This window comes from Pituophis catenifer, unplaced genomic scaffold, assembly GCF_029215685.1.
Source record: "Pituophis catenifer annectens isolate HBS135680 unplaced genomic scaffold, rPitCat1.0.hap2 SCAF_2, whole genome shotgun sequence".
NCBI classification, from domain to species: Eukaryota; Metazoa; Chordata; class Lepidosauria; order Squamata; family Colubridae; genus Pituophis; species Pituophis catenifer.
The window spans coordinates 166,096,842-166,215,822 of record NW_027256882.1 but is presented as its reverse complement, the minus strand read 5'-3'; the positions used below and the strand labels follow the sequence as shown (position 1 = coordinate 166,215,822).

At 42.0% G+C, this 118,981-nt stretch overlaps 4 protein-coding genes across 8 annotated transcripts; 2 read left to right on the top strand and 2 right to left on the bottom strand.

Annotated features, from left to right (window-relative positions):
• Window positions 1–2,523: 2,523 nt before the first annotated feature.
• On the bottom strand, window positions 2,524–36,098 carry ARHGAP9 (Rho GTPase activating protein 9). Its single transcript, XM_070934983.1, has 17 exons — window positions 35,756–36,098; window positions 33,673–33,905; window positions 23,709–23,936; window positions 20,306–20,479; window positions 18,694–18,804; window positions 17,310–17,371; window positions 15,915–15,996; window positions 14,318–14,413; window positions 13,812–13,910; window positions 11,993–12,119; window positions 11,737–11,847; window positions 10,373–10,471; window positions 10,179–10,256; window positions 8,888–8,941; window positions 7,511–7,645; window positions 5,345–5,450; window positions 2,524–2,985 (listed from the first exon to the last, which is right to left on the bottom strand). The coding sequence occupies exons 1-17, from the start codon at window positions 36,096–36,098 to the stop codon at window positions 2,802–2,804; spliced, it is 2,322 nt and encodes a 773-aa protein (XP_070791084.1). The 3' UTR covers window positions 2,524–2,801.
• A 12,074-nt stretch (window positions 36,099–48,172) lies between these two features.
• MARS1 (methionyl-tRNA synthetase 1) lies at window positions 48,173–76,606 on the top strand. Of its 3 annotated transcripts, none has more exons than XM_070937986.1 (22): window positions 48,173–48,301; window positions 49,674–49,764; window positions 51,792–51,891; window positions 54,284–54,418; window positions 56,349–56,424; window positions 57,026–57,198; window positions 57,737–57,849; window positions 58,656–58,772; window positions 59,268–59,471; window positions 61,083–61,284; window positions 62,902–62,976; window positions 64,833–65,003; window positions 66,802–66,897; window positions 67,647–67,764; window positions 67,929–68,142; window positions 69,446–69,577; window positions 70,153–70,257; window positions 70,705–70,888; window positions 71,997–72,068; window positions 74,471–74,497; window positions 75,400–75,465; window positions 76,410–76,606. In XM_070937986.1, exons 1-22 carry the CDS (start codon window positions 48,199–48,201, stop codon window positions 76,536–76,538), a joined length of 2,703 nt encoding a protein of 900 aa, XP_070794087.1. In that variant the 5' UTR covers window positions 48,173–48,198; the 3' UTR covers window positions 76,539–76,606. The 3 variants fall into 3 exon arrangements, with proteins under 3 accessions (XP_070794087.1, XP_070794088.1, XP_070794089.1); XM_070937988.1 differs by lacking the exon at window positions 76,410–76,606 and adding an exon at window positions 75,759–75,926 and having other exon boundaries at window positions 48,192–48,301; XM_070937987.1 differs by lacking the exon at window positions 74,471–74,497.
• Window positions 76,607–76,677: 71 nt separating this feature from the next.
• Window positions 76,678–87,491, bottom strand: DDIT3 (DNA damage inducible transcript 3). Of its 3 annotated transcripts, none has more exons than XM_070937989.1 (4): window positions 87,378–87,491; window positions 85,067–85,121; window positions 80,626–80,790; window positions 76,678–77,554 (listed from the first exon to the last, which is right to left on the bottom strand). In XM_070937989.1, the coding sequence occupies exons 3-4, from the start codon at window positions 80,764–80,766 to the stop codon at window positions 77,126–77,128; spliced, it is 570 nt and encodes a 189-aa protein (XP_070794090.1). In that variant the 5' UTR covers window positions 80,767–80,790; window positions 85,067–85,121; window positions 87,378–87,491; the 3' UTR covers window positions 76,678–77,125. The 3 variants fall into 3 exon arrangements, with proteins under 3 accessions (XP_070794090.1, XP_070794092.1, XP_070794091.1); XM_070937991.1 differs by having other exon boundaries at window positions 76,678–77,551; XM_070937990.1 differs by having other exon boundaries at window positions 80,626–80,792; window positions 85,071–85,121.
• Window positions 87,492–92,418: 4,927 nt separating this feature from the next.
• Window positions 92,419–117,423, top strand: MBD6 (methyl-CpG binding domain protein 6). Its single transcript, XM_070937985.1, has 13 exons — window positions 92,419–92,554; window positions 97,932–98,085; window positions 99,063–99,199; window positions 99,294–99,396; window positions 101,038–101,203; window positions 102,212–103,465; window positions 106,585–107,132; window positions 107,686–107,827; window positions 109,480–109,661; window positions 112,999–113,487; window positions 115,702–115,751; window positions 116,129–116,204; window positions 117,061–117,423. The coding sequence occupies exons 3-13, from the start codon at window positions 99,087–99,089 to the stop codon at window positions 117,133–117,135; spliced, it is 3,198 nt and encodes a 1,065-aa protein (XP_070794086.1). The 5' UTR covers window positions 92,419–92,554; window positions 97,932–98,085; window positions 99,063–99,086; the 3' UTR covers window positions 117,136–117,423.
• Window positions 117,424–118,981: the final 1,558 nt, after the last annotated feature.

The window sequence follows — 118,981 nt, the reverse complement described above, 5'->3', positions numbered from 1 at the left end:
TCATGTCCCTCACTCCAGCATTTTCCTCATAGCAAAAATATAAACTCAGCCTAAGAAACCAAAGATTATTCCTTGCCTCTGTTTTAGCTTTCCTTTTGTATCTTTCTGTTATACTTTAGCCTAGAAGCCAAACCAGTGTCTGTCTCTCCCTGGAGATTATCTTCTATGGGAAGGGATAAAGGGAAGTATTAAAGCAGGGGAACAAATTCTAGGCATATCACGATGACATGTATTTTGATAGTTTGTACATAGTATATATGTGTGCGAATATTTTTTACCTATGTCTTTTTCTCTGTCTCTCTCACTCTCTTTTTTAGAGGAGAAAAAAAGCACCAATAAAAGGTTAATAAAACATTTCCTCAGGAAAAAAATGAAAGCAAAGCTAAATTGTTCATTTATTTAAATATAGCAAGCCATTCAAGACACTGAGTGTCATCAGCTAAGCCTTCATTTTTGTAAATGGCTTTTTTGGTCCCCAAACTTTTCATTTTTTTCTAAGGCCATGGAAGAGAAGTACCAATCCACAGGCAATTTTCATCATAATTTCAATGGAAGGAAACAAGCCAAAAATACAATGGGAAGAAAAGGGATAACCTAATGCTAGCACTTGTCAGACAAATCATTGCAGTCTTTTCTGGGGAAAGGTATAGAAGTGTTTTGTTTGTCATTGCTTTCTTCCAGAATGGTCTTTTGATTTTCCAATCTAGCTTTCAGCGGTAGTACTTTCTCATGAGTTTCCATCCAAATAGTAACCTGATCTACACCTGCTTAGCACAATGCCCAAGAACAGCTTAAGGAAGCTGCTGATGAGAGACATCTTTAAAACTTCTGAGAAAAATGTGAAAAAAACCTGCCCAATTTCCCCCTTGCCCAAATGGTGTATTTATTAAGATGTAGGCAGTTGGTCATGCTTCCTAATGAGCTTGTACAACTGAATTATGATAAAGAAGATTTACATGTAAATCTGAAAACATCTAAGAGGTCAAATCAGCCTTTTCAGAGCCATATGTGAAATCGTCAGATAAAAAAAGAAAGAAACCTTTCCCCTTAAGACCAACAATTTCTCATTTCATTAATTTAGATCAATCTTTCCCAACCTTCGCTGGCTGGGGAATTCAGAGATTTGAACTCCCCATATCTTAAAATTGCCAAGGCTAAAAAACACTGGTGTAAATCATGGAACTCCTGTGATGATTTTTTTTTGAGCTTGGTTCTAACACAAGCCAGATTTTTCAAGATTCATTGTCTGAGATGGAGAGATACAATGATTTGAGAAAACTAAAGAAGGTTATGCATGAGATTCAGGTTGACAAGGAATGGGAATATGCTTGTTTTATTATTTTTCCCCCTTTTTTCCGCTCAATTGTGTTCGATTCTTGAGGATAAATTGATGGTAAGTAAAGGTAAAGGTTCCCCTCACACATATGTGCTAGTCGTTCCCAACTCTAGGGGGCGGTGCTCATCTCCATTACAAAGCCGAAGAGCCAACGCTGTCCGAAGACGTCTCAGTGGTCATGTGGCTGGCATGACTAAATGCCAAAGGCGCACGGAACACTGTTACCTCCCCACTAAAGGTGGTCCCTATTTTTCTACTTGCATTTTTTATGTGCTTTTGAACTGCTAGGTTGGCAGAAGCTGGGACAAGTAACGGGAGCTCACCTCGTTACGCGTCTTAGCCACTGAGCCACCGCACCCCCTCAATTAACAACTAAATGGCTGGCAAGAATTAAACCATTTTTTATGAAGAGATGGAGAAAGGCTTCTTCTTGTTTGTACATTCATAAAATTGTTAAGAGCATGAAAAAATAACAGCGAATTTTTCCTAATTCATCCCAATATACATCTAAAAAATAAATGAGATCCCTAAAAGGCCAAGTTCAGGCAAAAGCAATACAGAAGAAATGGAACATCTGGCAATATTTTTATTACTGAACACTTTCCTTGGTCAATCACAAATCTGAGAAATAGGTCACATGTGGGGTGAGCCAGAGAATTCAGTCATATTTATTTCTTTTCAAACCATCATTTTGTAAAAGAACTGGGGTTTTCTTAATAGTCAAACATTACCTTTGATGATTCCTAGGTTATTTGATAAGAAACAATAGCAATTTGAATGGAAGTTTCAATTTTATTTTGGTGGAAACTCGTGTGCTCTAATAATGATTTAGAAGGCATCTCCTTAGAAAGATTTTGACTGTGGTAGCAGACGTTCATGGGATTTGTAGTCCAATACATCTGATGGGCAGTTGGGGAAAGTAATCCTGAAGAATTAGGGTTTCAAGAGTACAGAGGCTATTTGGCACCGTGACATCAGACAGGAGACTAAACCTAGGGGATTCGGCTGGCTGGCAGTTCATCTAATGAAAGTCTGTCTCCTCCAGCACAGAATGCCAATAATTAATGGAATAAAGGTTCTATTTTATAGATTTGTTTGGATTGAAATCTGCATCTAAACAGGTCTTGTTCACTGTTTAAAGCCAAAGTGCTTTCAGTCATATAATTTCTCTTTTAGGTTCTCACCAGGTGTTTACTGGGTATGAATATGACATGTTTTTGCTAAGGTATACCAGCTATAAGATTTGATCAACAACAACAACAAAAAAAATCTTGAAGAAGTAGGATGAAGAGATCCATCTTTCCTAATAAAATACCTTTTCCGAAGATGATGGTAACCTACGCTGCTGTGATTGGTGCAGAGAGTTTCACAGCATCCATGCTTGCTTCAGAAACAGATTGTGATCCCCTATGTCTTGAGAATAAAGCAATCCATATTCCAAAAAAAAAAAAAAGTATCAACAAAGTCATTCGGCACCTGTCCCAAAGATGCTAGCAAATTCAGTAAGAAGCAACTCGACCACCTGATTCTGGTACACCATGTCCTCTATCAGGCTGGCTACATCTCGCTCATGTCGCAACAGCGTTGGCCCAAAAACAATTCCAATGTTCTGAGTGGTCATCCGGTTGATACCTGAGTGATCCATCACCCTGAATGTGGTGGGAAAAAAATCCGGAAATGAGAACATCATATACTATTTTGGTCCCGTTTGATGCATCCATTGCTAAAGCAGACGGGCAGATTTAATTGAGATTTCATTACTAAAACAAAACATGCTGAAAATCACATTCATTGACCTGTAATCCATTTGTCTAAATAACCAATCAAAGACACAATCCGTCAGGGCAGCAAATCATAAGAGAAAGAGAAGACAAAGTGTATGGAATTGCTTCTTCCACAAAGCAACTTTTGGATATCCTGTAATTTCCATTTCCATATTCCCAAAGTTAGCTCCAGGATCAAATTTACAGCCAGTTGCTCAATCATCCATGTAAGGAAATGGGTTTCCATTTAAGTTCCCTTTCAGAAGGCAAAATATGAGGGTCTAGACCTCACCTGATGCACCACTTCATTTTTAGGAGATGTTAACCCAAATATTCAACTCAGCTTTCCTACCAGATTCTCAGATTCTCATGATTCTGTATGAAGTTGGGGAATCCATTGCAACTGAGGTTAGGAGGAGATGGGACTGTCTGGAACAATATCTGTAAATGGGGCCCAAGATAAGTGGTACTATGTAAAGCCTACAGGTCTTTCAAGAACAATGGGATGGGATGGGATGGGATGGGATGGGATGGGATGGGATGGGATAGGATAGAATAGAATAGAATAGAATAGAATAGAATAGAATAGAATAGAATAGAATAGAATAGAATAGAATAGAATAGAATAGGAGTTGGAAGGGACCTTGCAGGCCCCTGTTTAGGCAGGAAACCCTACACTACTTCAGACAAATGGTTATCCAATCTCTTCTTTAAAACTTCCAGTGTTGGAGCATATACAACTTCTGGAGGCAAGTTGTTCCACTGATTAATCCTTCTAACTGTCAGGGAAATTTCTCCTTAGTTCTAGGTTGCTTCTCTCCTTGATTAGTTTCCACCCATTGCTTCTTGTTCTACCCCCAGGTGCTTTGGAGAATAGTTTGACTCCCTCTTCTTTGTGGCAACCCCTGAGATATTGGAACACTGCTATCATGTCTTTTCATCAAACTAGACATACCTAATTCCAGCAACCGTTCTTTATATGTTTTCAGCTGCCAATGAGGTACACATTGCAACAGCAAAACCACTGATATTGATAGTGCTCAGCCATAGAATATCGCTATTGAACTGAGAGTGTGCTCAGCTATAGAATAGTCCAATAGTGCTGTACAGGTGGTCCTTGACTTACGACCACAACTGAGCCCAAATTTTATGTAGTTAAGCAAGAAAGATGTTAAGTAAGCTTTGCCTCATTTAACAACTGTTCTTGCCACTGCAGTTGTTAAATCAGTAAGTGAATTGTTAAGTGACTCAGGCTTTCCCATTGACTTTGCTTGTCAAAAAGTCACAAAAGGCGATCATATGATCCCAGGACACTGCAATTATGAGCCAGTTGCCAAACAGCTGAATTTTGATCACCTGACCATGGTGATGCTACAATAGTTGTAAGTGTGAAAATCAGTCGTAACTCACTTTTTCAGTGTCATTGTAACTTTGAACAGTCACTAAATGAATGGTCAAGGACTATCTGTACCCAGATGCAGGAAAGTTCATAAGTGTGAATAAACAAATTTTCTTTTAAAATGCTGATCCCAGGCTGAATTTTCAATTTTAGCTTCCAGTGGTAAAATATGCATAATAAAATGTAATTGCAAGGGTAGTCTACTTTTAATTAATATATTCTTTTTATTGCTTCTTGTTCAAGGATACAAGTGATTAATTGCTCTTCAATTCATCGGCTTTGCTTCCTACCTTTGAAAGAGAAGTTAAAATATTAGTTTCCTTTTGCTACCTTTTTTCTTACTAGTGATTTTGTTTGCTTTGCTATATAAAAAAAAAAGGCCTTAATTCAGTTAGTCCTTGACTTACAACAGTTCATTTAGTGACTTTGAATTTACAACAGCACTGAAAAAAGTGATTTAGGACCATTTTCACACTTATGATCGTTGCAACATTCCCATGGTCATGTGATCAAAATTCAGATGCTTGGCAACTAACTCATATTTATGACAGTTGTAGTGTGCTGGGGTCATGTGATCACCTTTTGTGACCTTCTGACAAGCAAAGTCAAGGCGGAAACCAGATTCACTTAACAACCATGTTACTAATTTAACAACTGCAGTGATTCCCTTAAACAACTGTGTCACAAAAGGTCGTAAAATGGGGCTAGATTCACTTAACAAATGTTTCACTTAGCAACTGAAATTTTGGGCTCAGTTGTGGTCGTAAGTCGAGGACTACCTGTAACAAAAGCCTGATTCTGCCAGGAAGAAAGTATTAATGGACAAATTCGAGGTGACTAATTTACTTGCGGAGGTGCTGAAGTAAGTAATGCAGTGTGTCCCGGTTTGGTTGAGGGAGAGTCTGGATCAGCCCAGCAATCTTTGACACTTTTTCCTTGTGATCAGACAACTCTGTGCAGAGAAAAGCAAAAAGATTTTTTTTTTCAGCTGAGAAGGCAACATTTAGAATGAAAGACATTGTAGCTTCCAAAGGGCAGGTCGGAAATCTTCAGTGTTGCTATCAGAGTTACAACCAAAGCACATTTTGGAGAAGAAAATAAATTGTAATTGGGATGATAGGTGTCAAGGCTCCAACTAATGAACCCAAGCAAATCCTCCTAAAATCCTCCTCAAAGAACTTCTTTATTGAATACATCATAGCGGCACAGCTCTAAAGGAAAACCAACTCTAAATCTTCCCCATGGTTTCAGTATAATTAAAATAGGAGATAACCCCATCCCCAAATGTCACAGGTCACGTTGGCCAATTGGGTTAATTGGCGGGCTCCCCAGGCACTCCTTCCCCGACCTTAGCAGTTGCCAGTAGAGAGGACCTTAGTTCTCACAAGAAACTCTCTGTTGTGTCTAGTAAAGCATTCCAACCTCCTTCCCTGCTTCCCCCCTCTGTGTGGCAACTGAGGAACAGAACGTGGCAGCAGCCAGAAAAATGGCTGCTGCCAGGTTCGGTTTGAAGTTGACAATAGGATTGTTGATTTACAATAGTCTTACCACACCACTTTAACCATAAAAAAGATGGGCTTGAGGTCAATGGCTCAAACAAATAAAGAATTCTTATGAGTGATAAGGAATAAGTAGAGAAAACTCTTTCACGCCCTATCGTGACAGGATGCATGACTACAGAAGCTAAGGGAACACAATGATATCAACTCATTCTTTTTCAACTATCCGAAACACAGCAAGATGGATGCCTGTTCAGTCATACCCTTATCACTCCTCCTCTCCTTTATATTTATGAAAAAAAACAACTTCAAATGTTTCACATGTCTGTGCCTGTGTACAAGCACTGACACTCATTAATTCATTCATATTTAGAAACCACCCATCCCCCTCCCTCTGGCAGTGTACAAATAATGTATACATATATAACATGTGTACCTATGTATGCAAATAATATATGCAATGTAACGACTACGTGTCAATGTAGGGACCAAAACACACAGAACGCAATATAACTTTCAAAAGCCAAAACCGTCTTCAGACCCACTACTGTAGAAAACCAGTTTCAGAGCTGGCATGTGTGTACCTGCATCGATGATGTCTCAAATGGTAACCAATGAGAGCTTTAATTGAATTCGACTAAAAGTTACAAGAATAGAATTTGAAAAAATGATGCAGATCACGAAAAAAGGGTATTTTTCATATTGATCATTAGGATTTTAAGATTCTCCAGCTCCTCTAGCAACCTGATATTTGGGCGCAACTTAAAATAAGGCAGTAATTTTAGATCCTCTGCATTCAATGATCTATTACTGTGATGGTGAACCTATGGCACGCATGCCACAGGTGGCACCAATATGGCACGTGGCCATATCGGTGGGCATGCAAGCTCAGCTCCAGTGGGCATGCGTGCGCTGGCCAGCTGAGTTTTGGGCCTTCTGGGCCCACCAGAAGTAGGGAAACAGACTGTTTCCTGCCTCCGGAGGGCCTGGGGGGCTGAGGAAGGTCCGTTTTTTGCTCTCCCCAGGCTCCAGAGCCTTTCTAGAAGCTTGGGGGGTGAAAACGGTCTCCCCCCCCCCCGGAGGCCCTCTGGAGGCTGGAAACGGCCCATTTGCCAACTTCTGGTGGGACGCATAGAATTATGGATGTGGGCATGCATGCGCGACACCCCCCCTCCCCGCTCTCCCCATTTTTGACACGCGATGGCAAAAAGGCTAGCTATCACTGATCTATTATGTTCCTGAAGCAAAAAATTTAAGATACCTGTAGATAATCCAAAGTACATCTCAGATTGGAGAATTGGTATTAGGAAAGGCTGAGATGTCTCCCCCCACCCCCCTTCCCGATGGGAAAACCAAGATAGACAATTTCATTTTATATAGCACTTTTTCTAAAAATGAGTTGCAATATTACAGAAAAGTCCCTGGTTTTTAATCCAGGCTCAGAATTAACCTCTGCTGGTTTACTGATAAATTTGCATTTATCAATAGGGCAAGGAATAGGAAGCAGACTTACTGACAGAAGCTATGCATTCACCAACGTGACTGTAGGGCACTAGGGATTCAGGTAACTCTCGGAAGAAAAGCTTCAGGGCCCCTGTTATCACATGCACATCATCCCACTGTGGACTGGCCAGGTTCAACTTCTCCTCTAGGGAACAAGGAAGAAAAAGACAAAAAGGGCATATCAATGGGACCTTTTTCAATGTTACATCTTTCTGCTTTGTTGGTAGAGAGAGTCACCAAATATATTAAGGGGCTGAGATATAAACCCTCATCAATCAGAATGGGACAACTTGCCGCAGCCAATTCATCACAGGACAAGTTACCATGGCCAATTTGCCATGAGATAATTTGCCATGGGGCAATTTAACAATTCAATTTAATTATTTAAAATAACTAAAATTTTATTTTAATTTTTGTCCTTCACATTTCATTTTGTCCCCGTCTTTGCATTCCTTCTTTAATAATTCTATTCCACCATTTCTTTGATATTAGTGTAATTCTTGTCCCGCAGCCAGTTGGCTGATGTCAAGTTGTTTCGTGGCAAGTTGGCAGGAGTGAGCTGATCCTGGCAAGTTGGCTGCGGTGAATTATCATACCTTGGCAACTTTAAGACTTGTGGACTTCAACTCCCAGCTTTGCTGGCTGAGGAACTCTAGGAGTTGAAGTCCACAAGTCTTAAAGTTGCCAAGGTTGGAGACCCCTGCTCTAGCTGATACAGCTCATGTCCCTTTTCCTGGGGCAGCTGAAAGAAACTGCAGAGACTGGGGAAAAGGGGAAAAGGCATTTGGTAAACCCAGATTTGACTCTCTCTCTCTCTGGAACGCTTATTAAAAATAGTATGCTTGTCTCAGTGGCGCAGTGGATTCTGAAACTTTCAGACCAAACATAAGACTGCCTGACACAAACATCTCTCTCTCTCCCCCTTCCTCCCTCTCTCTCTCTTTCTCCCTCCCTCCCTCCCCCCTCTCTTTCCCTCCCTCTCTCTCTCTCTCCCTCCTTCCCTCTCTCTCCCTCTCTCTCTCTCTCCCTCCCTCCCTCCCCTCTCCCTCCATCCCTCTCTCTCTCTCCTTCCCTCTCTCTCTCTCCCTTCCTCCCTCCCTCCCTCTCTCTCTCTCTCTTTCTCTCTCTCTCTCTCTCTCTCTCTCTCTCTCCATCCCTCCCTCCCTCCCCCTCATTTGTTTGGGTCTTTATCCTTAAAAGGAACAGAAACTCCATTGGGAATTGTAGCAATTTTTTAAATTATTCCCGTTGAAGGAGACTTGTAAGAATTCAGAATTTGCACCCTACATTCAAAACCTAATCTGGTTTCATTAAAATCTCCTGCCTCTTCCATGACTTCTGGGTAACCAGGGTTGCTATTTCAATGATTGAGGGACACAAACATTACCTTGGCAACGTTGCTCCGGGAAGACATAGCGCCCATCGGATGTCACTGCCCGTTCTGCAAAGCAGCACAATGGTTACTGAGGATGCCACAGGAAAAACAATATCTTGTAGCAAAGGGTGAAGACAGGTTTGGAGGTAGCCAGAATGTGTCAAAAATACATTCTGGATGAGTTTATGGGATGCTGAGACATAAGATGGCTTCTCTATTGTTTTTTTCCCCTGCAGTGTAAGAACCCAACCATTGTCACCTTGTCATTTGTTTTCTATCCTGCTTTCAGCTCTGGTAAACAGAAATTTCATCCATTTTTTTTTAAGAGAGGTTTAAGATCTTCTGCGTTGTCTAGCAAACTTTATGCAGCTGTAGCAACTGGAATAGTTCTGAATACCTGCTCTCACTCAAGCAGAACTGGGATAAGTGGAGAATGCTGTAAATCAGGACCTCTCTGACACGGAAAATAATTACTTCCACGTTGGATCATAAAACCCAAAATTAGCTGACCTCATCAAAGGGCTAGGGATGAGAAGAAGACTATGCACGTGGTTATGTCCTTGAAGAATGGTTAGCAAGGCATCTTTGAGGTAAAATGGGGAAATCTTATTCCTCTAGTCAGCCTTGCCTTCATCTATAATTTTCATCATACATATATATGTATATCCAGTTGCAACCTCGGCATGCACAGCTGGAAAATAGCAGTCTCTGCTAAACCCTGCAAAAATCCAGCTGGTAACCGCTGCCAGGAGACCCTTCGAGGTCATAGCCGTCTTGTACGGATGGTGAAGGAAGGAGAGGGGCTTCGCTGACCACGAGGAATCCGCAAATTCCTCGTTAGGTCCGAAGCAAGCTCTCCCTGAACGGCAGCAGGCACGGCCGTCATTGCTGGCAGCCCCGAAGCCGGGACAATCGGGAACCAAGATTGTGCAGGAGCTGTGCATGGACAGAACATTGAAATTGGGTGAGATATTTACCAACTTTTATTTTAAGGACTTGCAATAACAAAAAGATTATGAAAAGAAAACTCCTAAGCTTAAAATAGCAGCAAATTGACACACACACAGAGAGAGAAAGCCGGAAATGAAAAGGTGGGGGGGAAAAAAAGCCAAAGAGAAGCTGTAAACCTCTAGCTACAGTCCAAGAGAAGCTATAAAACACAGACAGCGTGGAAAAAGCCCAAATAATCTGAAAGCGACTTTAGGGAGAAATTATTTGTTTATTTGAATTTCTAAACCCCTTGGATTTAGATATGCCTCCTATAACTCCATGTTCACCATTTATCATTCTATGCTATACTCACCACGGTCAACTATGAATCTCAGCTTCTGAATAGTGGCCAAGTTCCCATTGACCCTATAGATTCCATCTGCATCCAGCCCTGAAAGAGAAGGACAGAACTGCTGTGAATCCCCCACATAAATCTATGGAGTGCCAGAACTAGGAGAAAGATCCTAGCTGAGACAGAGATGGAGTGGTGACCCAGGGATACCCTACCTCTCTGTTCCACAGCTTCCACACATTGTTGAACAAACCGGGGTACTGTGCCCCCTTCTCGCTGGCACAGGGCTTCTAGCCGACAGCCAAAGACTTGATCTAGGAATAGAAATGGAAACGGTGAAGCAATTGAAAATACTTTGTTCTAAGTGGGCTACAATTATCTCTCTGCCAGGGAATAAATATAAAGGAGCAATTTGTACAATCCTAGCCCTATTTTTATAGAGCCTAAAGCATCACAAGATCATGGTGCTGAAGTTCAACAGTAAACCTGATTCCTGACTGTATCGATACACACATACCCATGGACTAAAATCAACTTCTTAAACCTTTCCTTGCTAGACCTATTTATTTTGTTTTAAACCCCATGGACAAATAAAAATTGTAAAAATATATATATATATATCTATGCCACTTGTTTCCCTCAGCCACAAAAAAATTCATAGCCCCACAGAATTTTTAAACTCAGATTTGTGACTTTTAGCAATAGTGATTTGATCCAGGAACACTAGAAACAAGAAAAAACTTAAATTTGTCTTGAGATCTGGATGAACCTGACTCTGCTGATGTTTCAAAGGATTTTGAAGATCTGGGTCTTCACTAGGCCTTTGGTAAGGGTAAATTAACTCCTCTTGAATAGCTTGAGATTATTTTTCTTTCATTCCTGACCGGTTTTTATCATCTTTGTCCTTTTTATTCTTTTATTTTAACTCTTATTATATTCTAGTTCTTGTTTTTACTTGAAACAAATACCCAGAGCCATTGAGAGTTGGGCAGCATGCAAATTAAATGAATAAATAAATATCTAAGGATAAGGCCAATGTTTCCCCACATCAAGCTGTGAGGAAGGCCAGTCTAGCGGGGTGGGGGGACTTCTGTGGCTCAGGATGGGTAACAGGCAGGTTTTCCTCATTTTTGGTGCAACACTTTCAGCCTTCTATCCTTCTGAGGTCGGTAAAATGAAGACCCAGATTGTTGGGGGCTGGGGGCAATATGCTGACGCTGTAAACCTCTTGGAGAGGGCTGTAAAACAGTGTGAAGCAGTATATAAGCCTAAGTGCTATTGGTATTAAACCACACTAACTTTAAAAATAAATTAAGATTTTTGTTGTGCTGCTAGATATATAGGGAGGTAAAAAGAGTCTGGTGATAATTTTTCATTAAAGGTGGCAAATGTATTTAGTTGTCATAGTGCTCATTCCTGTGTGTTCAGAAAAATCTCTCACATACTCATTCATTCATTCATTCATTCATTCATTCATTCATTCATGGGTCATAGCAATGCTGAATTTCTGTACATTTGAAAATCCATCATCTCTACCCAGCCTCCATTGCAATGAAACTATAGGAATCTGCATCATTACCTCGGATCAGTCCTTTCTCCTGTAAACTTCGCAGGGGTGGCCTCTTGGCAATGAAGCGTCTCAGCTTGCTTTTGACTCTTTTCTTGTAGACTCTGCCAGGACTCCCAGGGGCTAGAGGAGGAAGGAACAGAAGCCAAGAGAAGAAGTTAAGGCAGCCGCCATGCCCTCATCCGCACATAGGACACAATAGCCCTACTTTCGACAGCTTTTAGCACTCTCCCCACCCCACCCCATCCCAGATCTGCTGGTCTCAAACCTGCTTGCACTTCACCCTTGGAGACCCCAAGTTCCTCTTCATCATCCCAGCTCAAATCCACAAGCTCAGCACTGTTTGACCGATAGAGTGGGTACAGAAGCGGCTCATCCAGAGGGTTCTCTTGATCCTGCAGTGGAGCAAGGAAGGAGCTTAATCCAGAGAAATGAGCAGCCAGATAGGATGGGGCAAAGTGGGCAAATGCGCTGCCATCAACTACAAAAGGGTTCTGTTTCAAAGATCTACAAACTTGGATTGATACACTTAGGATTTCATATTGACGTGCCACTGTGATAAACCCATGGTAGGAGAGTGTCAACTTCGAAACAACTACGGCCAATGCCATATTTACTTTGCTTTGTTTCTTAGTTGCCACTCTCTGGGGGAAGGGGGGGGAGTTAGAAAGGACTGGAATGCGGTGCCTGAATCCACTAGACAAAACATCCACCAGACGCAGCTTGTGACCCAAGGCCATGGCAACAGACATCATCTGAGACCGAGGGAGAAGGATCCCGCTGAACTGATTGGTTAACGTGACCTAGGACACCTGAGGGAGTGGGAAGTTTCTAGAATTACCCAGAGCCACCTTCAACTTTCTAAGTGCCGATACAATGTACTCAATAAAAGGAGTTTCTGAGTCCCGATTCAATTGGGTTCATTGCTCGGAACCATGAAAGACAGAGGGGGGGGAAGCGAGAGAGTAAGAGAGAAAGAGTATGAGAGATAAAATGAGAGAGAGAACTAGAGAGAAAAGAGAGAATGAGAGAAAATGAAAGAGAGAGAGAACGAGAGAGAGAGAGAGAGAGAGATAAGTCCATTGGGGTCATTGGGTGGTACACATGAAGAAGTACAAGCTCAGTAAAGGGCAAACCATGCACAGAGTCCTTTTTGTGGTCTGTCCTTCATTGATTTTGTAGTTCTTCATGTGTACCACCGAAGAACCCCAAAGGATTTCTCTCCCTCTTCTACCATGGCTCTATCACAGTGACACATCAGTACAAAATCCTAAATGTATCAGTCCAATTATGTGTGATAGGATGGAAGCCTTAAGGAAGAATGAATGCTTCATCTTCAACATTAGCCCCACTTTTTCCAGGAGAGTCCCACACCCAAGTCAATGAGAGTCCACCCCTGATCAACAGCTCCAGATAAATATGGAAATAGGGGGGAGAGAAAGGACTGTGCTCAGCATTGAGCACCATTCCACTCATTTTGAGCCCTCATCAAAATCAGTTCAATACTTTAACAAGATCAGAAAGAAGGAGGAAGATAGTGAGTGACTGACTGACAAAGAATGATTGTTGCACATATACCTTAATGTGCATGAGGGAGAAATGGAGAGTGGAATGCCTTTGGCTCCACTTACATTAGAATTTATTTATTTATTGTGCCCACTCACACCCCAACAGATTTTGCTTTCTGGAGCAGTAGGCCTGGCCTAAATCTTTCCCCTTTAAAATGTAAAATTTAATTTGTTTTTTAAATTATTGGGTATTTTAAATTTGTCTCGGCCAAATTGTTTAATTCGGTTTTATTCTGTTTTTAAATTTTGTATTTATGTGTTTTATTCTGTGGCTGTTCACCGCCCTGAGTCCTTCGGGAGTAGGGCGGTATATACTGTAAATCCAATAAATGAAATGAAATGAAAGGTTCTCACTGCAGACATAATGAGTTCAATCATATTCTAAACCTGAAACAAAGACCTTCTGTCTTCCTTGAGGGTAGTCCTAAACTTTGTAGAGGAAGGGTTGGCAGTCCTTATGTTTCAAAGAAGAAAGGAAAAGACTGAGATAACTTGAAGTTCTTGGTATCGTTCACTCACTAGTCTCTGGATGACCCCTTTGATTGCCTGGTACCAGTCCTGGCTGACAGCTTCATTATCTGATTGCAAGAGATACTCGTTGCCAGTCACAGTGCGAAACTAAGAAGTGAAAAGAACAAATTGGATTATGCAACAATTCCACTTAACATAATCTCACGCTCTTCTAATAGATCCTCACCACTTAAGACATAGCAGGAATCCTAATTTAATTTTAAACGGTAACGACAACAGATTCATGTAATCCCTTGTTCCTGCTATGTTCCTCTACTTGTGGGGAGATGAACAAACTAGGAAAGCATAGCTTACAAGTGAACCTGGAATTATAGTGAAGTACAGCCAGAGAAACCAGAGTATATTAACTAACTATCTTGATTTAAAACAGGACCACTGTGAATCAATTCTGAAGAATTGACAAGTTTACAGTAGGACAAACAAGATTAGTCCCCGTTGTGTAAAATCTTGTTACAAATATCTCAGATCAAGATGGGCTGCATTCCCACACTTACATGGAAGACATTCCGCTTGCTGGACAAATCCCGAGCCCACTCAATACGAGCCCCACGCAAATCCACACTGCTTTCAGGCCGGCTACCAGATGGAGTCTGAAGGGGGGAAAGGACAAGGGTTAGGCGGTTCTCTATACCCAAGTGCCAAACGATCTGTGCCTGAAGTCACTGGGAAGGGATGAGGAAAATAGGTACTAATTCATGTTTACTTCCTTATTGATTTATCACAGCAACAGAGACTTTTGTGTTGGTGGATGGATGGATGGATGGATGGATGGATGAATGGATGCAGAGGTGGGCTGCTGCTGGTTCTGACAGGTTTGGGCGAACTGGTAGTTCCGACCAATGGCTGGGCCCACTCGCCCACCTTGGCGCTATCCCGTCCTATATAATCGCCATGTGTTTAATGCCGCATGCATGTGCGGAAGTTCCACGTGTGAGTGAAGCAAGTGTGCACACGCGCACACTCACATTTTTGGTTCTGGGCGAACCAGTTGTTACATTATGTGAGGCCCACCTATGGATGGATGGATGGATGGGTGGGTGGGTGGGTGGATGATAGATAGATAGATGATAGAGATAGATAGATAGATAGATAGATAGATAGATAGATAGATAGATAGATAGATGGATGGATGGATGGATGGATGGATGGATGGATGGATGGATGGATGGATGGGTGGGTGGGTGGGTGGATGGATGTGTCACTGCATTTTTGTATTTACCAGATGAGCTCATATTTTTGGACTTTAAGACTTTCCGTAGCTTGCTTATCTCTGATCCACTACGCATGTCCACATTCCTTTTCTTTCTTTGTTCTCCTGCCAAGAGGTCCGGCCGCAAGAGAGGTGGCCGGCAGGAACGTTGCCAAAATGTAATTATTTAGATAGTGAGATGTTTTATTTTCTTTATAACAAATAAATGAGTTTTTCTTAGAAAAAAATATCTTCGGGGTTTATTTTCTTGCAAAAGTATGCTTCAAGGGAAAGGTCATGATCCACGTCTCTAAATCAAGGTCCGATTACCCAAAAGCAGAATGGGATTAATTAGCACCCTGACAGGATGGATGGATGGATGGATGGATGGATGGATGGATAGATAGATAGATAGATAGATAGATAGATAGATAGATAGATAGATAGATAGGAAATGGAGGGGGAAGGGGAGAGAATAGAGAAAGAGAAACATACAGTACATGGACACTGTATACATACATACATGGACACACATCATCCCTGAAAAATACTGAGTGGGCATGTCTAAAGACTATACCAGATGTTACTATATGCCATGAAATTTCAATTTAACGTATGCCAATTAGTGTACATTTGAAGTGACAATAAAGTTATTCTAAGTTCTACCAGATCCCTAAATGGGCAAAATAGCCCCTTTTATTCAAAAGTCTCTCCCTCTTCCTCCCAGCCAACAATTTCTCATAGGGGGCACGTATGACTTTTCCAAGAGATTGAACTGACTTCTTCCAGAAAACTTTTAAAATTAGTGCGAGGGTTGTACAAAGTCAGACTGCCAACCATACAAGACCTTAGGCTGCCTTTCCTGATTTGCCATTTAAGCATCTGTCTCCTGCTGTACTCACCCATGCAGCGGTCACTTTGGGGTCCTTGTAGAACATGAGACTGTTCCCAGCTAATACCAGCCACGATGATGCCCAGCATTTTCTGGAGGTAGGGGAAAAGAAGAAAAACTGGAGCCCAGCCCACCAAAGCCATAAACAAAACATACAACCTCTCCTGGGGCTTCCAAGATTAAAAGCGTCAAAAGGTGAACAGTCAAGATCAACGCTCCCACATACAGGCATGTGGCACTGCATGGATCTGTTTGTGCTTGGAATAACCTCTGCGGTTTCATAAATGGCAGTGCTCTCAACTTACCAGTGACCAAGTATTGGAGGAGACATCAAGGACGAGCAATTTTGCTGATAGTTTCTGGCCTCAAAAACAATAACATTTTCTGAATGTTCATATCGTAAATGAGAAATGCCACGCTGCCCCTTTCTTGCTGAACAATTGCTAATGAAATAATAGACTGGTGGAGACAAGAGACTATGAACTGGGGTTAAAACAGGAGTCCGTAGTATTGTCAGAGGGACGCTACCCATCCTCTCCATGACCTGTTTTCCTTGTTCTCAGCTGGGAGAAGTCTTCGTGGTATCAGAAACAGAACATCTAGATTCAGTCATAGTTTTGTTCCAAATAGTATCAACCTTGTGAACTCTCAAGTTTCCTCTTTTCTGCTACATATTCAAAATGACAAATGATACACGAAAGAGAAAGAGATGGCCTCCCTTATATAGACAGCTTCTTAAAGTGGCAATAACCCTGCTGACTCATCTTCAGTCTTAAAGGGGCAATAGCCCTGCTGATTCAACCTGGTCCACATCCTTACAATGGCTAGTCAGCTTTAAATCTGCATTACACTGACATAAAGGTTGTCTTATCTTGTCTTAGGAGACATCCTGTTGACTATCTTCCTTCAAGGTCTTCTTTTGAGAGGAGAATACCCTGAGCTCAGACTTATTCTGAACTTGTTTTCATTAGCACAGAGCTGAGTGTTGGACCTGGGTCCAAGTTTGGTTCACGTCTGTACATACAGCCATCATTTGACAAGTCTAAGCGGTCATGTATCTTCTTTGACGTACTCCCATTTCCCTGGATTTGCTTCCCCTCCTCTCCCTTAGAAAAAGTTTCAGCTCTGCCTTATTTTGCCCTGCCCCACCCTTCAGATTTATGTCAATGACTGAGAAGGTCCATTATTCACTAAGGCCCCTTTCCAGCTTCTTTGTCTATTCAGGCCAGGACATTGCTTGTCAAAATCCCTTCAGCTGTGAAATGCTCCTCACAGCTCCTCAGAGCTGGAGAAGTAGCGAAATGAGGACTGAGAAGCACAAATGCCCCAGATTCTTCCTATATGGACAATGAGGAAGGTATCCCTCCTCAATCCCCCTCCTGCCGGGGAGACTTTAACTGGGTACCTGAGTTTCCGACCTCCTTCAGCAATCTTGGTTTTGTTCAGCTGTCCACATTTCTCCACCATCTGCCAAAAGAAACAATGTCAACACACTTGCAGTCCTAGCTGTGTCCTGCAGGTCCTTCCTGAAATCCATACCACTCCCCATTCTCCCACTTCTCTGCAGATCTTTATTTCCTATAAACTCTGCCTCCGGGTAAGGCTCCACTGCTAGCTTTCCTACTGGGTCAGTTGAGGGAGGAACTTCCCAATGTGGCTGAGCTGCAACCTGTAGCAGCCCCAAGCCACGCAGTCAATAATGAGGATGTGTAGTTTGATGACATCTGGAGGACCGTAAGGTTCCCAATGTGCAAGAAGCAAAACAATTTGGGGCAGTGAGATACAATCATTTTTCAAAGAAGATAGAGAAGAAACACACAGGTGCACACATGCTAAAAAGGACAGGTGGGAGATGGTAAAACCAAGAATAAAACAGATGTATCCTCTGAATGCACAAATCCTAGTCCCAGTTAGAGATTTCCTCCCCAGCAATTCCATTTTCCATGCTAGCTTCTCTAGCTTGATTTTCTTTTACTTATTTCACTTTCCAGATCCTGCTACGTTCTCTTCACCATCTCTTTTGCCCCTTTGGTCTCCAAATCACATTTTTCTCCCTGGGCAACATTCCCAACCTCAGCTGAACCAGATGAAGAAAAAAGGCAGCAGGACAGACCCACTTCAAAACTCAGAGGGTGGCCTTCTCCGGCATGGCACAGCTGGCCTCTGGGACTAAGCAAGAGAGAATATCCTTTCAGATAATGGTGACTGAGGGTGCTGCCATGGGATGGAAAGGGGGATATTTATATACCATTCATCCCAGGAACGTGAGATGATAGTGCAAATATCTTCACATCTATAGGTAGTCCTCAACGTACGACCACATTTGAGCCCAAAATTTTGGTTGCTAAGAGAAACATTTGTTAAATGAATTGGCCTCGTTTTACGACCTTTCTTGCCACAGTTGTTATTTGAATCACTGCAGATGTTAAGTTAGTAACACGGTTGTTAAGTGAATCTGACTTCCACATTGACTTTGCTTGTCGGAAGGCAGCAAAAAGTAAATATGTGACCCCAGCATACTGCAACCTTCATAAATAGGAATCAGTTGCCAAGCGCCTGAATTTTGATCATGTGGCCATGGAGATGCTGCAGTGGTCTTAAGTGTGAAAAACAGTGATAAGTCGCTTTTTTCAGTGCCATTGTAACTTTGAGCGGTCACTAAATGAATTGAGGACTACCTGTATTCCATAAGGCAGACTAAGCTGATGAGATGCAACTATAACCCGGGATGTCTCTGCCCCTAGTCAGATTGAGCCTAACCATTATACTCCTGTATAGTTGTAACATACATGCAGTAATTCAGCATTGTCTGTGATGGAGCCATTGGTAGGTGATGGCACAGAATATTCTCCTAACCAAGCATCGAAGCTATATTGGGAATGGTTCCGCCGATGGTTCCCCTGTACAGAGAAAAAGCAAGATTATTTATCAACCATTTTGGATATCCATTCCCTTCCTGCTGTCAGCAGGCATTGCCAAGGCTGAACCTTAGGCCCAAATCCAGGACTTAAATGGTTGACCAAACTCAGTAGCAGATAGTGAGATAGCTAATATACAGCACCTCAATGTATTTTCTTTCTTCTTTTTAAAAAAACTTTATTTATTTATTTGTTTGTTTGTTTGTTTATTTCTTCAAGGTTTATTGGGTTTTTATTTTTAAACATATATCAACATCAATACATGAACAGTGTGGCCTCTGGATGTGGTTCATATTAATACAAATAACAACAGTCAATTATTGCATTGATCAAACACATATAATCCTAATATTAATATACTTGGTTATTTTAAAGTAGTTATTCAATATTTCAGTCTTCCATTCTAAAAACACTTTATAAAGGGGGAAGTGGCCAAGTGGTGCATGCGTGATTACCAAACTGAGTTTGCTAATGTAATGGGTAGAAGGAATAACCTTGAGGAACAAGAGGAAGAGCCATAAACCCCCCCCCAAAAAAAACGTAAGTGGAGGGTAGAAATGTAATGTGAGTATTACAGACAGGACCTTTCCCAGGTCTCACAAAAGTAAAAGTGGGAGGGAGAGAAAATATTCAGACTTGCAAGATTCTATTACTTTATATAAAACATTATAATAAAAGCAGTAGTGAGTTTCAAATCCCAGCGCTACCAGTTTGTTATTGGGAGCGCGCGAGGCGCTTCTGCGCATGCACAGAGCATTTTTGATGACATCTGGATGGGTGGGCAGAGCCTCCCATCGCTACCAGTTCGCCCGAATCAGGGCCAACCGGTTGCAACCCACCACTGAATAAAAGTAGTATTACATTCATAACTTTGGTTTTCTAATCTGGTCTATCTGAAAGGACTGATAGACAATCAGTCAGTCAGTCCGTCCCTCCCTCTCTCCCTACTTTATTTTATTTATTTATTTTTTTATTAGTCATATTTCTATGCCGCCCACTCTCTGAGGACTCTGGGCGGCTTACACCAAAGATAGTATACTAAATAGCATATTGCCCCCAACAATCTGGGTTTTATTTTATCCACCTTGGAAGGTTTAATTTTATCCACCTCGGAAGGATGGAACGCTGAATCAACCTTGAGCTGGTGAGATTTGATCCGCTGATCTGCTGAACTAGCAGTCAGCTGAAGTAGCTGCAGTACTGCACTCTAACCACTGCGCCACCTTGGCTCTTTCTCTCCATCCCACTCTTCTGCAGTACGCTAAGCTATTTAAAGTATAGGACTATTAACTCCAGTATTTAAAATTACACACCTACATGCACTAGTGACTGCTGTCCTGCCCTCTCCTTCACGCGCACCTCTGCTTTCAACCCAGTTGGATGTACATTAACACTTCCATTCTGCACACCTTTTGAGCAAAGGCATCTGTTTTGTCCTCCAAAACCTGCCATCCCAGTAGATCCCCTCATGGCCGTGCCTTACCTTGTGAGGCCATGTCTCTGGCAACATCAAGGATCTGGTATATCCCAGCTTTTTGTGGAGACTTTGAGCCCCAGGCTGCTCCCCGCTCACTCTATCTTCTGTTTGGTCCAGGTTGGCTCCTGGAGTAGGATCTGCTGGAGCTGAGAGATCATTTCCTTCTATTTGCACCAAGCTCTGGCAAAACAAAAACACAGAAAAGGGAAGAGGGAGAGGAGAGAGAGAGAGAGGACTTTCTATTACAAGAGCAGACATGAGCCCAACTATGGCTACCCTTCCTTATTCTGGCTCTCACCAATTTGATCCACAGCCACCTATTTCTTTCAAATCTGAAATTTCTTTCAAATTCTTCAATCCCATTGGTGCTGACCCACAGCTGATGATATGGACAGAGCCTTCAGGTGCATGGGGACGTGACAAGAGGATGTTGGGAAGGGGTATTGGAAGGGGTTTACTGTACAGACTAGCTGGCAACCACATGCCCTCTGTTCTGATGTAGCACACAATGATTTCTCATTATAGAAATTCCTCAGGCATCAGGCTGGTGGCCCAAAATGCAATTCTGGCTTAAACTACCAGAGAGCAATCAAACTCCATAGAAAGCCTCCAGAAGAGATGTATTAGTGGCAGGTGTCTGTCAATAGCTGAGCCATCTCAGGGCTTGATTTACAGACTGGGAATATCCCCCACCCACCCCAGCAATAATCCTGTCAAGTCCACTCCAGAACATTCCCCCAAAGGTAGCAATGTTGAATCATTTCAAAACACAATACGCGAAGCAAGATATGTGCCTATCATTCTTTCAAGAGTCTCATGCTACGTAGTTGGATTTCTGAATCACAGAACTGAACTGCAACTTCCATACCTGTGTAAACTGCTGACCTATTTTGGCATGCAACCCAAAAATGAGTTGAGCCCATTCTTCAGAGCGACAGCCACACACATCCCTCACTTTGATAACACTTCCATTTTACAACATAAAGATTTCTTTCTTTCTTTCCACTATCCCAACTGCATCAAGAACTACATTAGCCTGAGAAAATGGTTACAACTGGCTCAAGTTCACTTAATACCTGAATGAAGATCTGTTGAATAAAGTTCTCACTGAAATACTTTTAACACACCAGATTCTAGGCCATTTTTATCACTCTTATACCAGTAGTCTGAGTTCACACATTGATTGGATTTAGACAAGGTTGAATCGTAAGCCATCTTTTACAAACCTTCATGACTAAATCAAAAAATGTTAAACCATCGCCAAATAAGTGTCTATTGAGATTCTCAGTCATCATGGTTATCCCAAAAATGCTTTTTCAAGAGGCAACTGGACTTTCTGGTTTTTCTTTGAAGACAGAGCTGAAGAAGCTTCTTGGATGAGAAGCGAAATGTCTTCAAAGAAAAACCAGAAAGCCCAGTTTCCTCTTGAAAAAGCACTTTTGGGATAGCCAGATAAGCCACACTATTAGCACAATGTATGAACTCTGCCTTAGGAATGCCAATACACCTGAATTAGATTTTTGAAACATAAATCTCTGCTATTAAAACTATTTAGAATTCTTTATTAGCCAAGTGTGATTGGACACACAAGGAATTTTTCTTTGGTGCATACGCTCTCAGTGTACATAAAAAGACAAGATACATTCATGAAGAATCATAAGGTACAACACTTAATGATAGTCATAGGGTACAAATAAGCAATCAAATCATACTAGGAAACAATCAATATAAATCGTAAGGATACAAGCAACAAAGTTACAGTCATGCAGTCATAAGTGGGAGGAGATGGGTGATAGAAATGATGAGAAGATTAATAGTAATAGTAATGCAAACTTAGTGAATAGTTTCCATCCTATCAAGTTACAGAGATCTATTAGATGGAGAAAATACCATTAGTATTGGCTCCAGGTATCTCTTAGTACATGCTACTCTTAATAATTAGTACAAATATTAGGTGTTACTAGCAAATTAATAATGTGAGCATGAATTCTTATATAGCTAAACCACATTGCCCATACAAAAGAAGGAAGTAACAGTAGGCAAGAGAGTTTGCAGAAACAGAAAAATAAGGGGCGAAAGGCTAAACGATTTCCACTAAAAGTCAGTGTGATTCAGTGGCTATTGGATTAAGATGGATACATCCAGGTTTACATCCACTCTTCGGTACAGAAAAGTCCCTGGGCCATTGAATGCTACACTCCTCACAGAGTTGCTGCTGTGAGGAGAAAATGAAAGGAAATCACCCCGGAAGCTGCTTTACTGAGCTCTCTCAATTAGAGCAAGATATAAACAAACAAAAAAAAAATCAAATAAGCTAGATGAATCCAACTGAAATTATCGTGTTCCACAGCCACACAACATCAACTGCTTCATGGGGATGGAAGGAAATCAAGGAGAAAGCAGAAAGAATAGGAAGGTGTACTGGAGAGAGGGAAATTGTTGCCTGGGTTACTCTACGTGCAAGAGTTTGTCCCTTCTATAACTTTTTAAATATTTTTTTTTAGGTCTTCAAGCATTTGGATCAAATCACATCACTAAAACAGACATTAGCAAGTGAAAAATCATTTGACTGAAAGCATAGAGTACAGGAAATCGTTGATTTACAACTGCAATTGAGCCCACAATTTTGGTTGTTAAGAGATGACCATTGTAAAGCAGGTCACCATGGGACTGCATCTGATTTTACAACCCTTCTTGTGGTGATTGTTAACTGAACACAGCAGTTGCTAAGTGGACCCTTTGTTTGATATGGGGCCTTTTTTTGGTGGAAATAAACACCAGTTTCTGGAAAAATATTGAAACTCACAGTCACATTTCCACGGGATGCTGAAAATGGCTATAAGTGTGTGAGCCTTGGTAGTACAGTGGTTTAATGCACCCTGTTATTAACACAGCTGCCTGCAATTTCTGCAGGTTCGAATCTTACCAAGCTCAAGGTTGACTCAGCCTTCCATCCTTTCTAAGGTAGGTTAAATGAGGACCCAGTTTGTGGGGGCAATAAGCTGACTTTGTATAAATATACAAAAATATGAAGGCTATTGCTGAGCACATTGTAAGCCGCCCTGAGTCTCCGGAGAAGGGCGGCATATAAATAAAATTTAAAAAAAAAATTAAAATAAAAAAAAAAATAAAATAAACTGGTTGCCAAGCAACCATAATGCAATCATGAGACCACAGGGGATCCTAACATTGTAATTCTGAATCTAGGCCATAGTAGCTTTTTTAGAGTCTGACAGAACTTTGAACGGTCACTAAGTGACCAATTGCAAGTCAAGGATTACCTCTAAATCCATTCAATATTTGCCAACTAAAACACTTGCTGGGTAAAGGCACAAATCGATTAAAAGTAAAGATTGGATTGCTGAGGCTAAATAGCATGGATGTCCCCCTAATAATTCTAGCTTCTCACCATCTCTTGGCTCCTCCTGGGTGGCTTCCATGACTTTTCACCTGTTGCAGGCTTATAGTAGTAACTACGCAGGGAGCTGGAGTCTACGTGACGTTCCCAGGCTTCTAGCATCTGTACTGGTGGGCTGCGTGGGGTAGGAGGTGTTGTTGGCAACTGCTTCATCTCCTCCAGATTGTAATAAATTGGAGGCTTCTCCCCAAGGAGAGGTGGAGGAGTATCATCCAACATCTGCTAGAAAGAAGCAGAAAATAAATGAGAATTGGACTTACCGTAACATACTGTTCTCATCACTGGAAGGTGGACCTAGTAGGAAAGGATTAACTGTACCACTTTTACTCAGAATGTGAGGTTTAGAATCTCTTTCTCTCCTGTGGAAGAAACTTCATTCACTGAGTAACTATCTCTCAGGCCAATCTACTTCACAAGATTGTTGTGAGGAAGGAGCATGACGTCTGCTGCCTTAAGTGCCTGAACAAATGGTGGGATTTAAAAGAAAAACCTCTAACAAATACAGTAAATCAATAAATTCCACTGTGACGACAAGAACTTGCAATTAGTAGGGTATATGGAATGAGAAAAATAATGTGTAATGATCAGTACAAGGCAGTAAAGTAATTATCTTCTTGATCCTTGGACCGCTTAGGTACTCTTAATCTCTCTTTTCCTAAACAAGTAGAGACTGTAGCCTTCTCCTTCCTTTCTCTCTTGTTTGCAAATAGATGTGGATGAATAGGAGCTAATAGATGGACTTCTCTGCGTGCCAGCAACTGGCTCCCTCTCCTCCCCATAGGTGGAACCATGTATAATTCTGCTATGCGAAGGAAGGACTCACTGGAGAAGAACCTAATGCTGGGAAAGATTGAGGGCAAAAGATGAACGGGATGACAGAGAATGAGGTGGCTGGATGGAGTCACTGAAGCAGTAGGCGTGAGCTTAAATGGACTCCAGAGGATGGTAGAGGACAAGAAGGCCTGGAGGAACGTTGTCCATGGGGTCGCGACGGGTCAGACACAACTTCGCAACTAACAACAACAACAATAATTCTGCTTTGGAAAGAGCTTCATTTTAGGAATGGGGAAATACTTTTCTTGAGTAGCTTTTCTCTAGTGTCTGAGTTGCATAATGGATACACTAGGCCACGGGTGTCAAACTCGTGGCCCATGGACCGGATGCATCATGTGCTGGCCACACCTACCCTCGTTTTGGTGAAGGGGAAAAGTTGTGCTACGTCACGTGACAATAATGTGTCGTTGCGAGTTTGATACCCCTGCACTAGGCAATTCATGTGTCCCTTATCCTTTTCTAGGGGTGTCACCCAGTTCAAAACTATTTACTATGTTTGCAAATTCAAAGGTAGACTGTTTACTGCATATAGTCAATACATGATGGAGTTGCATATTGAAAATCTCTGGGATTTCCCTGATATGAGAGCTGTGGTGGTGCAGTGGTTAGAATGCCATATTGCAGGCTAATTCTGCTGACTGCCAGCAGTTCGATCCTGACCGGTTCAAGGTTGACTCAGCCTTCCATCCTTTCGAGGTTGGTAAAACGAGGCCCCGGATTGTTGGGGGCATTAGGTTGACTTTGTAAACTGCTTAGAAAGTTCTGTAAAGCACTATGAAGCAGTATATAAGTCTAAGTGCTATTGTTATTGCTATATGCACTCAAGGAAGAAACCTCCCTGAAGAGTATAGGAATCCTAAACTTGGGCGTCTCCTTGGCGATGACACACAAAGTCAGACTCAGCTAATTCTTCCACAAAATGCTTAACCTGACATGCTGGCTAGGGAATTCTGTGAGTTGGAGCCCATACATCTTAAAGCTGCCAAGGTTGAAACACTGGCCTAAACCTTTATATGTTAAATCCTTCTATATGCTAAATCCTATGAGGTCTTTTCATAGTGATGTGTTTTAAGCCAGGAGATTGTCTGTCTGCCTTATAGCACTTTCTAAGCAGTTTACAAAGTCAACCTAATGCCCCCAACAATCCGGGGCCTCGTTTTACCAATCTCGAAAGGATGGAAGGCATTTTCTGAATTTTTGACCTGCCAAGCCTAAAATTTTCACCATCCTAGTTTGACCATGTCGTACTTTCAGGGATGGCTTCATGTCAGCATGAGAGAGTTTTGTGAGAGTTGAATTTCTATGGACTTTTAGGACTGTTAATTCCTCTTGCCATTTCGATTGCCTGTTCTGGCAGTTTCCGGCTGGCCAATCAGATTTTGCTCTTCCAATGCTCCTCATGAAGAGGAAGAAGAATGCTTTTTTCAATACATCAAGAGTCAGCACCAATAGAGGATAAGGATTTTCTCAGTGACCTTCACCCCTGAAGCACTGCAGGCAAAATTACAGTCAATCCTACCACTTTCCTCCTCCATACTCTGCAATCTCTGGAGACCTAATCAAGCTCTTCCTGCACTTCCTAGGCTATTTTCCTGGCCCGGCATCATAGCACTTTCAGGTGTGGCCTCCTGCCAGCATGCCAAACAAATAGCATATGTTTACCACAAAACACTTCATGCAGGATGGGGAAGAGCCCTGGTTTCGGTCTTCATCATTATTTTCTTTTTATCTCCCAAGATAGAGCCACTAGTTCCTCTCTAGAAAGCAGACAGAAGGCTAAAGTAAGAGGCATTTCCTCTAGTGGAAAAGAAGATGTTCTAAGATCTTTTCTATCAAAACCAGCCCCAGCTATCTAAAAGTGACTTTTATATAATAAAGAGCCAGACTTCCCCTCTCTGCAGGTTACAAGGAAGGATTAATGATATTTCAGGAATTTATGAAATTTTATGCTGGGTCTCATAAAGACAGTGAGCCATCTGAGCTTCAGAATAAACTGAGTAGATTACCTTGGTCATCAAAACATTTGATTATTCAATTGGGAGGTGGGAGAGTCAAAACCATTAAGAGAATCAGGTTATAATTCTATAATCCTGCTGATCAATTTATCCAAGTTCTATCCTATCCTATTTAGCACTGGCTTTGGTTTTTTAAAGTTGCCATGGTCCCTAATCATTTCAATTGTTCTGTGATTTAGTTGAGAACAGAGCAGAATGTTTAAATAAACAAACAAATAAATATGCAGTCCTATATCACAGGTTGGGAATAAAAATTGATGCCAACAGATTAGAAAAGATTAGGATTACTGATTTAGAGATCACAGTTACTTTCCAAGTTTGTTCCCATGGCCATATGTAAGGTATGTACGTATGTCTGTCAACAACATTTATGAAATATGTGTATCTCACTGCATTTGCACTGTCACAGCACAATGTGACAAAAGAGTTAAAGTTTTACCTTCTACCAGGAGCAATTGCAGACTAGAATCAAACTGATATTTGGCACCTATTGCTTTTAGTTGCATTTTAGAATCAGTACACGCAGTGAAATCACATCAGTCGATTCAGCATTTTAGATAGTTCTAATTTCGACAACTTGAAACATGTAATAAAAGAACTAAGAGCTAGCTCAAGAATAGAATATTTACTCCAATTCCCACAAAATATCAATTTCCCCTAACTTAATTTGTGCCTTAAAAAATTAAGCCAGATACTGGGTTTTACAAAGTTTTAGTGTTTGTAAATTGCTGTAAAGCCGTTGGAATCAGGAGTCTATAAATTCAGGAAACAAATGCTAAGTAAAAATGCCTAGAATTCAAGGAAATTCTAATGCTCATTGAATAATCAACTGTACAGAATAGCTTGTTTTGTGCCATTAGTCAATTATGGCTTAATATGATAATAATTAGCATCTTTATGTTTTGCCTAAAGAAATTGAAGGCACTACTGATATTAAAAGCCTTTAACATTCCCATCAGGAAATAAACAAAGCAAAATAAGTGCCATAGATGTCTTAGGAAGAGATATAGTTGGTTTGAGCCCTTCTCCAAAATAGTCATTGGGGTAACTAGAGTGAGGTTCAACACTGCACACTTAGACAAAAAGAGGCAGGGCCTCAATCATTGTGCTCACACTAGACTTCTAAACTTGAAGATGGCAAAGAGCTACTCCCATTTAAGAGATTGTAAGGATATAAAAAAATAAGGAAAGACATGCTCTTTGCTATTATTTTTTAAACTTTGAATCCCCAGACAACTTTACTGGGAATTGTGGGAACCGAAATCCACTACATTTGGAAGGTACAACCTAAGACTTCATTGGGGTACAGTGTTGGATTTTGGTCAGGAAAATCTAAATTTGTATCCCCCCTATAGAATGAGGTCCATCATTTTCTCATGTTCTCTACAGTCTATTAACAAGTTATTTTGAGGATAGAATCAAGTCACTTTTCAATTATGGAACAGGGATATTCCAAATAACTATGTAATAATTAATAAACACCATCCAGAGTCCAACCAGAGTGGAGCAGTTTAAACATTTAATGGATGGATGGATGGATGGATGACAGGTAGACAGATAAACAAAGATACATAATGACCAAGTTTCTTTCTAGCTACTCTTGTCTGAATAGGAAGACCATTGCAGCTGTGAGTCTTTTCTTATGCTGAGCCACAGCTGTTTTACCTTCTGCCCATGTAAACAATTTCCATAAAATCCCACTGACAGATGCATATAGCTCCAGCCAATTCTTCCCAGCTCCACCCAGCTCCATACAGATTCCCTATTAATGCCTATCTACACAGTGCCTTCTCTAGCTTAGTCACAGCTGTGGCTCCTTCTGCCTACTTGTCTATGTTCATTGCTCAAGAGGAAGTTGAAAACGGGTTGCTTCATGGCAGAAGACTAGAAGAATATTGCTAGTGGTCCAGAGAGTTTCTTCCTCTTCCTCACTTTGTCTCAATTCTGATTATGTCTTCTTCTAAAATCTACCTCTCCGAGATGACCCCCTTTATCCTACCTCAAGTCTTGAGGCCTTCAGAAGTTTTCTAGGAAGCACCGATACCCCCACTCTCTGGTACTTACTACCAGCACCAGCTGTGCGTTTCAGGGGCGTGCGCAGAGGAGCTGGCCCTCCCACTAACTTCACCCACATCCTGTGTGGGTGGAAGAGGCTAACCCTCCCTTCCAATCAAGGGAAAGACAAAGAGGAAATTGTGCAAGGTAGCAGGGCAGATGCTCAGATAAGCAGCTCTCACCCAAGCATCTAGTGGAATCTTGACAGAAGAAAAAATATGCATGCAGCAGTCCACAGCAGTCAGAAACCATGAATTATATAAATCAGGATGGAAGGACTGGAACTTAATGCAGTGAAAGCTTACAGTTAAACAGCTTTAAAAGGGATATGAGTCAACTTTTCTGAGAAATTTGTCATTCTGGAGGTGTGTCATAAGGTTATATGAAGGCCTTGACTGAGAGTGACTTTGAAGATTTTTTAAAAGTTTCACTTAATGTCTACGCTTGTACTGGGAATGCTTTCAAAATATTCTGCTTTCTTCCTAATCTGGGTTGTATTATGGACAGTCAGATAATTCTGTTCCAACACTCACAAAAATACAGTGCTTTTCAACTATTTCCAGAGAAGCATCTATTTTAGTCTATGCTGCCAAAAGAACTGGATCTTGGGATAACTTCAAGACTAACAGACTTTATGATAGTTTATATTCCTATGGACCACATCAGGAGTTTTCAAACTGTGGGTTGGGACAGGAGCACTTGGGGCGGGAAGTGATCACAGATTTGCACAAGCAAAGTAAAAGGCGCTGTCAAAACTCACTCCTGGCTTCGCTCCTCATTTTGCTTGTGTAAATCTTGCAATGGGCGTTTTTTGTAATGCAGAATCCTTTACCTCATCATAATTCCATAGAAATGCCTTGGATGTTTAATATATCATTTCCCCCTATGTTTTTATTCTTTAGTCCACCCTTTTCAGTTTATTTATTTATTTATTTATTTATTTATTTATTTATTTATTTATTAAATTAATCCGCTGCCCATCTTGCCTAAAGGCGACCCTAGGCAGCTTACAATCAACAATTTTAGTTGTTCTAGAGATGGTCTTCCCGCTCATTCAAGAACTGAAGGAAAATATTAGGGAGAGACCTTTATTTAGAGGAGGAGGAGGAGGAGGAAGCATATCACTTGCAGCCAGTCTGAATTCTTACAGCATAGACCAGTGATGGCTAATCTTTTTGTCATTGTGTGCCAAAAGCGCATGCACCTGCCTGCACCCATAATGGAATGCACGCGTGACCCCCACGCACTCTACCTCCCATGCATGCGCGTGTGACCCCGTCTGCGTTCCCCCCACCCCCGCACATGCGCATGTGACTCCCCCTGCGCCCCATTTTGGGCCTAGTAGGCCTCTCTGCAGCCTCCTAGGACCAAAAACGGGCCATGGGTGGGGTGCGGGCCCGTTTTTGATTCCAGGAGGCTGTAGGGAGGCATACATGTGTGAACCCCCACACACACACACCCCGGGCATGCGCGCACGTCTCCTGCATACGCCCTGCCCTCTGCACATGCGTGGCAGAGACCCGAAAATCAGCTGGCCGGCGGGAGGCACGCACGTATGCGGGGTGGAGCTGAGCTGGGCGACAGCTCATGTGCTCGCAGAGAGGGCTGTGCGTGCCACGTGTGGCACGCGTGCCAAAGGTTCGCCATCACGGGCCTAGACCCTTGACCCAAGGATAAGAATATAAAACGAGCCCTGCTGGACCAGGCCAAGATCCATCTTAATCCAGGATTTTTGTTCCCTAGAGTAACCAACCAGGTGCCATTCAGAAACATCCATCTCTCACCATTGCTCCCCTGCAACTGCTGGATTGATGGCAGACTACAATTTCTCCCCACTTGCTCTCTGCTCTCCATCCATTCGTCTTTTTGTTATCATGTTGATGTATTTTCATATTTATTTTATTGTTCTATTACTTTACTTCTGTTTTCATCTCTTCCTTTTTATTGTTGTAAGCTACCTTGAGTAGACCCAAGGCAATATAGATGGCAAAAATATTTAACAAATAAATTAAATAAATAAACTGATACTTGGATACATGCTGGAACTAGAATTCTAGGAAGAAGCCAAGGGAAGTCAGTCAAATGTTTTTAAGAAGACCTAATATCAAAACCAGCTTCTACAGCTCTGAGGGTGAAGCCAATTTTTACTTCTGCTCACTTGCAGCATTTTTACCTAGGATAACTGGGGAACGTCATTGCTTGGCCATGGCCTACAACTGTCATTTAGTCTGGATAAATGACACAAAAGATTAAACAAACAATAGTGATATTAATCTTGTTTCTTAGAACTGTGGTGGCACAGTAGTTAGAGTACAGTACTGCAGACTACTTTTGCTGCCTGCCAGCTGCCTGCATTTTGGCAGTTCGAATCTCACCAGGCTCAAGGTTGACTCAGCCTTCCATCCTTCCAAGGTCGGTAAAATGAGGACCCAGATTGTTGGGGCCAATATGCTAACTCTGTAAACCAGGGGTGGGTTCTACTTACCTTTACTATCGGTTTGCAACAGGAGTGCGTGTGCACAGAAGCTTCTGCACATGCGCAGATCGTCCATGATGACATCCGGGTGGGTGGGCGGAGCCTCCCGCCGCTTTTACTACCGGTTCGCAAGAACCGGACGGAACCAGGAGCAACCCACCACTGCTGTAAACTGCTTAGAGAGAGCGGTGAAGTACTGTGAAGTGGTATATAAGTTTAAGTGCTATTGCTCTTGTTATCATAATGGCCCTAAGAAAGAGGACTTACATAGACTAATTGCAGGAGACTCAGCATCAGTGGTGAAATCTAAAATTTGTTACTACCGGTTCTGTGGGTGTGACTTTGGGGGGGGGGTGTAATGTGACTGGGTGGGCATGGCCAATTTTTTTTTTTTTTACTTTTAAAACCATTTTTTCTACAACCTCTTCGGCGAAGAGGTTGTAAAAAAATGCTTTCAAAAGGCTCTGACGATCCCAGCTGAGTTGCCTGATCATCAGAGCGTTTTTTAAAAACCCTCTGCCGATCAGGCAACTCATCTTGAATCGTCAAAGGCATTTAAAAGAAAAAAAGCCTCTGATGATCGCGTGGCTCAGCTGGGGGGGGGCAGGGATTTTTCTCCAAACCACCCGTCTCCATCGCTCCCAGATCGGGTGATCCGGTCCGAACCGGGAGCATTTCACCCCTGCTCAGCATACTTAAGCCAGCCTCATACTTCTTGACATAATAGACAGTAGAATTCATTAGTAAAGGTGTAGGATTGACGGGCAATTAATTAGATAAATTTAATTAATTAGATAAATTTTTAAAAGGTTTAGGGAAAAGTGACTTCATAGAAAGTCCACATTCAGAGAGATAGCAGGTGCCTAAATATTAGATCCTGAATTCTGATGTCCAGAGAAAGACTTAGCTCTCACTGATTGCTGGAAAGCTCCCAAAACTATTAGGCTGTAGAATGTGCAAACAGAAACATAAAGGCATGAAATTGCTCATACTATGTCAAGAGTGAGTAGAGGGTAGATTGAAATCTAACATACGTTTTCAGGATGCTCTACTGTAGATCAGCAAGATTGTGTGATTTTTCAGCACAAAAGCAACAACAAGGAGAGTTTTCTTTCTAAAATTAGATGAATGACTGAAAGCCAGAAATGAGTAGGTTACAAAAAGATAAAATTCAAGTTCTGAAAATTTAGGCTTATATTCAAGGGCATTCCGATGGCAACCTTGTGTCTGTAGGTACCAATGCACCTCTAACAATTCCCCTGAGGCTGTCTTGGTTCTTTGAGTCACTCTGACCATTGTTTCTATAAAAACACTTATTACTGAATGGAAAGATAGCATGGCGTAAGGCCTTTTTGTACAAGAATGCTCAGTGGCGCACATAAGCCTCTAGGCAATTTTAGGAGTTTAAAATGGTGGGTGGCTGTGGCCCAATGCTTTGTTTAGAACTGGGCTCAGCTGCCGAGAGGAATAAGGTAAGATGGGTGAATAAGGAAGCATCTGGAGCAGCATGCCCTAAACTTTCTGGCTTTGCGGATCAGTGGGGAGGGGGAAGTGGATGGTTCCATGCAGTGGTGAAAAACAATTTTTTTTTACTACCGGCTCTGTGGCTTGGTGGGTGTGGTGTGGCTTGGGGTGTGTGGCTTGGTGGGCATGGCAGGGGAAGGATACTGCAAAATCTCCATTCCCATACCACTCTGGGGCCAGCCAGAGGTGGTATTTGCCGGTTCTCTGAACTACTCAAAATTTCACCTACCAGTTCTCCAAACTCCTCAAAATTTCCATTACCGGTTCTCCAGAACCTGCTGGATTTCACCCCTGGTTCACACATGCGCTCGCCCTCCACTTCTGTGGCTTGGTTCTCAGTGGGACATGGTCCAGTACTGAGCCAAGGTCCGGAGATTGGGAACCCCTGATCTGGAGGATTCAGAAAGTACTTTCTCTGCTGCCTATGTCCACTAGGACAGTTCTATGTCCACCATCCCTGACAGATTGTGACCACAAGCCATAAAACACTCTCTAAATTCCAGGTTTGACTCCACATATGGACCAAAACCTCCCTTGACAATATTTGTTTGCAATTTTTTAAAAAATAGAAACATCCTTGATAAGCTGGGATGTCAGTTGGGATAGTTGCTGGATGTTTTTGTTGTTCTTATGCATTTTAGTTGCACCTGAATACTTTTTAAAAAGTTACATTATAATATTAGAAAATTACAATAATTAATATATTTTTATTGCTGTTCGTCTCTTGGGTACCATATATTTATATCCCAAAGAAGCTGTCAAGCTTGGAATCACATTAGTGTATGTGTCTAAATACCACCTGTGTCATGATAATAGCAATAGCACTTAGACTTATATTCTGCTTCACAGTGCTTTACAGCCCTCTCTAATGTTGAAAGTGCTGTTTGGTTTTACCTCAGCTGCTTTAGTATTATCTTGTTATGATGGTTTTATTTTATTTTTATTCCATGTTAGCTGCCCAGAGTTATGTTTGCAATGGGCAGCCGTATAAACCGAACCCATAAACAGATAAATGAAGTCTGAGAAAAGTACTGTAAAAGGCTGAACTCACCCTATAATATCTCTCACTTCTTGCTAGCTCTTCCTCTGAATGTTGCCATTGCTTTGTGCTTTTGCATTTCATCTGAGACAGGCCACTCAGGCTGTGACGCCTACCCAGAGACAGCTGATGGATTCTCATCTTGGCAGAAAGGTGGTTGCGGCAGGACAATAGATTTGTGTGGGAAGACGATGGGGATGGCTGCACCCAAAGATCCTCCAGAGAATGAGACATTTCCAAGCATGCTGAAAGGAAGAAACGTAGAATCAGCAAGGATAATTCTTGCCTTTCCTCACACATTCTATGTTCAGTGAAGCTTTTGGTTCAACAAGGGTTGATCCAAATTAAGGAGAAATTTCCTGATCATGAGGAAAATTACTTTTGGGTTTTGCCTACTGTTGTTTTAATTTTATATTGACTCCTACTATTGGGAATGTCTGCAATGAAAAGTAAAGAGAGACTCTGGGTCTGAAATAATACCTGACTTCTGGGCAGAGGTGAGATTCACTTACCCTCCCTACTGGTTCGCAAATGTGAGTGTGCGTGCAGGGACGCTCGCTACACTCGCGTGCGCCACCTTCCATACATGCTCGGCCTTCCGCACATGCTCTTTGCTCATGTGCGCGCCTTCCACGCATGTGCCCAGCCTTGAAAATGTGGCAAAACAGGACGTCATTACATCCAGATGGGGGGGCGGGACCTCCCACAATTGCTGCTACCGGTTTGCCCAAACCAGACAGAAACGGCTGAATTCCACCTCTGCTTCTGGGGACTACATCCAAGGTGTATAGCAGCATTGCAAATATAGCTAGTCATAGCCTTTTCCTATAATGGGTCTTTTCCTTTCCAGTCCATCCGATAGTCATAGTCAAAATCCAAGTGGGAACTAAGCCCTACCAGGCTTAACTTTCAAGTTCAGGAAAGGCTAGGCAAGTCTTTTTGAGACTTCCAGTAAAAACAGAATATGAAACCTCTGTCCTAAAGGTCTTCTCTACTTAGATTTGCTTAGATCTACATCATAGTCCTTGAAGCAATCCTTTTGTCAGCGTTCCAAATTATGATTTCCTCCAGCGCTGACATGAATGAGAGAGGGAGAAGCTTTGCTTTAATGCTGAGATGAACTTTTACCTAGTTTCCTGCTCTTCAGTAGATAGCGTTACCTGGGTGACAGAGGGAGGGGGGAATTCCTGTGAATCAGTGGCACTGTGAAATTTTAAAGATGTTTGATCCTTTTCTAACTTACCCTCTCATTTGTCAGGTTTCTTTAGCCAACAATCTTTCTATTTATTGTCCAGGAATTCTCTATGTCACTGTCACTACTGACTAAGTGCCACGGGACGGCCACCAGCTTTATTGGTCTACTTTCCCTCAAAATAGTGTCCTGAACCAGTCACACAGCACTACTGTCAAGGGTATAATGACACAGTATTTACCTTCATAAATATTTGTACGAGGGGTGGGCATTCTTTTAGGACTGGGGACAATACCTCTCTTTTGAGAGGGATGCATACTCAGTGTCTTGGGAAAATAGGTGAAGTTGTTATACAGATGGGCAACACTACAATTTTCTGTTTTCTTAAGTTTCGGGGTAGGAATGTGATTTTTTCCCCTTTGTTTTTAGAAATTGTGTTAACCAGGGGTAACCAAATTTCAAAAGGAAAAATACACTAAGGCTACTAGATCTTGGCTTCAAAAATCTATACAACCACTAGATGGCAACAGACCTGCCCACAAAATTATAACTCTTTGCTGCCATCTGCTGCTGTTTCGGTTTCTTGCAGTTCAAGCATGCTTGTTCACTTGTGGATATCTGAGTTGCAGTGAGTGACAAATACTGGTCATTTTCTATGCTTTACTTGACTGATCTGGAGTGGTATGGCATTTTTCCTCTGAAACCAAGATATCTGAGCCCCTAAATACACTGCATTTTTTATGCATGTTTCCACCCCAAAATTATGGAAATGTCCATCCAATGTTCAGCTATTGTGGTTGTGGGGATTCCAGAGATAGAATAAAGTTGTTTGAGAGTTCCAACTCCTGTAGTTAAAGTTGCCCAATCCTGGTTTAATCCCTTGAATTTCAAAAAACAACTCACCTGGACCTCCATCCTTTTCTGAATGGATGCCAGGATGGAAGAAGACATTTTGCTGTAGACTTGCTCTTTCATCATAGGTCACTTCAACCACATAGGATGCTGGGACAAAGATGGGCCTCTTCTGCTTGGGCTGGCCGAACCGCTTCACCTGCCACCAATCCTCATTGGCCTTGTGCACAAGATGGAAGATCTCCCCTTCCTCGATAATCACCTGCCTTCCATCTTCAGATTTGTACTGATAGTCATAGAGAGCCTGCAGCACCACACTGCCTGGAGAATCCAGAGAAGATTCGCTTTGGGGGTGATTGAACCCTTCCAAGAACCGCCTCCGACTTGAAAACATCTTGCCAAGTCAGGTTGATCTGAAAGAGCCGGGAACTCTGGGCCTCAGCATGCTAACTTTTCACCTGTGAGGAAAATAATTTCAGCACTAAATTTAGATGTGGTGAAAATATAACTGATGTACAATGCCAGTAAACTAAATTTATTTATTTATTTATTTATTTTTCATATTTGTATACCGCCCTACTCCCGAGGGACTCAGGGCGGTGAACAGCCATAAATAAATACAAAGACATACAAAAGTTAAAAACTATTAAAAAATATTAAATAATTTAGGTTTAGGTTCAAAGATTAAAACATCTAAATTTAACTAAAAGAGATTTAAAACCCAATTTAAAGCCAATTTAAAGGCCAATTTAAAAGGGAGAGTTAGGCCAGACCAGCCTGTTGGAATAAAAACGTTTTTAGGGCGCGGCGGAAGATGCGTAGGTCTTGGATCCTCCGTATCTCCGGGGGGAGCTCGTTCCAGATGACAGGTGCCCCCACAGAGAAGGCTCTCCTCCTGGGGGCCGCCAGTCGACATTGTTTGGCTGACGGCACCCCAAGGAGCCCCTCTCTATGGGAGCGAACTGGTCGGTGAGAGGCTACTGGTGGCAGGAGGCGGTCTCGTAAGTACCCTGGTCCTGAGCCATGGAGCGCTCTAAAGGTAGTAACCAAAACCTTGAAGTGCACCCGGAAGACCACCAGGAGCCAGTGCAGCTCGCGCAGGAGGGGGGTCAAATGAGAGCGCCACATTGCTCTCGTCACCACCCGCGTGGCCGCATTCTGGACCAGTTGGAGTCTCTGGGTGCTTCTCAAGGGGAGCCCCATGTAGAGAGCATTACAATAATCCAGGCGTGAGGTGACAAGGGCGTGAGTGACCGTGCGTAACGAGTCCCGATCCAGAAAGGGACGCAACTGGCGAATCAGGCGAACCTGATAAAAAGTCCTCCTGGCTACGGCCGTCATATGTTCTTCTAAAGACAGTCACGAGTCTAGGAGGACGCCCAAGTTGTGAACCCGATCTGTGGGGGCCAACGACTCGCCTCCAATAGTCAGAGATGGCGCCAACTGACTATATCGGGACGACGGAAACCACAGCCACTCGGTCTTGGATGGGTTGAGCCTGAGTCTGTTCCTCCCCATCCAGATCCGTACGGCCTCCAGGCACCGGGACATCACATCGAGGGCATCATTGGGGTGGTCTGGGGTGGAGATGTACAGCTGGGTGTCATCAGCATACTGATGGTACTTCACCCCAAAACCACAGATGATCTCACCCAGCAGCTTCACATAAATGTTGAACAGAAGGGGCGAGAGGACCAATCCCTGCGGCACTCCACATATAAGGGGCCTCGGGGTCGACCTCTGCCCCCCTGTCAACACAGACTGCGACCGGTCAGAGAGAAAGGAGGAGAACCATCGTAAAACAGTGCTCCCCACCCCTAACCCTTCTAACCAGTGCAGCATGATATCATGGTCGATGGTATCAAAAGCCGCTGAGAGGTCTAATAGGACCAGGACAGAGGAGCAACCCCTGTCCCGAGCCCTACAGAGATAAATGCCTTAGACATTGTGACTTGTTAGGTCTGAGGATATTATTCAAAATTTTCTAAATTGTGGATTATTTAGTAGGTAAAATACTACTAGACAATACTGATTTGTGTAAGTTTGAACTACTAAAAATAAGAAGCATACTGAAAGAGTAAATTTTTCCTCTATAATCCAATGTAATATCTTGTGATGGTAACTCAAAAAATAGCTGAGGATGAATCTCATTTTCCCAGGAAGAAAAAGGATAGAAAACCTTAGTTAAATACAGATAGTCCTCCACTTACGATCACAATTGAGCCCAAAATTTATGTTGCTGTGAGAAATTTGTTAAGTGAGTTTTGCCCCATTTTACGACTTTTCTTGCCACATTTGTTAAATGAATCACTGCCCTTGTTAAATTAGTAACACAGTTCTTAAGTGAATCTGGCTTCCCCCATTGACTTTGCTTATCAGAAGGTTGCAAAAAGTGATCCCATGATCCTGGGACACTGCAACCGTCATAAATGTGAATCAGTTGCCAAGCATCCGGATTTTGATCACGTGACCAATGCTTCAATGGTCATAAATGTGGAAAATAGATGTAAGTCACTATATTCACTGCTGTTGTAACTTTGAACAGTCACTAAATGAACTGTTGTAAATCGAGGACTACATGAATTGCAAACTTAGACTGACTTTCTTGATTTATTGCTACAAAAACTATCTGTGGTAGAGTCAGTTTGAGTTAGTGATTAAGGTGCTGGCTTGGAAACCAGGACACTGGGAGTTCTAGGCTTCTGAGGCATGAAAACTAGCTGAGTGATTTGGGGCCAATCATTCTCAGCCCAACCCATCTTACAGAGTTGGGGTTAGGGTGAAGTTTTATGAATGTGAAGAATAAACTGTCAGGCATTTGGCATCTTTTTAATGAAGAAAAAAAAATTAATGGTGCAGAAAGTGCTAGACTATGAAAGGAAAATAATACTCAGAAGAAAGTAGAGCCAGAAAGAGTTAGTAGTTCTATAACCAAGAAAGGAGTAGCTGCATCTATCTTCAGCCTCAAAAGTGCTTCCAACTATTGGACTCTTTTCTCAGACATTGCATGCAGTGGTGACATCCATTTTTTTTAACTACCGGTTCTGTGGGTGTGGCTTGGTGGGCATGGCAGGGAAAGAATACTGCAAAATCTCCATTCCCACCCCATTCTGGGGCCAGCCAGAGGTGGCCTTTGCCGGTTGTCCGAACTACTCAAAATTTCCGCTACCGGTTCTCCAGAACTTGTCAGAACCTGTCAGAACCTCAATATTCCTGTATCCATGGATCAAGTGAAGTCACGAATGACTTTTCAGGAGAGCCATCAGGTTAGGAAAACAATCACAGTATATATATTTTTTTACCTATGGGTTAATTCTTTCCTGTCCCACTTCTGAAGAATCTAAGTCATCAGAAGCACCCAAGTAGCTGTTGTAACAGGAAGCAACAATGTGCTTGCATCTTCTTGCAAAGAATGAACACACAGTCATATTAAGCAGAAATGGTTCCCGGTGGAATTTGCTTGTGAAACAGAATCAGCTAGGAGGGAAAGCAAAGCTGTCTTCACCCAGCCCACTGGGAGTCCCTAATCTTGTTCTTGAAAGCATCTCTCAGAGTCTTTTTGCCCTCCAAGGCAAAGCTTATACTGACCCAGAAATTACCCTCAACGCAGCAGATCATCTTCAGAACCAGGGAGCGACCAACTCTGTAAAGATCACTCTATCCTCTGTATGAGGGGCCATTCCACATATGAATGATCAACTTTTGTGATCAAGAACTGGTAGGGATTTCACACTTACAGACCAGGGGTGAAATCCAGCAGGTTCTGACAGGTTCTGGAGAACCGGTAGCGGAAATTTTGAATAGTTCGGAGAATCAGCAAATACCACCTCTGGCTGGCCCGAGAGTGGGATGGGAATGGAGATTTTGCAATATCCTTCCCCTGCCACACCCACCAAACCACGCCCACCAAGCCACACCACACCCACCAAGCCACGCCCACAGAACTAGTAGTAAAAAAATTGGAATTTCACCACTGTTACAGACACAAGAACTCATATGATATACAGAGATGCCACCTTTAAAAGAGTTTATATAACAATCAGATGGGAATAAGAGTGCTGTAGAAATGAAAAACAAATATTTAAAGTAAAAATAACTCATTCTATAAAATGTTTTTGACTAAAAGAACAAAAAAAAAAAAGAAAGAAAGAAAAAAGGCTGGTGTGATGAATTGGCCAAGCTGAACTTTAATCTCTTTGCTGTCCTTCTTTCTGGGCCTTTAGATTATTGTCCCAAAGTTCAGCTCTAGCTATACCATTAAAGAGATAGGTTGAAAAAGCCAGGGAGCTTCAAAATACTGTCTACTGTGGTAGCATTCGATTTGCTTCCAGGATGTGGTAACCTTGGCCAGTTACTGAAAGTGGATGTAAAATGGAATTCAGAGGTGATCGTGTGGCTAGTTACCCTTATGTCACTTCTCAGAAGAAACATGTCTGTCTTGTTGCGTTAAAAGTGCAGGAGAAAGAAAGCCATAATCTAACAAATTATATATGGGTTCCATTTTTTTTTAAAAAAAATTTTAATTTATATGCCGCCCTTCTCCGGAGACTCAGGGCGGCTTACAATGTGCTCAGCAATAGCCTTCATCCTTTTGTATATTTATACAAAGTCAGCTTATTGCCCCCACAACTGGGTCCTCAATTTACCTACCTTAGAAAGGATGGAAGGCTGAGTCAACCTTGAGCCTTGGCGAGATTCGAACCTGCAGTAATTGCAGGCAGCTGGTCTTAATAACCAGCTTAATAACAGGGTGCCTTAGACCACTGTACTACCAAGGCTCTGTTTGAAAGCAAAGGTACTACTCAGAACTCTTGAGCTTTCACTTCAACATTTTTCCTAAATAATTTTTTTCCCCAATCAATGCACAGCATTGTCTCTACACTGTTCTTCTCCAGTCCTGATTGTCATTAGGGAGATGCAACACAAGATCATGCTGGCAGACTTCAGGTCTGACAGCTAATTGAAATACCCTTTAATGTCTCACCACTAGCCCCCCAAAGTTGTCCTGAAACATGTTGGGAACTTCAAATGATGATCTCTCTTCTTCCAACACTTCTCCCTGCAATAAACAATACTTATTCATCTTGATTGAGAAGCTCAGGAGACAATGATTCCCACTCTCAACACCATTGATTGACACCACTATAACATGCTTTACCTGCAGTGATGGGTTGCCCCCGGTCGAACTGGTTCTATAGAACTGGTAGTGAAACTGGAGGGAGACTCCGCCCACCGACCCCAATGTCATCAGAACGCTTCGCTTGCGTGCGCAGCCCCATTACAAACCGGTAGTAAAGGTAAATAGAACCCACCCCCTGTTTACCTAGGTCGGTCTTTGAAGATGCCTCAGGAGCTACAATTGATATAAAATGCCTCAGTCAGAATGTCTACAGATGAAAGCAGTTATTTTTTAGCATAATATTAATTCTCTGGATGCCCCAATGGTTACCAATAAGTGCGAGAGCAGTGGTGGAATTCAAATTTTTTTATTATTGGTTCGGTGGGCATGGCTTGGTGGGCGTGGTGTGGCTTGGTGGGCATGGCAGGGAAAGGATACTGTAAAATCTCCATTCCCAGGTTAGGGTTGCCAGGTGTCCACTATTTGAGCGGACAGTCCGCTTTTTTCACATTATGTTCACTATTTTTTTTCACAAAATAGCGGACATTTTTTTTATTCAAAAGCTTTATGATGAAATGGTACGTAATCTAAAGCTGTACAGTCTAAGAGAATAAGGATAGGAGAATCGCGTTTTGTCTTTCTTTTCATAAGTTAGAATGAGACAAAGATCGAATATCCATTGAACTCGATTCTCCGAAAAAATTAATGATGAGATTAAAATAAAAATATATTATAAAATTATGTACAGTTCACATTTTTAAAATGTATTGTAGCTTGCGTCGACTGACCTAAAATGGCGTGCTAAAATGTTTGTAAGAAAATATATAATTTATGGACACTGAAAGTAACGAATTTAGCAAAAATGGCGAAAATTTCAGCGTATTTGAAGGACTATACACAAGAAAGATACGTATCGGAATGGAGAAGATGGATTAATTATATTCAAAATAAGTATCAGACAAGAAAATATCAAATAGCTTACGAATGAATGTTAAGTTTTAGAAGTATTATGTTACCTATAGTGGAGTTAAGGTTTCGGGGGGGATTTTGTAGTCTAAGGATAGATAGGTTAATTTAGCTTATGATTGTTAACTGAAATACCCTGTATTTTGCTCTGGGAAGTCTGGGGGGGGAGGGTGGGATGTGGGAGGGAAAAGGGTGGGGGGAATACTGGGGAAAAATCTTTTTTTCTGTAAAACTTTTCAATTAAAAAAAAGAAAAGAAAATATATAATTTAATTGTAATTTTTTTTTTATTTTCTTACTACTTAACCACCACCACCACCACCACCACCCCGCTTGTCCGCTATTTTTTGGAAGCAGACCTGGCAACCCTATCCCCACTCAAGGGGAAGGATACTGCAAAATCTCCATTCCCTCCCCATTCCTGGGAGAAGGATATTGCAAAATCTCCATTCCACCCCACTCTGGGGCCAGCCAGAGGTGGTATTTGCTGGTTCTCTGAACTACTCAAAATTTCCGCTACCGGTTCTCCAGAACCTGGCAGAACCTGCTGAATAGCACCCCTGTGTGAGAGCCACGTTCTAGGTCTTATAAGCTATCAAACAGCTCTTTCCAAGCTGATGCCCTGAGATACTTCAAATCCCACTGTCTCGGAGCAATACACACTGTAGCTGTGTCTTGATGCTCCTAAGTGCTATTGAAATCTCTGAGTATATGCAGCTTGGGAGAAAATGGATTGAAAACATGCAAGGCCAGATGGAAGGACAAAACAATCTTTAAGCATTCCTAGTTATTCTGACTTCAGATGAAAGCTTCCTGTTTATAAATTGTAGCCTTTTATTCTTTCCTGTTGAACAGAATAGAGAGTCAACTGAAAAGTGGCCTATTCATCACTGCTTGAAGGATGACTCAAAATCGGGCCAGTTTCTGTTGAGCTTAAGTGCTTTTTTTTTTTTTAGCTTTCTTGCCATTTTTAAATGATTTATATAATTGATTTATATGGCCACCCATCTCTCAATAGTGATTCTGGAGGCTTGCAACATTTAAAAACACACAAACCATAAACATAGCAGCAGATGCGGCATCCAAAGAATTGAACCAGTCTAGAATAAGCACATCATGGGCTCCTGTTAATACTCCCTTCCTATAGATAACATCCATAGGAAAAGGCCAGTAATGGTATTCACTTATCTTTGCTACCGGTTCGCCAATGGGAGTGCACTCGCGTGTGCCACCTCTACACTTTCACAGAGTGTCTGTGATGACATGCGGGGGGAGGGCAGAGCCTCCTGCTGCCACCGCTACCAGTTCGCCCAAACAGGGGAGAACCAGTAGAATCCCACCACTGGAAAAGGCCCTTCCTAAAGTCCATCAGAATTGAGCTAATCTAATCTTGGGAGCAACAATATTCAATAGGACAGGGACAACAATGTAAAAAACTTCCGGGTCCTGCAAAAAGACATTCTTTAGCCAATATATTATATACTTGCATGGCAAGGAGATATGTTGAAGAAGTATAGTAATTAAGAGAGCGAGTTTACTGTTGTGGTTAAGGTGCTAGCCTAGAACTAGGAGGCTGTGAGTTCTAATCCCATTTTAGGACCAAAAGCCAGTTGGGTGACCTTGGGTCAGTTGCCCTCTTTCAGCCAAACCAGCTCAAAATGTTGTTGTTGGGGAAAAATAGGAGGAAGAAGGAGTACGTTTGCTGTCTTGAGTAATAAAGATGGGATAAAAATTAAATACATATATATCAGTGGTGGGTTGCTCCCGGTTCGCACCGGTTCGCAAGAACCAGTAGTAAAAATTTTTAGTAGTTCGGAGAACCGGTAATAAGATTGGCTGGCCACGCCCCCGAACCGGTCCCTGGCCCAGTCACCGCTCGCTTACTCCGCCCACCGCATCAGAGGCTTTTTTTTTCTTTTACTTTTAAAAGCATTTTTTCTACAACCTCTTTGGCTGAAAAAATGCTTTTAAAAGTTAAAAAAAAAAGCCTCTGATGATCGCGTGGCTCAGCTGAGATGTCAGAGGCTTCTGAAAGCATTTTTTCTGCAACCTCTTCAGCCGAAGAGGTTGTAGGGAAAAAAATCCCTTTAAAAGCCTCTGGCAATCCCAGATCGTCAGAAGCTTCTAAAAGCATTTTTTTCTGCAACCTCTTAAAGTTGTACAAAAAATGCTTTTGAAAGTAAAAGTAAAAAAAAAAAAGTTGGTCACGCCCACTGTCACATTACCCCAAGCCACGCCCACAAAATAAACCACGCCCACAGAACCGATAGTAAAAAATTTTAGAACCCACCCGATAGATAGATATAGATATAGGTATAGATATAGATATAGATATAGATATATAGATATAGATATAGATATAGATATAGATATAGATATAGATATAGATATATAGTGCCACCACTGTATAAAATAACCTGGAGATATTCTGGAATACATTAATATTTCATGGAAGGAAGTTGCTTTAAAACAGAATTTGGAATTTGTGAAAAAACAACCACCTTCCCTTATTGAGCTAAACTCCCAGCATTGGGTCTTTGCCAATTAGGGCTGCTGGGAGAAGTCTTTCAACAGCATTGCAAGGTTCCCATTCCTTGATTTGAAGACTGATTTTATCCATCCAGTTGCTTTCCAGTTCTTCTATCTTTATCATATATTTGCATGCACACCTCAGTGCATTCACACATCACACTAAAAAGAAACCAGACATGTTATGTTATGATTTCCTTTGTTGGGTCAATAACATTTTGTATATTTGTTAATCACCCTTATACCAGGGATGAAATCCAGCAGGTTCTGTCAGGCTCTGGAGAACCAGTAGCGGAAATTTTGAGCAGTTTGGAGAACCGGAAAATATCACCTCTGGCTGGCCCCCGAGTGGGGTGGGAATGGAGATTTTGCAATATCCTTCCCCCAGGAGTGGGGTGGGAATGGAGATTTTGCAGTATCCTTCCCCTGCCATTCCCACCAAGCCACCCCCACCAAGCCATGCCACACCCACAGAACTGGTAGTAAAAAAAATTGGATTTCACCAACTTTGGCCCATTTCTGTTTGCAGGGGTTATGCGACAAGTAGAAGATCTGCTTGAAAAAACATAGGTGAAAGAAGAATCAGAGCTGCAGCCCTAGCCAATCCTGAATCTTTCAAGATGGAGTCCAGCTTTCAAAATGGAAACTAAGCCACTGACAGTTAAGGTGGCCTTAAATTTGAGGAAGACTGCCCTGCATCAACGAGTCTACAACAGATAACTCTTCTTCTACAGCTCTTTCGGAATGTTAGCTGACCCCACCACAACCCATTTCTGCTTTTTGACAACCAGTCCTCATGAGAAAATATGCCTTAGAAAACACTAAATCATGGAAACGTTCTCTTGTTGAGGAGAACATAAAAGAAACTTCAGCTAGAAATAAGAAAGATTGCAAACTCCCACTTCCTTGTTTATTTCTTCTGCATTTCCTCCCATATCAGAGTACTGCATTCATTTTGCTGCCTTGTTCAGAAGCCCCACTTTCCCACCGCCACTGCCTGCCCACCTAAAATGGGAAGCCCCATTCCTTAGCCAGTAAGAAAGGAGGAATAGAGTATAAGTTCAATTAACAATCCACAGAAAAGAAAACAAGACTGTAGCCCTACTATAATAAACTTCTCATTATCCCAGAACAGTTATGTTTACCTGAGTCCATCACACAATGAGACAGGTGACTATCCTGGAATAACAGCTTGTTATTTCAGTCTTGGACCCATTCCGTAGTCATTCTTTTCATCTTTCACAGAAATGGAGAGAGAATGGAGAGGTATTTCCCTTCTTTAAAAGCATTTAGTGTACAAAGCATAGGTACCACACACATCCGCTCTCAGAGAGGTGAATAGTTTCCTGTGGGCTCCTGCGTTGCTTATGTGCACCACAAAGCAGGAAGGAGGCTCCATTGCTGAATCGCAATACTCTCTTGCAAACAGAGAAACTGTCTTTATTGTAACATTTCTGTATATAAAACATATAGCCTTGCAACAAGTGTGATCTCGTTTAGATCAAGAAGACAGCCATTTCAATCCTAGGCACAGCAGTAAAGGTACCATAATCAGAGAAGGTTATGTCTAAGTAAACCCAAGATTATACGACATGGATGCAATTTATGCATACCGCCTTGGGTGTTCTGCTTCAAACTTATTTTTAACTGAACGTGCTTCTAACCAGATGGACCACAGAACATAAATCTTAGCTTGCTTGTCAGTTACTCAATTATCACTTCTTGATGTTAACCGAATTATTTCGCTTCTCAAAAAAAGCTATTTTTATTCATTTTTTTCTACCCACTGCTAAAATTCCCCTCTTGAAGCATTACCTTACACTTGTGACTTCCTGAGTTTCTATGACAGGGGTGTCAAACTTGCAACCTATGGGCCGGATGCATCACACACTGGCCACGTGCACCCCCATTTTAGCAAAGGGGTGGGGAAGTTGCGATATGTTACGTGACAACACGAGTTTGACACCCCTGTTTTATGAGGTAGTATAAAAAATTAAAAACTGACCATATTACATTTAAAGAGAGGAAATGTAGTCCTCATATAAAAATACTAAAAAACACTACCAGGTATTTGTTTTCTTTTAAAAATCTTTAGGCTGCCTTTAATACAAAAGCTCTTCCAAGATACATTATATCACATTATATTATACTGTTATCTATTTATTTATAAATAGATATAAGTCCACAATGTAAGATTGTAAGTTTAAGATTGTGTCTGTTAATTTTTATATTTAATTTACAGTAATTTCCTTTTGATATCACTGTGTATTAGGTTTATTACATTCACATGCATACTGGCCTACTGATGGAATAGACATCCATCTACAAGATTATATTACCATTACTATGGCTATATTTATTTCTCTAACAAATGATGGTTGTTATATTGCTAGGGTCATTGCCTCAGCCATAGAAGTTTATTGATAACTTTGAATTCCTAAATGCAAAGTTGGATAAAAATCTAATCAATAAACTTGCAGTCCAATAATGCCTGTTTGGCTTCTTTAGAGATTAAGAAACAATTGATATACAGATACTGCAAAACTATATTACAAGTCAGATTCCAGGCCCTGAATTTACCAGAAATTTGCTTCCAACTTGGGTTTGCCAGGCTGAAATTAACCTACTTTGGCCATATTATGTGAAGACAGGTCTCTGGAAAAAAAGCTATAATATTGGGAAAGGTGGAAAGAACTAGTATGACAACTCAAGTGGAAAGACTTAGTTACAGTGGCAAAGGGTGCATCCAGTAGTGGGATTCAAGTAATTTAACAACCGGTTCTCTGCCCTAATGATTTCTTCCAACAACTAGTTTACCAAACTGCTCATAAAGTTAATAACCGGTTCTCCCAAAGTGGTGCGAACTGGCTGAATCCTACCACTGGGTGCATCACTAGAGAACCAGGTTAGGGGTAGATCTATATGATCAGAGTTATATAATCAATCTGGTTACTAGCAGTTTTGCAAATTATAAATTCCTGTTAGGATATTAACTTTATTAATCCAACTCTAGAGCGTGCAAGCTGTTTTTTCATTACTCTTCCTTATGCAACATTCGAAAATCTTCGGAACTTCAAATTGATTTAATAAAAAATATTTCTTGGTATTTTTTTCTCCTGGGCAAGCTGCTTTCGGCTTTATACTTAAATTACTACTGCTGAGTCTTCAATTGATAGTACCTTTACTATTTAACTACTTAAATCAGTGTCAGTGCTTCTCAAGCTTGGTAGCTTGAAGATGGGTGGACTTCAACTCCCAGAATCCCCCAGCCAGCAGCGCTGGCTGGGGGATTCTGGGAGTTGAAGTCCACCCATCTTCAAGCTACCAAGCTTGAGAAACACTGACTTAACTGTTACAAATTTGGTCCAGATTTAGACCTGACTTGTTCTAGAACTATGGATTTCACATTAACTGCATTTTTAACGTTTTATTTTATTTATTTTATTATTTAACGTTTTATTAACCGCTTTATTATCCACAGGAGCTAATTCAACACAACTAGAGACAACAAACCCATTACGCCGCTCTACCCTCCCGCGAACAATCTGAGTGTAGTATTATTACGCAACATCCGGTTTCCCCCCTTTTTTTTTTGCCTCGGGCCTCGTCCTTCAAAACTTCCGGTTGGGTAGGCAATGCGTGCCGGGATTGGTAGTCCCAAAGGGTGCGGCTTTGGTGCGCGGCTGAGGGAGAGAGGATGTGCTCGAGCGCGCAGGCCCCAAAGTGGGCGTGAGGCGGGTTGGGTGGGAGGCGGGACCCGTTTCCAACGGCGACGTAAGGCGGGAGAGGGCGGGGACGGGGAGTGGGCCTTAATGTCAGGGCCGGCTTCGTTGCATCAGCTGGGGACGAAGCGTGGCTGGGAAGCAGAGGGAGGACGGAGCATGAAGCTGTGCCTGAGCGAAGGCAGCCTTGGTGGGCTGAAGGTCTTGGCGGCTGCCAAAGCCACCGGCGCGCCCGTGGAGGTGCAGTGGCTTCCGCAAGAGGGTGAGTGCCAGGAGGGCGGTAATTCCCCCAAGAAACGGCAGCTTTTCCTCGTAGGGTCCGCCGGGCGTGCGAAAAATCTTACTTTTTTTTTAAAAAAAAATTGCAAGATCTCCAATCCTAGAGATCTGGGTATTTATTTGACCTAAAATTCGTGGCAGCGAGCAACAGAATTAATAAACTATTTTTTTCCCCTCGTCTTTAGGATTTTTCCTTTAGTCCTTTCTCCCTTTGCACCCACTATGTCCTTTTAATTTCCCTGCTCCCCTATGACTTCCCGTGGTTTTGGGATGGACTCTATGCACTTTTGGGCTTTCTGAACACCTGGATGAGAGTGGAGAATCTCAACCTGCATTCGTCATGATTCACTCGGAAGTAGCAAGTGGTGGATTGATTGGACTAAATATAAGTGAATTTAGCAAGTGTATTCCCATATATAAGGAATTTATAAGGAAGAATTAGAATTGGAAGGGACCTTGGAAGACTCCAACTCTCTACTTAAACAGGAGATCCCATGCCATTCCTGACAAATGGCTTATTCATCAAGTATTTTTGAGGGTGGCAAGACTTTGCTATTTTTCTTTCCTGTCATCTCTTTTTGACAAGGCCTCCATATTTAAATAGTAGCATCGTATGGATAGCATTACTTGGTCTGCTGTGTGGATGCTTGGGTGGTTTAGGGGTGGAGAATTTTTGGTGGGTGGGTGGGTGGGGATTGTCATGTGTGTTGGGCTTGGTTTCTGGGTGTTATGTGAATTTCGTTTTATAGGTATACTGTGTATATACGTACAATGAATATATATATATATATATATATAATCTCCGGTGTTTTCCCGCATCATGTTAAATAAGTTAGTTAAAATGTTTAAAATTCTAACTTATAACTAACTTATTTAACATGACGTGGGAAAATACCAGAGATTTTAATTTTTTGCATATACACACCCGCGAAAACTTAAGAAGACATATATATGTGTGGGTGTGTGTGTGTTTGTGTATAGAAATTTGATAAACCCTTATGTTTTTTTGGTTTTTTTTTAATTTGATTTATATGCCGCCCTTCTCCAGAGACTCAGGGCGGCTTACAATGCTCTAAGCAATATGTAGTAATTTTTGCCTTAGAAAACAAATTTGCCAAACTTGGGGGCAGCATTTTCAATCTTCAAGAAGAAGGGGGAAAATTGTCTTTTCAAATAAAAGTAACCATGTTCTGTCAACCCCCTGCTCTGTATGTATGCACAGCATAGTATGTATGCACAATATAAGCACACGCTGCTGCTATTATGTCATCTTAACACATGGTGTATTAAATAGGATCAGATTTGGGGATGCAGATAAAATTTCTCCCTAATTTGTTTTTCTTCTTCTTTGATAGCTCATGTAGTACCATTCCTCACCCGTCCTCAGCTGCCAGCTCTACAGCTAGAAAATGGATCCTTCCTCTTCTCCACAAATGTAATTTCTCAGTAAGTAAAGGAGTGTTGATCATTCTGCTTCTAGGGTAAACGTCTAGCAAAACCTAATGTGATTGTAATGCTAGATAAACACTAAAGGCATGTAGGAGCAGCACTGAATTAGAAGAAAAAGGGATGCTAATGATCTTGTAGAAACTGTATTTGTGCTACATAAACATTTGGGTTATAATTTGGAAAGCTATTTTCACATATCCGGCTACCTATTGGTAATTTTCCTATAATGTCAATCAACCTAAAGCATGCTAAGTGATAGAGACTTGGCATCGTTGCCGGAGTATTTAATGTGATCTTTTTTTGCCATAGAAATAGATAGTTGTAATTCAAGAAATTAATGGCAATTTAAGAAATTAATATATATTTAATATAAGAAAATGCAGGGAGTCCTTGACTTACAACCACAACTGAGCCCAAAATTTCTGTTGCTAAACGAGACAATTATTAAGTGAATTTTGCCACATTTTACGACTTTTCTTGCCACAATTGTTAAGTGAATCACCGCAGTTGTTAAGTTAGTCACACGGTTGTTAAGTGAATCTGGCTTCCCCATTGACTTTGCTTGTCAGAAGGTCACAAAACGTGATCAGATGACCCCTGAACACTGCAACTATCATAAAAATGAATCGGTTGCCAAGTGTCTGAATTTTGATCACATGATCATGCAGGGATAAGTGTGGAAAAACAGCCATAAATCACATTTTTCAGTGCTGTTGTAATTTTAAATGGTCATTAAATGAACTGGGGTAAGTCAAGGACTACGTGTATGGAGAATCAAGCATGCTTCTCTTTCCTCAGTACTGCCATGACTTCTGTTTCCATCACCCAAAAGGTGATGGGAAATTGAAATAGAGAAAGAAGGTAAGGGTGCCTTTTCCTATTCTCAGTTCTTTGGAGCTGGAAGGAAAATCTTCTGCTCTGCCCACACTGTCCTGGTAATTGATTAACTTGTATAGGGGATAACAATGGTATACATTTTAAAACCTCAGCCAATAAATGTTATGTAGGACTGCCTCTACTATGAGTCAACTGCCTCACCAGCCAATACTAGAAAGCAGAAAGTACAATGGGATATTGTTGGTAGCAAGCTGGACAGTTTTGTTCTTCTTAACCTACCTTGCTGTTCTTGGATAAAATGAATCATTTTGGGCAACTACTGCAGATCGAGTGTGGTGCATGTAGGACATATTACCCTTCATCTCAGGTAGCAGAGTGTCTTGGATGGCTAATGAGTGGTCTTTTTCTATGCCAATTTGTAGGAAGGAAGCCAGAATGTATGTTTTTTAAAAAAAATAACAGCCTCATGAGGAGTCTTAGATACAGGACACATTACTCCCTACTGACTTTCTACTATCAGTATAAGTAATGGGTGCACCTGAAATTGCAAAACTAGGTACAGGTAATCCTAGATGGTACTGGCAAGTTGGTCATTAAACGAAGTGGTTGCTAAGTGAAACCACTCCTGTACTTACAATCTTACTTCAAATTTCCTTTGCTTTACAGACTTTGTAAATGCAAGGTCACAAAATTACTTTTTCAATATCATCGTAACTGGGAAAGTTTGCTAAAGGAGGCAGTCGTTAAACAAGGACTGTATAGAAAGTGTCAGCAGGTTGTTGTCTCTGGATGTCCTTATTTGGCTTTAAAGCTAAATGGGATTAGACCTAATGAGTATTTGGAAAATGAGCACATCAAATAATGGCAGGGTAGACTGGAACTTTTATATATATATATATTTATATATATATAAACCCTCCTGGCAGTGGGAAATGTCTTTCTTAAACCTATCAAGGAAATAGATATATCTATAGAGTCACAAAGAATTTAGCTCAAGAGCACCTAGACATGGGAAAGAAGCATCTTTTGCCAGAAGAAAATAAATCTAGAGTGGGGAGTGCTAATGTTAGCCTCTTGTGAGATAGTAAGACCTCATGGTAGAACAAAGGCACTTTTACAATATTTTTAAGTCCTTGGAAGTGCATTGCCTGAGAGTATTCACCCCCTTCTATTTGTTTATCTTTTAGATACTTTTTCCGCTTATCTGGAAAAGAAATAAGCAGTTTTAGCAATGAGCAGAGTGATTTTGCCAATCAGTTTTTTGAATGGGATATAACTGAGCTAGAGGTGAGTACAACAGCCATGTATTTGGAGTAGCCTGGATAAGCCATTTTTCTTAAAGGGAAGAAAGTGCACTTTTTGTTCAAGCGGTGATTTAGATTATGCCCAGCTATATGAGTGAACTATGTGGAGAAGAGCCAATTGATACCAGAGAACCTATGACAGGTATAGTATGTTTTTTGTAACATTTCTTTTGCCAGTGTAGGATGGATCACTTATGATCACCTATGATTATCACTGTGTTGTATCTTACGATTTCCTGTCTCCTCCCACTCATGACTATAACCATGTTGCTTGTATTTTTATTATTTATATTGTTCTGTTTGTTTCCTAGTATGATTTGATTGCTTATTAGTAACCTATGACTATCACTAAGTGTTGTATCTTATGATTCTTGATGAATGTATTTTTTTAATTTTTCCTTTTATGTATACTGACTGAGAGCATATGCACCAAAGACAAATTCCTTGTGTGTCCAATCACACTTGGCCAATAAAGTGTATTCTATTCTATTCTATTCTATTCTATTCTATTCTATTCTATTCTATTCTATTCTATTCTATTCTATTCTATTCTTTATTAGGACAAAGCTATGTTTCTTCCTGTAGCCTTTACGCTATTTAACTTAGTGCAGCTCTTTTCTCTTTGGAGTAAAAAACAGCATTTTATTTAAAAGAAAGAAATTAAGATGTGCCTCTGGTTGTCATTATGTTGGAAGCTGATATTGCTTCCTGCCCCAACAATGTTTCAGTTCATTGATTTCATCAACTTCAGTGGGATTTACTGATTGCAGGTTATAGCTCATGTTTGTCTGCCTGGCCCACCTAGCTAGCAAACTCATGAATCTGAATCATATTGAATCATACTGATTTGAGGAAAAACACCTTTAATGCTAGTTAGAGTGAAAGCATAATCTTGAACTCTATAAAAATAAATTGCCAAGCAGACTTATAATGAAGTCAGTTAAAGTAAGAGCTTTGAAAGTTTTCCTTCTCATAGCTGGGCGATAGTCCAGTTCTTGGCACTTACTGAATACCTCCTCTGCCTAGTTCTCACTATCTTCCATACTGGTTCATACAATATACTAAACCAAAACTAAATCAACTGTGCAGTGATATACTGTTGAGTGAAGAAATCCAGTGACACCTCGTGCACTGCGTTAAGTGATCATGAGGTTTGTGTGGTTTGGCCTTAACATGCTTACTGTGAAACTAAGCCATTTGTTGGCCATGGTTTATGGCAAACGGGGGAAATATTTTAGTGCTAGAAAACAACTAAAAGTTTAAAAGCATGCGATGAGCACGCTCACAAAATGGCTGCCATAAGTGTATCTTTTCTTTTATATACACTGAGAGCGTATGCATCGAGACAAATTCTTTGTGTGTCCAATCACACTTGGCCAATAAAGAATTCAATTCTATTCTATTCTATTCTATTCTATTCTATTCTATTCTATTCTATTCTATTCTATTCTATTCCATTCCATTCCATTCCATTCCATTCCATTCCATTCTATAAGACTTACAAACATCTTACATATCAGAGGACAAACTACTTCTCCACCCTAATTTACCTGGGATATCCTCTACCATTCTAGTAAGGTCTTGTGAGATCCAAAGATGTTATTGCAAATAAAGTGCCAGAGACTTTGGAGAAGTCAATGGGTGGGAAATTAATGGTACATGCTGATGCTTGTGGCATATTTACTTGTGCCTAGTTTATGTCTTAGTATAACACATGAACTCAGACAGTGAGATAAGGGAAAAGCCATATATTACATTGCTTAGGCCCTTCCCTGATTACCATTCTATTACTATATGAGTGAAAGAGAGTTAGAACACTAAGAGAGTTTGGAGTATGTAAACAGTCAACATTAGAATGGGTAATCTGTTTGTAGAGAGAAATGGATAGGTGCCTTGAAGGCACCACTAGAAGCAGATGAAACCAGTTGTTAAGAATCCAAAGTTTGCATGTTTTTTTTATCCACACAATTTTGTGATCGTGTTGAGCTATTGAGTTAGGTGTAGAAGTCTAATAGCCCAATGTTGTTGCTGTGTTTTATTTTTTTTTTCTTAAGAAAAAGCCAGTATAGTGGTTAAGAAATTAGATAATTGTTAGATTAGATTGGAAAGACCCAGGTTCAAGTCTATTCCCATGCAAGGTCACTGGGTGCCTTTGGACTGATCACTTACTCTCTCAGCCCAGCCTACTTACAGGCTTGCTGCAGAGAAAATTGGAGGAGGAAGTCACTGTGTTCCTGCAGGAAAGGTGGGATATAAATTTGATAAATAAATACAACAGTATGAATTTACTAAGATGATTGGAGCAGTGACAAAAGACAATAGAAGGAGGATGAAGATTGATTAAAATTCCTCCTTTTCCTCTGCTTTGTCTGCAGCCTGCTTTGTCTGCAGCCTTGTATCTTCATGTGGTACAAGAAAAGAAAGGAGACGATGTTTTGGGCATCATTCGGAAGCCACTGGATTACCTTGACCAGATTCTTACCAAAAAGGGTACCGCTTACCTCACTGGGGTAAGTAAAAACCTCTAAGCAGTACTTTGCAATACTGACATACAAGCTGAGATGTGGGAGAACTGAAAGGATACCTGGTTGTTATAAAATCTTAGCTTTTTGTAATATTGAATTTAAAGCACAGTACAGTTAGGTTTTATATGGATTATATCTGCATAAAAATGTTACCCAGGATCAGAACAGAACATGGAGAACCGTAATTCCTCTCACGCCTTCCTTGCAGCTTTTGAGATTTTCCCAAGCATTGTGTATATGGGGAGTTACTTCGGTAAATTTTTAGGATTAATAGCTATGTCTTAAGAAAATTAAGAAAAAAGAGCTGAAATCCTCTGGATGCTTAACTACTGTTTTCATGGTTAAAGCAAAATGTATATATTCAAAGTCTAATTAGTGTGGGGCAGCTTCTTACTTCTTTGGGGAATGCCAAGGCCCTTGATAGGTGAAGTGATTCTCATCAACAGGGTAATCTTTTCAGAGAACAGATTTTTAGCCTATTTTTTTTCTTTTTTGGTTCTTGTGCTAGACAAAAGTTTCTTTCAAAGATGGATTAATTCCTGTGAGAATTTTTTATTACTACTACTACTACTACTACTACTACTACTAATAATAATAATAACTTTATTGTCATTGTACGTTTATACACAGTATACCCATACAACAAAATTCACTTAACACCCAAAGACCAGGTCCAACACACATAACAATCCCCAAACACACTCCCACCCACCACAATTCCCCACCCCTAAACCATCCAAACATCCACACAACAGACCAAGTAATGCTGTCCAACAGCTCACTGATGGTGGCCCTTTAGTTCATTGTTGAGTGCAATTATAGCTCTGGGATAAAAACTATTCAGAAAACGTGTGGTCCAAGTTTTAATTGTTCTGCCAGAAGGCAACAGTCCAAAAAGATTGTGAGCAGGATGGGAAGAGTCTCTGAGAATGTTATGCAACTTCCTCAAACAGTGAAATTCGAAGATGTCATCCAGGGCTGGTAGCTGGAGCCCGATGATATTCTGGGCAGTTTTAATGATTCTCTGTAGAGCGTTTTTGTCCGCTACAGAGCTGCTCCCGTATGTCAGGACACTCTCAATGGTGCTGCAATAGTAGGACAGAAGTAGATGCTGAGATAGATTTATCTTCCTGAGCCTTCTCAGGAAATACAGCCTCTTCTGTGCCTTCTTCGTACAGAAAAAGTAGTAATAAGTAAATACGGTAGCTTTTTTTAAAAAAAGTTTTTATGATCTCATTTTGTTATCCTAATAGGAACACGGTGGCTCATGTGGTTAAGACACTGGTTTGGAATTAGCAAGCCTGCATTCAAGACCAGAGTGCTGCCTTGGGGAGGGGTGAGCCCTTGTTTTTCGCTCCAGTTCCTGCTGGGGACATAAAAGGGGCCCTCAACTGGGCATCCCTCAGGTGACAGTGATGTCACCACCTAATCCTTTCAACCCAGAAGCATCTCAATGCTTCTGACACAAGTGTGATGCGATCATAATTGCAGGAAGACTCCAAAGATTCCCCAAAATAAAGGTTTAGAGACCCATGTATAGGTTCAGATTGCTCACCTTTGTTCCAGATCTGTTTTCATAGGGAAAAAGCATTGGGGTATCCATTAGGGTTTTTTTTTCTTTACAGAGTTACTTCAGAACTAATTTTATTGTTGTATATCATCTTATATAGAATCAAATTCTGGAATGTGTAAATAAAAATTACTATATGTTATATAAAGGCAATTAAACTGAAGTAGTCACTGCTATGCTAGCTTCTCTTGGTAGTGTTCATGGTGGTGAGAAGAATTTACATGTGTACAAGTTTCTATCTTGAATATTTGGGAAATATTTTTTTTTCCAACGCAAGTGAAATATTCAAGTTGCTCCTATTGCATATCCAGACTGGACTAATTTCTTCTGATTTTTTAAATCCAGGATGTTGAGTCAGCTGCTGATATTGTCTTATGGGGATCTCTGTTTCCTTTGTTAAGAGATGATTCCTTCTTACCAAGTGAGTGATGCCCACAGTTTAATTCAGCTTTCTCCAATCTGATAACCTCCAAATTGTTGGGTTTCAATTCCTGTTATTTCCCAAAGTTGGGAACGGCACCCAGATGGCTTTCCTGCTTTGACAGGAGGTATCAATGTCTGCTTACCATTTGGCTGCTAATTTACACAAGCCATTTTTTTGCTTTTCCTTTATCAAGTCATATTTGTTGGAGAAAAGCTCCTTTTCTCACTTTCTCCTTTCCCTAAATATGGAGGTACCTAGATAATGGCTAAAACAAAGTCCCATGCTCCTCAAAGAAAAAACAACAACAACTACCCTGTTTTTGGAAAATGTCTTCTGTACCAGGCCATCATCCACAGGATCCTGTGGCATGATTGCATTGAAATGCTGTCCTGGGGCTGTTCACCTTTGCTGTTGAATCTGCAATTGTGAGGGAAGACTAATAGTTGGGAAACTTTCTTTTCAGGCACGGATTGTATGCCCTTGCTGACCTTTTTCAGCAACTCTTAAGTGTCCTGAAGTTTAGAAAAGGTGCCTTAGCTAATTTTTGAGTTCCTTTTGGGTTCTCTGGAAATAACCATCTTCTAATTTAATATTCAAGATGAGCTGAAAGCTCTGAGGAGTTGGTTCCAAAACATGAACTTGAAGGAATACTGCAGAAAAGCAGTGGAATCTGTATGGACACCCAAGGGATTGCTGGAACTTAAAGCCTATCTACAGAAACATCCTGCTCCTAGTTTGGCTTTTGAGAAATCATCTACCAATGATGCCAAGGTATTCATGCTACATTTCCTATGTGAAACAGTTGTTTTGTTCTCACTTAATACCACAGCATGTTAAGCCTCTAGCCTAATAAATTGCAGGTCATTTTATTACAGAATTCCTTGCAGTTATCAATGTAGTGAATTAAGAAGAAAGCGAGACTACAAATACCCAGCATTATCTTGGATGGACTTTAGCATACATATACTTCACAGACTCAAGGGATTCCATACTATTAAACAGTGACTTCAGCGGTTGTTAAATTGGATTTGAAATGGGGAATACTGTGGTTTGGGAAATAGGTGGTCCTGTATAGGCAAAGGATGATATCACCCATTTAGGATTTGTTTTGTTAAACAGATTAACCCTCAAATATTACTGCATTACTTTGGGTAGGAGGGACCGAAGTAGGCCAAGGGAAGGATTCATGCTATGGTTGCTGTTTTAGACTTTGGTATTTCCTGGCAATTACCCATGGTCCATTAGTAACTCATGGATGTTGGTTGCTGAATATCAGACATCTTTACAGGATGTTTGTCCTTCTCTCTAGGAAGAGGAATCGGCCCAGCAGCATTTGTCTGATGTGGAGATTGAAGCCATTGCTGAAATCTGGAGCAGAGGACCCGCCAGCCTTCCTAGCCCCTGGAAACCACAGCATCCTATGTAAGAATCTTGCTGGGCTGAAATGTCCTTATGATGGTAATGAGGGATACCAAAGAAGATCTTAAAACAGAAACTCCCCACCCCTGTGTGTGCATGATGCTCTCTTCCTCCCATCTTTGGCAATTTTAAACTAATCATTGCTATTTATTTCTTTAATGGTTTTTATTGGTTTTTAATCATTGTAAGCCGCTAGAGTCACCTCCAGAAGAGACGACAGCATAAAGTTGAATAAATAAATATAAATGGCTCACCTTTTCTTTTGTCTCCTAAAGACCCAAACGGCGAATACACACATTATACATGCTATGTCTAAATCTATCGTGGGAATTGTCAGTATGAAGAGTTATTTCCCAACCTTAATATTATCAAAACACAGGCATGTAATTCCCTATAGCATCCATTATTATCTGTCTCAATGACATAGAAACTTGTAGCTTTCTGGATATTGTTGTATTATAATTTGATAGTTGGCAGTGCTGACTGGAACTGGAGTTTCGGCAACGTCTGGAGAGCTGCAGGTTATTCACCTCTTAATGTTTACTAATTTCTCATGGATTTCTGCACAACTCTAGAAGTTAAAAGCCAATTCTTAAATTATTCATAGCATTGTGATCTGCAAGCTCGTGAATTTGCAGAAGGCCAATTTAATAACTAGAGAGAGTTAACCTTTCTAAATTGCAGATGCTCAGTATATTGCATAGCTTTCCCCACCTGCCTTACCTCTCCTCCACCCCGTCCCACCTCAGTTGTTTGAGCAAGTCAGAAATCTGAATTTATCTCTGAGTTAATTTGTCTGTCCTCCCTAGATTGCCTGTGGAAGGCATGAAGAATGTGCTAATCACAAGTGCGCTGCCCTATGTAAACAATGTGCCTCATCTTGGAAATATCATTGGCTGTGTTCTCAGTGCTGATACCTTTGCCAGGTAAGTTAAAGCATCTCTTTCCAGGCACCCACACTCAGGCCAGACTCCTGGTCCATGTGAACTTATAAATTATCCTCACCGTGTGTCTCTGAATTCTGCCTTTGCCATACTTGCTTCCTAAGAGTGTGCCTTTCCCTGGAAATGTTGGGTGTGAGTTTTTTTGCATTGAAATAATGTGCTCTATTGGACTGGCTTTTATTTATAACATTCATTAGCTGCCCATCTTAACTCAGGGTAACTCTGGGCAGCTTACAATCATAAAATGAATGATGGTCCAGACAACATAAAACAAGATCCTATGAAACCTTAATTTATTTATTTTTAACCTTTATATATTTTAGTATTTTATGGTACACTACCCAGAATGCCTCTCTGAAGGAGATGGGCGGTTTAAAAATGTGAGAAATAAAAATAAAAGAAGATCATAGAAGACCTTAGTTCTTTTTGATAGCAATAAATCTGCTTTTTGAAACAGGTAGCATTTATTTTTTTTAGATACTGTCGTCTACGCAACTGGAACACCCTCTATATATGTGGTACTGATGAATATGGTACTGCCACAGAGACAAAGGCCATGGAGGAAGGACTGACACCACAACAGATCTGTGATAAATACTATTCTATCCATGCACAAATCTACCAGTGGTTCAACATCTCTTTTGACTACTTTGGTCGCACAACCACAGCCCAACAGACCACGTAAGTGTTGCAGTTAGAAGAATTGTCAGTGAGGGGGAAAGACACGCAGAAATGAAACAACATTTTTCTCTCTCCTTCCCTCTCTGTCTTACAGTCTTCGGGTTACCTAACTTTTGTATTGTACCTGCAATAAAGTTTGTCTCCTGTTTTGGAGCTGGCCAAAAGACTGACAGATGATTGAAGGTAGTTTCTGCAGCTAGTTTCTGAAAGTGTGCAAAGATGAACACTTTGAATGTTCAAAGTAAAGAATGGCCATTCATTTGAAGCATTTTAAGCTCATCTCTTGGCCAAAAGAGCTCCGAGCATAGTCTTGACATTATCAGAGAAGAGCAACTATTGCCAGTCACAAAGTTAGTAAATGACTGCCCAATTCTGGCAAGTTGTATCATCTTCGGTTTGTTATCTATTGTGATACTTTTCCTTGAGCCTCTAATGATTAGTGGACACTTGTTGGAGGCATGTAGCTTCTTTGTCAAGCCAAATTAGGGGATCACTGGGAGCTAATGGATGAAAACCTCAGAAATGTCCATTGCACACACTGATTTGGGATGTGAGTTTTTTCTTTGGAGTAAACTTTGTAGATTTCATTCATGTGTCACCAATGAGGATATGGCAGGACTGAAAATGATACAGATCATCATATGCCCTGCATCCTCTGTTCTACGTTGGCCAGTATGAATATAATTTTCACATGAAGCTATGTTCCTGATGTATTAGCTTCTTGGTCAGTTGCAAAACATCCTATTTTCTGGTAAATAGATGCCAAAAATTTGTCAAGATTTTTATTTTTACCACTTTTATCTCCCAAAGTTGGGAGACTTTTACCACAAGACATGATGGTAAGCTGAGACATGTAAACAAGTATTTATTGAATAGCCATAGTTATACTAAATCAAAAACAATCCATTTTTCTTGAATACAAATAAACTTGATCAGTTCTGGGATTTCTTTGACTTGATTTACTCCTCATTCTAAATCCTAGATGACCTAACAGCCAATTTTATTGCTCTTCAGTTGTTTTAAATTACCAGGCTGTTGGGTGCAGTTACTGAGAATTTCATTCCAGAAGATTTGGAGGGCATTCAGTTACCCATCCTTGCTTGTATTATTTGACTAGATCATTTTAACTGAGCCTTTTAGCCTTGCCTTGGTAATAGGAATTCCTACCTATTAGAATTCCACCATGTAAACACTAATAAACAACTTAATTAAAATGAATCACAGCTCAGTACTAAATCCAGATATATTGTATTGTACACTGCGGGGCACTCATCCACTCAGTGGCAACTAACAATAGAGCCATGGAATTACACACTGCAGATCAACATACACTGCTGGATATACATCCTCATGGAATAAGGCCTTGATAAGTTCAGAAAGAGAGATTTTGGTTTCAAGGCATGAGGTGTTTTGCCCACCCTCCAGTCTGCCTTCCCACCACTTACTAGTGCAAATGCAAATGAACTTGGCATATCAACATTGGAAACTGAAACAAATTAAGGACACGCAGTGCTTTGCTGTCACAGGCGTTCATGTTTCTGAGCTACTCTTTACACTTTTCAAAATATTTAAGTGAAGATCAGAAGCCTCTCCCCTTCTTTCACCCTTCAGAATAGCGCAAAGCATCTTCCAACAGTTGCTGGAGCGCAACTATCTCCTGAGAGAGACAGTGGACCAGTTGAAGTGTGAGAAATGTGCGAGATTCCTAGCAGACCGCTTTGTGGAAGGCATCTGCCCTTTTTGCAACTATGAAGAAGCCCGTGGAGATCAGTGCGACAAATGTGGCAAGCTCATAAATGCCACTGAACTTAAGGTATTTTTTTTTGAAACATTTACAGAAGCCTGAACCTGATCTGTAGAATGGACTCTTTCCCAATAAGAGTTCATGAAATCCAAGTCATCTGTTCTACTGAAATTTCATTAAACTAGATAAGATCTCCTCTCCCTTTCCTGAGAGGAGTACAACCATTATGCTAGTTCATCTTCCCTTTTCAGTCTTGGGAAAAAAATCCCTCATGATCATGAACTAAACCATCTTGGCAATGTTTGATTTTTGTTTACCCAGATGTTGTGATTTTGTAACCCATGGTTTATTGACTAAGTTATTGAGTCCAGAGGGTTGTGATTTATTCAGTAAACCATGGTTTAAAAACCCTACCCTAAGAGAATGTATGTCCCAGGGCTTATACGATACTTGGACCACATGCTTTTCTTATAACAAATCAGAATCAACCTTATTGTACAAGTCAAATCTAGCTTTAATTTGTATAGTGAATCTATATCAGGTATAGCCACATTGACAATTATTTACAGTAAATTTCTCTTGTGACTGGGGAATCCAGCATGCTGCAATCAAAGTGAAAGTCAGATAAAAGCAAGTATGTATCTTAAATCTTCAGACCTTGCAATACAGTAAATACAGTTACTTTTATTCACAGTGAGGTCCAAACTATCTCCAGGTTCTAAGATATTACCACCATTGTGGAAATGTTATATTTTTGAGTCTTTTACTTTATTAGATTTCTTGGATTTTATTTTTGCTATTGTAGCTTTAAGAAGAACATCTTTCCCCTTGTTTCCCTTTTTCTGTTATTTGCTGTGTTGCTTATATTGATGTATTTCTTCATGGTCACCTATAGTTTTACAAAAGGAAAATCATAATCCATATTTATCGTTCTTATTATTATTCTTCACTTGATTTTCCTTCCCTGATTTTTCACTGTTATTTTAACACTTCCTAAACATTACTGGATCCTTCTCTTAAGAGATACTTAAGAGGTTATATCTCTTAGCAGGAGCTCAGTTAAAATTGACCAAACAGGCAGTATCTGAATTTTTTGTGTGTGTACTGTACACTTGTCAAAACTGGTATAAGGGCCTATAGCTTGACAGGTATTATGACTCTTTTGTTTAACATTATCCTTATTTATTACTAATAGCTATCTTTTTTTACTGCTGAAGCCCATCAGGATGTTCCCTTGTTGTCATATTTAATAATCTCTTTTGTTTGCATTGGCCATTTAACTTCAAGTTTATCTATGCACAAGAAATGTATTTAAGATTGTACTTAAAATGTTGCAATAAGAAGTATACAACAAGACAAGAGAGACATACAAAAGAGACATACAGACATACAAGAGAGACATACTTGTGTTGGGCTGCTCCCAATTCCAGGATTTTAAAACAAAACGTCATTTCCTTTTGCTCTGCCTGCATTGCTGCTAATTTCTTAACAATATCCATTCTATCCATGGGCCTAACTACAAAATATTGCTTTGTTTGATGTGAGCAATCTCTGTGTAGCATAGTTCTGGATAGTTGGCTTTTTTCTTTAGCTATAGAGCTATATTGTTGTGAAATGTAGGGATTCCATTTAGATAATTGGATGAATAAATTATTTCGTGATGCGTTCTTCTTTCTCTTCTGACAGAAACCAGTATGCAAAGTCTGCCAAGGAACCCCTGTGGTGAAATCTTCCCAGCACCTCTTCTTGGATCTACCCAAGGTCAGCCTCTTGTTCTTCTCCTGTCTTTAGAAGGCAGCGTTCTGTGATTCTTTGAATTAGCATGTATGGCAGTGATAAGCTGTCAAAAAACTTAGACTGAATCCAGATCAGATAGAAGTGTTCTTCTTCAGAACAAGAAAATGAACTCTAGAATTGAGCAGATGGGTGTATTTATTGAAAGGATGAATAAGTAATAAAAAGGAAGACACTGAATGAAACAAATTAGCTGGGTAAAATACCACTTTGCATGATATTGTAAAATCCAAATACACCCAGAAGCCCAAGTTTAATGTATAAGTGGAGATTGGAAAGAGATTAGAAAGAATGGAGGATCAAACATGTATTGTTTCATAAGTAGAAGCCAAATTGAGTCAAGCAGTTGTCCATAGCCATGTTCATCAAAAGGTAAATCATTACTAAGACCAAAAATTTCCAACACACTGGCCTCTTAAATGTGCTATCTTGCAAGAGATGCTGTGATTAGCATGAGGGATGTGGTCAGTTGCCACATTGCGGGAACTCTTCAGCTGGATTCATTCAAATATTTGTTCATTCAATGTACAGATTTTGAAAAATATATACAATGTACATATGACATGATTCAATAAAAGGTGTGTTGGAAGAATTAATAGTGGCTTCTAATTCAGTATTCCATATAAGAAACTGAAGAGAAGTAGCTAAAATAGTTACTAATTACTTCTATGACCCTTTGGAAGGTGGAGTAGTACTATATTTGGTTTTTGGATCCAATTTTATTTTTTGTGTAATATATATTTCTAGTTTGTTTTGCATTGGGGCACAAGTGAGTCTTGGACCCTCTACGCACGGCAGGAGAGAAAGTTGAACACCTTTCATATGCGCTGTCTCCGACGAATTCTTGGCATCATCTGGCAGGACAAAGTTCCAAATAGCGCAGTCTTGGAACGTGCTGGAATTTTTAGCATGTATACACTATTGAAACAGCAATGTCTTTGCTGGGGCATGTCGTGAGAATGGCTGATGGACAGATTCTGAAAGATCTCCTGTATGGAGAATTAGTGCAGGGAAAGCGCCTCAGAAACCACATCTGCGATATAAAGATATCTGCAAGAGGGACCTAAAGGCCCTGGGAATGGACATTAACAACTGGGAAACCTTGACCTCCAATCATTCAGCTTGGAGGCTAAAGACGCAGCATGGCCTTCTCCAATTCGAAGAGACACTTGTTCGGCAGGCTGAGGCAAAGAGGCAGTCCCGGAACCAGCGAAATCTGGGTGCTGGGCAGGGGACAGAATGTATTTGCCCTCACTATGGAAGGGATTGCCACTCTCGAATTGGCCTTTTTAGTCACACTAGATGCTGTTTTAGGACCTCTTTCCAGAGCATGATACCATAGTCTCTTGAGACTGAAGGATGCCAATGATGTTTTGCATTGGGGCACAAAATTGATGTCTCAAGCCTTAGAAAGGTTCTGACAACTATGAAAAATCAACCTTATATTTGGGAGATTTTAAAGGGTAAAGGAACAGAAAAGGATAAAAATTTTCTGTCCTATCCTCTCTGCAAAATGTATCCTTTCTGATACATTTTTTATATACCTTCTATTAGATACTCGAATACTGTATTTGCCACAACTGAGCATGTAATGTTTTTTATGTATAAGGGTATGTTTATCTTTAAATGCTATTTTTTTTTATTTTACTTGTTACTCTGAATAGTATATAAGCATTAGAAGTACAAAAGAGAAAATGTTAAAATTGATTTAAGCAGAGATGTGATATTATTTGCCTAGCACTTGTATCGTCATGGCACGTGCTACATCCTGAAATATCATAGCCAGAAATCCTGTTTATTTTTTTAAACCTCTCAACAACTAGTTAGAAGAGAGTCTGGAGAAATGGTTGGCTGTGTCCCAGTCCAATGGGGATTGGACCCCCAACTCAAGACACATTGCCCGCTCCTGGATTCGGGATGGCCTCAAACCACGTTGCATCACTCGTGACTTGAAGTGGGGCACACCAGTTCCACTTGATGGCTTCCGTGAGAAGGTGAGGAATGGGACAGAGAGAGACATTTTTTGTGTGATTGAATGTCACACTGTTAGACATAAAATGTGAATAGCTTGGAAATAAAGTTCACCCAAGCCCTATCTAGCAAACCAGTAGTTACAGTATGTAAATTATAGTCTAGAGCAGAGGTGTCAAACTGGCGGCCTACTGGCCGATGCATCACATGCAGGCCACACCCACCAGAGCTCTGCAAAGGGAAAAACACCGCGATACATCATGTGATGCCAACAGGATGCGGCGAGTTTGACACTCATGGTCTAGAGAATAGAAGGTCTGTATAGAACATCTATTTTGAAGTAAGAACAACAATCTCTGTGGGAGCAATAATACCATAATGTGAATTAATTATACTTACCCAAAAGAAAGATAAGGCACTCCCAGGCATTACCCTTAAGTTGGAAGTGTACTGTACACTTGTGCATTGTCTTATTTTTCTTTCAAACTAGAGGCATATGCTATTGAAAGGGAGAACTGGCTTCTGCCTCACTGAGAATGCAGAGTCTAGAAAAACACTTGTGAAGTCTGTGGGTGAAGAGCCACCTCTGTCCGGAAACTCTATATGTATTTTTCTTTATTTTAATTGGGAGTCATCATCTTCCCTAAGAAAATATGGTACTTAGCGAACTTTCAAAGTTACGCGATCAGCACCCCCTAGTATTTAAGAACGCCCCTCCGAACCTCCATTTTGGCCTGCAAAGTGCCGGGCAAGGCCTGTGCAGGCCTAAGCGGAGCTCCGGAGGGGCGCGTGTGACTGAGAGGCTGGAGAGGAGACAGCTTGCTAGATCTTCGCACAGTAAGTGATCCAGCGTGGCAGGTTGGGGTGGGGGGGAAGCAATTGTGGGAAGCATATTTCAGTGGGTCAGGGAGGTCTTAGGTGGTCTTAATCAGGTAGCCTGTTCCATCACTAGGCCCCCCATGGCCTTCCCCACCCTGAAACATCTCATGTGCACTTAATGAACCACACATTCGATTAGCGAATGTGTGGGTGAAAGCAGGGGTGGGTTCTAAAATACCAGTTCTGTAGGAGTGGCTTATTTTGTGGGCGTGGCTTGGTGGTGGGGGTAATGTGACGGTGGGCGTGGCCAACTCTTTTTTTTTAACTTTTAAAAGCATTTTTTCTACAACCTTAAGAGGTTGCAGAAAAAAATGCTTTTAGAAGCCTCTGACGATCAGGCAACTCAGCTGGGATCGCCAGAGGCTTTTAAAGGCATTTTTTTCTACAACCTCTTTGGCTGAAGAGGTTGTAGAAAAAATGCTTTTAAAGGCCTCTGACAATCCCAGCTGAGCCGTGCAATCATCAGAGCCTTTTTTTTTACTTTTAAAAGTATTTTTTCGACTGAAGAGGTTGTAGAAAAAATGCTTTTAAAAGTAAAAAAAAAAGCCTCTGATGAGGTGGGCGGAGTAGGCAAGTGGGGACTGGGCTGGGGACTGGTTCAAGGGCGTGGCCAGCCAATGTTATTACCGGTTCTCCGAACTACTAGAAATTTTTACTACCGGTTCTTGCGAACCAGTACGAACCGGGAGCAACCCACCACTGGGTGAAAGGAGGGAGTGATCCCATTCAAGGAACGAGATTCATTCCCATGAATCCTTGGGTTACGAGTGGAATGGGCAGGCTCCATTACATTCCTAACTCAAGGGTTACTTGTAATTAATGGCCAAGAGATGTGCAAGTGGTACAGTATGAAACCCAAATCTCAACTGCTTATGCAGATACTTCTTTTTCTGTTCTCTGTGGGTCTATCTCTATGTGTAACCCCTTCCCTACTTTTAATAGGTATTCTATGTTTGGTTTGATGCTCCAATTGGCTATCTGTCCATCACAGCTAATTACACTGACCAGTGGGAGAAATGGTGGAAGAACCCAGAACAGGTGGGCTGATCCAGTCACTTCCTTCTGAAAGCTGATTCCTTTCTTTATATCATAATATATATTTATATGTATAATACTATGAATACATCTTTACAATATTTATAATACTTTACCTTTTTTATTTATAATATGAAAGAATATATCGTTATGAAATTTTCTGTATTTATTTATATATCTCTGTAATGTGTATAATATAAATAATTTTGCGGCAGGGAAATAGGCAAATCTTCCATCTTTCTAGTACATAAGCTCTTCTGAGTATTAAACACGCTTACTACTTAAGAACCAAAATTCTTCTTAAATTCTTCAATTCACCTTAGCAAATTTCATGAGATTATTATGAAGTCTGTAGCTTCTTAAGTCTATTTTTTAAAAAAATTAATCATGATAATATGCTGTCACAATCATTAGTCATTTGAGTTTACAAAAGATGAGTGGGAGTTGTCAGAAGGTCGAGGTAGAAGTGTGCCTTATAGCAATAGCACTTAGGCTTACGTACCGCTTCATAGTGCTTTACAGCCCTCCCTAAGCAGTTTACAGTGTCAGCCTATTGCCCCCAACAATCTGGGTCCTCATTTTACCGACCTCAGAAGGATGGAAGACTGAGTCAACCTTGAGCCTGGTGAGATTTGAACTGCCCAATTGTAGGCAGCCGTCAGGCATCAGAAGTAGCCTGCAATACTGCACTCTAACCACTGCACCACCGTGGCTCTTACGCCATGTTTTCACTCTTTCTTCTTTCCCTTCAGATTCAGCTTTATAACTTCATGGCCAAGGATAATGTTCCCTTCCACAGTGTTGTGTTTCCTTGCTCCTTGCTGGGCACTGGTGATAATTATACCCTGGTCAACCATCTAATTGCAACAGGTAATTTCTGTGGGGAGAGAATTAACCACAACCCTCATTTTTCATTCCTGGTTTCTAGTCTTGTTGGGTTCCTTAGAACCAAAAGTTGACCAATTGCATTCCCTTTCTTCAACAGAGGAACCCTGATGGAGTTCCTAACTTCACCCTCTTTTTTTTCCCTTTAGAATATTTGAACTATGAGGATGGCAAATTCTCCAAAAGCCGTGGTGTGGGAGTTTTTGGTGATATGGCCAAGGACACAGGCATTCCTGCAGACATCTGGCGCTTTTACCTGCTCTACTTGCGGCCAGAGAGTCAAGACAGTGCCTTCTCTTGGAATGATCTCATGATCAAAAACAACTCAGAGCTGCTAAACACCCTTGGCAATTTTATCAATAGGTAAATCTGGGCAAGAGAAGAATGGGTCCATAGTGTGAATTCAGTACAACAATGTGATAGCTTTGTTTTGAGTACAGGGTGAGCTAAAGAGCAGTATTTTTTTAAAAAAATCAGATTCAGGCAAACTATTTATTAGCTAACTGCAAAGGCCAGCCTAGAGTTAGGATGAGGAGTGAAGCAGCACAATAGAAAGAAAGGTTGAAATAGAAAAGACCCTGTGCGTGTGAAGGAGGATTATTTTTTCCATCCTTTTACTTTGTCTTCAGGTCAGTAACTTTTTTGGGCTCATTTTATACCTTGTGTGCAATGACCCATGTGGTTCTCTAATTCTGAAGAACATCAACATCTCACATAGATGGACAGAATTTTATGTCGGTCAATAAAATGAATAACACAAAACCATCCCCTAACAAGAAGACATATTAGCAACCATTCGTGGGCAAAGTTGTATTGTGTGATAGTTTGGTGTTCATGTATGAGATTGTTGAAAATTCAGAAGATGTAGTGACGTTATAAAATTTAGGGCATTCTTTGAAAATTTCGAGAGACAATTTTGCAAAACACCAATCATTGTCCCAAAGGTGCTTTTTCAAGAGGCAACTGGACTCTCTGGTTTTTCTTTGAAGACATTTCACTTCTCATCCAAGAAGCTTCTTCAGCTCTGACTGACTTCAATCAAAGCTAAACGTCTTCAAAGAAAAACCAGAAAGTCCAGTTGCCTCTTGAAAAAGCACCTTTAGGACAACCATGACCTGGATGACTGAGAATTTACATAGACATTCAGCAATCATTGTGTTGCTCATAGGAGTTACATTTAGACATTGCTGTTTGTCTAAACTTAATGTGTTGAGGATGAAAAGGAGAAATCAAGACTCAAATGGTCAATCCCAAAGAGGAAAAAGAAAACTTACTTTGGCTAGTGCAAGAATTTACTAGGTGGAGGCATTTGGAAAAAAAGAAAAAGGAGGGGGGGGGAGAAGCACTTTGCTGTGGAGTGCCATACTAGTTAAATCTCTGTTTGTAGTAAATCCCTTTTCTGGAGTGAGAGATCCAGATGTACCAGAACAAGTCCATAGCTGTTACCTACAGAATATGGATTAGGCAGTGTCAAGTAACCAATGGATCAAGTCAACCGTGTGTAGACATCTTTCATTATTGGACTGTCTGGGAGTTGCCTAGATGGGTAGATTATGATAGTTGGAAATAAAAGATGAGAATGAATCTAGCTTTCTGTAAACTTCTAATGCACCAAACTTTAATGTATCCTCTTAGCTCTCTTTCTTGTCTTTGCTTCCTTTTTCAGAGCAGGGACTTTTGTTTGCAAATTCTTCGGGGGTTGCGTCCCTGCCATGGACTTAACCCAGGATGACAAGCGCTTGTTGGCTCACATCACTTTGGAGCTGCGGCAATACAACCAGTTGTTGGAGAAGGTCAAGTACGTCCTGGAAATCTCCTAACTCTAGGAGCTGTGTAATCTGTAGCTTAGAAAAAAAACCTTTCATAACTACAGTGGTAGAAGTTCTGAGAAAAATGGAAGACTTGTTTCTATCCTCTCTGTTTGTGGGAGTCATCTGAGCTATAAATTGTCCCAGATTGGCTCTGAATGTGTGAAGTAACAACACAGTCAGTGAATATCTAAAGATATTCACTGAAGATATTAGACACTGAATATCTAAATGTTTGTGAATGCTGGTTTCATAATCTTGAAAACTTCAGATGAGATTACGATTAATTAAATTTTTTTTATTAGTAGTTCAAAATTAAAAACATTGGACATAATTTGCATATTCTTTATTAGTTTGCCTGACCAGAAATGTCCAAGACAACATATTCCAAATGGCTGCTTGAGAATTTGAAAGAAGCCCAACAAATTTTACTGGAATGTTTGCATGGGAGAGCTGCTCAGTTTTGCCAACTATTTCTCAGCAACAGGGAGTAAACTGCCATTTTCTTCCTTACCTCTGCTACTTTAACAACTTATCTCTTGGTTTTTTTTTTTCTCTCTCATAGGATTCGTGATGCCTTACGCAGCATCTTGAATATTGCTCGCCATGGCAACCAGTACCTTCAGGTCAATGAGCCCTGGAAATGCATCAAAGGCAATGATGCAAATAAGTGAGTGTCTGATCCTGGGCAAATGCTATTTTGTGATGATCTGCTTCAAGCAGAACCAACTAAGGGAATTCTCCTCCCAACTTTGGGATATAACTTATTTGAATTAGGTTAGTTGTTTGGGGGAGAAAAATGTATTGGCTTCTCTGCCTTTATTCCTGTGAGCTGAGTTTTATTTTCAGATATTTATTTAAATATTGATTTTTTAAATTTGTATCCTGCCTGATTATTTTTACAAATAACTCAAGGCAACGAACATATTCAACATACTTTCCTCCTAATTTCCACGCAACAACCACAGAGAGAGTGACTGTCCCAAGATTACCCAGCCAGGTTTCATGGCTAAGGACTAGACCAAACCTTCAGCGTTGCCTATTGGATGTTGCACCATTTTCTTGGCTTTGCTGTTTTTTTTTACTTCTTAGAGATGTTTTTTTTTCTTCTTCCTAGAAAACGGGCAAGCACCGTGATAGGGGTGGCTATAAACATTGCAAGCTTGCTATCAGTTGTGTTGCAACCTTATATGCCCAATGTGAGCGCTGCAATCCAGGACCAGCTGTGCATTGCATCCAGCTTTAATGTTGTGACCAATGACTTCGTCCGCACATTGCCGGCTGGACATCAAATTGGCACGGTATGTGCTGTGGGGTGGAAGCCATGTGGTAGGTGATGGAAACAGTGCTAAGGACCAGTTCTCCCAAATACCCGAAAAAAAGGATAAATAATACCAGCTTAGATGCAGTCAGGATTCATGTAAGAAATATTGTTCCAGATAGATAGAGAGATAAGAAAGAAAGAAAGAAAGAAAGAAAGAAAGAAAGAAAGAAGAAAGAAAGAAAGAAAGAAAGAAAGAAAGAAGAAAGAAAGAAAGAAAGAAAGAAAGAAAGAAAGAAAGAAAGAAAGAAAGAAAGAAAGAAAGAAAGAAAGAAAACCATTTGTATAAGAATTTCATGGTCTCGAAGTTTCTTTCATTGGCTAATGTGGCTATCAGGGTTCTCCAGAGTGGTCACTATTGAGCCTGAGGGTCAAAGGGACTATCAAAGGGGTTGATGTTTTTATCACAATACTATTAGTTATAGCAGTATTTATTGTTTTCATATTTATTTATTTGTATCCCGTCTTTATTATTTCTACAAATAGCCCAAAGCGATGAACATATCCAACACACCTTCCTCCCCAAGGTGACCCCCCCAAGGTCATCCAGCTGGCTTTCACACCTAAGGTGGAATTTGAACTCAGTCTCCTGCTGTCTAGCCTGGCGCCTTAACTACTAGGCCTAGTTGGGGGTGATGAACATTCTGAAAACCTTAAGAAGGGATTGATGAGCTGAGGAGTTTGGAGATCCCTGATTTAAATCCACCCCCCCCCCCTCTCCAAGTCTCAGTGGTATCCAGTAATCTTTAATCTGGGTGAATATGTGATACTGTGAAATATATATAAATTGTTTGATATTAATCTGAATAGTTTAATATTAAACAATAGCTTAACGGTTACACAGACAGAAGTGACAGTGTTGGGAACTTAAGTTATGCCATGCTACCCTTCCACCCTTTTGTACCTTTATCAGATACTGTCCAAAGAATTCCAAACATTTACATGCAACTATATAAATGAGGAGACCGGATACAGCACTCGGATGATAAACTTATAGAAAGCATATAACCCTTTATGTATGTAATTAGGCCACAAAGCAACACCCCCCCCCCCCCCGATTTTTCATGTTCTTCTACATTTCATTCCAGGTGACTCCTTTGTTCCAAAAATTGGAGGCCGAACAAATTGAAAACTTGAGGAAGCGTTTCAGTGGAGGGCAGGTAAGAAATGGTGGAATGAACCGATTCTTCCAGACTTCTTTGGAAGCCTTTGACAGTGAGAGGAGACATCTCTACACCTCTTCTGAGGCTCCTTAAAATAGTTGGGATGTTTTCGCTGTACCTCACAACTTTATGAGCTGGGAGATCAGTAGTCAGATGCCCCTGTTCTCTTCACGATGAGGGAGAAAACCCGACAAGCAGGGTGCGCTTAAAGCTGCTGTGTGGTCGAGAACCAAATGCACAACCCCCATCCCCACAAAGGAAAGCCTCTTCGTCGATCGCTAGGTTGTACGCCTGCCTCCTCTACAATTCCTCCTAACTCATGCATCATAGTTACTGAAAAAAACCAAGGATGAAATCACATCCTCTTTGTAAAATGCAGATATACTCCTCGTGTTACCAGTGGCCTCGGCTTCTCGTTTCACTTCGTAATTGCTGAGTTGTAGTGCTGTAATTGCCAACCGGTGACTGGGAACAAAGAATTGAGAGGGATTGTTCATATGCCACCGAAATGAGGAAATTGAGCAGGAGAGAGGTGTCCATTCACACAGAAGATCTTGCTACGCCCCACATTCCAGCATCTCTGACCAAGGGAAAAGCAGATCTATCCATTTATGGTGTGCCTTCCATAGTCTTATGGTAGGGAACCAGACATACAGCAAAGCCTTATTTTAATGAACTGGTTGGGGGAGGAGATGGCCAATCATGTCACAGATTGCATCATTTACACAATTGGTGTCATTGTGTGATGACAACATTATAATGAAGCAGAATTTGATCCTTCCCATTGAGGTCTGGATAGTTAGGTTTCACTGTATTGTAAAGTTAATAATACGAGTATGCTTAAAAGACCTCGTTTTAAAAAAATGGCCCAAAACACACAAGTTTTTTAAAACTTACAGGTGTTAGCTGTTGTTAATTTATTTCCCCCCAAATCTTACATTCATTTTTAGTCTTATGAATTTTAGATCCGTAGTGATAATTTCATTACTCTTTTGTTTGCTGCAGAAAAAATTACTCATTACTTGCAAAACATTGTGGGGAGCTTCCTTTCTGGTATAAACTGATTGATCAGCTCCTGTGCTGGTGGCCATTTCTTTCATACTCTGAAAACATTTGGGGAAACGTACACTGAGATATTCTTTAAAAGTTTATTTTATTTTCAGAATGATGGAAAAGAAGTATTGCAATTTACTTTGCCAGCCAGTTCTCCTACTTTGGACCCCCTTATACCTTTCTGCATCTGTGGTTTAAGTTTCCTGTTGACAGTATTTTACATTGATGCTGTTGACTGGGTTGGGATGGGCTCTGTGCTCCAAGTACAGGTATTCCTCGTGTTACGAATGTAATGGAGCTTGCCAAATACATTTGTAACCTGAGGATTCGTTGGAGTGAATCACGTAAAATGAACATGAAAACTCCCTGCTTTCGCCCACATATTTGGTAATTGAATGCACAGGACATTAACTGCACATGAGCTATCTCAGGGTGGGGAAGGCCATGGGGGATCTACTGATGGAACAGACCACCTGCTTAAGACCACCCAAGTCCTCCCCCGACCCACTGAGAATACCTCATGCTTCCCACAATTGCTTTCCTCCTCCCATCCTGCTGTACCGGGTTGCTTACCTTGCGGAGATCTAGCAAGCTGTCTCCTTTCTGGCCTCTCTGCCATGCAAAATCATGGCGCCCAGAAGCTTCCAGTCTCCATGCAAAAACGTGCTTTGAGACAGCGGGATTTTGCTGCCTCAAAGTTTCCCATTGGCTTGCAAATATTTTGCGCGGAGACTGGAAGCTTCTGGGCGCCGTGATCTCGTGCAACTTCAGGCACACATTCGCTTTAGCAGAGAATGGCGGCCTGAAGTTGCATGAGATCACAGCCCCCAGAACATTTCACTCTCAGCGCGTGAAAAGCGTTTGCAAGCCGATTGGATGCTGGAAGCGAAATCATCCTGCTCTCAAAGAAACCGCAGCAGAGAGGAGACAGAGAAATTTTTGCAAGGCAAGTGAGTCTGGCACAGCAGGATGGGAGAGGGGAAGCAATTGTGGGGAGTGGGCGGGGGGGGGGAATAGGCAGTTTGAATGTTGCAGTGCCTCTGCGGTCGTTCATAAGGGTGAATGACTGCCATGGTACTGCAGTATTCGTAATTTCAGGACTGTGTCTTAAATATTTGAGGGGATTAACGCGTAACTTTGAACTGTCATTAAATGAACTGTTGCAATTCAAGATATTAGTAAATCTCTCCTGTAGTTGTTGTGTCCTTCTCCTCCTCCTCCTCCTCCTCCTCCTCCTCCTCCTCCTCCTCCTCTTTGTTGGGCAATCTGGTTTAGATACTGCTGTAGCACCTAACTATGCCTGCCTCTTTCTGGTCTTTTTCTGGTTCCCTTCTCCTCTTTTCCAGTCTGAAGACTTCCCACTGAAGCCAAAGGTAAAATTTGTTAACCGGGTAGCATTTTGTGATATAGGGTCTAGGTACTCGGGTGGGTTTACCTGTCTCCCACAATATCTGCCTGGCCAATCTGATCTGGTTGGGCTGGCACATTCCAGGTTCCTTCAGTTAAACAATACCATCTATTGGAATCCTGGAAACAAACCTTCTCTGTAACAGCACCTAACTTCTGGGAAATACAAATGGCCCCTACCCTGTTTTGAAGGTTCTTCACCCAGGGCTTTGGTGTGAGGATGACTGAAGTTTCCCTTTAACCCAGATTGTTTTCCTTTCCTCCTACCCAGTTTGTCACCCTATTTTTATCTTTTTGTTGTTTGTTCTTTTTCTTGTTTTATAAATTTCCCAAAATCACTGGGAATCAGGCAACATATACATTTAAATTATTATTATTATTGGCTCTCCACAAGCATCCTTTAGATTCTAGACTTCCACCAGAGAATCAAATCCTTGTATGAATTCCTGAAGTGCTCTAGCCATAATATAACTTGAATCCTTCCTCCAAGAAGCATGTACCTATGTCTTATTAACCATGATAATCATTCCTTTGTAGCTTATATTGCAAATTCAATCCTCCTCCTCCCAAAAATGTTAAGATTGCTACAATCACACACCAGTCCTTTGTCTCTGCCTTTTAACTCAATATTGTGACAACATAGTATTCCTTTTATGGATGGTGCTTAAGAGGTAGTGCATGCCCTCTTTCTCCATTTCCTGAAATTAGCTGTATTGTAATACTTTTAGCATCTGGTGCTATTGTTTTCCCTTCTTGTCAGTAAGCATAATCCGATTTGGAGATCATAGAAGCATGGTGTGAGTAAGATATGTTAAAAAGTTGAGAGGTGTGACTCAATTTAATAATTTTTATCTTCTTTGGCTTCTAGCAAAAAGCAGCTGCAAATATCCAGAAAACGTTGGGAGGGAAGGAACTTCAGGAAGGAGATAAACGGGTAAGACTGGATTCTGAAATGTTGGGGATGAGGTTAGCAACAAGTGTAGTTATCATTAAGCTTAGGGTTAGGGTTAAAAAATAAGCTTTTTTTCTAGTTCTAGTATGGTGAATTTGCACAACATACTAATAAGAGGTTTGCTTCTTTGGACTGAGAATGTAGCATGACTCCAGCCAATCCGACTTTTAAATTTGTAGTTTACACATTAGCATGTTCTGGTTAAATAGGTGTTCTGCAACTAGCTATTCCTAACATGATAGCCGTTTTGTGAAATACCCACATTTTGTTCTCAGATGCCCGGTGACCCTAGCAATCAAAATTCTACAAGACTGGAAAAAATGACCTATGACCATTTTTCACACTTATGACTGTTGCAGCATCCCCATGGTCATGTGATTTACATTCAGATGCTTGACAATTGACTCATATTTATGATGGTTTGCAGTGTCCTGGAGTCATGTGATCCCCTTCTGACAGTCAAGGTCAATAGAAAAAACCTAGATTTACTCAATAACTGCGTTAACTAACAACTGCAGTGATTCACTTAAGAAATATGTCAAGTCAAGTCATAAAATGGGGCAAATCTCACTTAACAAATTTTTCACTTAGCAACATAAATTTTGGGCTCAATTGTCATACGTTGAGAACTGGAAGACAGCTATCGTGATACCCTAATCCTTTGTTAGGCTAGACATACGTATTTCCCTTAAACTTTCATCATACAATATATAAAATATAGCGTTTTCCAAGCAAGTCTGCTTTTCTACCAGTATTATTTCTGTTTCCCTTTTCTTTGAAACTACAATAGATAAATTTTTTAAATAAGTTATTAACAGAACACATGCTGTCTGAATTTCCAGGGAAATCTTAGCTTATGTTGTTTTTAACTTGGAATTTCCTCTTGAACAAGGTTGCCATATACTGACTGCAGTTTTGTTATCTAGGGTAACCATGTAAAACACACAAAGGCCCAGGGTGCCAGAAAAGAGCAAGTTGATGCCGTGGTCTCAGAGTTGGTGGAACTGCAGAAGCAGCACCATGTGGTAGAAGGAAAAGGGAAGCAGAAAAAGTGACCGGCGGAGCTGTGATCGCAATCAAGACGTCTCAGGTTCATTTGGTTTTGTGACAATTGCTAGCAACTGTGATCCCATTTAAGTTTCTCCTTTTATTAGTCTTTTTGTGACTCCCATGAACAGTTCCAGAACTTTCCAATTGTTGGGATTACACAGGACAAAATAAATACTTTATTGCTCTTTACACAAGCACAAAGCACTGTTGTACAGAACGAGACACACAGACATTCCTCCCTGCAATCTCCTGGCAAGGACGAGAATAAATATAACTATTAAAAAAAAACCAAGTCAGTTCCATAACTGCCACAGTCAGTCTCTAGAAAAGTCAGGGATCTCCTCTTTGCCTAAAATATCTGGGCCACACAGAGTACAGTTCTGCAAGGGAAGTCCACTTGGCTAGTCAGAGAAAGAACGTGTTTCAAAGTAAAGTGTCGCAGGGCACTGATGTGCTTTTTAAGGTGTCGACAAGTGCCTCCCCCTTTCAGCATGCTGCATAGTCATTCGATCTGGAAAGGATGAAGCCCCGCACACTTCAGTCCATAGCAAGGAGAAATAATTTCAGTGCAGAAAGTGTCCCAGGACCCCCATCATGTCTTTAGGCTCACCATCCGTTGGATGAGCGCCGCTCGGGTAGCTTCCACCTCAGCTGTCAAGCGCTGTATTTCCTGCTGGAGATGTTCATTGTGTGCTGTCAGCTCAGCCACTCTGCGCTCATTCTGCTGCTCCCGTTCTTTGCCCCGCTGTCTCTTGCCCCCGTGAGGCTGGCCGCTCTGCCGTCTCTTCCGGCTAGTAGACATCCCCTCGTCATCATCTGTGCCTGTCTGTGTAGGAGAGCCATGGCTAGAATCGGACTCCGCTGGTCCTGGGGGCTCCTGGCCCAGTTGCTCCAAAAGTTCTGCTGCAAGATCAGGCTCCAACTCATAGTTTCCTGTCATTAGATCCCCATTAAGCTCCAAGGAATTGGAAGTCTCCAAGTTCCACAAGAGAGCAGCACCGTCAAAGCCATCGAATTCCTTCTGAAAAAGAAACGGGAGCAAGAGACGGGTTAAAAGAGGATGCATATTGTTGGCCTCCATTCTCCAATAAGCCCCTGTGGCAGGCTGCAGAGTGGAGTTAAAAATCAAAAACAACATTCTTAGCTGTCAAACTGATAAGAAGGCTTTGTTTGCTGGCTGCCTTTCCTGCCTGTTTTTTTTCACAAGTTTGAAAATATAGTGGGAGGGAGGAAAAAATCCACCCAGTCGTTTAGTAAGGGATGGGTGTTACATAAATCATTGTAATGTCCAATTTAACCGGAAGATTTTAGTCGTGCAGCATTTGGGATCTGATCTCCAAGAGGTGGTCTGGTGCCTAAGAAAACATGAATACATGTTCAGTATCTGCTTTGCATCCAGAAGAGTTTCCTGCACCACTGTGGGAACTATAGTTCACAATCTGAGAATTTATGAAAATTCTATAACTCACAACTCCTCCTTCCTCTGCAGTCCCCATTTGCTTAGTTGCCTTGCCCACGTAGCATGTTTAATTAACCGAGTATAGGGTAAAGTGATCATGTAGTGAAACAGAAGTTATATGCAACACCTTAGGACCCTGTATTGTATAAACTTTTAACTCAGATAAAAAAATGGAACAATAGCCAACTTTGGTTCAAATTACTCCACCAAGACAAATTGGGAGATACCAAATTGCCAAAGTAGCAAATCTGTTTGTTACTGAAATTGCATCATCTGAGATCTGACAAAAACAACGCCTCCCAAATGCACAGTAGCCGAGCCATGCCTATTACTTCCCTAGCAATATAATGTAAAGAGCACCGGCAGCCCTTGTTTAGCAACTGTCTCACACAGCAACCATTCAGTTACAATGATGAAAAAGTAATTTTTGTGACCAGTCCTGACATTTACAACCTTTGCATGTAAAGCAGAGAAAAGCTGAAGTAAACTAAGTAGTCCGTTTCACGTTGCTTAATGACTGAGCTGCTGACCCCAATTGTGATTAGTAAACAAGGACTGCCGGTTTATTCCTGAGGTAAGGGGCTCTTGTGATTGGAGAAAATGGGGGATCCTATTCCAAAATTTCACACTTAGTAGTGTAGCTGGATGCTGCCACAACCTCTAGTAATGAGATTTAACCAGGGTGGTGGCTGACAGGAGATAATGAAGGTAAAAGTTTATACTTGCAGCCATGTTGGTATTAAGCCCTTGCCTCCATTCGTATTTCTTGAAGTTAGGAAGAGGACTGCAAACGGATTAAAGATATCAAAATGTGATTATTAAAGAAATATCCCCATATCGGCCCCATCTAATTAAAATTTCATGGCATTATTTGACAAGGTCTTTGTGGAATAATAAGATTTCTAAGGAAAGAATAATTTCTATGCCTGTGCATGTGTTCTCTTAAGATGTCATGGAGTTTAAGAAACAATACATCTCAACAAGCACACTAACAACTCAAGACATGTATTACATTTATATACTGCCCATCTCACATTTGAGTAATCTTCTGGAAGACTGGGAGTATTGCATTGAAGGGCTTGCTTCTGAACATATGACCGACCAATGAGTACTATAAATTTAGCATGGGTGCATTTTAAAATATCACCTTTTGCCTATTTTATTTATCACTATTTATTTAAAATGGTTATATAGCTGCCTATCTTAGACCAAACTGAGGATGGCTCCCAATCAAGAATTAAACAACATTAAAACCGTAAATGTTAAAAACAAAAACCTGGCACCAAACCAAGCTTCTGACATGCAGTCACTTCATCCTATTCCAATGCTTGGGGGGAAAAGCCAAGTCTTCAGGACTTTTCAAAAGGCTAGGTGGATTATATAAGACGTCCATCTCACATAGTGACTCATGTGTAGTAACTCATACATGACAACAAAATACATTAAAACTTATTAAAAACCACAACTAAAAAGCCCCTAAAAGACAGAATGGCTGCAAAATATACAAAGAGCACATCAGTTAACATCATCTAACAGGCTTCATTCTATTATGGGATCCTGAAACTCATTAGCAAAAATCATGTTTTGAATGTCTTTTGGAAGGCCAACAGGTTGGGACCAGCATGAGCGGTGTGGATGGGGGGTGTTTTGACATTCCACAGGGTAGGAGCCATGGCAGAAAAGACAGGAGTCAAAAACAGCTCAAATGAAACACTTAATAGAACCAACTTACTTGTACCTACCTACTTAAATCTGAGTTCAGTGCAATTAGTCTATAATGCAGTGTTACTCAACTTTGGCATGGCTAGCTGGGGAATTCTGGAAGCTGAAGTCCTCATCTTAAAAGGCCAAAGTTGAGAAACACTGCTATAGTGGAAGGCAGCCAGAAAGAACACTCCCATATGCCCACTACTCAAATTATACATTTACTGAAAGGTTACTAATTGCTTCTAAGCACACATGCTTAGATTATAAACCCACCCTGGAAAGACCTGAGGAAGCTACAATTTATTCAGGCATTTTTAAATTGAAAAATGTCTAATAACTCTTTGGACTTTACTGAGACTTTAACTTGGAAAAAAAATGAAAGTACTGAAAGATTAATTAACTGTAGCATTCTAGAACAAAATTCTACAAATCATCACTTGATAGAGGGGAGCAGTGGTGGGATTCAGCCAGTTCGCACCACTTCGGGAGAACCGGTTGTTAACATTCTGAGCAGTTTGGCAAACTGGTTGTTGGAAGAAATCATTAGGGCAGAGAACTGGTTGTTAAATTACTTGAATCCCACGAATGGAGGGGGGAACCATAAAAGAAATAAAATACAAGGGCATCTTCCTCTTATTTGTTGCTTTCCAGGTGTGTGTGCAACCCAAACCTGACCAGCATGAGCAATTATGGAAACACCTGGAAGGCACCTGACTGGGGAACGTGGTTTTATGCTATAATGAATGTGCCAGTTTTTTAAAGGATTACCAGATCTGTTACTGATGGTAGTGGCTACATCCCTCCAATGCAGATTTAGGATACAAAAACAGTGCAATGTAGAGCCAGCCCATAATAGAACCCAACCACCCACTTGAATGCAGGATTCTGCAGTCGTGGAAGCATCAAAAAAAAGCCAGCTGACTCACCTGCTCCTGTCCAACCCCAGAGGGGTCTGTCCTGTTGGATACATCCGAGGACAACACTTCCTGCAAGTCCTGGTACCAGGCTTCCAATTCCCAGGTGGGCACTGGTGTGCCCAGTGAAAAGGGCAGGGATTCTGCCATCATGGTTCAGAGAAAGCCACACTGCTTCTGAAAGATAAAAGTTATGGGTGCCGTCAGAAAACTGGATAACATCTCTGTAGATTGCCGTACGCAACTCAGCAAGTTAGATTTGCCCTGGGAGAAAGAAAAGTTTCTCCAGGGCTCCATTTTAATTCAGATCACCTACAACAATGGGCAAGTAGAACACCTTCTCATCTCTTATGTTAGGAAATCTTCCCTCTCATGTTCCCAAAAGGAGCCCTTACAAATCTGCTTAATGTACCTGAGGCAGAGAAAATCCTTTTAAGAGCAAAAATTAAAAGAGAAACAGTAAAATCAGCCATGGGTTGTAGGGGGAGAGGGGGGTAAAGCAACCTCAAATTGCAATTGGGCAACACTCTTAGGAGAACCAACCAGAATGCAGGGCCTAAGAGGGCAACTAGGTTGGGGAAAGGCTGAATACCATATTAGCAAGGCAGAGCAGTTCTTCGATATCACTAAGGCCTGGGGTGGCGTCAGCCATCTTACATGTCACTTGACTGTATCTCCTAACAAGCCAGTTCTGAACTTTGCAGGACTTCTTCAGAATAAGAAACGGGTGGATTTGATTTAAATTGAGTTGATTTAAATCACAATTTAAACCATGATTTAAATCACTAGTAAAAAGGCTTGACTTAAATCAACTCGATTTAAATCATAATTTTTAAAAAGCAACTGTCATCTCTGCTACTCCTTTGACCCACTGTTGACTCACCGATAGTCCCAGTGTTGCAGAATATACAGCCTCATGCTACATAACTAAGCTCCATTTCATGCTGAATAAACTAAATTATTTATATATCTTAAATAGAAAACTATCTTATGATAGATTTTTACCCCAAAAGTTTTTTATTAAAATAAATTCGATAAAAATCAAAAAAATCTGATTTAAATAAAAAAAATCTGATTTTTTTTTATTTTTTTAAAAAAATCATTGATTTTTATCCACCCTGATAAGAAATGCAGCTGCCAATGTAGACAATACTTTTGATATAGGGCTGAAATTGGTCTATTATATTTACAATGTAGATACATATGAGCAAAACTGCAGTGTGTATCTATGTAACCACGAAGCATTCCATTTCAGGGGCATCTTATCGATTTTATTTTTCTTAAATGACCTACTGGGAAAACCACACAGACAAACTGAGGCAGGGAAATGGTGCTTTCTCCATATACCTGCTGTGAGCTGATACAGGTAGTCTTTGACTTACAACAGTTCATTTAGTGACCATTCAAAGTTACAGCAGCACTGAAAAAAGTGAGTTATGACCGTTTTTCACATTTATGACCTTTGAAGCATCCCCAGGATCATGTGACCAAAATTCAGGTGCTTGGCAACCATATTTATGACCTTCGCTGTGTCCCAAGGTCATGTGATCATCTTTTGCGACCTTCTGACAAAATCAAGGGAGAAGCCAGCTTCACTAAACAACCAGTTTATTAACTTACCAACTGTGGTGATTCGCTTAAGAAATGAGGCAAAAAAGGTCGTAAAATGTGGGGCAAAACTCATGTAAGAGATGTCTTACTTAACGACAGACATTTTGAGCTCACTTGTGGTCGTTTAGTCGAGGGCTCCCTGTACTTTATTCAAGCTCTGAATTCAATACTGTATTCAAGTCACGCTGCACAGGGTGATAAAGCTAGGGGTTTTCCAGATGTCTTAACAACGGGAGGAGGTTAGCAAAACCAAACCTCCTGCACTGTGAGAAATAAAGAGGTGAGTCATCATCACAAGACAGGCTGGGAGGGCTAGCCAAGCTTTCCTACGTCTCAGGCATGGAACTTTTCTTTCCTCCTTGGCTTTGAAGCCAGCTGGGACATGCTCAGACCAGAAGGCTCCCTCCATTTTTGTAGGCTCTGAATGAGCAATTAACAGAGCCACAAGCAGGTTTGCCAAAACGAGTGACTCGTAACTGAGCAGTGAAGGCTTGCATAGTGACATTAGGTGGCAGAGAAGAGCCTCTGTGTCCAATTAGCTTTTCCTGTGTGAGGTAAACTCTGAAACATATTGGACCACTAAAGCAAATTTTAGGCATCTTGAAAAAAGCCTAGCCTTTTATGTAAGCTGCTCACAGCCAAGCAGGTCTGTGTCGACTGACAACTTGAACATGGGCAGATTGCCGTGATTTCCGGCTACCCTGTGTTGGGATGAGAGTGTGACTGGCCCAAAGTCACCGAGGTGACTTTCATTCATGCCTACGGAAGGACTAGAACTTGAAGGTTCCAGGTTTCTAGTCCATCATCTTAATCCCTGCACCAAATTGGCTCTAATTTTAAAGACATTTAAAATATTCTTAGTGAAAAGCTCTAGCCTTGTCTTTCACAAAGAAACAATTGCAAAACCTTTAAAAACCACTGTTTGTTCTAAACAACCCACAAAAACCAATTATTCGTTTTAAAGTGCCTTTCGAAGTACAAACTACATTGTTCCATATAGATTCTCTGTTCCAGGGCATTTATTTATTGTTTTGAAAGATAAAAAAAGATTCCTCTCTTTAAGGTTTCAGATAATCAATATCTTCAATTCACATAAATATGCATGCCCTCCCCACTGACCCAAATACTTTACATGAATAAGCCCACCATTCTAGGCATATTTCAACAGATAATAATTGATAACAACCATATGAACAACAGAGATTTGAGGCATTTTAAGGACATTTATTTATGATGATATAAATATTTGTAAATTATACAGATAGAAGGTCATATTGTGCAATATAAATACACCAGTTTGGGGGTCAAAGAAAGAACAGTAAGTAAGTTATGTTAACATCTGTGTCTGTAAGTGGTAACATTGTTATGAAGAGCTTGGTTTACAGTTTCTTCTAAATGAACACAAATATTTTTACAGTATAACTGTAACTGCCTTGCAAAGAAACCAGTTTTAAAAGAGTGAATGAATAAAATTGAATAATATATTATTTTTTTAATTCAACTTTCCTGCTAAACATAATATTCTTTATGCTATAAAGATCAGCAACGCTGGACACTCCTGCCTGAAAAAGTCACAGGTAATCCTCGATTTACATCCGTAATTAAGCCTGCGATTTTGATCATTGTCGTGACAGTTGTAAAGCAGGTCAGCATTTTATGATCTTTTTTGCAGAGATTGTAAAGTGAATACTGCAGTCATTAAGCAAGCCCATTGTTCACTATGGGGAATTTTTTTTCTGCGAAGTAAACCCTGGTTTTTTTTGGGGGGGGGGGAGAGAATGTCATAAATCACAGTCATGATGTGGGCTGGTTGCGGAGCCCCCAAAATGTGGTCACTTGACAATGGGGGCGGGGGAATGTCAAACCTTCAAATCCCAAACCTGAAAGACGCAGTGCCTCCTTGGTTTACTAGCATGGGAACCCATTCACTGTGTCTATCCCATGGTGAAGGAACTAGATCTGATTTGGGAATGAAGAACATTTATGTTGGAAATGTGAAACGCACAAAGGTCACTTTATCATGTTTGGTAGATTTACAAAACAGCCAGAAAGTTTTGGGTTCAAGCATACACAGCAATACCACAAATTTTAAAGATTAAAACCAGAACTTTTCTTGTTGGGACTAATGGATAGACAATTAGAAAAGCATTAAGGAAGACTGAGATTATTATAGGCACAAAAATGGAAAGACTGTGAAATTCACCCAATGAAGGAGTGGCTGGTAGAGATGACAGAATTAGCGGAGGTTGACTTGTTTGATTAAAGATCAACAACTACATTTGTTAATGACTGGAAAGTCGTTTTGGACTTTCTGCTGAAAAAAGGAAAAAAATGAACTTGTGACTGATGATTAGAAAGGGTAGACTCTGGAAAGGACATTATGATGTAACCTTGTGGAGAGAGGGCAAAATCTAAAGGTAGTTGTAACTGGTGTTAAGAAGATTGAAAGTTGCTTCTTTACAGCTTTTTTCTTTCTCTTCTCTATTTCTTTCATTGCACTTTTTCATCCACATTACTTTCCTTAGTTTGTCTTTCAAAATTTGTACTGTTCTTCTACAAATTTCTTAGTGATAATGATAGGCTTTCTTGTTATTCTATCCTACAAAGAGCATTCCTAGAATCCCTACCATGACCTGTTTCTTGACCTGGCCTACTCTGAAGGCCTGAAAGCCAGAAGACTCTACAATCCAATCTTAAAACATGTCTATTCTGGAGCAAACCCACTGAATTCAACAGTTCTTACTCTCATAAATGCAGAGTTCTTAAAATGAATCTATTTGAAGCTTAGTACAATTCTCCAGAGATTTTCCCTCCATGCAACCTACTTTTCTTGGATTCTTACCTTTTTTTTTTTTTCAAGTGTGGTGATGTATTAGCGTGCGATTTTTTGTTCGAAACTGAAAGAATAAGAGAAAAGTCTGTGATTATTAGTAAAAAAGGATGCCGTGTATCATCAATATGTTACACCCATCCAAGGAAAGCCCCACCCCCCCCACTCCCAAATTTGCTCTTTGACATTAAACAGCAGAGTGGAATGGGGGCACCACAAATTTCCTTTACTATTTTTTTTCCACTCCTATCATTTAAAACGGGGAACTGCTGTTGCTTACCAAAGCATTATCCTCTTCTTCAAGCTCATTAATACCTATATTTTGCATGTTAGTTCCTTTTTTTCTCAACCATCAGAGAATCTCAATATATTTTAGATGCTTCTAAATAACAGGATTTGAACAAATCTCTTATCAAGAGACAGACATGTCCCTTTGTGTCATGATTTAGATTGCAGCCAAGGCAATTATTAAGGCCTTTAGGCTTTTTGGAAATAGCATGTTTATGCATCTCGTACTCAAGACCATTTTAAAAATTCTTTTAAATGCTTTATTTCCAACACTCTAATTTTTTTATTATTATTAAAAAGGGCAAATCCAGATGGAAAAACATCTGGATGCAGCTCACCCTTTTTTCACTGAACTCGGCATCAGAAACAGTTATATTCATTCTATCCCCACCTTGTAAAGTAGAGGAGGCCAAATTAGTATGGGGTCATGCTAAACTGCCAATGAGAAGACATTTGCCAAGCAGACCAAATAAACCATGTCTACACTTGTAAGAATCAGAATCTACACTTCCCAAATCTAAGTGGTTAGAGGTTCCCTTTTAGTAAAATACAAAAAAAAAACCAAATATCATTTGATTATGGAAAAAAAAATTCCTTCCATCCCTACAACCTGATACTCTCTACATGCATCATACTCTAAATCTATTTTTTCCAATAAGCTTCATGGACAGGGAAACTGGGAGTGTGTGATTGTACTCTTTAACATCCAGGGAAGCAGGAACCAGGACAGCTGCCTTCCATTCTAGCCATGCATCTCCTACAGAGATTTCTGCAATGCCCCAAATCAAACAGCAAAGCAGCAACGCTACGTTGAACCCCACAGGAACACAGCAGGCACTGGGGACAAACCGCTGGTTTTCATCAGCCCCGAGTGATGCAAGAAACTAGGAGAATTAGGGATCCAAGAACTGTTATGCAGCTTAGTGGAAAAGATGTATGTTTATGTGTGTGCAGGAGAATGGTCCCCGAGGAATTAGAGAAACAGGCATTCCAAGTAACCAAAGGGGGGGGGGGGAGGGCAGGGACTTTCCAAACTTGACAGGGAAATGTTGCGGCATTGTCCTCCACTACCAGCAAGAATGCATCCCTTTTAGACTTCTCCAATAGTTTAATAAATTTTGATAAAGTCTTCAAAGTTCTCTGCAAGGCAGGATTTCATTCCCAATGGGATGGGTGGGGGAAGCTTGCTACAAAAAAAAAAATGTTTTGTCCTCAGGGTCACTTGCCAGGCCACAGCTGTGGAAAAGGATGTAGCCTCCAAGCTGGCCAAGCGCCCACAGTTTCAAATTATTTTAGAAGAGAAAAAACAAGCCCCACCAGGCTCTCCCTTCTCTGCACTGGAAACTAATAAGCCAGCCAGGAAAAGCAGAAGGTTTGGCTCCACTACAAAACCCCAGCTACCATCCTTAAATTCACCCTGGAAATCTGGGCACCTCACTCCAATTTGCTAGGAAGGAAATTGGGAGTTGCTTAGGGGGAATCCTCAACGCCCTGTACCGTGTACCAGTTTTACAACATGCCCCACAACTCTACTCATCCCTTTCTTATGAAATTTTTTGTTTAATAATAATAAAAAAATAGACTCACACTCTTCCCCCATCTTTTTAATGTATACAGAAATCTTACAGCCCGTTCTGTTTAAAATGTTAAAACACGGCGTTTGCGAGATGAGCAAAGCCACCCCCTCGACCTCTGGTCTCTCTCTCTCTCTCTGGGTAGAAAGCAAACCCGGCACAAGCCAGGATCTATGCACCATCGCTACCCTGCAGGAAAAGGGGCGAAGAAAACGAGCTTTTCCAACTAGTGGCCCGGCAGAGAGAGAAAAGGGACCGGCCAATTTTGGCCAGGGGTTCAAGGCAACGCAATCGCCGCGCATCTTGCAAAGCGGAGCCCGGTTTACAGCGCTAGACCCGCCGTGCATCACCGGGTTTTTCACTCCAGCCATTGCAAACCCTCGGGCGCCCGAAAAGGGCTTTCCTTAAGCGCAGGCAGCCCGAGTCTCCAGGCGCTTCTCTCCCCCTCCCAGGCTCCGCACCTTCCCACGCGGCCCCTTCTCGCCCGCGATCCTCTCTCCAACTTGCTGTCTGCGGCTCATTCTCCTCTCGCGGCTCATCGTCTTCCGCTCTCGACTCCCGCCGGCTCCCAAATGCCTCCTCCCGCCTCCTGCTCGGGATGGTCACCAGAAATCTTTAAGAGAGCGCCCCTCCCCTCTCGGCATGACGCAACCCTTGCGCCATTGCCGCCCAATGGGCGACGCCGCGCCTTCCCATTGGTGGAACGAAGGGAGCCGCCGCCCAATGGGCCGTCGTCGTCCTTTGGCTACGCCCCGCCTTCTCCAGTGTTGGGTGACGCAGCTCCGCCGCGGTGGATACTGCCGCGTCGCACCCGGAAATGACTCCTCCCGAAATGTCCCCCCTCCCTTCAGGGTCACGAGTCTTTAAGTGGGTGAGTCATGTGCTGGGGATGATGCAATGTCCTGGCAACCGTTGGCGGTCACGGCAGCTAAAGCCCAGGCCGGAGTCCTGACCTTGGCCCTGCTAGATCCCCTTTACAGGGCCTGCCTTGTTTTCTTTGCTCTTTTCCCTCCCCCCCCCTCCTCCTCCAACGAGCCTATGTGCCCAAGTCTCCCAGTAGTAAACTAGGCCGAATTACGTTGGGAGGCCCCCTGATCATCTTTTATGACGTCACGCCACGCCCACCGTTTGGTTAAAGGGCCAGTTCTCCCTGGGGAAAACAGCGGCAGGGCTTCCCTGAGCTGTCCTTGCACATAATACGATACTTGGCCCATTGTTGTTCTAAGTCTACTCTACCCTATTATTATTATTATTATTATCATCACCAGAAAAGTGGGGGGAAAGCCTTTTTTGGAATGTAAATGAAATAAATAGAGCTGCCTTACTGGATTAATAGCACAGATTTGAAAGGAGTAAGCCTGTGTAACGCATTTGCTTTTGAATAAAATGAGAGTTGTGAAGAAACAGCATTCTCTCCCTTGGTTTTTAATGATGCCATATAGGAATTCCAGAAAGTCCAACTCCTGTAAATAATTGCGGTTTTGAAAACAACCTGCTGTCTGTAATAGGCAGTTGTTCTTAATCAGAACATTTTAAAGCAGTCATTTTAACTGGTCACATCTAAATGTTGCACCTCAAATAAAAAGCAAACAATTCCTTGGGGAAGAGAGGAGATCATCCAAAAGGTGTATATCTGGATTGTGTCTCTTTCCACCTCAGATCTAGTCAAAGAAAGGAGGCAGCAGAGCTTTGCCCAATTCTAACAATGCTTTGTTTAGGAGAAACAAACTAATAAAACAACAAGGACACATAAAATTATATATTAGTCTAGAAAAGAAGGTACTTTAGGTAAGTTTGTCAAAATTGGTCTTGACACAAAAATTCAGGCTACTTCCAACTTTGCACATATAGGGTTACCAAAACGACTTATCGTTTTAAACAATATGAAAAAGCCTAACTGCTCTGTGTATCAAGTAGCTAAATACTAGCCTCTTGAATGGATTTCATTCGAGTGATTCAAGCCACTTGAATAGGTTTCATAAAAATGAATGCAATTGCAAGTAATTAATATAAAACAAATAATCAGATTTAGAAAAAAGACCTGAATTTTTAAACTGGAATATTATGATTATTTCATTTGAAAATGAAATTGAGAGAAGCTACCTTTTATTTTATTGGCAGTGTAATTTGAATAACTTGATATTTCATTTGATTGTTATGCTTCTGAGCCAGAATCTCAGTTCCCCATCAGCAAACCTCTACATATATCATTTTGCCTGACAAATAGCATTGAAAGTGGAGCTCTGAATTGCAAAACATTCTACGGTGCCATTCTGTTTGCAGGAAATGCTAGTCAGGCCTGGCAAACAAACAAAATGTTAAAAAGTTATGATATTTATGTAGTTACTTGCCAAGCGCATCTAAATTATATTAAAGTAACCAAAATATCTTTACAATTCCCAAGGCATGTCACCAATTTTGAGCGCCCCAAATGTTTGGAAATTGAAAGCTGAAAATTTTGACATGTTCTACCAGTGGCACAGCTTATATCCTCTAGAATCCATAAGCACACTATAATGCACACTGTAATATACAGTTTTCTCTCACAGTGTTGCTTAAAGAGATGTATAGTAGAGGTGGACAAGCTATCAGGGAACCTTCAGAGCTCCCACAAGAAGTTCTAAAGAATCCTTATGTAGACTACCAAACAACTGCAACATTTTATAGACTTGAGCCTAAAAGTCTAGTATACAAATCCACATTAAAATATGGTTCTTTCTGTCATAATTGCAGCATTACAGAATGGGAACATTAATAACCTATATTAGAATTACAGTAAAGTTACTAATAAAAAGCATGTTTTAATAAACTGCCAATGTTTATATGCTCTGAAGAACTTTGGGATTGTGACTGGATCTAATTTCTCACCACCACCATTTTGCTACATAGAACTATACTGTATGTTATATGCTTGACATTTGTTCACAGATATGACCACTGACCAACTCAGATGTCTTGTTTCTCTTGCAATTCATCCAGTCTTCCTCCCAAAGCAGTTCAGAATTGCTTTTGATGTCTGTATGCGACACATTCATTCAAAACATATATGGTACAAGTAGTCCTTGACTTGCAGCCACAATTGAGCCCACAATTTCTGTTGTTCAGTGAGACATTTGTTAAGTGAGTTTTGGCCCATTGTACGACTTCTTTCCACAATTGTTAAGTGAATCACTGCAGTTGATAAGTAACCTGGTTGTTAAGGAAATCTGACTTTCTCATTGACTTTGCTTGTCAGAAGGTTGCAAAAGGGAATCATGTGACCCTGGGACACAGTGAAGGTCATACATATGAATCAGTTGCCAAACTGTTAGAATTGCTAGAATTTGGATGCTGCAAAGGTGGCAACTATGAAAAACAGTCATAGGTCACATTTTTCAGTGCCGTTTAACTTTGAATGGCCACTAAACGTACCATTGTAAGTCGAGGACTACCTGTGTAAGACAATATTTTTATTTTGGCCAGAATGTTGTTGGATGCCTGTGAAGGACAATGCATTGGACTTACATGTGATTTATGGTGCATAAGTCATCAAGTCTTGTAGAAATAATTTCCCTTTGAATTATTTAATATGAAATAACTTTTTATCAGCTTCTGCTCCATTCCTAAGAACCACAAATAATAATTTACCGTGCTTGGTGGTATGCCATTGCCAATACAATTGCCTATTTATGGATTTTAACAGATTTTTCTCTTATGAGGAAAACCTTTCCTTGATCTCAATGTCTGCTTAATCTATATTTTGCATATATTTCTATTCTGTTAATTTTTTTCATAATTAAGATATGTATTGCTTTGATCTTCACTTCAGTTTCTTTATGTTTAACATCCAATTGTGCTCAGGCTTAATTAGCTGAATATGTAAAGCTTTTTACCTCTATGATCATAGGCTGTGCAGCACTTTGGTTGGCTGTCATGTTCTTGCCTTCAAAGCATGTTTTGGGAATCAAATCCTAAACTGTTCTGTTAAATAAGTAAAACTTCTGAAAATCATCCCACCATTGAAATCCCAGATAAAATCATATCTGGTATTGGTACACCTCACTTGCATCATCTCTTGAATGCGCAACCATAAGTCAAACAGTAGTGAATTATCAGTTCAGAGCATTTAAGAAAAAAAGCTAAGTTATTTGGCACTGGATCTCTCTCAATTATTACTTAACAGATAATTTGTCTACCTCAACTTCTGAGGCTGAGAGAAGCTGCATAAGAATCTGAAGGCTCCTTCCCTGTTAGTTTGAAACAGACTGCTGGATTGTATGGCACTTTCATTTGTTCAAATAAGTAATTTTTTAATGTTACTTAAAAGGAGCTGCTTTGCTGGATCAAGTGAGAAATCTGTTCAGGGGTTTGTTTGTGGCATGGTCAGTAAGATGCCTCTGGAAAGCTAGCAGCACAGGCACAGAGACAAGAGTTTTCTCCTGCTATATCCCCCACTTTCTCCAAGTGAGATCACAACAGTTTCCTCCACACAAAGGGCCAGGCTAAACTGAGGTTTTGTTTAAAGCTGTTTGTTACCCAGGTACTTAGTCCAATAAATTATCTAAATACAGTCGATTCGGTTGAGCGAATCACGGTTAAATTAATCTGTATATTCATTCTATAGCCACCCATCTCATACCTGTGACTTTAGGCAACTTACATTAATTCGTTTTTAATTCTTCCTTGGAAGTTTCTGCCCATTGTGGTAGAACAACTTTGGATTCTACTTTTCTCCCCAGAATGAGGAAGGAGATTCCCTAGAATAACTTTTTACCCTCTACAGTTTCTATCATCTGATAGACCGCCTTTACTTTAATGCAGTGGTGGGATTCAGCCAGTTCGCACCACTTCGGGAGAACCGGTTGTTAACTTTCTGAACAGTTTGGCAAATTGGTTGTTGGAAGAAATCATTAGGGCAGAGAACCGGTTGTTAAATTACTTGAATCCCGCCACTGCTTTAATGTAGTTGCATATACAGTACGCACAAATACTATCCATTCGGAGGCAAAACAAGGATGGCCCTGTAAGGGCTTCATCCTCCACTCCCATTTAAAAGATCACTGCGGTACGGAATCGGGTCCTTTCCAAAGGCAGCCCAAACCTCTGCGAGCGCCTTCCAGACCAGCAGTTCGTTTCCGAGCATCTTAAGAGCTAGTGGGCAAAGGCAAGGCAGGCCGCAAACAACAGGCGACAGGATTACTGCCGCTCCGATTTCCGCACCGGGACTTCGAAACAACCCAAAGGGCCCAGGCCAGATTTTACTGCGAGCCCTGCGCGCAAAGCGCAGCTCCTGCGCCCTAAGCGCAGAGCGGAGGAGGTCGGGAACGGAATTCCCAGGGCTGTTCCCCCACTCCCCAACCTCCACCGTCACCCGGCCCCCAGTGCGCATGCCAGGGAGGAAGCTCCCTTGCTCTACCCCCTCCTCTTCCTGGCACTGAGTCCAGGGGGGAGGGAGGGAGTGAGGTAGGCACTGGGGGGTGGGGGTGGAGAGCACCAGCGATCCTCTGCACCCTGACCCCCCACCCGACCCACGCACCCACCCGGCACCCGCCGCAGGTGGGGGGTGGCCGCCCGTAGCCGCCGCCGCGCCCCCCGGGAGAGACGCGATTACAAGTTGGAGCTTGCAGCTGCTTCTGGGGAGGGGGCACCATGAACCAAGGTAAGTGGCAAAGGGGGCACACTCTGAAGTCGGATCCGGGGGTGCATTTGGCATAGGCGGGGGGAGTCGTGAGTGCCCGGAGTCGAGCCGATCTCCCGCTTGCAGCTTCTCTTGACAGTTCAAACTTCTGCCGGAGTTGCCCAGCCTTTCCATTAAAGAGGAGCTGCTGGGAAAGGGCGATTTGGCCGCCACCTCTTAAAACTACTCTTCCTGTACCAAAAGGGAATGAATAATGCCTTCGGGGAGAGGGGAAGGGGGTGGGTTTCCCTTTTAAACCCGATTGCACAAAGCTAAGGAGAAAGGTTGCCGGGGTGCTTGGTTGCCTTATGTTCTCTCTTTCTTCTGGAGGAGGAGGTGGGGGAGGTTTGCAAACCCCACTCCTAGACCTTCGGTTACTGCTATGGTGGGAAAAGTTCAGCCATCCTTCAAGGACTAAGGGGGTCTATGATCCAAGGAAGAAGGGGCAGTACCAAAAGATTACTGGGTTCCAGTAATTTACTGGGTTCCAGTAAAAAAGATTCCAGCTCCAGTTTTCAGGCTCACCTAACTGCAGGTGGCAAAAAAAAAAAAAAAAAAAAGGGGGGGTAGACAGAAGAGATGCATGTCACCAATATATTTCCCCACACATTTCTCTGAAGAGGGTTCTCCTGGAATCTGATTTCTGTATTTCCCATTCTTGCGTTTGATGGTACCTTTTCGGACTGTGTGCGGGGAGGGGGGGGGGAGAAGTAAAAGGAGGACTCGCCTCCTCCAGGGTGATTGAAAGGTTAAAAAGTCACCAGAAAAGTTGGTCCAGGACCATTTCCTGACTCTCATTCAACAGGAGTCAAAATAAAAGGAGATTAATAAACTTTCTCGTGATCGTTTAGGAAAGTCGGAGGCAAAATATGCAGAAAGTCGGAGGCAAAATATGCAGAAAGTCTTCCGTCTAGAAGTGTTGTGTAAAGAGGATGGCGGGAATAGTGGTCCAGCATATCCAGAAGGCACCAGGTTGGGAAAGGCAAGAGTAAGAACATAACATCTCTTAGAATCCTTTTCTTCAGATTATACAGAATTGCTCTGGCTGTTCCCATCCAAGCATCAACTATTATCTTTTTTGGGGGGGGGGGAATTGGAAAGTAGATAGCACCTTTAATCTTCTTCAGTAGGAATTTGCTTATCAGGTAGGGAAACTCCTTGGTAATTGTTAAAAAGTTTGAAAGCTACACTCAACTTCCTATGCAAAATCCCCATGTGTTCTCATTATTTTGGATAAGGGCAAGTGATTCTAGTGCAGGGAATTAACTTGCAGGAATCTGTAATAATTAATGGCACAATATACATTTTCAGCCAGGCTTGTATGTCTTGTGATTTTTATTTTATTTTATTTTATTTATTTTGATGCATTTGAGAATATGCTACCTTCCAGATATTTTGGACTACAGTTCCCAGAATTACATGCAATTATTATGTAGCTAGGGATCAGGGAAGCTGAAGTTGAGCACAACTGGAAGGCACAGGGTATTGTATTCCCCTCCCCATCCCCTCCAAAAGAACTAGGTTTGATTCTACAATATTACCAATTGTTCAAAATGTGCAGTATGTGTTTGTTGAAAATAACTAGATTAGGTAAACACACCTTGCAGAGTATAAACAATGCTAGCCTTGTTTAAAGTTAATCAGAGTGCAGTTATACAATCGAGCGAGTAGTCTAATCTTTTTTGCTGCGTACGTTTGATTACAGGTAGTCCTCGACTTATGACCACAATTGAGCTCAAAATTTATGTTGCTAAGTAAGACGGGTTAAATGAGTTTTGCCCCATTTTATGACCTTTCTTGGCATGCTTGTTAAGTGAATCACTGCAGTTGTTAAGTTAGTAACACATTTGTTAAGGGAATCTGGCTTCCCTATTGGCTTTGCTTGTCGGAAGATCACAAAAGGTGATCACATGACCCCAGGACATTACAACCATCATAAATATGACTCAGTTGCCAAGTGTCTGAATTTTGATCATGTGACCATGGGGGATGCTGCAATGGTTGTAAGACTGAAAAACGGTCAGTCACTTTCCTCAGTGCCATTGTAATTTTGAATGGATCATTAAATGAACTGTTATAAGTTGAGGACTACCTATATCCTGACGGAGGATATCTATCCTGCATTACAAGATCCTGACCATGTTGCCAACTTCCATTAACTGTGGCAATCGGGTTCCTGAATATAGTTTTTGACTTTTTTATCCTCTGCAGTGGGTCAGTATAGTTTTCTATACTGCTTTAAAAAGTCCCCTCCAAAGAATCAAATGACTTGAATATATCCAAAAAAAACGTGTGGCCAAGTCTTAACATTTTCAAATATATACTTAGTATAAAATACATACTAAAACCTATATACTGTTGATTTCTTTGCAACAGAACCAGAACTACCTAAGCCTTAAGTCAGTTACAATACAAGGCCTGGGCACTTTAACTTGGATGTGGAACTGTTCTTACCTCATTGTTGCATTGACAGCCACTTTAGATGTAGGTGTTAAGTTTCACTCAGGGGAGCAACTAGTATGACAGGGCCCAGTCTCAGGAATAGTGCCGTCTTTAAGGATGATAAGATGAACATCCTTCTGATTTTCCCCTTTTGTTTATAGCATTTTTTAAAATGTAAACAAATATAGATGTATAATATAGGTGTAAGATGAACACCACATATGGTTTCAAAAGAAAGAGGAATTTTTTTTTCTATTGCTTCAGCATTGCTTTGAGATATTTCCTCAAAAGAAAAAAAAAAGACCTAGGCACAAAAAAAATTGTCTACATTCACCTCCTCTGAAATAAGAAATCTGCTTTTATACTGCTCTAGCCCAATCTACCTTTAGCTCTGTCAGTGAGTAAATGGGAGGAGCCAATCAATGTGTCAGCAGGTTTATTAACCATTCCTAGTATTTTTCCCTTGGATTTCTGAATTCTTTAAATAGGTTTTAATCATTTTTTTGTGTGGTGAGAGAAACTGCCAACTTTTTAATGGCTGATCCTGTCTTACACTTTTTACCCTCACCGGATCTATAGAATTAGTACAGATTCCCTTTTTTCTCTTCTGCTTTCTGCTACTGTTAAAAGGCACTAAGAGTAGAGCAGTTCAAGCTGTGATCTGGTTCATAGCATATTAAGAGTATATTAACTATATACATGTGATTCATTTGGTCTTGGCTTAATTGTGGTTGCTGTAGTAACCATGGTTAAAGAAATATTGGCTTAATACATGAAATTAATCTGTTTTTTCCTCCATTAGTAATTAATTCTAATTGGGCTATCATTTTCAGTCACTTTTTATGACTGCAGTGAAGAGAAATATAATATGTTGTCTCCCTATTGTTTAATCCCTGGCTAGCCTGATGAGTGTAGATTTTTCAGCTAATGTGAGAGCCAGTTTAGACTAAGCTAGCAAGCGGGAGACTGTGAGTTCAAGTCCTGCCTTAGCTATAAAAGCCAGCAGAGTGACTTTGGACTGTTCACTCTCTTTCTCTCATTCCAAGCCACAGGGTGGGTGGTTGTGGGGAAAATAGGAGGAAGATGTATTGGATATGTTCACCGCCTTGAGTTATTTGTAAAAATAATAAAGGAGGGATAGAAATAAAATAAATAATGTTCAGAATTCTAAATAAGCATTTCTTCTAATCGTTTTAGGTGACAAAGATTTGCCTTTGGCCAATCAGCCAAAGAGCTTTCTAAAAATAAATGCTTAGTTGTCTGTATAAGCTAACACATTTGTGTATATGGAGATGGGCCACTAGCCCACAGGCGTTTTGTGGGCTACTAACGAATGTATTTGTAAAGCTCCGATCCATTACTCATACTCTGAATTTTTCATTCCTAAGCTTCAGCCAGCATCGACATGTTTCTGTAGAAGCTTCTTTTCTTTGTATCTTGTCTACATCTTTCTATCTGCCTAGAAATGCCACTCTTATGAATAAGAAAAATTAGCATATGATTTAGATGTGCACCCAAAGGAATTGGCCATTGGTTCGTTTTTATGCCACTCATTATAAGTCATGCGCTTAGGGAGGAGTATTCTAGATTAGTAGAGATGACTTCTGGATTTTGCATGCAACGTAGAATGGGCTGGACTGAAACCCTTTCCTATGATTGGTTAAATGTTTATTTGCCAGGATGAATATAGAAAGTTGTTTTATGTTAAATCAGGCCATTGGTCCAACTAATCCAGTACAGTACTGCATTATCAACATGGACTAGTCATGTTTTACCAATGTTTTAGGTAAGATTTTTCTGTCTGAACATGCCAGAGATTGAACTTGGATTCTGCTCCATGTTTACTTAAGAAAATCTGCAGTTATATAGTCTAGTCCAGTGATGGCTAACCTTTTTGCCATTGCGTGCCAAAACTCAGGGGAGTGCAGGGTGGTTACGCACGCGCGTACCCACACCCATATGCGACCCCCCCTGTGCTCACCCCACATTTGGCACACGATGGCACAGTGGGCCCGGTAGGCCCGTTTTTTGCCCTCCCCAGGCTCCAGAGCCTTTCTAGGATTTTCTAGGCGGGTGAAAACAGCCTTCCCCATACCTCCAGAGGCCCTCCGGAGGCCGGAAATGGCCCATTTGCCAACTTCCGGTGGACCTGGAAGGCCCGAAAATCAGCTGGTGGAGCTGAGCTCACGTGCCCACTGATACAGCTCCGCGTGCCACCTGTGGCACGCGTGCCATAGGTTCGCCATCACGGGTCTAGTCCAAGAACAGGAGATAACCTGGTGGTTCCCCCATTATAGTCCACTTTGGACTATAATTCCCAGAATCCATGATTCTGGCCAGGTTAACTGGTTGTGCGGCATATAGGAACTGTTATCCAAAATATCTGTGTATTCCAAGTTGGCTATTTCTAGACTGTTGTCTCTTTAAGGATTTACTTTTGTGCAGATTATGTTCAGAAAGCGTGATCCAATGGTGTACAATATATATCATACGTGTCAATACATGCAGGTCAGTTCCCCAAGGGTTGCCACAGCCTTATATTTTAACCTCTGTCCTGCTGTTACATTCAAGTTGGCAAATATTCCCTTCCCTCCCTCCTTTAAACTGGGATTTCAATCCTCTGTAATAATTGGGAATCTAATGGTAGCCCTTGTTTTCCTTGGGCGTCTATCTATCACTTCCTTGTACCACACCAAATAGTAAAGTGTGATTCATTTTAAAGTAACAAGAACTTTTACTAACCCAGACTGGAATAGTAGCAACACATTAGTATGGTGTCCTAATATTACCCCCCCCACCCACCCCCCAAAAAAGTATTTGACCCAGATATTTTCTATCAAAACAATTGTAGAGAATCTTATCTCCCTCTTTCTCCTCGCTTGAGTAGCCTCAACCTCATGTTCTCCTTCCTTTCCAGGGGTAGGCTAGTGTGGCTCCTGAGTGGCGTGAGCTTGCTGGACAGGTCACCATCTGGATTCTCAGAAGAAAGGCCACTGGACTGACTATGAGTGCCTCAAGGGAATACACCCAGCCTTAACATCGCCTGCCGCGAGGTTTGCAGCCATGAGCAGGTAGGAGCCATCTGCATAGCAGAGTTGGATTAAAGGATCAGCCAGCTGTTTGCTGTTTCATGGCGCTTTCCTGATTTTGTTTAGTAGGGCAGAGCTGCCCACTCAGTTAGGAGAGGAGAGGGTGAGGGGACTTGGATAATGCAAATCTGTTTCTCTGACTCCCTTCAGATCTTCTACTGGTTTAAGCCTTGTCTTACTAGTGTCCTAGTTCAGGCAGTGCCACCCTTCTGTCTCCCTCTTTTATTCTCTCCAGCTACCTGTTTGCTCTCTTTCTTTTGAATGAACCCCGAATCTTTCTGCCACTCCCCAAAATCTCAGCCTAGAATCCTAGGAGTGAGCTCTTCTACGACTGTGCTACTTTGGACTGTATAAATTAGTAGGGGATTATATTGGGAGTTGTTATTATCCTATTTTTTTTTTAAAAAAAAATCCATTGTAAAAGAAAATGAGTCTCCCTTCTACCTGGAATTTGAGGTGGTGGAGTCCCCAAAGTGTGATTCTGTTGGTTTGTGTAGCTTGGCCCGAAGCCATTCTGTTGCTGGCTCAGCTAATAATAACTCTTACCCATGATACAAAGCCTCTCGCAGTCCTAGAGCTAATCTCACCTTTCCCTGATAGGAAAGGCTCAGTGGCAGGCTGTTTATTCTGCCAGAGGGTTTACCTGGGGAGTTGGGAGACTTTAGAGGTGGGGACCCAGTTTCAGAGGCCAGGTTTTTAAGCAAGGCTGAGGGTGAAATCTCATGTTTTGTTTGTAAAGGTAGCAAACGCCTTAAAGACTCCGCAGTTCCTCAAATGCTGTACAAATAGGCCTCATCCTTCTCATCTTAGAATATAGCCTCAGCTCTTGGAACTAAGGTTACCCATCTCTTACATTTCCATCCCCATGAATACTACGGTAGCTAGGATCCTCTCCTACTGCTGCTCTCGATGCTCTTTACTATGGGGCCTTCGATCCTAACCACCATGTGTTCTTCCAGGTGCCCAAGCGCTGAGGGAGCACAATGAATGGCGGCGATGATTGCTCTGGTGTGGATCGAGGTGGGCGCCCGGCAGTCACACCTGTGCCTGTGGGCTGGCAGCGCAGGGTGGAAGAGGGCAGAGTGTGCTATATCAGGTACAGCCTGCCCCCGACCATGTATTTCTTTCTCCTCTGCTCTCCACTGCTGCTTTCATGCTAATCTGGCCTGTCCCTCTTTTCTTTCTCCTAGTCCTAGCGGGACGAGCTTGGCTTCATTGGAGCAGACTCGTGCGTATCTGCTGGCGGACGGCACTTGCAAGTGTGGACTGGAGTGCCCCCTCAACGTGCACAAGGTAGAGAGGACTGAAGAGAGAAGCCGATTAGTATCTGATGTTGAGAGATTCTGGGGGTAGAATTTTTTTATTTGCCTAAGAGGAAACAAATCCCCACAAGCATAAGAGACTAATAACACCTAACAAGACATGTAGGAAACCTTTACAGCAAACTAGTGGGTCCTTCTAGGTTTTCTAGCTGGCTGATTAGAGCTTTCTAGTTTCAGCCAGGTGTCTTTCTCAGTCCATGTGCAGGTGGCAGGAACGGAGCCTGGAAACATTTACATGAAAGCGTGTGCTTTATCACTGGGACATATTTCTTGCTAGTCAGGTGATAGATCAACCAAGAGCATGGTTTACCACCTTAGCTTTCCAGCTTCTGTAATCTTGCCTGTTGGCTAGGCTGGTTGGAAGTATATACCGTGTTTCCCCGAAAATAAGACCCTGTCTTATATTTTTTTTGAACCCTGAAATAAGCGCTTGGCCTTACTGCCATGCCCTCAAAAGCCCAATTGGGCTTGTTATCAGGGGATGTCTTATTTTGGAGGAAACGGTATGAAACTGAATTATGGCACATCTGGAGGACACCAGTTTGAGAAAAGCTGTGCTAAACTACTGTATGTCTTATTATTGTCAGTAGGCTAAAGATAGACTCCCTCACTCATTATATACTTGATTGGCAATTAAGATCTGTGGGAGAGGCTCTTTTAAACACACATACCCCTCTCAGTCTCTCTTAACTGGCCAAAGAAGATAGCCTTCCAGGAGGTGAAATAGAGTTTTTGAACAACTACATTTAAACCCCCCTTCTTTCTAAGAGCAATCAAAACACACTCTTCCATTTATCTTTTCACTGTCAATTTGAATATCCTTTTTTAAGTGGTTCATTTTGTGCTCTGTATTTTAATTACACTTAGCTACCATAAGTACACACTTGTATAGAAATGCAGAATGCTTTGGCTTGTGGTCCTACACACCCTTAAACCCAGGGAAGGCAACTTCTTCCAAGCCAAGCACCATACTTGGTCTTTGAGTAACTTGCTGTGGCTTGCGCTCAAAAAAAGTAAAGGTTGAAACCTAGAAAATGCTCAGTTGGGTCACATTTCATTCAGATTAAACACAGCATGTATTATCAGGGGCTGGAGTTGTGCTCCTCCACTTAAATCCTCCTGAAATCAGTGGAAGGTCCTTCTGAGAAACTCATGAGGTTTCTGATATTCAGTGACAGTCCTGATTCCTACTAGAACCAAAGAATGGGTAAATTGAACCACAGTTGAACCAAAATTGAACCAAACTAGAACCAAAGAATGGGTAAGAGCCTGGTGGCGCGGCAGACTAAAGCACTGTTATTAACAGTTATTAATGTCAGCTGCCTGCAATTACTGCAGGTTCGAATCTCTCCAAGGCTCAAGGTTGACTCAGCCTTCCATCCTTTCTAAGGTAGGTAAAATGAGGACCCAGATTGTGGGGGCAATAAGCTGACTTTGTATAAATATACAAAAAGTATGAAGGCTATTGCTTAATGCATTGTAAGCCGCCCTGAGTCTCCAGAGAAGGACGGCATATAAATTAAATTAAAAAAAAAATTCCTGCCATAGCACCTTTTGTCAGATGAGGGAAAGGAGGGTATTCTGTCATTAAACCTTTCCCCATTACGGTTAGGTTTTCAACTTCGACCCTGCAGCAATGGTGATTGGGAGTGAAGGCAGCAAGGGAGACCAAGACATGACCAAGCTTTGCAATCACCGGCGGAAAATTGTGGCAATGGCAACACTTTATCGCAGCATGGAGAGCCATGGACCGCTGGGCCTGCCAAATCTGGGGCCAGGTAACTGTGTTGTTCGATGAATGGCCTGGTTTGTTTTCTTCTTTTCTTCATCTGTTCTTTGTCCCAGTGCTTCTCATTTGGCCTCTTGCTTAGGGTGAGCAAGAGTCTGAGGGAAATTCTGGATTAACTTTCTAAATAGAAGCCATGCCAAGATTGATCTATCTATCTATCTATCTATCTATCTATCTATCTATCTATCTATCTATCTATAAAATTTATTTGCTGCCCATCAAGTCCGAATAAGAATTCTGGATTAACCTTCTAAATAGAAGCCATGCTGAGATCTACCATCTTTCTTTCTTTCTTTCTTTCTTTCTTTCTTTCTTTCTTTCTTTCTTTCTTTCTTTCTTTCTTTCTTTCTTTCTTTCTTTCTTCCTTCCTTCCTTCCTTCCTTCCTTCCTTCCTTCCTTCCTTCCTTCTTTTTCTTTCCTTTCTTCCCTTCCTTCCTTCCTTCCTTCCTTCCTCCCTCTCTCCCTTCCTTCCTTCCTTTCTTCCTTCCTTTCATAAAATTTATTTGCTGCCCATCTCATATCCAACAACTCTGGGCAGCTTACAATAACCTTATTGATTTAATATGGCAGTGTAGATAGCTGGCCGATTTGCAAGTGTGGTTCTGGATGGCGAGCGTAGGATTAAAAACAACAAGCAACAAGAATAAAAACCATAAATAACAATGACAATACCACTGATAGTAATAATTCCACAATAATGGCATTATTGGCACAATTGTAAAAACAAAAGTGTGTTTTAAAACGGGGAACAAATAGGCCTCTGAAGGTGTGAAATGTGATGAAGATTGGTTTTTCTATCTTGTTACTGAGGTGGAGAAACTTGGATGTCCCAACTTGTTTAAAGGAAGTTTGATTTTAGATTTTTTTTTTTGCCCCACCTATACTAATCTTCTGTGTTCTCATTCCATCCAAGCAGCTAGCCAGCCTTTTGGTGTAAATTGGGGCTTCCTATTTGTCCTTCCTTTTGGAGAATAATCACCTTTTCCTCTATTTACAGGGGCTGGAATGACTCTGCCACCTCACCCGGCCATGCCAGGGCCCAGCACTTGCCTGCAGCAGACTCTTTCCAGCAAAGCTCCAACCAGCTTGCCCAAGGGGCCAGATGTCTCCTTGCAATGTCCCTCTGATCGTTATGGCAGTGCCTGGTCTGGTCCAAGCTCTTCCTTTCCCCGCCATCACAACGCTTTCTTTGGGGATGTCTTCCCAGGCCGTCTGCCACCCAGTGTCAACGGCGGTGCCCGCCCAACCTTCCCGTCTGAACTGAATGCTGCCGGGGGTTCTTTCCTGCCCAGCAAGACCTCAGCAGATGCATTGCCCCGGCCCTATTCATCCAACAGTTTCCTCTTCCCCCTGCTAGATGAGATGGGGTCTGTTCAAGAGGGCAGCCCCTGGAGTGGTCGTTCTATCCCTCTTGGGTCGCAGGCGAGTGCTGCCGGCTCGCCTGCCCCCACCAGCCTCTCCTCCGTTTCTTCGTCAGCAGGCAGCGCTGAGCCTTCTCCACAGCGGTCACGGCACTCCTCCGCCTCCTCCGAGCAAGGCCCCTCTGGACACCGACTGGCTTCCAGGCCCTCCAGCTTGGACGCAGCACCCCCGACCAACGCCTTAACCAACCAAAGCAGCAATAACCTGCCCTCAGTGCCCTTAGGAGCTGCCTCAGAAGGCAAAGGACCGCCTGGCCTGCTGCTCCTTCCTCCACAGGGCCCAGGCTCTTTCCCAGCCAGCAGTTTGTTGAGCGCAGCCGCCAAGGCCCAGCTGGCCAGCAGGGGGCGTCCCGACGAGCTGGCTGCCAGCACTTTACCCAACCGCTTGCTGCTGTCAGTGGTGGGCGGGCGGACACCTCGACGGCAACGTCGCTCCCCCACTGTCCTGCGCCTGCTCAAGGATTCCCACGCAGGGCAAGCGGGGGTCACCCATCCTGAGGAGACACTGACCCGACACCCCTGGCCTAGGGACCAGCCCCCTGGAGGAGAGGCCAAGAATGGACCCCCAAGCTCAGCCACCCCGGTACAGCCGCTGGCCTCTCTGCTCAGTTTGCTGGCTCCTCCCGGGAGTTCACCTATGCCAGGCCTGCCCCCACTTCTCCAGGCCCCTGCTGGCGACAGTCCCAATTCTTTGCCCCCCTTCCAGGACTTCAACAGCCAACTCCTCAGCCTCTTTGGTCAGCTGGCTTCTGCGTCTTCCGAACAGATCTCAGGGAGTTCCCCACAGACAAAACCTCCCACCTCCCCGCTTGCATCCCATGGACCCCCAGGTAGGTTTGTACATGGAAGTGGAGGCGGCCGTCATCGTGTTTTTGTCCTTCCTCAGATTGGGAGCTGCAGCTGAGTGACAGCTGTCTGAGGGTCCTGGAGAGTTTGTTTCTTCTTCTCTTTTAAGGGAAATTAAAAAAAAGGCAGGGAATTGCCGGTCCCATGGCAGCCACGCCTCCTGATTGTCTTGCCTCCCTTTTCTTGGCCAGGAAAGCAGATCTTATCTCTCCTGAACCAAAAGGCCCTGCCCGAGCTGGATTGCCATCTGATCCTTTCTGATCATGCAAAGTGCAGGCTATGCAATCCTGAATTTATAATCAAGGCTTGTCACCAGTTAAAGATTCTGGTTCGAATGATATCTACAACAGGTTAATGTTTGGGGAAAAGAAATATGTATGAAATGGAGGAGGTGGGCATTGAATAATCAGAGGTGCCCCTTAATCAGGCGTTTGAACATAGGCCTTTGTTTTGTTTAATGTTACCCAGACAGAAATGGCTATGGGAGACGGTCTGTGGTATACCCCATTCTGTGAGAGTTTACTCAAAGCGATCTTTGTTGTGGTACATGTGGCTTACACCTTGGCAAAGGGCACAGTGAACAACTAGCCGTGGTTTAATCCTTGTCCTTTGCAGTTAGATAAATTGGTGCTTCTTACTGCCAGATTACCGATAGATGTGGCAGTTAAATTGTTTATCTTCCTGTCTTCAAATTTACAGATTGAGGAATGGAGGAGGAGGAGCAGTGGTGAGGAGTGGTTTGTCCTGCCATTAACATAATGCCATTCTAACTACTATATTCCCCTCTACCTTCCATCACGGGAACAGGTGTAGAAGGTGCATTTCCCACCCCACCTGTCCCCGAACAGTGACATTCATAGTAGGGACAATTAGGAAAACAACATTCAGGAAACGTAGCTCTCCAGTGCTGCCCTAGTAACACTTATATCATAATGTAAAAGAAACATTGATTGGATTCATGTGTTATATTAAACCAGTTTTGTTTTAATTAAGGCTTGCTGAATAAGTTACAGTCAAGTGGGCTTATACCCGTGATGGTGAACCTATGGAGCCATATCTGTGGGCACCTGAGCATTGCCCTAGCTCAGCTCCAGCCGACCAGCTGATTTTCGGGCCTTTCGGGCCCATCGGAAGTCAGGTAAACGGGCCATTTCTGGCCTCCGGAGGGCCTCTGGGGGACTGGGGAAGACCATTTTTGCACTCCCCAGGCTCCAAGAAAGCCTCTGGAGCCTGGGGAGGGTGAAAAATGGGCCTTCTAGGTCCACTGGAAGTTGGGAAATGGGCCGTTTCTGGCCTCCAGGAGGCCTCCGGGGGTGGGGGGAGGCCGTTTTTTGCCCTCCCCAGGCTCCAAGAAAACCTCTGGAGCCTGGGGAGGGCAAAAAACAGACCTACCAGGCCCACCGATAACCTTTTTGCCGACGTATGCCAAAAGGGGAGTGCGGGGGGTTCTGGTGTCGCGTGCACATGTGCGGGGGGTGGAGCACAGGGGAGCATTGAATTACGAGTGTGGGCACGCGCGCGTGCGACCCCCGCACTCCCCCCACTTTTGGCACATGACAGCAAAAAGGTTAGCCATCACTGGCTTATACTGTGCTAACCCAAAAACTATGTTTTTGCAAATCAGTGCTGAGAACCAATCCTGTCAACCCGAACAAAGTATTTTTGATGTTGCTCAGTCATGTCTGACTCCTCACGACCCATGGACCACAGCACGCCCAGTCTTCTATTATCTCCCAGAGTTTGCCCAAATCCACATCCACTGTGTCAATGACACTATCTAACCATCTCATCCTCTGCTGTCCCCTCTTCCTTTTGCCTTCAATCTTTCCCAATCTCAGGGTCTTTTCCAACGAAAGCAAAGGCTACGATGGCTTAATACAAAATGTCAATCCAGCCCTTTGATTATGTGAAAGCTAAACATCTCCTCCTAATATCTATAGATTAGACTGCTCTTGATGGCGGGCTTAAAAGTTGATGGCTCATCAGAGGAGAAGTAGGCAAGACTGAATGGTTGGCCGATAAGTGCCTCAGTGGTGATCTGTAGTCACAGAAGATTTCACTGGTCTCTGAATTAAATTTATTTATTTGTTCAACTTGTATGCTGCCTTTCTCCGAAGATTCAAATTGTTAGAATTATTCAAGCACAGTTACTAACTCTACGGCCGTGCGGGTGGTTATGGGAGCAACATGGCGCTCCCGTGTAACACCTCTCCTGCGCGAGCTGCACTGGCTCCCGGTGGTCTTCCGTGTGCGCTTCAAGGTTTTGGTTACCACCTTTAAAGCGCTCCATGGCTTAGGACCTGGTTATTTACGGGACCGCCTACTACCACAAATAGCCTCCCACTGGCCGGTACGTTCTCATAGAGAGGGTCTCCTCCGGGTGCCATCAGCCAAGCAGTGTCGACTGGCGGCCCCCAGGGGGAGGGCCTTCTCTGTGGGGGCACCCACTATCTGGAACGAGCTCCCCCCGGAGATACGGAGGATCCCGGATCTGCGCACCTTCCACCGTGCTCTTAAGACCCTCTTATTCCAGCAAGCCAGCCTGGCCTAATTTTTCTCCCCTTTCTTTTAAATTTTAAATTGAAATTTTAATTTGTTTTAAATTTATTGGGATTTTAATTGTCGTGGGCCAATATTATTTAATTTGGTTTTAAATTGTTTTTAACTTTTGTATTTCTGTATTTTAACTTGTGCCTGTTCACCGCCCTGAGTCCTTCGGGAGTAGGGCGGTATACAAATTTAATAAAACTCAAAACTCAAACTCTGAGGTTGAAGAGTAGAAAGGATAAAATTCCTAAGCCCTTAGCAAGATGTACCGTGATAAACTTTCACCTCTGTATATCCCTTAAAACATACAGGAACCCTGGCATCCCAAAAAGTTGCTCGCAAGCCTACCTTGTCCACTGTAAATAGTTGTGTAAGGAATTAAGTGGAGTAAGTGTCTGCTGAGAGTTTGGCTACAGATGACACCGGGCAGGTGCTCTGGCTTGGATGTTCGTCAAAGGGGCATCTCCAAAGTGCAGTGCATTCTGGGAACAAGCATCCCTTGAGTCGGGTGTGGCCATTCCTCTGATTGGTGATGCCTTTGTTTTCTTTCCTCCAGGTGCTGCTGCTTCGGCTTCACTCATGACTCCCAAAGCGCCTCCCACCCCCAGCCCTGTTACTGTCACCACCAGCACAGTGGAAGGTGGGGGCGTGGGCTGCCCGCTGCCCACAGGCACCGATCCGTTCCCCTTCCTGGCACAGGAACAAGCACTGCCGTTTGGGAATGCTCTACCTCCTGGGCTGTTCCCCCTGGGCTCCTTCCCCTTCTCGCTGACCTTGGGCCCAGAGACGCCACTTCCCCCTCTTAACCTGCAGGAGGAGCCAGACGGACAGTCCTTGTTGCCTCTGGTGCTGCCCAGCCTGGATTTGCTACAACAGCCAAGTGGGCTCCTGGCATCACTGTTGGCGTTGCCAGAGGCGGCTTGTGAAGGGCAGAGGGAAGCGGCGACAACGGAGCCATTGTTGGAGCCCTTCGCCAGCTTGCCCGAAACTCTGCAGCCCCTGCTCTTCCCAGCACTTTCCACCCCTTCAGCTGTCCTAGCTTTAAACTCGGCACTGTTAGCCACCGGCCTGGGCTCTTCTGACACAGGACCGAGCCCCACACAGGTAAGAAGTTTGCACAAGGGGCCAGTTGCCTTTAGACGTTTTTTCATTTCATTGAGACGCGATAGGATGGGACGGGAAGTGCATCGGTCTCCCTCGTTAGAAGGATCTTGTGGGATTGGATCATAGGTTGAAGGCTACCTTAGGAACATGGAAGGTTGGAAGGAATATATGTTTGCTGTTTAGCAAAGCCTTCACAAGATATATCCAGCTACTATGGAGATAATACTGATCTGTTGACTTTATGTATTAAGAAAGTGTGATTCCAAGGAGACTTTGCATTAAGAGTTACGAACCAGTTGTTGGATAATCAAAGAACCAATATATATATATATACTTTAATTTTGATTTATATGCCGCCCTTCTCCGGAGACTCAGGGCGGCTTACAATGCGTTAAGCAATAGCTTATTTAGCAATATTTAAAGAGCTCTGCACCTGCTTTAAATGAACCTGATGGCTGAGCCTGAGCAACAGCTTCAAGTTCTCTCCTGAAATCATCTGAGGGGCTTGTTCCGATGGCTCTGCTCCTGTCTCAGACCTTTCCTGTCCTTCCAGACTGGCCTGGCTAGCACTCCTGTGGCACCTACCTCCACTAACACCACACTGACAACTACTGAGGGTACCCCCAGTGCCTCTGGGCGTCTGAATCCCATGTTGCCCCAGCTTGTCAACCCGCTGCTGAGTACCACACTTCTGGGTGAGTTGATAGTCATCTTATACGATGCCAAACTCTTGGGAAAGGTGAAGATATTAAAGCCCAAATAAATGACTGCCCCTAAGCAGAAAGAGACTGTCCCCCACAGATGACCTATTGCTCTAATGTTTTGCTCTTCGTTTTCTCCAACCTGATTTCTTCCTGGCGGGAGATCATTGGAGCTATGCAGTAGTCCTCACTTCTCAATCACAATTGAGACCAACAGCGCTATTGCTAAATCGTGACCAATTTAGGATCTCACTTCCCCTTGTTGTTAAGTGATTCAGCAGTCATGAAGTGAGGTATCATGTGACCATGACTTGTGATTTTACTTCTGTGTTCTTCCTTAACTCTGCTAGTCAGAAGCTGAATCGTGACCATGGAACACTGCAACGGTCATAAATGCACACCGATTGCGAAGTGCCTAAATCACGTGACCATGGGTTGCTACAATAGCAGGGTGGATTTGATTTAAATCAAGTTGATTTAAATCACAATTTAAATCACTAGTAAAATGGGTTGATTTCTCGATTTAAATCATAATTTTTAAAGAGCAATTGTCATCTCTGTCCCATAGCAGCTCCTCCTCTGACCCGCTGTTGACTCACTGACAGTCCCATTCACTTTAATGGGATGGCTGGTGATGCGGCAGTGACACCACAAGGTGAGGGACGTGGCAGGCAGCAGGTGAGTGGATGCCCACTAATAGGCGCTGCCATTACTTTAAAATGACAGGTGCTCTTTAAATGTAAGGTCTCATTCTTGCTGGTAGTTAGAATCTTTAATATTATTATTTGCAAACAAAATGAAGGTTTCCTATTTAGCTTGCAGCGCTTGGATTCATTGAATGAGTTTACCAAAAATGTAAATATTGCAGACTATACAGCTTCGTGCTAGATAACTAAGCTGCATTTCATGCTGAATAAAACTAAATTATTAATGTATCTTAAATAGAAAACTATCTTTGGATAGATTTTTACTCCAAAAGCATTTTATTAAAATAAATTTGCTAAAAATAAAAAAAAAAATCTGATTTAAATTAAAAAAAAAATCCAATTTAAATTTTAAAAATCTGATTTTTTTTTTTAAAAAAATTTTAAATCATAGATTTTTATCCACCCTGTACAATAGTCATAAATGTGAGGATTGGTCATAACACAAGCTGGTTTTCTTTACACCATCATAACTTTGAAGTGTCATTAAATGTAGCATCGATGAGCAAGGATTACCTGTAGTTGACCACCTCTGGAGAGCTGCCGCTTGGGCAAAGTTCTTGCTCAATGTGGACGTGCCAACAACTTGCTTCTCCCTATGCCGGCCCTTTTGGCATTCCCCTGTTGATGTGATTGCGTGGAGAGGGAATAGAGTTACACTTACTGGCTGTGCAGGAATTATTGTAAAGGGATGATTCTTCAGTTCAGCTACCCGTGCCTAATTTAATCCATTACAAACAAAAGCATTTGTATGCACATCGATGCCTCTTTCAGATACCTTCTGAACGTGCCAAAATTGGATAACAGATAAAGTTTGGAGGGGAGAAAAGAGGCCTACAAAGGTTTACTGCTAGTACCCCTAGAAGTATTTGGGATTGGTGCTGATGAGAGCTATATGCCAGCAGCAGAGTTGACATTCTCCTCCCTTTTGCCCACGTGAAGGTGATCTTCCATCCCTGAACCCAGCCTCAGGCCCCTCACTGATCGGAAGTCCTCTTCTCCAGGCCCAGCAGCCTCTTTTGCCACCCAATCTGCAAGGGCCTCTCGGAATCCAGCTTTTCCAAGGACAGCTGCCCTTACTAGCAGGCTCCAACCCCCTGGCCTGCCTCCTCCAGAGCTTACAGGTAAGCAGTCCTGATAGTGTCATCATCAGCCTCAGGGTAGGTCGGCAATGGGCAGTGGTTAGCTCTTCTCTCATATGCAAAATCCATACTTGGAGTAAAAGAGCACCTTTCATTCCCAAATGTGTACTCAAATTGTATGTGCAAATTGTAATTGGGCGTAGATTAAACTTGAAGCAAAAAAAAAAAAAAGTGTGTTTAATATCTGTAAGGACAATATTATGGTGGTTCAGAGGAGTTCGCTAAAACTATTGATTCCCTTGCCAAATTAGTGGTTGATTCCCTGGGGCTGATAGTCCTTGGGGATTTTAACCTTCCCCTTGATGGCATTGAATTTGGGACGGCTAAGAACCAGACATCACACATTAAATCTGGTTTTGGTCCTTGGGGTAGCTGTGATGTGGTCTAAGGTGGAGTACATCACATCAGTCCTTTGCCATGGTTAGATCTCTCTTTGGTTGCTATTTTGGTGTGCCTGTGCAATTTTCTCCTCCCCCTACAAGAAGGTATAACCTATAAGCAATAGCACTTAGACTTATATACCGCTTCACAGTGCTTTACAGCCCTCCCTAAGCGGTTTACAGAGTCAGCCTATTGCCCCCAACAATCTGGGTCGTCATTTTACCCATTCAGAAGGATGGAAGGCTGAGTCAACCTTGAGTTGGTGAGAATTGAACTGCTGGCAGTTGGCAGTCAGCAGAATTAGCCTGCAGTACTGCATCCTACCCACTGTGCCACCACGGCTCTTATTAGGCTGTCTGCACCAGGTGCCTGATGAACCTGAAGGAGTTTCAGAGGACATGTGAGGTTTTTCTTGAGAATCTGGTAGGGTCGTTTGTTGTAGATCTCTGTTTGTGCCTAGAATGGCCAGAGGATGAGAACCTTGGACCAGGTTGCTCTTATGCAGCCTCTTACTGTACATTAATGAGGAACCGTGGGGATGCAGTGGGTAGAATGTAGCGTTGCATGCTAATTCTGCCAACTGCCAGCAGTTAGATCTTCACTGACTCAAGGTTGACTCAGCCACCCACCCTCCATAGTTGATGAAACAAGAACCCAGGTTGTTGGTGGCAATAGGCTGACTCTATAAACCACTTAGAGCACTGTGAAATGGTACAGTATATAAGTCTAAGTGCTATTTCTAATCCCATGGAGGAGCTAGATTTTCCAAGAAACGCCAAAAGATGAAATGTCAGAAGAGAAGCCTGGAGAACCCTTGGAGGAAAACAACCAAGTGAACCAGCTAAGCATGCATAAGGACCCATATTAGGGATTAAACTGTTGGGTTAAGAGTGATGACATTTAATTATTTCTGCAGTTTTATTGCATTGGTTGATTGCCACCCAGTTATCCTTTTTAGGGTGATTGCTTCCTCAAGATTATTTCCTGGGCTGCTGTGAAGAACAGTGATTCCCAAATTCTCTTAGTTCACAACATCCTTAGTGTCCTAGTAACTTTTTCATTGGGGGCCCCGATACCCAAAATATGTATCTGAATTACAGGGATCCTGCATTATATTTTAAATTTTCAAGAGAAACATGGCAATCCTAGGCTAGTAGTTCCTGCAATATCTGACTTTACAGCGTGAAAATTACTTAGATGGAGATATGCAAGATCTGTTGCTAAGTTAATGAAAAGTGAAACTTGTTTTAAGTTTCAAGAGACAGATAATATTCAGAAGTGACTCAGATGCTTCTTAATTTACTGAAGTATAAATAAAAAGAGAAGGTACTATATAATCCGACTCACAAAATTCTGTTATTATACCTATATCAATAATAATAATTTTAGTCTTCCTGTGGAGTTAATTTTCTAGTTTAGTCTACCTATCACTGACAGATTTTGGGCATTACTGTATTTCCCTCGACAGATGTTGGGTACTCCTGCATTTCCCTCAAACATTTAAAATATTCTATGGCTGTAAGAAATAGAAATAGGGTTCCTGTTGGATTTGGTTAGAGGAGAGAGTTGAGCCTGAAAACTTCAATTTGTAGAATACCACAACTTTTATGTTCTCACCTCACCTGTGCATACAAGGACACTGAGGGAGGTCATTTATTCGGAGTCAGGTGTCATCAATATGCAGGTGATACTCAGATGTATTTATCAATTCCCAACTGACTAGCCAATGCTGTCAGAGTCTTGTGCAAATATCAGTGTGAACAAATTGTTGTGTGGAAAGTAGCAGAAGGAGCAGAATCTTCTGGCCCCAACCTTCCTATCTTTTCGTAAGGGCCTAAAGCTGTGGCTATGCCACTCGGTTTGGGGCCCCAGTGTGGGGATCAGCACAATGGAGATGGTTGATTAATAACAGATAACGTTCTTTGTTCAAGTCATTTCTTCCTTCCTTCGTTCCTTCCTTCAAGAAGGCAGCACCGGAGGAAGCAGTATCAGACAACAGGGAGAGAAGTTACTAAATTAAGTAGGAAAGTATAAGGAGAGGGGAGGGAAAAGGGAAGGAAAAAGGAGCAGAAAGATAAGTAAAATAGAAAGGATAAAAGGAAAGAAGAAATTGGAGTAAGGACAGGGGGGAAATCCAAATTTTTTTACTACCGGATTTGTGGGTGTGGTGTGGCTTGGTGGGCGTGCCAGGGGAAGGATACTGCAAAATCTCCATTCCCACCTCACTCCTTGGGGGAAGGATACTGCAAAATCCCCATTCCCTCCCCACTCCTGGGGGAAGGATATTGCAAAATCTCCATTCCCACCCCACTCTGGGGCCAGCCAGAGGTGGTATTTGCCAGTTCTCCGAACTACTCAAAATTTCTGCTACCGGTTCTCCAGAACCTGTCAGAACCTGCTGGATTTCACCCCTGGGTAAGGAGGAAAATGCCAGCAAAACAGCAGGGTGGCGAATGAATGGCTTGCACGCTGAGTTGGAGGCAGCCGGCAACAGAAAGTCCAGCCCTCTGTCCACTACACTGTTTCTCTGAAAGGTTAGAAGATGACAAAGGACTGGGATAAGTCAATTGAGCGGGATATTAATGATCTTTAGAAAAACAGTCCTGAAAAATTGAATGTTTAACAACAATGTAAACCAGAGGACGTCAAACTTGGCAGCTTTAAGACTTGTGGACTTCAACTCCCAGAATTCTCTTCAACTCTAACTCTCCAGCTATGCTGGCTGGAGAGTTCCGGGAGTTGAAGTCCACAAGTCTTAAAGCTGCCAAGTTTGAAGACCTCTGATGTAAACATTCAAATATCCATTCCCCTTGGCAAAATGTAAATTCAGACAATCTTTTGGAGAAGCAACCTCTGAATGCTGCAGAGAAGATAAAATGATTTCATGAAGGTTTCTTTTTTCTCTCTCTCTCTCTCTTTCTCACTCTCTGTTTGCCAGCTAAGCACTGGTTTCGGTGCCCCCGAGAAACTGGTGCTACCCGGTGAACCTCCAGCCTCAGCCTTGTCCAGCGTGCTCCCTGTGCCAGAGACTGAGCCAAGCCACCAGGCTATCTTGCCCCCTTGCACGGACACTGCCCTCACAAGTGCCTTAGAGTCGCCCAGAGCCCTTGAGCCAGCCCGGCAAGGAGAAGAGGAGGCCCCCGCAGGGCAAGAAGCCAGCGGTTCCCACTCTCCCCACAAGCGGCTCAGATGTAGCCCAGAAGAACTGAACGGGGACTCTGCCAGCAGCCTTCCGCGAGGATCACTCCGGGGCAGCAAGACTGGACGGCGTGGGGGTGGGCGGGGGCGGGGCAGGCGGCACTTCAATGGCCAGCTTCCTGAGTTGGGCACAGGACATCTGTCACATCCCACCTGGCGTTGCAACGGGGAAATGGTGACTAGCAGTGCAGAAACCCAAGCAGGTCCTTTTGCTGTTCAGGAGATAAAGGTATGTAGAAGTGTTTAAATGGTCCTCTCCAACTTGGTACCCTTCAGGTGTTTGGAGACTGCGTCCTCTGGAATTGCCAGCCAAGTGGCTGAATTCTGGGGGTTGTAGTCTCAGTGTGACTGAAAGGTACCCAGTTGGGGAGGGCTTAGATGGAACAAGGAAGGAGTTCAAGGAAATTGTAGGGAAATTGTTTTACCACAATTGTCCCGACATTCCAAAAAAAGGAAAAGCTTGCTTTCTGGGGGTACTTTCTTATTGACAACTCCATCAAACCCCAAGTGCTGGACCAGGATGGACCTTTGATCTAGTCTACAAAGCAGTTATGTTGGTCTCTTCTTTAGGTGAAAGGTAACTCCAGTTTGAGCCCTGGGTCCCACACTGGCCACAATTGGGATTAATCTTTCCATTCCTAAGCGAGGCAGTTGTTAAGAGAGTCATGCCCAATTTTATGAGGGGTTTGTGTGTGTGTGCGTGTGTGCCACAGTTGTTAAGCAAATCAGGGCAGTTGATTCAGCAAATCTAGCTTTCCCCACTGATCGTTTGTTGGAAGCCAGCTGAGAAGGTCGCAAATGAGGAAATCACACAACCCTGAGATATGGCAACGGTTGTAAATGCATGCCAGTTGCCAACCACCGTGGGGATGTTCTGGCAATGTCTAAGGACCACTCATAAATCATTGTTTTCAGTGCTGTTGTAACTTTGATTGGTCACTAAACGAATGGTTATAAGTCAAGCACTAGCTGTTTACCGTTAAGTGCTCTTAACGGACATCAGTCCAGATCTGCTAGGAAGATTCAGAGTTTTTCCATAGTCCTCCAGAAAGTGCTTCATAGTGTGTCTTTGTTTTTTCTTGTATTGGACCCATAGCCATATGATTTCATGGTATTGATTAGGTTCATACATTATGCTAAGCCATGGTTTTCTTAATCATCTACAGTGAGCAAGATTCATATATAATAAATACCAAGGTTAAATTTTCCATTTGCAAACCAGAATTGCTGGGGGTTTATGTCACTCTAAACGGGTGGGGAACTATGGCCCTTTTATGACTTGGTGGACTTCAACTCCCAGAATTCCTGAGCCAGCATGGCTGACTCAGGAATTCTGGGAGTTGAAGTCCACCAGTCATAAAAGGGCCATGGTTCCCCACCCCTGCTCTAAATGCACAGATTGCCCCTGATCTTCGCAGCACTTTCTACCCCTCCAGCTGCCTTAACTTTAAAATCAGCACTGTGGGAAACCAGGCTGAGCTCTTCTGACACAAGGCTGACTCCACACTACATGGAGGTCAAACAAGGAGGCTTTGCTTTTAGCAATTGAAAGCTGCCGTTTTTCATCTCAATGTGACATACACAAACTGGGGGAAACTGCATTTAATGCTCCAGTCTCTCCTAATAAAGAGATCTTGTGGGATTTGGTCATAGTTTGGAGCTCCTATTTGAGGAACTTGTGGGATTGGTTAGATCACAGGTGTCAAACTTGCCACGTCAATTTGCCATCATGTGACGTTTTGCAACTTTTTTTCCCCTTCGCGGAGCTGGGGTGGGTGTGGCCTGCGCGCGACATATCCGGCCCGCAGGCTGCCAGTGTGACAACGCTGGGTTAGATTATAGACACAAGTAGCAGAGGGCTTTCAGGACGTAACCTGCTTCTAGTGGGATAAGACTGATATTATGGCTTAGTGTGATGTGTGAACCCAAACATTGTTTTGTTTCCTTTGATTGCTCCTTCTTCAGAGGACTTTGGTTTTAAAGTAAAAGACTATTCTAAAGCTTACTCAGGAAGAATTTTGGACTCTTCAAACTATGGGGGAGGTATGTATGTGTTGCTGTTTCAATAACTTGCCCTCATTCTAACAGTATTAAATATAAACCCATGTATGTAGAGAACAGGAGAACCACATAGCGAGATGCCAGATTATCTAATATTGTGCATATGTTATGTGAGGGAGCATTTAATTATGGGTGTCTCTGTGGACACATTTTACATTTTCCCACTCTGTCTTCAGACTGAAACGAAAAAAATGTTTAGGGAAGCTTTACTGTGTCCTTAAATTGACTGGATAATCTGTGTCCTTGTAGAATGGTTGTGAAACCATGCGTTGCCAATCAAGAAAATTGTGTGGAGGGTCTCTTATTGCCAGCTCTGGAGTGCTTTTAGGAAGCTGACATCTTCAGAATTGATACTTACCTTCTAACCCATTTCTTTCTCTAGGGCCCTCCAGGTAGGCGACCAGCCCGACGTGGCCGAAGGAGGAAAAGCAGGTGAGAATCAGTGCTCAAAAAGGAAGGGATTTGTAGAGATAGCAGAATTCAAAACAAGCTTGGGATATCTCAGAGGTTATTTATTAGTCCATTGTCTGTAGAGATTCTCAGTCATCCAGGTCATGGTTGTCCCAACGGTGCTTTTTTCAGGAGGCAACTGGACTTTCTTGTTTTTTCTTTAGAAGACATTTCGCTTCTCATCCAAGAAGCTTCTTCAGCTCTGACAGGAATGGAAGGATTTATATTCCTTGCAGACAGCTGGTCATTTGCATCCTCTTAGAGGGTTGCTGCAGCACTTGGAGGTTTATCTGTGTCCTCAGGGTCACCTGAGCAGTGCTCCTGGTTCCTGTATTATTAGTCCCGTTTTCTCTTTGCAGTGGTGTCCGGCCCAGTACCCGACCTGAGACTACACGGATTCGGGGTCCTAGCATTGATCCAGGGTCCAGCCCATTGGTAAATATTTTTTTTTCTCATGGGTGAGTGGATGATAATATGAAGTAGACCAAGACAGTATTTCTTGGGGAGGAGATTCCCCCAAGGCTTGGCTTACAGTATTGATATTTTTTGCCTCTTTTTAAAATTGAGGTAAATGCAGGGGTGAAATGCTCCCGTTTCGGACCGGATTGCCCGATCCGGTAGCGATGGAGGTGGGTGGTTCGGAGAACCGGTAGCAAAAATCCCCCCCCCATGCCCAGCTGAGCCACACAATCTACAACTACGGCCGAAAAAATGCTTTTAAAAGTAAAAAAAAAAAAGCCTCTGATGATCGCGCGGCTCGTCAAAGGCATTTAAAAGAAAAAAAAACTTTTTTTCTTTTAAATGCTCTGACGATCCCAGCTGAGTTCCCTGATCGGCAGGGGCTTTTTTAAAAAAGCCTCTGCCAATCAGGGAACTCAGCTGGGATCGTCAGAGCCTTTTGAAAACATTTTTTTACAACCTCTTTGTCGAAGAGGTTGTAGAAAAAATGGTTTTAAAAGTTAAAAAAAAAAAATTGGCCACGACCACCCAGTCACATTACCCCCCCTCAAGCCACGCCCACAGAAATGGTAGTAACAAATTTTAGATTTCACCCCTGGGTAAATGGCTCCTTCATGGCTTACATGTTTCTATTGCAATGTGGAGGAAAAAATGCCATTGATTTTTGGCAATTGTGGCTGCAGAGGGCCATTTACGAAGACTGCAGAAGGGATGCTCAAGGGTTATTATTATGTGCTCCTGAGGATGCTCCCCCACCCCGGTTTGTAAGGGAAGGAATAAGGAGTTGTGAATTACACCTTAATTTGTCTTTCCTCGCCTTTCCCCCTTGTAGGTTGACTACACTGTTGCTCGCCGGCCTCGGCCTGGCCGGCCTGTGAAAAACAGGAGGAGGAAATTGGCCACATAACACTGCCTGAACCGAGGGGTCTCCACCACTGCCCATTCTTAAGCAAAGAGAGCTTGGGACATCTCTCCCATCCATGACCCCCTTCTATCTCTGGGGCCCAGCCTATGGGTGTAACCCAAAGGAGGGGAGGAAATACCAGCAAAAGGATTGGTTGTTGCTGATGGCTCTGAGCATCTTGACCATGAATGTGTTTTAGCTTCACCACTTGCCTGGATCCGGAATCTTTTGCCAGAGGGATCTCTAAAAGCACACGGTGCAGCTCTGGTCTCAGCATTTTTTTTTTGGAAGTGGGGGGTTGCTGTCGGGAGGAGGCTAAGGGGGAGGGGGGAGAGGAAGAGGGCCACGCCCATAGCACTTCTTGAAGCCATGTTTGTAACGTTCCTCTTGGTGGTGCAGGAGGCCCTCCTGTCCTTGCTTTTGTGTCTTCCCCCACCCCTGGTGAGATTCCCCTAACGGTTGGGTCCCCCAAACCTCAGCAAGGAGTAGCAAGGGCCGTGTCCTCCTGGAGGGGGACAACAACGCCCTTTCACTTCCCACCTTACCTCAGGCCTGCGTGCAATGCACGCAGGTGGGAACCGGCTCAGGGTTTTAATACAAGAATCAGTCGCTTCTTCTCTCTGCCTTGCCAAACATACATAAACACACTCTCTTTCTCTCTCTGTCACACACACACAGAGGCAAGCTCGGTCCTGATCCCAGCGGCCAAGGTACAAAGCAATAAGGAAAATAAGCCACGTTAAGTTCAAGGAAAAAATCCTCCTTTCAGTTTTTCCAGAAATTTCTTCCCTCCCTCCCAACGCAGCCTCTCTGCCTCTATTTATATGCTACTCAAAAGACAGCGACAATATGCCAGACCCTGAATGGTAGCCTGTTAGCCTGTTCTGTCCGCCTCCTCAAGTCCAATTGGAACTCTGGGACTGTAAGTCTCACCCTTCTTCCCTACACAAAAATACCCCTATTTTTTTTTTTAATTCTATGTATTATTTCCTTGTATTTTCCTTTTTTTTAAAAAAAAAAAATCCTCAAAAGAACACTCAGGTCACAGCATATTGGGGTGGGGTGGAGAAAGAAGATTTTGTGCTCAAAAATACACCTGGCCCATCTTTGCCAGAGCGAACTCCACTTTTCCCTGCTCCTCTCATTCATTCCCCAAACACATACACTACAATCCTCATCTCTAAATGACCAAATCACTTCACAACACCCCCCTCTTCCCCCATCCGATTGCAACTCTCGACACATTTATGCAAAAGCACTGTGTAGATACTGTACAGGTTGTGCTGTGTCTCCCCTTCTCTCCCATGCACTTCAACCAACCAACTTCGGCCTTTCTTTTGTATAAAGAAGAAGAAGAAAAAAGGAATGGGGGGGGGAAGCTATTTTTCCTTTTTCGAGCTTAAAATTTTGTTTTGTAAAAAATAAAAACACACAATTGTGAATTGTAGCTTTTCTATGGGAGCGACTTTTAATTTAACAGATGAAAATATTTTGAAGCTTAGATTGAAGTTACTGTTTATTTGTTTATTTTTTTGGGGGGGTGTTTTGTATCAAGTATTAAAATATGTATTTAAAACAGCTGGATGCGATTGTTTTTGGGTGCAGCTGAAACTCTAGCCATGGAACAGGACTATATTCTTAACTTAGGATGTGGGAGAGGCTGAAAAACTGCTTTGTCTGAAAGAAACAGCCTTACTGGGCAGGCAACCTTAACAAGCAATAACAAGCAGGTGGTTTGCAGATTGGCAGCTGCCTCCCTGCATTGTGCATCTTTTCAATTCTTATTCAGATCTAGTATTAAATTAGAAAGTTTTCTTCATGACTAATGATACTTCAAACGCATTAGGTA

Excerpts from the sequence above, each read along its gene's own strand:
- ARHGAP9 (XM_070934983.1), bottom strand. The coding sequence starts at position 36,098 with ATGTTTTCAAGTCGGAGGCGGTTCTTGGAAGGGTTCAATCACCCCCAA. Across the intron at positions 15,997-17,309 it reads GAAGGAGGTCGGAAACTCAG|AAAATGCTGGGCATCATCGT; the intron begins GTACCCAGTTAA and ends CCCTACCTCCAG. Across the intron at positions 10,257-10,372 it reads GGAAGCTGTGGAACAGAGAG|GGCTGGATGCAGATGGAATC; the intron begins GTAGGGTATCCC and ends CTTCTCTTTCAG.
- MARS1 (XM_070937986.1), top strand. The coding sequence starts at position 48,199 with ATGAAGCTGTGCCTGAGCGAAGGCAGCCTTGGTGGGCTGAAGGTCTTG. Across the intron at positions 57,850-58,655 it reads TGGAAACCACAGCATCCTAT|ATTGCCTGTGGAAGGCATGA; the intron begins GTAAGAATCTTG and ends TGTCCTCCCTAG. Across the intron at positions 66,898-67,646 it reads GGTGGAAGAACCCAGAACAG|ATTCAGCTTTATAACTTCAT; the intron begins GTGGGCTGATCC and ends CTTTCCCTTCAG.
- DDIT3 (XM_070937989.1), bottom strand. The coding sequence starts at position 80,766 with ATGATGGCAGAATCCCTGCCCTTTTCACTGGGCACACCAGTGCCCACC. Across the intron at positions 77,555-80,625 it reads CTGGGGTTGGACAGGAGCAG|AAGGAATTCGATGGCTTTGA; the intron begins GTGAGTCAGCTG and ends TTTCTTTTTCAG.
- MBD6 (XM_070937985.1), top strand. The coding sequence starts at position 99,087 with ATGAATGGCGGCGATGATTGCTCTGGTGTGGATCGAGGTGGGCGCCCG. Across the intron at positions 99,200-99,293 it reads GGCAGAGTGTGCTATATCAG|TCCTAGCGGGACGAGCTTGG; the intron begins GTACAGCCTGCC and ends TCTTTCTCCTAG. Across the intron at positions 113,488-115,701 it reads TTGCTGTTCAGGAGATAAAG|GGCCCTCCAGGTAGGCGACC; the intron begins GTATGTAGAAGT and ends TTCTTTCTCTAG.